General features: G+C 40.9%; 3 protein-coding genes across 6 annotated transcripts; 1 reads left to right on the plus strand and 2 right to left on the minus strand.

Moving 5' to 3' along the window:
• Positions 1-7040: 7040 nt before the first annotated feature.
• Positions 7041-25803, plus strand: RTRAF (RNA transcription, translation and transport factor). Of its 2 annotated transcripts, none has more exons than XM_025442350.3 (8): positions 7041-7219; positions 8799-8923; positions 10953-11052; positions 15773-15859; positions 16726-16814; positions 19271-19339; positions 21550-21598; positions 21717-22049. In XM_025442350.3, exons 1-8 carry the CDS (start codon positions 7159-7161, stop codon positions 21869-21871), a joined length of 735 nt encoding a protein of 244 aa, XP_025298135.1. In that variant the 5' UTR covers positions 7041-7158; the 3' UTR covers positions 21872-22049. The 2 variants fall into 2 exon arrangements, with proteins under 2 accessions (XP_025298135.1, XP_048969122.1); XM_049113165.1 differs by lacking the exon at positions 21717-22049 and adding an exon at positions 25508-25803 and having other exon boundaries at positions 7042-7219.
• Positions 22154-83324, minus strand: NID2 (nidogen 2). Of its 2 annotated transcripts, XM_025442346.1 has the most exons (21): positions 82866-83324; positions 81910-82218; positions 72427-72659; positions 68166-68887; positions 57762-57911; positions 57086-57331; positions 55671-55871; positions 54086-54316; positions 45803-45946; positions 44994-45122; positions 43997-44140; positions 37521-37640; positions 36498-36728; positions 30050-30271; positions 29278-29447; positions 26657-26786; positions 26018-26189; positions 25385-25542; positions 24038-24161; positions 23114-23226; positions 22154-22820 (listed from the first exon to the last, which is right to left on the minus strand). In XM_025442346.1, the coding sequence occupies exons 1-21, from the start codon at positions 83307-83309 to the stop codon at positions 22810-22812; spliced, it is 4404 nt and encodes a 1467-aa protein (XP_025298131.1). In that variant the 5' UTR covers positions 83310-83324; the 3' UTR covers positions 22154-22809. The 2 variants fall into 2 exon arrangements, with proteins under 2 accessions (XP_025298131.1, XP_025298132.1); XM_025442347.1 differs by lacking the exon at positions 22154-22820 and having other exon boundaries at positions 23106-23226.
• A 48537-nt stretch (positions 83325-131861) lies between these two features.
• LOC112657190 (L-lactate dehydrogenase A chain-like) lies at positions 131862-133012 on the minus strand. Of its 2 annotated transcripts, XM_049113005.1 has the most exons (2): positions 132277-133012; positions 131862-132037 (listed from the first exon to the last, which is right to left on the minus strand). In XM_049113005.1, exons 1-2 carry the CDS (start codon positions 132983-132985, stop codon positions 131877-131879), a joined length of 870 nt encoding a protein of 289 aa, XP_048968962.1. In that variant the 5' UTR covers positions 132986-133012; the 3' UTR covers positions 131862-131876. The 2 variants fall into 2 exon arrangements, with proteins under 2 accessions (XP_048968962.1, XP_025298881.1); XM_025443096.3 differs by having other exon boundaries at positions 131973-133012.
• Positions 133013-144179: the final 11167 nt, after the last annotated feature.

Genomic DNA, 144179 nt, shown 5'->3' on the forward strand with positions numbered 1-144179 from the left:
GCAGCAAAAACCTAAACCAAAAGTAACTCAAAATGGAGGCTTAGATTCCAGCTGATGTCACATCTTCAACAAGGAGCAGTATGTTTGTAAAGAAATGACAGAAAACGGCAGTTTTAGTCTCTAAGGGCAGCAAACCATGGGAAGGTAAATATATGAGAGGAAACAAATGGAGTAAGGTTTGTTTGCAGTTTCCTCTGTTGCATCATTGAGCTGGTAAGAGTTTTTCTCTAGGAAAAGGAGAATTTATGCCCTGTCTTTAGGCACAAAAGGGAGCCCGATGCCGGACTTGATCCCGGGACTCCAGGATCATGCTCTGGGCCAAAGGCAGGCGCTAAACCACTGAGCCGCCCAGGGATCCCCAGCTCAAAGTAATTTTTATGTTAGAGCAGCATATTTAGAGGTTTCCTACGTAGGCGACACCTAGCATCACTTCAAACTCAACTTGAACTTGATTCCTGAGCCTCCCCAGCTGGTTCACTTCTATCTGGTGCTCCTGTTTCTCTCTCTCTTTCTTTTTCTTTCTTTCTCTTTCTTTCTTTCTTTCTTTCTTTCTTTCTTTCTTTCTTTCTTTCTTTCTTTCTTCTTTCTTTCATTTTCTTTCTTTCTTATTTTCTTTCTTTCTTTCATTCTTTTCTCTTTCTCTTTCTTTCTTCTTTCTTTCTTTCTTTCTTTCTTTCCTTCTTTCTTTCTTTCTTTTTTTAAAGATTTTATTTATTTATTCATGAGAGGCACATAGAGAGAGAGAGGCAGAGACATAGGAGAGGGAGAAGCAGGCTCCATGCAGGAAGCCTGATGTGGAACTCGATCCCCAGACCCCGGATCACAGCCAAAAGGCAGATGCTCAACTGCTGAGCCACCCAGGCGTCCCCAGTGCTCCTATTTCTATGCCTGCATCCACTGTTCTCCAACCCTCTGATGTAAGACATTTCCAAGGTCACCTTTAAGGCATCCTTCTCCTTCTCATCTTCATTGAGTCCCATCAACTCTGTGGATCACCCCCTTTTTTAAAAGATTATATTTATTTATTCATGAGAGACACAGAGAGGGGCAGAGACAGAGGCAGAGGGAGAAACAGGGTCCCTGCAGGGAACCCAATGCAGGACTCGATCCTGGAACCCTGGGATCACAAACTGAGCCAAAGGCAGATGCTCAACTGTTGAGCCACCCAGGAGTCATTGTGGATCATCTCTTTTAACTCTTTCTGGAATCTGTCCTCATGTTAGGACTATTTCAGTTTTAAGATTTTATTTTTAAGTAATCTCTATACTTAACATGGGGATCAAACTCACAACCCTGAGATCAAGAGTTGCATGCTCCACAGACTGAGCCAGTCATGTGCCCCAGGACTGTCTCAATTGTAAGTGACAAAATCCAACCCAACCTGGATCAAGCACCAAAAGGAATTTATTGACTCACATATATGAAAAGCTATGTCTAGGCCCTCATAAGACATTTCCAGAAATTGTCTTTCTCTACCTCTCATGTCTGTTTTCTCTATGTTGTTTTCTTTATCAAGGCAAGCTTTCCCCTTGCTGTGTCAAATAGGGAAGGTGAATACTTCATGGTCCTTGTATGACTAAGGAAATTCCAATTCACTCCTATTCTGTTTCTACTATTAAAATTGAGCTCTATTTGCTTGCTCTTTGCTTTTCATGCTAAATCATGAAATTTCAGTGCCTGATCTAAATTAAAAAAAAAAATGAAGTCTTCATAATTAACAAAAAGAATCTCAGAAAAAGATGAAGGAGATGTTTGCTCTTCAGTAGGCTCCGAGGAAGAAAGACTTCTTTACATTTACAACTTGTTTAAAAGATCTGATTTAAATTGATAACATTCATTAAAACATCAGACTTGGGGATCCCTGGGTGGCGCAGCGGTTTAGCGCCTGCCTTTGGCCCAGGGCGTGATCCTGGAGACCCGGGATCGAATCCCACATCGGGCTCCTGGTGCATGGAGCCTGCTTCTCCCTCTGCCTATGTCTCTGCCTCTCTCTCTCTCTCTCTCTGTGACTATCATAAATAAATAAAAATTTAAAAAAAAAAAAACATCAGACTTGTTTTTCTGTGCAAGATAGAGACTTCTGTGGTTATTTTTAAGTGTTGCCAATTTGTTCTGTTCACTATCTTTGGAAGAGTAATTCGAACAAAGGGGTCTAGTAAAACAGCTAAGACTCTAAGAAATGTTGCGAAAATAACCTTCAAAGAACAGCCTGTATCTCTGATTTGTTGTCTTACTTGATGTGTTGGCCTGATAATATTGACAAAATTGCCACCCTTGCATTTATGAGTCCATATAAACTCTTGCAAATATTTTAGGATTCATGCACCATATGGTTTCTGTTACTCAGCCCTTGTAGCACCAAAGCAGCCAATAAGCAAATGGGTGTGCTGTGGTCCATTACTTTATGGACACTGAAGTTTCAATTTCATGTAACTTCCCTGTGTCATGAACCAACTATTCTTCTTTTGATTTTTCAACTATTAAAAAATCTATAAGCCCTTCTTCTGTCTCATTTGTACCAAGTGCTTGATCTCAAATGATCTTCTTCCATTTATTCATGTAGCTAACTCCCTTACCTCCTTCAAGTCTCTGCATTTTCCTTTCTCAGTGAGGCCTAACTTGACCATCCTTGTTTAAAACTGCCGACTGTATCATTTTTTACTGCCCCCATGGTCCCAACCTCTACCCCATACCCCTCTTATTTCATTATGATTAACGTAGGACTTATACATTTTAATACACTCATTAATGTACTTATTTATTTTTTATTGGAGTTCAATTTGCCAACAGATAGCATAACACCCATATTCATCCCATCAAGTGCCCCCTCAGTGCCCATCACCCAGTCACCCCCACCCCCCGTACCCCTCACCTTCCACCACTCCTTGTTCATTTCCCAGAGTTAGGAGTCTCTCATGTTCTGTCTCCCTCTCTGATATTTCCCCCTCATCTTCTCTCCTTTCCCCTTTATTCCCTTTCACTATTTTTATATTCCCCAAATGAATGAGACCATATAATGTTTGTCCTCCTCCAACTGACTTACTCCACTCAGCATAATACCCTCCAGTTCCATCCACGCCGAAGCAAATGGTGGGTATTTGTCGTTTCTAATGGCTGAGTAATATTCCATTGTATACATAGACCACAGCTTCTTTATCCATTCATCTTTCAATGGACACCAAGGCTCCTTCCACAGTTTGGCTATTGTGGCCATTGCTGCTAGAAACATCGGGGTGCAGGTGTCCCAGCATTTCACTGCATCTATATTTTTGGGGTAAATCCCCAGCAGTGCAATTGCTGGGTCGTAGGGCAGATCTATTTTTAACTCTTTGAGGAACTTCTACACAGTTTTCCAGAGTGGCTGCACCAGTTCACATTCCCACCAACAGTGCAAGAGGGTTCCCCTTGCTCCACATCCTCTCCAACATTTGTTGTTTCCTGTCTTGTTAATTTTCCCCATTCTCACTGGTGTGAGGTGGTATCTCATTGTGGTTTTGATTTGTATTTCCCTGATGGCCAGTGATGCGGAGCATTTTCTCATGTGCTTGTTGGCAATATTGTTTGTCTTTCCTTGACAGATGGCAAGCTGTCTGGGGGCAGAGGTTTCCATGTATAGGTGCATCCAAAGTGCCTGGAAGACTGCCCAGCACACAGATGATACTTAACAGCTTCGTTGGATAATTAAACAGCTAGATTCATGACCTATCAAACCCCAGATCAACCACTAGGTTGGAGTTCAGCTTATTTAATGGTAAAAGCTGGTTTCTCCTTCTTGAAGCACAGAGGACTTTGAGATGAAATTGTCTATGTGCACTTTCCCTTGGATTTTCATTTGAGATAAGCCCAAGGACTCCTTCCAATGCAGGAAAAAAAGAGAAAGACCTTGGTGTCCATTGAAAGATGAATGGATAACGAAGATGTGGTCTATGTATACAATGGAATATTACTCAGCCATTAGAAATGATGAATACCCACCATTTGCCTCGACGTGGATGGAACTGGAGGGTATTATGCTCAGTGAAGTAAGTCAATCGGAGAAGGACAAACATTATATGGTCTCATTCATTTGGGGAATATAAAAAATAGTGAAAGGAATAAAGGGGAAAGGAGAGAAAATGAGTGGGAAATATCAGAGAAGGAGACAGAACATGAGAGACTCCTAACTCTGGGAAATGAACAAGGGGTAGTGGAAGGGGAGGTGGGCGGGGAGATGGGGGTGACTGGGTGACAGGCATTGAGGGGGGTACTTGATGGGAGGAGCACTGGGTGTTATTCTATATGATGGCAAATTGAACACCAATAAAAAATAAATTTACAAAAAAAGATTGAATGCTTATAACCTATTTTAATTCTTTTCCAAAATTAGTTTTATGATCTACTCAAGTCTAGTGGGTCCCTTTCAGCATTCCAACTGTGCCGCACATGGGAATGGCTGGGGCTGATAACCAGAGACAGTTCTAAATGGCTGGAAACTTTGGGCCTTCAAGTAGACAAAGTCAGATGCTAACAATATAGGTTTTTGTTGTTGCTATTGTTTGTTGTTGCTGTTGATTTGCATTAAAAGGTCAATTCCAGAAGACAAATTTAAGAGCTGCTTTCTCCCATTTGTTAAAGAAATGCATTATCTGCAACTGCAGGTAAACATTCATTTATTATTTTCCCTCCTTGTCTGGCTCATTGTTTTCTTCTTTTTTTTCACCAGTATTTCATTAATTATACAACTAGCATGCATCACAGTGTATGCTTATAGCTTCAGCTTTGATCAAATTTTATTTGAGACAAGACACTCTTTAAACTGGTTTTCTTGATTTACTCTTTGAGCAGCTTAATTGGAATATATAGATTGTCTCACAGTCCCTCCTTAAAGCTGTACAGGTATCCCCTGTTTTTTAAAAGTTCACATTATGCTACCTCACTTTTATGAAAGACCTTTCTCAGTACCTCTTTTTGCTAACTGAAAGAAATTTGAATTTTTGCTTTTACAATAAGAGGCAAAAAGCAAAAAGAGTTTGCAACATTTGTTTGCAGTAAGCCATCCTAGAGGCAGCAGCACCCGAAGCAGCAACAGTGGCACAGACAGGTCCCTTTCCCCAGGACATACACTCAGCATCTCTGCATTAAGCCTCAGAACTTTGAACTCTATCTGTGGTATTTTGATTTATTTTGTGCTTTCATTAGCGAGGTGTGTTTTAAGGTATCAGAAAAGCCTAAGAAAAGGTAGTTTTGGGGGTCTAGAAACACTTAATTTTTTTTCCACATAAATTAATGGTAATTGCTTCTTCACTTACACCATTTATAACTTATGAAAATTTTCATAGGAACGCTCTCCTTTTGGATAGCAGGGGAAACCTGTATTTGGATCTAACAGCACTCTTTGTATTTCCCATAAATTATTACTTTCTAACTCTAGATTATAAGTATTTATTTAACTTCCTGAAATAGCTTATTTGTAAGCCCCACAAGTGCTAATACAGTGTTTAATAATAATCCGTTGAAATGAAATGAAGCATATAGAGTTGCCTTATCTCAAAGAACTTCAATAGCTCCTCTTTGCATGGCATGAAACGCCTTTCTTGATCAGGCCCCCATCTCTGTCCACTGTCATAACAGCTGTCATTCTCTCCTACTTTCCAGATCCCATAAACTCTAGCCTCTCTGGGCCACATTGCTGCTTACTCCTTGCTTTTCCAGTTGCTTCCCTTAAAAATACATTGCCAGTGGGTAGAGAATCCTGAAGTGCTTGTGCCAGGCTGGTGGGGGTGGGCTGGGAGGAAAGATGGGGATTCTAAGTAAGATTTTTTATTGAGGGGTGGTGCGGGTAGGACAATATATTCAGTAATAAAATAAAGATTGCAAATTAAAAAAAAAAAATAGGGCACCTGAGTGGCTCAGTGGTTGAGAATCTGCCTTCGGCTCAGGGCCTGATCTCAGGATCAAGTCCCTTATCAAGCTCCTGCAGGGAGCTTGCTTCTCCCTCTGCCTATGTCTCTGCCTCTCTCTGTGGGTCTCTCATGAATAAATAAACAAAATCTTAAAAAGTTTTGACTGCCTTGTGAGCTCCTAGCCATCTTCAAGCCATAGTTCATACTTGTTTATCTGTTTATTGTTTGTCTTCCCTCATTAGCCCTTTAAACTTTATGAAAGTGGGGGCCTGGTCTGTCCCGCTCACTGTGATCTCTGCAGGGTCTGAAAACCGACAGGGACTCAATCAGTCTTCGATACAGTTAAATTTTGACCATTTCCAAAAGGCAACAGGGAACCATCAAAAGATACTAACCATTGAAAAAATTACAAACAGGTTTTGCTTTAGAAAATCACTCTAGTTGCTGTAGGTGGAGAGGGAGGGGAATGGATTGGAGAAGGCAAGACTGACTCTAAGAAATCTGATCATCAGAATAAGCAAAAAATAAGGCCTGATTTGAGGTAGCATCGGTGGAGTTGGAAGGAGGTGAGGCACCTGAGACTTGAGAACAGTAGGGATGGATGATCTACTGGGTGCTAGGACTTGAGTGAGAGCAAGTAAAGGATGGCTCCCAGTTTCTGGCTTCAGACTCGGCAGCTGGTGGTGATGTCTGGATCGATCACGCAGTGTCACAGTTATACGTCTACTCGTGGGTCTCTCCCAACTCGTCTGAAAGGGACGTTGCGAAAACTCTTTGAATTGGCAGTGTAAGAAGAGCACCTATTATGCGGGAGGCACACCATACATCAATGAACGAATGAACGTAACTGAAAATACTAAACAGTAATTCTACGGCCCAATGAGAGGAATGGCCAACAGTAGAAATTACATATTTACTATTCGCTGCCTGCTGTATCAAAAAGGCGAGGAACACAAGGCGGAACGGCCTTGGAAAACGAGACAACTGGCTCCTCAGCCGCTTTCTGCCTATTGTACAACCAGGAAGCTGACAATAAAGTTTATTTGAGCGTCGACGTGCCTCGACGTGGCCCCGCCTCCCCAACCGGAGCCGCGATTGGTGGGCATTGGCAGGCCCCGCCCTTCCTAAGCCCCGATTGGCGAGGGCCGCCGTCATTTCGGAGCGTCCCGGCGTCTGCCCGCCCTTTCGCCGCGTCGCCGGTGCCTGCGCCGCCCGCACCTCCTCGCCTCTCCTCTCCCGGCCGAGGCCCGGGGGACCGGAGCGAGACGCGGGGACCATGTTCCGACGCAAGCTGACGGCCCTCGACTACCACAACCCGGCTGGCTTCAACTGCAAAGGTGAGGCGGCGGCCCCAGGCCGGCCGCACGTCTGTGACCCCGCCGGCGGCCGCTCCCTCAGCGCCCCCACCCGGGCTCCCCACCGGGACCCTCTGCGGCCTGGTTTCGCGCGGGGGTCCCCTGGCCCCTCCCCTCCGGGCCGCCAAGCACCTGTTTTCCGCCGCCCGTGCTGGGCTTCGGAGCCCCCCGCCCCCCCCCCCACACACACACCGGTTCCTGCCTGGGCATTGCCACTTTGGGCACTTGGTAAAACTCCAGCCCCCACCCCCCACCCACACTCTGAGACACACTAAGAGTATTCGCTTTCTAACGTAGCTCTTCAGCTACTTGGTTCCCCCGGGTAAGAGGGCGATACCTGAAGCACGGTGCTGAAATCTGAGGAAGGTGCTGAGTAACTTGAAGACTAGTTCGCTGCTCGCCAGGAACTAAGGGGTGGGTGGAAGGGGGTGCAGGCGGAGCCCACCCTGCAGTTTGAGATCAAGAGAGTGCACAGTGAGGTCCAGGACTGACCGTGTTGGGGTAAGTACGCACCGCAACAGGCTTATGGAGTCGTGCAGAAAAAGTTAATAGCAGGCGATCAGGGCGATTGATTTGTGGATGGAAAGGTGTTTCCGATTTCCCAGCGTTAAAATTCTAAAAAGCATTAGCATTGCTCCCCATTGTTGCTTAACTGCTCCCCACCACTGCCCATTTCTTCCAGAGTTTTTGGCCCGGGGTTAGACTTACAACTTTGAAAGTGATCTCGTACAACCCAGGGTCCTTAGATCGTTGTATGGTTCTCAAGACTTCATAAGGGAAGCCCGAGTTTGAAATCGGAAATGATTTCTGAGCAGTTAAGGGTGTTTTGTTGATCTCCTGTAGAAGCATATCAATGTATAGGATTTTGTCTTTCTACTTTGCCTTTATTTAATAAAAAAAAAAAAAAAAAAAAAGGTCAGTGGCAACAGAGCTTAGATCTAGATTTGAATCTTTGGACTTCAGTTTTCTCTTGTATAAATTGGGGATATTACCTTCCTCAGAAAGATTTCAGAGGACTAAGTGAAATGTATCAACTTTTCTCAGGTGTACACTTAGGACAGGAAATGACAATGGTATCTTCTGTTCCTGTTTTGTCATTTGATTTCTTGTACTTTACTCTTACTTTGCTGTACATTTAACTTTGCCCAGTCCTCCCTCACTCTCCCCACCCCCCCAAAGGAACTGGAATAATAACCAACACTTACATAGCAAAACTATGTGCCAGCCACTGTTTTTATCTTTATTTTATCTTCGTAACAACCGCAAGAGGTAAGTCGTATTATTATGCTCATTTTGTAAATCAGACTAAGGCACAAGAAGTTTAAGCCCAAGTTCACACAACCACTAGGTGTCTGTAGCCAGAATATGAATGCAGGCCAGAATTTGAACAGAATATTTGCTAATCTGTTCATCTAAAACTTGCACTTTCAACTTCTACTTCAAGCAGCTCAGTTAACTTACTGTTTAGGAGTAATAAAAAAGTCCACAAGACCATTTATTTGTAGAGAAGGAAGTGTTTTATCTAGTGCTTCTAGTGATTTATGAGATATTTTCGTTGCAGATGAAACAGAATTTAGAAACTTTATTGTTTGGCTTGAAGACCAGAAAATCAGACACTACAAGATTGAAGACAGAGGTAATTTAAGAAACATCCACAGCAGTGACTGGCCCAAGTTCTTTGAAAAGGTAATGAATTAGAAGGTTAAATAAAAGTACACTGTACAGAGAGCTGAGCTTTTCTAAAAATTATATGAAGACAGTCAAGCTTAAAATTATTTTGTTCTTTTAAGATAGTAAAAGTAATGATCAGTGTTAGAAAAACTGGATATGAGAGATACAACTTTTTATTATGTCTTTAAAGCAAATTATATTGTCTCTTCCTACAAGCTTTCAGTGTTAGAAATAGTTTTGTCTGGAAACGCTATGAGGTTTCTATTCTATAAATGGTAAAAGTGGCCAAAATCAGATTTTTTACTTAGACCCAAAAGGTACCAATAACACACTTACTTTGTTAAAGACACTGACGTGCTTAAAAACTAAGATTATTTGTTTGTGGTTCTGTTTAACATATACGGATGTCCATTGTTGTGTATGCTATAACTAATCCTGAAAAAGTCTGTGTATATATCTTATTTTTGTGGCTAGAGTAATTTTCCCGTTGACTTAGTTTAATTGTAGTAACATTTTTGCAGAAAAGAGAATTGTTTCCAAATTAGAATAAAAATCACATTTCCCGGTATCAATATTTACATTAAACATTTTAATCAGCTATATTACTTTGAAGAGTAATATATTTTCCTTATAAAAATACAAAAAGTGACTAAATTTTTTATTTGCTTCTGCAAAGTGATCAGATACTTTCTCGTTAGAATCAGAGAGTTTATGAATTAGGGAACTGTGTAAGTTACACACTAGTTCTGTGACTACAGGCAAGTTTTATTAAACTTCCTTGTCTCATAATCAATAAATGAGATAACAGTGGTTCCTATGTGATAGTGATGGAGTGTATTGTTAATGAGTGATAATATAGCCAGGCCTGGCCCATAGCAACTGCTATATGCTTTATTTCTTACCCTGCCTGTACTACCATTATTGCTACTACTGGATTATTTTCTTTTGCTCTTAAAAAGTTCTTTGTGTTTGTTTTTTTAATATGTTTGAGACTTGGAAACATGTTTATGTCACACCTCATGACCCATTTGTGTGTGCAGGACAACACATAGTATCATATAAGACTATTTGAAGAATATAAAAAATCTTCTAATGAAAAACACTTAGAAGTGACGGTAAAATAGGATAACTTAAATATATTGGAATTTACAGTCCAAACAGACATTTATCTTTCAAGTTGGTCTCTTTGGAATGATGAGGTCATTGTTTAAAGCATATGCATAACTTTTGTAATTACTTTTAGATCATGAAACATATTTTAAATATCTTTCATATTGATAATTTTTTATACTTTGAAGGTAGATTTGTTTTTTTTGTATCATGACCAAATCATGTGAATGAGATGTTTTCTTTAAAGCAAGGGTATAAAATTTTTGGTTAGAAAAGGAGTTATAGCTTAAAAGTACTGATTTATTAATTAGGCCCAAAAGGGAGTGCAGAAGTTTTTACTTCTCCTGGAATTGCTCCTGGAATGAGATTTTAAGCTCCTGAGAGACGCATTTGAAGGATAGTGGCCACTTTATATAGTTTCTGGCATTCATCTAAAATGCTTGGTTTCATTCTATATCTGTGTCACATGGCTGTGGCATTTCCATAATATGAAAGCTAAGATTTAGATAATAATTGGTTTATTTGTATATTCTTTTTAAAGGTTTGTTTGTTTTAAATTCCATGTGTTTTCAGACCTAGAATCAGAAAGTTTAGGTTCAAGTCGTAGATCCAAGTTGTGTAGCTATTCACAAGTGTTAATATTGAGGCCTTATTTCCTCATCTATAAAATAACGAAGTTGTTCTAGATCAGTGGTGCCCTTCCAGGAATCTGCAAAAGTCAAAAATTTTAAAAAGCATGATGGAAACAATTTTTTTCTTTAAGTGGTACACTTAAATGTTTCCTTTGTTTGGGTTATATAATTGCATCAACAGTTTAGTAATGTAAATGTTGTTTGCATTCATAGAGATCCAAACTAAGATCTCTTTCAATTCTACCATTTTTTCTTTCTGTGACATTATAGTAATAATGAAACTAGATATTTTTCCTTCACAGTATCTCAGAGATGTTAACTGTCCTTTCAAGATTCAAGATCGACAGGAAGCAATTGACTGGCTTCTTGGTTTAGCTGTTAGACTTGAATATGGAGATAATGGTATGTTTTGTGGGGAATGTGTGTTTTAAAGAGAGGGAGAAGAAAGGTGGGGGCAAAAGGAATGTTAAAATGTAGGGAACTTAACAGTTTATTTTTTGTAACCATCCTTTTATGTCTAGCTCTCATTCTACCCCCAACTCCCAAATTGTCTAGGAAAGAGTTTTCTTTTCAAAAATTACAGTCTTTTCGTTTATTAGAAAACATGAAAAGCAGCCCTCTCATTGGTACTTAGATTTTTTCTTTTAGAATTTGGGAATGGTGTCTCCTGGTAATTATCTTCTCACAAAGTTACATTACTTTGGTAAATTTGCTGTCTTTTACAGTCTGCACCTTAGCATTCTGAGTTAAATTATTAAGAGTATCAGAATGGATAGTATTTCAGAGTGTTATTTGCAGCAGGTAATTTCACAAGAAATGGAAACGTACATCTAATGCCAATAGGTACTATAGGCCAAAATATGTTTACTGCTTATATTTCGTGTTGTTTTATTATAGATACTTATTTGGAAACTTTTGAATACTAGTACCTGCAGTTAAAAAAGAAAGAAAGAAAAGAAATTCCAGTAAACTCTTGTTTCTTCTCATTAGACCATTTCATTTTGAAAGGCCTGCCAGGATCTAAAGGAAAGGTCCAGTTATCTTACCTCCATTCTCTGAGTTTTATGTTGTTGTCTTTTATGGGGCTGTCATTCCCAGTCCTTGTCATCTTCTGCTTTTGAAGACTTTTTTTTTTTTTTTTTTAAGATTTATTTACTTTAGACAGAACATGCATGAATGCCCATGAAGTGGGAGGTGGGGACAGAGGGAAAGAATCTCAAGCAGACTCCCTGCTGAGTGAGGAGTACACGGCAGGACTTGATTCAAGACCCCTGAGATCATGACCTGAGCTGAAACCAAGAGTTGGACGCTTAGCCGAACCAGCCACTAAGCACCCCATTTGAAGCCTTTTGGACCTTTGTCTTCTTTTTCCTCCCATTCTGTTACCATCCATCTTTTCTGATGTCCATTGTATCTTCATTCCCACTCCTTTCACCCTGGTTCAGGCTCTTGTCATTTTCTGCTGAGATTATTACAGTATGTTTCAAACTCCTTTTCCATTAGCATAAACCTCTATTTTCATCCTCAGGCCCTCTGGGCTTATTTTTTGAAACATAAATGTTTTAGAATTCTCTGCTTTGTTTTCAAAGAACAGCTCTTACATATTCAGAAACACCATGGCTTTCCCCTTGTCTACAAAAGGAACTCCAGGTCTTTTGGCCTGATTCAAGACCTGTGATAACTGGTGTCTAACTAGTATTCACATACTTGACATCCCAGCCAAACTTTAAGAGTGCTGTTTCCTGTTTCTATCTCTTTTTCTCCCCTAGATTTTTTTTTGCGTACACTTTTCCTTGGCCATTATGTCATGTCAGTCTAGCTCTACACATCCAAATGCAACTCATCTTGCAAGATCCAGCTCAAATGCCACCTCGCAACAATATTTCCTTCTCAACTTTCATAGCTTTTAACTCTACCTTGTCTACTCTTTAGGTCATTTGTCACTTTCCACTTTGCTTATATTATATGTCTTGTTTGCCCCACTAAATTGTAAGCTGATACTCAGCTTTGTTTCCTATGTAGTACCTCTATTAGTTTCTTGTTACCACAAATTCAATGACTTAAGACACAATTTATTATCTTACGGTTTTGGAGGTCAGAAGTCCAACTTCTGTTTTACTGGATTAAAGTCAGTTTGTCTACACAGCCCTGTTCCTTTTGGAGGCCTTCTGGGAAGATCTCTTCTTTGTCTTTTTCACCTTCTAGAGGCTGCTTGCATTCCTTGACTGGCTTCTTTATCTTCAGATTTACAGCATAGCATCTTCATATCTCTCTTGTGGCTCCATTGTCCCGTCTTTTCTGACTCTGATTTTCATGCCTCCCTTTTATAAGGATACTATGATTATATTGAGCCCACATCGATAATCCAGTATAATCCACCTATTTCAAGGTCCTTATTTTAATCACATCTGCAGAGTCCCTTTTGCGATGTAATGTAACATAATCGTAAGTTCCAGGAATTGGGATAATAGATATCTTGGGGTTAGGGGCTGGGGAGGCAGGGGAGCAGTCATGATTTTATTGCTACAGTAATCTGACATAGTTTGTCAGATACAATAGATGTGCTTATCAACTTTAATAAATGATGAATATGGTTTATGAATGTTTAGGTATACTGATACAGAGCATCCAACCAGCTGTGTTTTGCTAGTTTAAATTTCAGAAGCCTTATGGCAGAAATCTTAAGGAAAGCTCTAAGACTTTCTTTACTTTCAGTTTTAGTTTAGAAAAAAAAATAGTTAAGTCTCTTCCTTTAGTAAGTATGTAATCTCAAGTCTTGGTAGCATTGGTTGATTTTTAGGGTCTTTAGCAAAGTCTTTATGTGTTGTGGTTTGAGTTGGCAGAAACTGTTAATTTGCAACAAAATTTTCCCCAGCTTTTCCAAAGTGTTTTCCAACTATTCCCAAATACAGTTGTCACATTTCAGTTCATTCATGTTTTACCCTTTTATTTCTCTTGTCCTGTTTTATAATACTGCATGTTTAGGTTACCTGGGTACCAAGAACAGTAGATGCCATATGAGTGTGTGTCCCTACAGTTGACTGTAGCTCTTAAGTACAAATACCTATTAGTAATAGCAGGGTCTTTTTTTAGTATGTTAAAAAAAAAACAAAAAACTAAGAGTTTATGTCTGAAATATAAATTTTTTTATATTGAAAAATTATAGTTGAATTTTATTTGAAACGTTAGTTGAATTATAGTTGAAAAGTAAGTAGTATCAAAGTATATTAAAAGTCTAAACTTGAAAACAAGTTTCTGTTTAATTTTAAAATTGAGAATTGCAAACCCTTTTTTGGAAAAGGGTTAAAGTAGTAAAACTATCCCTTAGCAATAGGAGGTGCTGTTGTTCTTTTGCTTTACTTTAATATGTTTCTTTTTTCCAGACTTGTAAGGTATTTAAATTTTTTATTCTCATTTGATGAAACCATTGTGAATTTCTATTATTTGTGCCTTAACATTTTTTAAATCCTTTCATTAGCTTGTCAATTAAGGTGATTTACAGAAGTTGCAAAATATTACAAAGAATTTTCACATTTCTGTATTTTATAGATGTTAACATTTTACTTAATTTGCATTATTCTCTATATATACATAGACATATATGTACCTTTTTTCTCAACCATTTTAAAGTTATAAATGATTCTTTCCCCTTATGTACTTTGATGCACATTTCAAAAAAAAAAAAAAACACTATCTTACATAATTACAGTACAGAAATTAACTTTGATTCAGTACTGTTATATATAGCTATTACTCAACATTTCACCAGTTGTCTCAGTAATGTTCTTTATAGCAAAAAACAACCAATCCTGGACCATGTGTTGCATTCAGTTGTTCTGTCTCTTTGGTGTCCTGTCATCTGGGACATTTACTCAGTCATTATTTGTGCCTCATGATGCTGACATTTATTTTGTAGAGTGTCCCTCAGTTTGGGTTTGTTTGATGTTTCTTCATAAGTAGATTCAAGGTTTGTACTTTTGTTAAGAATAGCACAGAAATAATGTGTTCTTCTAAAGTTAGTGATATGCCCTCTTACTGGTTATGTTCTAATCACTTTGATAAGGTTTCTCCACTGTAAAATTAATATTTTCCCCTCTGTAATAAATTTGTATCTTGTGGGGAGATACTTTGAGATGATGTTAGTATGCTTTTGCTCCTCAGACTTTACCTCTACCTTTAGCTTCCATTTGATTATTCTTGCCTGAGTCCATTATTATGTTGATGATTGCCAGTGGTGTTTTTCTAATTTCATCATTTGTTCTACATTTATGTGTTGGCTTTTTACTGTAAAGAGCAGCTTTCCTTTCTCTTCAATTTATCTTTGTCTATTTAAATCATTATAGAAATGTGGATTCTTATTTTACTCAATGGGCCATAATCTTTTTTTGGTCGTTGTATATTTTGATGTTTACACTGTTCCAGGTTTGGCCAGTGGGAGCTCCTTTAAGGTAACCCCTGACTGACTGAAATTTTAATGTTTTTATTTTCCCTCTTTCATTTATAAATCATAGAAACACTATGGCATTTGGGGCATTAAGTTTAGTGAATTTTTATTAAATACTTAAGAGTTGTAAAGTCTTTTTAAGTGTTTTCTCAAGTAAAAGTAAGTAAAACTTGCCTTTGGAATTGTGAGTTTCAGGTCTCCATAAAATTAGATTTTTGTATGATGGTGTCTTTGAAGCGCTGATTTTTTTTAGAAAGCACAGTTTTTGGATTCCATATATGGCATTCAAAAGATTTAGGAAGAAACTTTTTAGCAAGTTTGTATTTAATCTTGTGTAACCTATACTTAACCTTCCTCTGATTCTTCCCCTGCTAAGTTTCTCAGCAAGCTGTAAATGCATACCTTCTGTCCTCAAATTTAGATGGTATTTAAAAAGTCTTACTTGCAGAAATGTTAATGAAGAGATATTTGTATAGATATGTCAGTAATCATTTTAGCTTAATCAGGAAGCTACAATCGCATTGTCTTCTGATGGATTTTTTTATAGCAAAAAATAATTTTGTTTGGATGAGTTATCTTATGCTTATCAGCTTGGCTCAGTTAAATTCAATAAATAAGCAATGTTTGTTTTACTTTAAGGTGCAGTTCTACAAATTGTATTTTTGCTTATGTTTACAGCTGAAAAATACAAGGACTTGGTACCCGATAATACAAAGAATGCTGACAACGCAGCTAAAAATGCCGAGCCGTTGATCAATTTGGATGGTAAGTATGTAAGTGCATAAAAATGATCATCAACATTTTTGGTCCCTTAAATGTTTATTTCCTAGAATGAGGAAGTCTTGGGTTCCTTGGTTTTAGTAAATTAAGAATGCTTTATTTTGATGCTTTATTCTCTGTTTTTATTGTCATTTACAGTGTGTTTTCTCCCTCCTCTTAGAGCTGAATATTTGAATGTTAGAATGCTATTCTTCGATCTCTTCATATTAACTTGGGGGTTTTGATTTGTATATAATCATGGTGGTGATTGTTTGCCTTTCTGGATCCATAAAATATTTTTTCTAATCTAATAACATTAGACAAGTGGTAAAAATGTTTCATTATTTTCACTTCTAGATGCCTTTAAGTATTCTCTTTTTAAAAGTATAAAGATTCTATTATAATAATTTAAGTATTCTTTCATGATAGATTCATTGTGACCTATAATTTACAAGTTACTCTTAAGAATAAATAAGCTGCTTAGAAAGACTAGAGCTACTGCTTAGAGAAAAGGTTTGGGGAAAATTGTCCATTGAAGGGGTCTGGTTTAAATTTAATAGCTTTGGAAAGAAATGTTACTTAAGTGTTACATAAATGTGCCCTGCCGGAAAAGTGACAGCACAGTCCGAATGTGAGTTAACTTAGTCATTTATTGGATTGTTCAGTGTAGCTGATTAATACAGACCCCATTGATCTCATCAGTTTACCTAATCGTCAGTGCCCCAACAATTCTCTTAGCAGCAGCAGTTTTAAAAACTAAGACTTTTTTTTGTTATTGGAAAATTAAAAATGTATTTTGTAAGTTTATATGCTTACATATATGTAACTACATGTTTGCAGAGCCATAAGTTTCCATTTTTAATCTTTTATAGTAAATAATCCTGATTTTAAGGCTGGTGTAATGGCTTTGGCTAACCTTCTTCAGATTCAGCGTCATGATGATTACCTGGTAATGCTTAAGGTCAGTTGCATATTCTTGATTCTTGACAGAAACTCTTTATGTAGAAGAAAAACTTCAGTTTCTAAAAATTACCTATATGTAGATATATGGCTAATGACTGAAATATTGAGGAATGTGAGACTTAAAGCAGATTTCATGACTTCATCTGTTTTAGATTATCTGGTAACAACTAACATGAAAGTGTTTACTTTGTGCCTGCCACTGTCCTCAATCCTTGGCAAAGATGATCTCATTCAGTCCTAGCAATCCTGGAGGTAGATGCTGATATCCTTTCATTTTAATATGAAAAAATTGAGACTTAAAGAGAATAGATAAATGATGTCTAAGATGAGAGAGGCAGGATTTTAATCTAGGCACTCTAACCTTGTGGTTTATTCTTTTTCTTGTATCTGCCCTTCTATTTAATAAGTCCTTTTAAAGATGTGTGATCTGTATTCACTAATAGAAAATGCCAAATTAGTCCTGGTGGATGTGGTCAAAAATATGAACTCCAAAATCTTTTTTTTTTTTTTAAGATTTTATTTACTTATTAACAAGAGACAGAGACACAGGCAGAGGGAGAAGCAGGCTCCATGCAGGGAGCCTGACATGGGACTTGATCCTGGGACTCCAGGAACATGCCCTGAGCTGAAGGTGGCGCTAAACTGCTGAGCCACCTGGGCTACCCTATACCCCAAAATCTTTTTGAGGACTGAATGTTTTTATTTTCCTAGTGCTCCATCCTACATAGGCCACTCAATTCATGCCTGCAGTTCAGGGAACCTAATGATTTGAAACAGGTCTCTTCTAAGAGGAAAAACATACTCCTACTTCAGAAGATTTATGTCATGCAATTGTGATAGTACAGTAGGCCAGGATAGGGAGAAGGGAGCAGTATATTTAAGGTACTTAAGATTCCAGACTTAGAAATTATTATAGAAATTAGTACTGATTTTATGAGAAATTGAGTGCTTTGGACTATATACAGGTAAATTACCTTAATCTACTTTGCAGTTAAATTCAGTAATTAAATTCCATTCTACCCACAAAAGATTAGCCAAAACTAATTCTACTTTTTAGAATTGTGTGTATTAAATGACAGTTGTAATAAGAGAAAAACTGTTTCTAGATTATTAAAATTCTCTATACTGGATCTGCATGTTAACTCACATTGGATGCTAAGAGACAAAAAGTTGGGTCAGCTGGCTGGCTCAGTCAGTAGAGCAGGTGACTCTTGATCCTCAGGGTCATAAGTTCGAGCTCCATGTTGGATGTATAGATTACTTAAGTGAATAAATAAAAACTTTTAAAAATAGATAAGTTGTTTTTATTGAAATTTAGCCCTTTCAAAGGCTTGTTCCTTACTCAGGCCATTATGTAAATTGCTTTGGAACAGTAGTTCTGCAGTGGCCATGTCACCTCTATTCATCAACTGAGTGAGAGGACAAATAGACTAGCATATTTGGGGTGCTTTTGTTAGACTTTAAAAACCCAAAGGGAAAAAGTATAAATCAGCCATAATAAAAAGCATTATGTGACACCTGGGTGGCTCATTGGTTGAGCATCTACCTTCGGCTCAGGACATGATCCTGGGATTCTGGGATCGAGTCCTGTGTTGGGCTCCCCACAGGGAGCCTGCTTCTCCTGCGGGGTCTCTGCCTCTCTCTCTGTGTCTCATGAATAAATAAAAATCTTTTAAAACTTTGTAAAATTCTAAGCTGCATGTTTGGAGTTATTTTAAGAAGCATTCAAACAGCCCATGACAACATGGAAAACATTTTGATAGGTTTGCCAACTGAGAATTGATATACTATTTGGCAACTAGACTGATGAATAAATTCGTGATCCCTATTAAAGACTGGTTTAATGATTCTTTTTTTTCTTTTAATGATTCTTTTTAAATGTAGCATTTGGCTTGCATTAATGATATTTTTAAGTTTTTGCACTTGAGTTAAAATTGTTATCCACTAATTAAAATTCCATTTAAAAAATCTTATTTTTTAGAGTATCTGCTTAGGTACATGCATGCATGTATGTTCTCAATTGTAGCTGCCATAATAAAATGCTTTGGTGATGAAGAAAAACAATGTCGTATGAGAGATCTGAAAACATTTTACCATAATTAAGTGAAAAAAATCAAGGACAGTGCGTATTATATGCTAACCCACTGTGTCAAGAGTTTGTGTGTGCATTTATGCTGGAGCATGCTTATAATAGAGTCCTTGTAATGATCCACAATAGTCTGATTCCATTGACTGTAGAGGGATGATTTTGTTTTGTTTATGAACATCTTTCCACATTATAAAATATTAAGAGTGAAAGCTTTCTGTCAGCAGTTTTGTTTTTAATTTATTGGTGAATTTGTTAATGAGGTATAGGTAATTCTAACTTCTTCAAACTGGGTATCATTATTCTCTAGAACTCAGCAAAAAGGCGAACAGCCAGTAAAAAGTAAAAACTATTTTTGTGTTTCTTAGGCAATTCGCATTTTGGTACAGGAGCGCCTGACACAAGATGCAGTTGCCAAAGCAAACCAAACAAAAGAGGTATGCGTTATTTTTTTAATAAATTTTAAAATAATTATTAATGAAAGTTCCTTCTGGTATTCTTATGATTTAATATTTTTATGTATTTGCTTAAGGTAACCATTCTAGTTAGAACTGCCCAGAAAAAGGATAGCTTATTTCAGTGGGATTGAATTTGGTTTTAAGCAATTTATAGCGATTTTTGAGTGAAAAACTTATCTCACTTGATACCTTAAAGCAGCTACTGATAGCACATCCACAGTCTACCAGCACAACCACTGCACGAGCCCAGTTAAATGTTTAAGAGAATTTACCTTGTAAAATAGTATTATTGGGTTATTTTGACTAATTGCTCAAAAACAGGATACAACTTGTCTTACTAATTTTTTTCTTTTTTGACCTAAATCTTGTCCTGTCTCTTTTGTTCAGAGAAATCTCTCCTCATTTTATTCATATTTCCTAGCATCACTTAGGAGAAAGTAATTTATCCCTAAGGTAGTAAGTGTTTGAGCTCAGGCAGTCTGATCAAAGAACCAGTGCTCTTAATGGTAGTTGAGGACAAAGGTCTATGTATGAAGGCCCGTATGAGCTAGTTGGTCAGCCCAATTGAAGGGAGTAAGGGGGCACAGAGGCTATATTAGAGTAATAAGTTTCTGGGTACAGGTGACTGCAGCTGTCACCTTTCTGTCCTGATTTGTAGGCTGAGGAATAGTCTTAACACTATGTTTCCCTTAATTCTGAGGTGTTAGAGATGAAGCATACTAGAAATCCAAATACTCTCAAAGTCTCATTGACTAAAGATAGTGCAGAGAATGTCCTCAGGGGTTAGCAGCAGCTGTTGGAGGTGTCTGATCATGCTGCTTGCTATGCATAGATAACTGCAATGAATGCCTTGGATATAACGGACATTCTAGATTCTGGTCCTTTTTTGTCTCCCCTAATTCCCCAATGTCTTTTGTCCTCTGATCCCATCTTTAGCAAGGCCCAGCAGTGTTAAAAAGTTACTAATGGCAGGGCAGTGTAGTCCCCCCTGAAAGACACTGTTTGTTTTAAAGGCTCTTATTGCTTATTAATTATGTATGAATCAGACCACTGGAAATTGGATTAAAGATCAGCTTCTTTCACCCACACTGTAGAACAGGCAGTAAATTGTTTGGGCATAATAAAATCATTCATTCATTCATTCAGCGAAACTATGCCCTCAGTTTGAAGGCAGTGCAAATAAGGGCATAGCCAGATCTTTTTGCTCTTGTTTGCAAAGTAAAATTTTATTTTATGTGCTCTAAGTCCTAAGTTTAGTACCATGCTATGGTAATACAGTGCAGAAATTCTTACAATAAGTATTCTTGTTTATAATCATAACTAGCATTTGGGTCATGTGGTCACCTTAGGGATAGCTTGGTGGTCTGTTGACAGACAAAGCAAAAACAGGACTGACATAGAAAGCCACTCAGTGCAATTCTAGTTTTTAGTTTTGTTTGAATTTACATACCCATTTATTTCTTCACTTAGATAATATTAGTTATTTTAAGGCAGTTGGAGCCTAAGTAGATTTACATTAATGGATAAGGCAAGAATCAAGTAGTGACAGCTTAGTATTTATAACATTGAAAGTATAGATTTTATACAGTATGATCAGAGTTCCTGTTACTGTGAACTCCATATGTTTGGCATCATGGTTACCATCTTTGGCATATCTCTGTGTAGGTACTGACCAGTTAACTAAATGGTTTAGAGTCTGTTCATTTTCGTAGATTTCAGAAAAATTTCCAAATGAGCTATTACTGAAAGTTTAAATTATATATAGGTAATCTGGTAATCATCATGCTAGCTGAAGAAAAGGTTGTATTTTAGATTTCGTATAAAGATAATGTGCACAGAAATATTAAAAATAATCCTGTTCCATTTGCCCTGTACTCTGCTGCCAACTATAGCTAAAGTAGGGCAGCAGCAGCCCTGCTCAGCTGCCCTTCCCTAGCAGCAGTGATAGAGCATAGCTGTAAAAGGAGCTACTGTTTTGTATGCCTTGTCTTAAAAGAGGGAATGGGTGATACAGAACTAGCTTCCACTACATGTAGAGGCCATTCTTTCATCAAAAGGCAAATCTAGAGAGAAAATTCTCTGCCCCCTTGCCACTGCAGCTAAAAGGGTTAACAGAATGGCTAGTTGATTTTCAGTTATAGGTGAGAAAACATGATTCTTAACTATTTTGACCTTTTTATTTTTTAAAGGGCTTGCCTGTTGCATTAGATAAACACATTCTTGGTTTTGACACAGGAGGTAAGTGATTTTGTTTGAATTCAAACTATTTTTAGACATTTGGGGGATGAATATTTGGGGGAGAAATGGGCAATAAATGGTCTTGAATACTGATTAATGCAGTTTTCTTATAAAATAGATGCAGTTCTTAATGAAGCTGCTCAAATTCTGCGATTGCTGCATATAGAAGAGCTCAGAGAGCTACAGACAAAAATTAATGAAGCCATAGTAGCTGTTCAGGCAATTATTGCTGATCCAAAGACAGACCACAGACTGGGTAAAGTTGGAAGATGAACATTTTAGGATTTCAGCTTCTCACCTGATTAGTACAATTGGGAACCATGTACGCTCTGGCATGTGTTTGGAAATCAAATGTCACATTTTCAAGGGAAGAATCCTAGAAAATTGACTATGTTCTCAAGATTTACTATCATTGTTTTTTTTTTTCTTTAATAAAGTTCAGGAAAGTGGATTTTTTCTGACTATTGTGTTTGTGTATATAACTAATCATCTTCTTTGTGGTTGAGATACATGCCAACCCCCAGCTTTGTTATAGAGACAATACAGATCCTCAAATCATAGGAAAACTTAAAATATTTTATTGGAGTAATCTAGAAAATTTGAGAATTGTTACATCTTTGGTATTTATAAATGTAGTAACTTCTGTGGGTAAGTATACAGGGACTTACAGGATCAGAAGATACAAATTGAAACATTCTAGCACCTTTTAATATAAATAGAAATGCAGTGATGTAGAGGTAAAAAAAAAAAAAAAAGATCTTTAAATAAGTTGGTTTTTTCCCCACCAGTTCTGCATAGCCTTCTCTAGGTCAAGGCTTAGTATCTTCAGGATTGTCTTTATACTGATAACCTATGCTTTAATTTCTTGGCCAGAAAGAATCCTTAGCAAAAATTAGACTTAGGGTCTTAACATATTCTAATTGGTTCTTAGTTGATTGAATTTGACCTTTTAAATATGATAGAAAGGTGTACAAAAAATTGCTTTAATAAGTAACAATTAAAATGGTTACTTTTTAAAGCTTGTAGTAACTGTTTTTCAAAATACAGTAGTAAAGATTGAGGTATTAACTTTCCACAAGATAGTCTTTTTGTACTGAAAGTGTTCATCTTGTAAGTCCAATTCCTTTTCACTTTCTTCACCTTTGTTTGTAGTAAATGTTCTTTAGGGTCCGATTCTGATTGTAAACTCCAAGTCCTTTATGATGCTGTATTTACTTTCTTCCTGTGAGGGGAGGTGGAAGGGACAGTGAGTGAATATAACCCAGTTGCAACAGCAAGTATTTTAAGGAGGATATGTCCGCATAGACTGACCTTTCTGTGTATAGTTAAGCTAGGTAGACTTAGGGTAGTAAAGACAGTTTACCCCTATGTATCAGCCATTAACTTTCCTAATTCAAAGTGTCTCTCACTGGTCGCTGTGGCAGCAGCTGGTACCTGGGCCAAGTGTAATCTGTTACCAGGTATATCCTTCTCTACCCTGCTGGTCCAAAGGAGCAGCCTGAGCATTTTATTTACCTGCTGGGCAGTAGGGGTAGACTGCAGTTATCCCGTAGAGATGAGATCGCTGCTCTGGGAGATACTCATCAGTAAACTGGCCGCTGTCTCTATTTACTGATATGACACCATCCCTGGTAACAGAAAGGAAGAGTAAATTTGTGGGATTGAAGGTGGGATAGAAAGTCCATTCCAATAGAGAATGTCTGCTAGCTAGTCTTCTAGAATGTATTTTTTAAAATTTTGCCAAATGTGTTTTGACTCCTTTAGATTCGAAGATTTTCTATATCAGTGGTTCTCAAAGTGGTCGTCCCCAGACCAGCATCCTCTGGGAGCTTAATAGAAATGCAAATTTTGGGGCCCCAACTCCCAACTACTGAATCGGTAATTATGGGATGGGACCTGGCAATATGTTTTAACAATCCCTTAGCTAGATTCAGATGCCACACTAAAATTTTGAGAACCACTAGTGTAAATCAACCTTTGCTGAACAATTTACTTGAGGATCTATTACAACAGTAGGCCAATGAAATCAAGACTGCAAGGCTAAGGGAAATTAGCCTAAATTATTGTATTTCTCCTCCTGCTAGGTGGACAATATATCCATAATGTCATTTAAAAAAAATCAATTTAAATCATACAGCTAATATACCTCATGTTACCACTTATGTGTAGTCTTTTATTCTCTGAAAATCAGATTTAGATTAATGCACTTCATTTTTGGATTGTTTAGTATCTGCTCTGCCACTTTTCAGCAACATGTGAGCAATACCATTATGATTTTAAAAGCAGCAACACTTGAATGATATCTGCTAATTAAGAAATAATGAAAACTTACGCTCTCCACTGAATTACTAAAGTCATTAGTGACATTAGGGAAGACAGGTGGTGTGTCTTCCAGAACAGTTTGCTTTTTCAGGCTTGGCTAGTGTGAGTCAGGCTTACCTCCTCCAGTCTGTGTGGTAGAAGTGATCTGCATAGCTAACAATACTGAAGGGGTAGTTGAGGTTGTTCTGAATCACACGCCGTCCAGTCCCATCAGGTAGTGTACACTCCAGTTTTTTGGTTCCTTTTAAAACATCAGAAAGGGAAAATGAGATCCTTTCATACCATGAGGAAAGAAAACTCCTTTGCCAAAAATACTTGTGGCAGGTAGGGGCCTTCTGAAAGGAAACAGGTAGAATAGGGAATAAGATATTTTATTCCCAATGCAGTGTTAAAATTTAAAAATTAAAATTTTCCTATTCTATTTTCAGTCTTCAGTTTGTTTAATAGCCTTCTAGTTTTTAGAATTTGGACTCCTGTGAAGAGAGGATTGCATTTTTTTCCCAAAGTAGGACATTAGACATAAACTTTACCCTAATTAATTTCAAGTATCACCTCATAAGTTGTAAACATAACATCTAGATAAATACTTGCCTTTTGTAAGGAGTGTATAATGCCTTTTAACAAAATTCTTAAAGACTTGTTTTTTTTTTTTTAGATACAAATTGAAAGTCAAATGGTAACATGGTTAAAATGGTAACGTGGTTTGTATTTTTCAGTGTAAAGGAAGCAGTCTTCAAAATTTTGCAATACCTAATCAGTTTCTTACTGAACCTGGATTTAAATTTCAAATAGTTTTTTACAATGTAACATTAGAAAAAATAACTTGATTTGGACCAACTGGCTTAGATTATAAATTCTTTAAGAATGGATATTTTCATATTCCTTAGTATGTAAGTAGACATACAGCATCTGGTCAGTTGTTCCAGTGAGGAAATCACACTACAGAAAGCGAGACCTTGAGTTTCGGCAACCCCAGCTTATTCCTGAAGGCCATCCTGACATGTCACTTTCCAAAGAGTTTCCTCAGCATTAATAACCTACTGACTGGTAAAGCAACAGATACTTAAAATGTTCTTACTGGTAAAAAAAAGAAAACCTCTTGTTCACTTACCTAGGTTTGTCAATTTCAACAGCAGGTAAAGTTTTTTACTTTAAACAATATACGAAGTGCTTGTGTGGGGAAGGGCAAGTGGTACAAAAATGAGTTGGACATAGAACTAGCCCTCAAATAGCACCTAATTCACAGACACTGCCCCCCCGCCCCCGCCCAAAACCCCAGGAAGGATTATAAGTATCAATACAAAGTGTTAACAAGTTTATACACCAACTAAATGAGTAGTTCTGGACTATACTGTTAAAAATTTAAAAGTTCTACATGATGAGATTTGGTTTTGTAAAATCTGTGGTAGAGTGCTGGCACCCATGGTAATGAAGAGCTCTGTGTTTGCCTGCCACCAGTAATACCTGCATCTGCCCAGCAGAGCAGTTTGGAGAAAGGGTCAAAGGTTAAACCATTAGGTAGTCCAATGTCTTTATTCACCAGAATTCTTCTGTTTTCTCCTTCTAAAGAAGACGTTTCAATTTTAGGAGCTTCTCGATTCCAGTCTGTCCAGTACAAGTTGCTGTGGGATAAATTAAATATAGTGAAAATGAGGCCAGAAGTAAGTGTCAGAGTCTGAGTTTGGTTACTTTCACCATTTAATGAAGATAAACCTGTGGCTTCAACATGAAGATTTCCTAATGCATTACTGAAGGAGACCCGCCTCATTCAAGGTTAAATGTTAGCCTGGCCTGGTCACCTGATCCGTATCAGCCCCCAGTCCCTCTCACATAGTCTCTGAATTCTCTATGTATCATACCACAAATAAATAATTTTTATTTTATTCATTAGTTTACTGTCTTCCTTCTAGAATGTGAGCTCCATGAAAGAACAGACTCTGTCTTAGCCTAGAACAGTGTTTACACCTAGTAGATCTTGTTATATTCATGCATTGGAGCTTTACACTCTTGTTCTGATCCTCCTCACACGGCGTTTAAAATCCAAGGGCTTCAAATTAGGATCTACAGGTAGCAGGAGAATCAGGAAGCCCAGCTGACCCTCGGATTGGATCCACAGCAATGGCTCGAGGATTCACCAGTTCCGTGTGGAAGAGAGCTTTGCGCTCAGAGCCATCCAGCCTGGCCCTCTCTATCTTATCCAGGCCACTGTCCGTCCAGTACATTGTTCTACGGAAGTGGTCGATGGCAAGTCCTTCGGGGCTTATCAGACCTGAAAATAGAACAACAAGACTGGAGTATTTGCAGGTATGAAAAGGGAACAACCTGAAGCAGAGCGCTCTACTATGTTTGAAAAGTCCAAGTTCTGAGAGGATCTCAGTTATAAGAACCAGGTTAATAGAGAAACAGACCTTTGTTACTTGTTCTTCCACCTGTAGTTCTCTAGGCCAACACAGCCACCAGCCGGACCGCAGCAGGCACAACTCCGGGCTGGGGCCAGGCAGCAGCAGCTGGGGCCAGGCTCCGAGTGCTCAGCGCTAGCCCTTTCTGCGGAGAGCCCTATTCCTCAGTAGGCTCACAGTAAGATCCCTTTATCATTTCTTACATTATGAATGCGTGTTTACAGAGGGACTGGTATTGCACCACTCAGTGAAGTGACTCCTGGGGCACTTAACCTCTCCTGTTCAACTTAGTAGAACCAAATGAAGAACAAAGTGTCTTCTGGATGAAGTTGCTGACCTGAATTGATGATCGTCTCAGGCTCTGCTCCTGGTTGCAGACTGGCACGGCTGATTGTCCGCCCAGCAACATCTGTCCAGTACACCATCCTCTCGTGGCAGTCATAGTCAATTCCCACAACTATGGAGCCCTTCATGGACCAAAACATGAAATTGGAAGAATTAGGACTCCTTGCATGTCCCTGGGGCTCTCGCTCAGCTGTCTCACACATGGCTGTAGTGAGCAACCTGTAATACAGTCATACGGGCAGCCAAGTGGCATGGTGACACAAGTGGGCTTGGAGGCGACTTCTGGGGTCCCAGCCAGGCTTGGCCACTGACCAGCTGTATAACTTAACCTCTCTGTCCTTGAGTTTCTTCATTTGTAAAATGAAGATAAGAATACCTACTTGATGGTGCTGCTCTAAAACTTAGTACCATAAATTCTTGTATAGTGTCCTAATCACTCATTTGTCTGGACCAAGTGCTCAATAAGCACTATTACTGCCAGCAGTAATAAAATGATTTTATCAGCCCCTTTAGTGATTAAAGGACAAACATTAGTCTCAGCAAAGTAAGTTCTTAATATTTTACCTGGGGGTGGGGGAAACACGGACAAAACTGTTACTCCTTCCAAATGAGATCAGCATCAGCACTTTTGAAACAGCTTTTCTAAAATTCCCCAGTATATAATGACAAAATCTACTCCCCCTTCCCCTGTGAATATAATCTTTCCCTTGAGGTGTAATCGCTTACCCCTATATTTCTGCTTTTAACTATGAAGCAAACTTTTTGGATGTACTCTTATGTAAGTCTCCAGTTAGGATGAGTTAAGGAACTGGAGAGTGGGTGGCCAACAAACCTCTGGCTAGGGAGGTCCTCCCTTTGTTATTGCTAAATAAATCTTCTTCTTCTTTTTAATGCTGAGTCTGTGATACTTTTTTGCAAAACTCCACAGTACTTGCTTCATTCAATTTCCAACTCAGACTCCTGGTCTGAGAAACCCAACAGATGTGCAAAGCAAACATCTAGGGGCCATCTGGCTGTCCCTGAGGTCACACCAGGTCCTGACTTGCCTAACACAGCCTCCTGGGGCTGGCTTGACATGCCTCTGGGAGAGGAGTCAATATAAAAAATACTGAACAAAACAGAATTTGGCTCCTGTGAAAAAAAATGGGCAGTGTATATGGAAGGATCTGAAGGTCAAAGTACAGTTTTACTTGAAAAGTAAAAGTCCTCTGTCTCAGGCAGGAGTGTACATCCATGTGGGTTTCCATTGACTGAGGGAGTCATGGGATCCGTTAACCCCTGTACTGACTTCAAAGTTTCTTGGAAGAATAAATCATATTAAGTAAATTTCTCCAAGATGTGCTTATAACTCATGTTCCATTCTCTTTCAATTCCACCCCTACCACTACCACCACCACGATGACCTTGCCCTGGGAGAGGCAAATTCAGAAATGCAGTGCAGCCATCAGACTTGGCTGGAATAGTTGGATTTGAGGTGTTGACAATTTCTGAGTTTCTACATCTTTTAGGGAAACTTACAAAACAGCATGCTAGTGTTTGCTGACTACAACAAAACCTAAATCATGACTACAAAACCTAAACCTTAAACACATCTTCCTCTGAATACTGGCTGCTTCTAAATTTTTGGAATCAGATAAGGGGTTAGTTTGTTTTTTTTTTTGTTTTTTGTTTTTTGTTTAATTTTTTTTTTATTTATTTATGATAGGCACACAGTGAGAGAGAGAGAGGCAGAGACACAGGCAGAGGGAGAAGCAGGCTCCATGCACCGGGAGCCCGATGTGGGATTCGATCCCGGGTCTCCAGGATCGCGCCCTGGGCCAAAGGCAGGCGCCAAACCGCTGCGCCACCCAGGGATCCCAGGGGTTAGTTTGTTAAGTAAAGGCAGACATGGGTTATACTATTCTTTATTCTAGGTAAGCGAGTACCTGCTGCATGAGGTTTAGAAATGGAATCACACAGCTTTCCTTTATAAATGTCTGTGCCTTTCTGGTGAACTCCCTTCTCTTTTCTCCTTTAAAGAAATCCCTCCTCCAAAATGGAGTGCCTTGGCAGAAGGGATCCTGCAGGCTCAGGAAGCAACAAGCATCTAGGAAAGCTTGTCTGCTCCTTTCTCAGCATTCCCCTTCACCCAGATTTTCTGTGAAGGAGTTGAAGAGACTGATCCACAGAGCCAAACGGGGGGAGGGATGGGAAAGGAGGGGGCTGCAACAATGAGGTATTGGTGAATTTGTTTCCACTTGGGATTCTCAACTGACCACAGAAACCACACCCTTGAGCTGGACCTGTTGGACCCTCTGGAAAGGTCTAGCATGGAGAGAACCCTGGGGCTTGGGTTCTGTTAATTTCATCTTGGATCATCATATGGCCTCAGTATCCTGACAACTCTGAAATTCCCTTTCCACATATCTGAAACCCCATGAACCACGGGAGAAAGCGTTGGTTGGTAAAGTGTGACTCCCGGCAACACTGCCCCCATTTGCTGTGGTAGCAGAGTCAGACTCCTGAAGTCGGACTACAGCCCAGAAATCCTCTAGGACCTCCCTCTACCCCAGGCCCTTGCCCGGATCTGAAAGCCTTGTGCGGTCCCACCCCCACGGGAGAAGTCCACTTTACATGCAGTGACAGCAGGGTCTTGGCCAGATCCTTCTGAAGCTTGGTACCATTGAGGGGCAAGTGACCGATCTGCTGGCCCTGGGCATAGAGCAGGAAGGTGCCCACAGACGGAGGGGTCACATCAGGCCGTGGCACGGGCCGGACCGTGGGCGGAGCCACGGTGGGTATACCTGCCGTGGAAGAGGAAAGGAATCAAGGGTAAGTGGGGAGAAGGGAAGTTACTTTCCACATAGCAGAACCTCCACAAACATCAAAAGGTTTTTACCCTAGACAGATGTGTTCCAGATGTTCCTTAAAAGAAATTCTAATTTCTAAGGGTTTTTTCCCCCCAAGGATTATGTAAAACACTGCCAATTACTAGGGAGGAAGACGAAACATTTCCCTCAGAACAAAGCAAAAGGTTTTTTTTCTTCTTGAGGGGAAAAAAAAAAAAAAAACCGCCAGTATTGTGTCCGCTTTTCTTTGGGCCCTCGGGGCGACACGTGTCTTCTTTCACCCTGGGCTAGGGAGGAGGAGTAACTGCATGTTAAACTGACTTCCAGATGTTCTAATTACAGAAACTGCTAATGACAAAACCAAACACTAAATCCAAATTGGGTTCTCGGGTAGACTAGATTATAAATCAACAGTGTAGGAGTGACTTCTCTCACGGACTCTACCCTTCATTTCCCTCCCCACTGTCACCCACAGCTGGCAGCTTCCCTACCGAAACCCTGCAGAGCCGATGAGGTGACTGGGGCGGAGGGGGCGGCTGTCCCTGGGGGCTGCTTACATGCAGGGGTGATGCCTGGCTGGGAGCGGGTGCCCTGCACTTCTCTGCCGTCTTGGTCCACACACCAGCAGAAGTCACTCTTGCCATGGCATTGCAGGGGGATGAAGTGGCCCAGGTCATCGCACTGGGGCACATATTGGTCGTCCCGGGGCGTGCCACCATAGTGCTCCAGCAGGTTTTCCCTCCAGCGCTCACAGACGGTCTGGGGCCTCTGGGTGGGCTCTGAGCAGATGGGGACAAAAAGCCTTTGATGGTGAGTCAAGGACAGAATGCAGCATGTAGCTGAGGATCCCTGCACCTGGCCTCCCGCCCTCCTAGTGTCTGCTCAGAAGGCTTCAGCCAGGCCCCTGGACACTGGGCCGCTGCAGTAAAGTGCTCTAAGTAGCTCCCGGCAGGAATCTAGAGAAAGAAAATATCCAGGGCCGGGAGGATTAGTCATCAGGGCCGAGCCGAATCAGTAGAGAGCAAGAGGAGGTAAGATCAGGGGTGCAAGACACACTCAGGCCAGGAGAGACCCATGGAGACCACTCTGCCAGGGCCCAGAGCCTCTGCTTAAAGAGCACTCAGCAGGGACCCTCCTTGGGAACTCAGTGGCCTGCATGATGCTTAAAGACAATATTTATTCTTTCCCACTTGGTTCCAGCTCCAGGACCTACCACCTGAGAGGGCTATTTTGAGACCAACCATGTGTCTTAGAAACGGTTCCTGATCGAATAGCCAGGGGAATATTTTATTTTTTATTGGTGTTCAATTTGCCAACATATAGAATAACACCCAGTGCTCATCCCGTCAAGTGCCCCCCTCAGTGCCCGTCACCCAGTCACCCCACTCCCCGCCCACCTCCCTTTCCACCACCTCTAGTTTTTCCCAGAGTTAGGAGTCTCTCATGTTCTGTCTCCCTTTCTGATATTTCCCTCTCATTTTTTCTCCTTTCCCCTTTATTCCCTTTCACTATTTTTTATATTCCCCAAATGAATGAGACCATATAATGTTTGTCCTTCTCTGATTGACTTACTTCACTCAGCATAATACCCTCCAGGTCCATCCACATTGAAGCAAATGGTGGGTATTTGTCGTTTCTAATAGCTGAGTAATATTCCATTGTAAACATAGACCACAGCTTCTTTATCCATTCATCTTTCGATGGACACTGAGGCTCCTTCCACAGTTTGGCTATTGTGGCCATTGCTGCTAGAAACATCGGGGTGCAGGTGTCCCGGCGTTTCATTGCATCTGTATCTTTGGGGTAAATCCCCAACAGTGCAATTGCTGGGTCGTAGGGCAGGTCTATTTTTAACTCTTTGAGGAACCTCCACACAGTTTTCCAGAGTGGCTGCACCAGTTCACATTCCCACCAACAGTGCAAGAGGGTTCCCCTTGCTCCACATCCTCTCCAACATTTGTTGTTTCCGGTCTTGTTAATTTTCCCCATTCTTACTGGTGTGAGGTGGGATCTCATTGTGGTTTTGATTTGTCTTTCCCTTATGGCAAGTGATGCGGAGCATTTTCTCATGTGCTTGTTGGCCATGTCTATGTCTTCCTCTGTGAGATTTTTGTTCATGTCTTTTCCCCATTTCATGATTGGATTGTTTGTTTCTTTGCTGTTGAGTTTAACAAGTTCTTTATAGATCTTGGAAACTAGCCCTTTATCTGATACGTCATTTGCAAATATCTTCTCCCCGTTCTGTAGGTCTCTTTTCTCTTCTGTGCTTTTGTTTCTCTTGCCTTCATTGATGTATCTTGCAAGAAGTTACTGTTAGCCAGGGGAATGTTAAAAAAGAAAACCATAGCTGGGGCATCACAATGCCAGAATTCAGGTTGTACTACAAAGCTGTGGTCATCAAGACAGTGTGGTACTGGCACAAAAACAGACACATAGATCAATGGAACAGAATAGAGAATCCAGACGTGGACCCTCAACTTTATGGTCAACTAATATTTGACAAAGGAGGAAAGACTATCTACTGGGAAAGAGTCTCTTCAATAAATGGTGCTGGGAAAATTGGACATCCACATGCAGAAGAATGAAACTGGACCATTCTCTTGCACCATACACAAATATAAACTCAAAATGGATGAAAGATCTAAGTGTGAGAGAATATTCCATCAAAATCCTAAAGGAGAACACAGGCAACACCCTTCTTTTTTTTGTTTTTTTTGGCAACACCCTTTTTGAACTTGGCCACAGTAACTTCTTGCAAGATACATCCATGAAGGCAAGGGAAACAAAAGCAAAAATGAACTATTGGGACTTCATCAAGATAAGAAGCTTTTGCACAGCAAAGGATACAGTCAACAAACCTAAAAGACAACCTACAGAATGGGAGAAGATATTTGCAAATGATGTATCAGATAAAGGGCTAGTATCCAAGATCTATAAAGAACTTGTTAAACTCAACAGCAAAGAAACAAACAATCCAATCATGAAATGGGCAAAAGACCTGAACAGAAATCTCACAGAGGAAGACCGACATGGCCAACACGCACATGAGGAAATGCTCCGCATCCCTTGCCATCAGGAAAATACAAATCAAAACCACAATGAGATACCACCTCACACCAGTGAGAATGGGGGAAATTAACAAGGCAGGAAACCACAAATGTTGGAGAGGATGTGGAGCAAGGGGAACCCTCTTGCACTGTTGGTGGGAATGTGAACTGGTGCAGCCACTCTGGAAAACTGTGTGGAGGTTCCTCAAAGAGTTAAAAATAGACCTGCCCTAGGACCCAGCAATTGCACTGTTGGGGATTTACCCCAAAGATACAGATGCAATGAAACGCCGGGACACCTGCACCCCAATGTTTATAGCAGCAATGGCCACAATAGCCAAACTGTGGAAGGAGCCTCGGTGTCCATCGAAAGATGAATGGATAAAGAAGCTGTGGTTTATGTATACAATGGAATATTACTCAGCTATTAGAAATGACAAATACAAAAAAGAAAAAAGAAAGAAACGACAAATACCCACCATTTGCTTCTATGTGGATGGACCTGGAGGGTATTATGCTGACTGAAGTAAGTCAATCAGAGAAGGACAAACATTATATGGTCTCATTCATTTGGGGAATATAAAAAATAATGAAAGGGAATAAAGGGGAAAGGAGAAAAAATGAGAGGGAAATATCAGAAAGGGAGACAGGACATGAGAGACTCCTAACTCTGGGAAACGAACTAGGGGTGGTGGAAGGGGAGGTGGGCGGGGGAGGGGGGGTGTGACTGGATGACGGGCACTGAGGGGGCACTTATAAAAAAAAAAGAAAAAAGAAAAAAGAAACGGTCCCTGAGTGCCCTACTTATGTGGTCCTCAATGTCTGCTCACTGGAAAACCATATGGAGTGAGACTTGCTGGGATGAGCATGTGTGAGCACAGCAGAGGTGGTGGCCAACAACTCCAAACTGACTGTTAAACACTCCAGTTCCCAGAAGCCCTTGGCTCAGAGCTGAACCTTTTTTCAGTAGGATCCAGCTTGCCGCCTTGTAGCTCTACCGCCTCCCTTCAGCACCATCCCCTCCCTGCTCCCCCTACCAGCTCCTGCAGAACCCTGTCTCTAGCTGTTTCCTCCCAGCCTGTTTCCACAGGGCTGTCACTCTGTCCCAAATGTGGTGGGTCTCGGTTCTTGGTCTGCTGGGACTCTGCTGTAAGATGCTGAAATAACTTGTACACCCATCTAGGATACGCTTATCTAAAGGAACTCAAGGCCTGTGGTCTGTAGAATCATACAGCCAAGTACCTCCTTGATACCATCAACTGGGTGTAGAACATCATCTCAGAACAAGAACAGGGGTGGGAAGGGGGACCTGCTTTCTACCCTCATCGCTGCTCTCCCCTAGACTTTTCTGTATCAGTAAATAGCACCTCCATTTTTAGCCCAAACGTCCTTGACTCCTTTCTCTCTCTCACCACATCTGATAGGTCAGAAAATGGCAGCTGTCCCTTCAAAATACATTCAGAAAATCTTCACTTTTCAACACATACACTCCTGTCACCCTGGTCCAAGCCCCATGGTCTCCTGCTAGGATTATTACCAAACTTTCTTACTAGTTCTGTGGCTTCCACCCTCTCTCCTGTCCCCCAGTGTAAATGACCAGCAGCCAGGAAGAGTCCCTTTAAAACAGTCATTTCAGGATCCCTGGGTGGTGCAGAGGTTTAGCGCCTGCCTTTGGCCCAGGGCACGATCCTGGGGACCCAGGATCGAGTCCCACATCGGGCTCCTGGTGCATGGAGCCTGCTTCTCCCTCTGCCTGTGTCTCTGCCTCTCTCTCTCTCACTGTCTGCCTATCATAAATAAATAATTAAGAAAAAAATTTTAAAACAGTCATTTCATGTCACTCCTTTGGTCAAAACCCCCAATGGCTTCAAAGAACAAAGTTGGAAACATTACAATTTAGTTCTAGTACCTACAATTCCTCCAGGAAGATGGGAGGGTGGTAAATAAAATCATCAGAGCTCAAACCCAACTAGCTCAACTACAAAACTCATTGGGTTTGGGGGAAGTGGGTGCTTTTCAGGTCACCTCCATAGCTCATGACCCTTGGGGAGCCAAGCTCTTCTTAAGACCTCATGGAGAAGGAGAGTCTCTGACTTCCTCACCCAGATGTGTTTCAAAGACCCCGACAGGGTAATGGCCCTTCCTCAAACACTAGCCATCTACATCAAGATGGGATTCCTGGGAGAAGTTCCCAACACTGCCCCAAGCTCCCAGTGCAAACTCAGAGGGTACAGTCTTGGTTCAGGGGACCACCCAGTGAGGCAAAGCTCTGTCTGGAATGCAGACAGACACACAGCACACCCAGCTTCTGGGAAACAGGCACCTCACATCTGATATGTATGCCTCCCTCTCGTTCCTTACTATTTGAAGCTCCTTAATTCAACCACAGATTTCTTTCTTTTCTATTTTTGGTTGGCAGGGTTTTAAATATTTTGAAATTTTGGACACAGAGTGTTTTCCTCCCTTCAAGCCAACCCCATAAATGCAGAGGAGACTAGTCAGAAATGACAGCCAAGGCCGAACCAGCACCAAAAGAAAAGTCTGGGCCATGGGGAAAGAGTCTGCCCAAGAGAACATGTCCCTCCTTCAGTCATTAGCTTCTCAATCTCTTGGCTCTCTTCTGACTCCCTGTCGTTCACACATACTTGTCTTAGTAAGTGTAACAGAACTCAGAACCATTCCCCAAGGCGTGTTTCAACCATCTGATTTCTTTAAATCCCAGATGGAGTTAGAACCAAGACTTTTTCAAAAGTAGACAGGAGTGAAACAATTTTTCTGGGTGGGGTTTCCTTTTTTTTTGGGGGGGGGGGGAACCTGCAAAATCTTTTCCTAAAAATAGGGACAGAGAGAAACTGGGAGTTTCATGGCAATAAGGACATACACCTATGTCCAGCATTAACCAATTTTTACCTCTGTGAATCTTAGAAGGACTAATGTCCTGGCCATGATGCTAAACTGGTGGTAATTCTCCAGCTCTTCTTATTCTCATATGTTAAAAGCCAAGCTTAGTATTTCTCTTTTTTGGTAGTAAAAATGGACCTTTGAATAGCAAGCTCATGGCTATAGGAATTATTTGGGCTAAAATGGTATCATATCAATGCTATGTTCTTCATAATAAAGTCCTTCTATATTAAAAATAAAAAAAGTTCTTCCCACTTTGAACAGTTCAGCAGGGAGCATAAACCTGCCCTGGCAATCTGCAGCTGGCATGAAATGTGAGCACTTGAGAACCAGGCCCCACCCAGACGGGGAGTGCTCAGATGACACAGACAGGTTCACCATCAGCATCTCAGACCGCATCGGTGACCATGACGGGTTCCCGCACCTCTTCTGATGGTGGCTGGGGCAAGTGGGACTCTCCCCATTGACATGCCAGGCCTGGCTAGAGACAGCCGGGATGATTAGCTGACAGCAAACTAGCTGTGAACCTGTGGATCCACCCATAGGTTCATACTTATTTTTCCTATCAATGCTGAAATGACTTTCATACTGTTTGCTGCAATTCAGAAGGCAGAGTGAAGTGATACAAAGGAAGATGGGACAGCAGTTTTCCTTGTGGACAAAAGGCGGGTCTGTCTAGCTCTGTCTGTCTAGATCTGTCTAGCTCTCAGATCTCCCTAAGCTGACGTAACTGATGTAGGGCAGTGGCCTCAGCCTGACCTACACGCTCCATCTCAGGTTCCAGTCTTATACTGGACAAGTCTAAGGTGGCAGTGCAGTGTGCCACAGTGATCACGTATGTATGTCTGTCCATCCCCATCACGTGAGTGAGCACACAGGTGTACACAGATCATTCACACGTCCCTAGGAGGAAGGAGGCTGTGACAGGGTGGAGATCAGCCCTGGGTCTGCATGGTCTGGGCAAGGAGGGTAATCTGCCCCCTCCCTAGTCGGCACTGTCCCACTTCTCAGGCCCCAGGCCAGGGCTAGAACAAGTTCTCTTCCCTGACCGGCTCACCTGGTGGTCTGCAGTGAGGTGGCGTGGAGCCGGGTGGAGTCCGGGTGCCGGGGACTTCGTGACCATCAGGGTCCACACACCAGCAGAAGCCTGTGCTACTGTGACACTGCAGGGGCAGGAAGTGGCCCTGATCGTCGCACTGGGGAATGTGCAGCTGGCTGCCAGGATAGGCCTGCTGAGCGTGGGCGTGGTGCTGCTGCTGCTCACAGGGTTTCAGTCCTGAGGCGGGGTCTTGCAAAGAGGCCGTGGTAAAGGAGATGTACACAGGAGGAATAAAACACATTGCATCCCGCCCACTTCTACAGCTAACTTCAAAGTCCTTGGTCTGAGGTGTTTTGTGTTTCCCTCCATATACTTGGGAGATAGTATCACATGGGAAAAAGAGCAAGGCACTGAGTTTGAACTCCTGGATACTTTTAGTTCTGCCACAACCTACCTAACTTCTCCCTAATTCTCACACTTCCCCCGTCCTGAGCTGACTGCACTATAAAACAGCCCCTCCCCCTCAACCCTCAGTGTCCCCCCGGCTGTCTGCGTAAAATGAAGAAACATGAATGGCTTCTGTCCAAACATCCCAAGAGACTTGGGAGAAAATAAGTAAAACTTTGTTCATCCCCTGAAGTCTAGAATTTAAGTCTGAGAAGCTCTAGTCAATGGCAATCATGAAAATTGCACCATGCTGGCCAAGACCTCCTAGAATAGTCATGGGGCTTACTAGCAGCTCACTAGTGCAGATGGCTCCTGTTTAGTAAGCGTGATGTAAGTTCTTCATCTAAATCACATGTACCAAGGCAGAGCAGATCACTAAGGCAGTTGCCACAACTGGTAGGACACTCGGCAGGATAATGGATGTGTCATACTCCTGGCCTCCCAGAATGCTAATAGCCAGTGAGCTTCAGTAAAATAGGCAGCTAGAGGGAACAGGAAAAGCCTTGGTCTCCAGTAAGAGTGGGCTGAAGGCTGTAGAAAAATAGCACCAAAGGAGCCAGTTTTCTGGGCCTACTCTGGCTCTCCAAACCTTACCAGGTGTGCACTGAAATCCATCCCCGTGATATCCAGGGTGGCATTGGCAGGAGAAGGAGCCAGGGGTATTGTAGCAGGTAGCCGAGGGGTGACATCTGTTTTCCGAGCATTCATCAACATCTGCAGAGGCAGGAACAGGGATGAGGGGGTGGGGGAGGGAGGAAGGAACAGCATGACTTCACTGCACCCAACTGGGGCTACCACATGGCCTTAATACACATGGGTCACTGACAAGGGGTCAACCTTAGAAGACCTTTGCACATGAGCAGAAATATAATGACAGCTAAAGGCAAGCTTAATGCACAAAGTTGAGGGACAGAAGAGTCAACCCATTAGACTAAGAATGTCTAATTAGAAATCAAGCATGTGTGGTCACTTCCAGTAAAAAAATATCCTGCTGTATATTTCTAGAGCATCTTTCATCCACAGTGAATTCCAGGAAGTTATCACCTTTGAACTAGTCTTTAGACTGTAAATCATTCACTTCCTTTCAGTACCAGAGCAGTAAATATGTGTAACAATGGTTTTGTTCTTGCATTGTTGGCACCATGTCCCTATAGCACCAATATGCAGATGCACAGCAGCCTGTGAGGCTCTGCGTGCTTTTTCAACTAAGTTAGAAGCACATTCGGGCTCATGTAATCAGAGTCCTACTATCTACAAATGCCCAATTAATCAGATATTTTCTCTACTTTCTATCTTTAGAAGAGATAGAAAAGTGCAAGAAAAATACTATCAGAAGTTTTGAAACAACACATAAAATCTAAATTTGTCAGGTTTATCAGTATAAACAATTCAGCACCACTTCCACATGATACCAGAAGATTTTCGTATTTCTGAAAATTGCAACATCCTGCAAATTCAAACAAATGCCAATTTATAGTCCTTTTATTTACTGTAATCAGCATATGCCGACAATGGCAAGGCATACTGTCTTTATCCCCAGAAAACCTCTGAGAGTCAAACTATTAAGACCAATGGCCAGGGGCTTCTTCCTGGTGGAGCATACGACTCTTGATCTCAGAGTTGAGAGTTCAAGCCCCACGCTGGGTGTAGAGATTAGTTAAAAAGAAAAATTAAAAATCTTAAAAAAATACATAAAATAAAACCAATGGTAGGTGATTGAGATAAGCTACCTGTAAAGACTTCCTAGTCTTCCAGAGTTAGAGAAGGATCAGGGTATAGGCCTGAACAAGGCTCTACTGAAAATAAAAGAAAGCAGTTGCTTCCACAAAAACACCCCAAAAATGATTTTTAAATGTGTGAATAGGAAAAAAAAAAATGTGAGTTGAGATGATCAGTGTGAAACCTAGAAGAGTGTGGGGCCCAGGAGTGAATTGCATCAATTTGCTACAGCCAGTGGCAAAAACACAGAGAACCCAGGAATCTGGAGAGTTACAGCCTGAATTTGACATGAATCAGCTGGGGACAGAGGTGGCTCCTCGGCCCACCTTCAGTGCAGCAGATGAAATCTCTTCTAGGGTTGTCAGTACCAGCCTGGCTATGACCTGGCTCTCATTGAGACACCTTCCCATGGCTAAGGGGCTTTCCTGGGTACCACTGAGTGGACATGCTGGACGTGAAACCCAAATGCTCTGTTCACAGGAGAGGAATCCCTTACACTGTTATTAGCAAATTCACATTCTGTTTATCCTCGGTCTTGGGGAAGGTAGTCAAAATAAATTAGCTCCCCTAAGTCCAAAAGAATCCTGAATGCTTGATACAACCAAGTTTAATGCCACCCAAAGAGGCTCTGCCCAGATGAGCAGCTGGGCTCTTTGGTTACCTTCCTTTCTACCTACAAAGGCAGAACAGTACTTATAAATTCATCTGCAAAGTTGGAAACAAAGAAGGTTTTCTGGTTTAGTTCCTCCGCTTTTTTTTTTTCCCTTAGGAACCAAACAAAACCAATGACAACAAAAACCCTATCTTCAATCTAATCGATATGGGTTCTCTATTGTCACATTTAATTACCCCTGAGTTTGGCTCTGTCTCTTCAAAAGGACAACTCAAATCCTTAGCTGAGTGAAGCTGTGGCCATTCAATTCCCTGGGCCTGCAAAAGGCTGTAAAACTGGCTGTAAAACCAAAGCTGTAAAAATGAACATCCAGCAGGAAAGTAAATGCAGGAAGTTAAAGCTATTCATAATACATATGCTAAAAGTACTTCTCATGCTAACAGGAACCCCAGGCAATGACAGGAAGCAGGAATTCCTGAGACACAGGGCCTATTTCTAGAACCCAGGGATCAGTTTCTTGAAATTATTTTTGAACTAAGAGAGAGGGGACTCCCCAGAGCTACCAAGTTAACTTATGTTCTTAAAGCCTATGGCCTAGGAATTCTGATCAGAGTCAGTGTCAGGACAGAAAACATGAAAAGACGTTCAGCCCCTTGGCAAAGGAGAAACTCCTTGTTGTACCACTGGGGGAGGGGGCTGCCATTTATGCTTAACAACCAATGTCTGGGGTCTTTAGGGGTTGCTAGGACACTGAGGCCAAGACAACAAGGTTCAAGAGCTCCTTTGCTATTCAGATAATGACATATGGCTCAATCTCAGCATAATTCTCCATTCTATTACCTATTAAGCTGGTGAAAAACCTGTATGGAAAATCTGTTAAAATCCTCCATCTTGAATTCATACTTTGGTGTTTCAACACTCTTCTCACTGGCCTTATTCTGCTCACACCCAAAACTAGGTGAAGTCCCTTCAAAATAAATCCAACTACTAGATTAACACCTCCTAGCTTCCCGCCAACCCATCCCACCCTACCCCATCCCCTTTGCTTCTAAACCATTCAGTGAAAGTTCCAAAAAAGGATTTGGCCCACAAGTTCTCACTCCTCACCTATTCAGTCAAGCACCCCACCGGTTGTGCCCCACGTGGTATGTGGTGACCCTCTCTCTGGGACCCTCTCTAATAAACTCCTTCCTTTCAAGCCTTGCTCTCTTCTCCTGTGGCTGCAGCGACTTGACCATACCTTTCCTAACCTCTCCATTCTTAGGACAGGAGATCTAAGAGAAAATAATTTAAGTACGTCTTCTCATGTCCCTCCTGAGTGGTAAGGACACTGAGCAACATCCCACCTATTCAACTCACACTTGCTCCTCCCTGGAAAGATCCTGACTCAAGAGAATCTGCTTTTGCACTTAGCAAAGTCACCAAGATCTAGGAGGACAAACAGGCCTGAGCATTATAAACTCGTATCAATACATGGTTGAAATCAACCCTGAAACCACTGAAATTAGGGTTGATTGAGGGAAGCTGGAAAAGATTTACTTATACTTGGATAAAAGTAATTCCTGCTAGTGACTCAGACTAGATAGACTGAGAACCCAAAGCCAAGTCCAGCCTCTCCAGGGAACTCAGTTTTTGACAAACTGGCTAAAGAAAAACTCACACACCCTTTTATTGCTACTTTAATGGAGTAAAGAAAAATATGTGTGCTTCAAGAATGCACACTTTCCACAAAATAGAACCTTTTCTCTATTTTGCTGTTTTCTCTCTGTGGTCACAGGGACACATGCACACTGTGGCATGCCTTTAAATATATGCATGCATGCACGCACACGTGTGCACGTGCACACACACACACTCCTACTCTTACATATTTATCCTGTAAGTCACCTTCATGATTAGCCCAGCTTGATTTAGGCATGGCATAGGTCTTTAGGAAAATTACTATTCATTTTCTACTGCTCTACAATCTGAAAAGCTTGGAAGGCAACCACATGGCAACTGCTTCTGGGAGGCAGCCTCTAAGGAATCCCAAAGATCCCTACCTCCTAGTGTTTGCAATCTTGTGTAATCTTCTTCCCTTGAGTCATTTGCATCTTGCCAACACACCAAAGCAATATTGAGGGGATGTTATTCTTGTGATTATAACTTCCATTCTGCTAGCAGACTTGCTGTCACTGGCTTTGAGGAAGTAAGCTACCTTGCTCATGGTCTGTGTGTCAAGAAGCTGAAGGTTATCTCCAGGCAACAGCTAGTGGGGACCTGAGGCTCTCAGTCCTCAAGGAACTGAACCCTGCTGGTAACCATGGGAGGATCTTTCTTCAGTTAGATCCTTAGATGAGACCCCAGGCCTACCCTTTGCAGTCTTGCAAGGATCCTTTAAAGCAAAGGACCAAGCTAAGCCCTTTCCATGTCCTTGACCTACATATCATAAATGTGTATTGTTTTAAGCTGCTCTGTTTTGGAGTAATTTGTTATGTTGCAATAGATAACTAACACACTAGGGAAGTAACTGATGGGTTTGGCATGTTTTAAGGTTTGCAGGTTCCAGAGAAAATCTAAAAAGTAGAGAAGCAGAGATTCAATGAGGACAATTAAAAATGGCAGAAATCTAGGGCAACTGAGGGCTCAGCAGTTGAGCATCCACCTTTGGTTCAGGTCGTGATCCCTGGGGTCCTGGGATCAAGTCTGGCATTGGACTCCCCACAGGGAGCCTGCTTCTCCCTCTGCCTATGTCTCTGTCTCTCTCTTATGAATAAATAAATGAAATCTTCAAAAGAATTAAGTTAAAATGGCAGAAATCAGCAAGATGGAAGTAATAGCAATGAATGGCATCAGTCGAAAGTTCTCAATGTGTAAAAGTGGCCAAATTCCGAGTTCTAATCTGACCCCAAAGATAATCAAAGTCTTACAGGACAAGTAGAAGTTAAAAGAAGGATAAGAGAATAATTCTAGAAGGAATTAGGCCAATAAGCATCTAACTCAAATAGTATTCTGATTATTAACATGCATCACATCTAGGCTGCAATTAATTTCAACTTATTGGCTTTAAACCAAAGACCTAAAGAGTTAAATACCTTAAAATCACTACCTCTGTTGTCCTGAGCAGTCCAATGTTTAAATATGAAATTCTGACAAGATTTTGATTCTCCAAGCAGTCTCATCTCTTAAAGCCAGAAATGTGTTAAATGAAACTGAATGACAAGGTTCCACGAGGGTGGAAAAGATATTATTCCCACTGTGAGAAATAACAGAACCACACCAGTAGGAGTTAGTGCACCTCACACCATGACCCCCATACCTGTGGAGGCTACCTCTGTCTGTGAAGAGTCCTATGACAGATGGAGCTCTTTGGCTGGTCAAATGAGAGAAGCATCTGTGAATTCCAAATCTATCTCATTCTAACTGGAGAAACACTTGAGCTCTAAAGATGGGGGTGTTTTTAGGAGGGGAGGAAAAAAAACAGGGCTGAACTGAGCCATAGCTTTGGGTCATTTCAGTATAAACTGTATTTTCAAGAAAACCATACAGCAGAGCTTCTGTACAACAGAAGTGGAAACATTAAAGAGCCAGTGCAGACAATGCCCAGTGACCCGCCACATCTGGGAAGGAGAGGACAGCTGTGCTGCCCTGACACGTTTGTTCTGTCCATAACATATGGCTTCCGTCTGCAGGTCCAGCCAGCCCCTCCACTGAAACTGAGGGGAAGAGGAGTGGGAGGAGGATGAGAAGCAAACATTTGGTAAGGAGTGGGGTGGGCTCTATGCTATTTAAGCTGCTGTAAAGCTCCCAGGAGTTACACGGCTGTTCTAGCACATCAGCTCGGGGTGCTCAGGGGCACAGTGGCCGGACCAATGCAGGCAGCGATTTGAAGAGAGGGAGAAAGCCTGTGTTTCAGGTTTATAATCCCCAAACAGACCCTTTCCCCACTATTCTCTCATTCCCAGGGTCTCATTTTACCATAATTCTGGGATATTACTGACAGCATGAAATTGGGTTTCAATTCCATCATGTCACTGGATACATTTTGAAAACCTTTGGTGGATTATGCAGATTGCTAAATAATCACTATATTAAAGTACTACTCATTGTGGTTTCATGAACATTTATATCCAGAGAATTATACCTCGCTCAGTAACAACCTCAAATGTCATTAGTATTATTTAGCCAAGTTAAATGTTAATAGTTAGTCCTGTGTTCCAGTCTCATGGTAATACTGTATCAAGCCTCAACCACCTTAAATGTCTTCGGATTTCCAGGAGAAAAGGAGAGAGAGGGGAGGGGGAAAAATTAGAGAAAAAGCATTGCATGTAAGTGTAGAGATTATTTAAAATACCACTTCAGCCAGTTAGGCATGACTAAAAGCGTTAGATGAAGCCATTAACCAAAGAGATTGAAGGATAGAGACTTCCCAACAGGTGAGTGGGCTTTCCCAAAGATCCTCCAGCCCACACCAGCTCCAAGGAACAGAAAGTTACAATCTGAGAGTGGCTTCCTAGTGCTCCAAGAATGTCTCCACCAAGGATAACTGTATATGCTCAAAAATCTAGTCCAAGGGAAACCACCCCTCGCTCTGCTTTTTGACTCAAAATACAGCTTTTCTCTTGCTCTTTAGATAATTCCAAGGCTGCATGAGTGAAGGAAGGGAGAGGTCCTTTTGAGAAAGGTTCTGGCTATGTGGAGACATTGCATCCAAGCGACCTTCCAGAATCGCTGAGGTCGACAGTCCACAGGTACTCACCGGTACACTGGTGCCCGCTGCCAGTATAACCAGGCAGGCAGGCACAGCTGAATGTGCTGCCTCCGTGGTAAATGCACCGGGCCTGGCCAGCAGGAGCACAGGTATGACTGCCATCCTCACAGGGGTTGGAAGGTGGGGCGATCACTGAAAAGAGAAGGCGGCAAGGACATCTAAGAGTGCAGGCTGCGAATGGGTGAGGCTTACTCCTCCCAGTGTGATCCACACACCAACAGCATCAGGACATCTGAGGGCTCAGAAGATTCTCAGGCCATATCCCAGAGCCAGAAAATCAGAATCTGACTTTCAAAAAGATCCCTAGATGGCATGGATACATATTAAAGTTTGGGGAGTACTGGTCTGAGTTTGCAATCAAAAACACTAAACATGAAGGTCAGTCATTGAGATGGTCCTTGATTAAAGTTTATAAATCACCAGAACTAGACACAAGCACACAGAGTTTCTGTGATCACTGCTACTTTTTCATCCCACTGGGTTAAAAAGTGTATTTTCTCTATCATCATCTGGCTCTACCAGTGGGATGAATTTGGAATCCAAGTTCTCTCAGATCCACTTCTTTAGATCCAAAGGTTTTTTTGTTTTGTTTTGTTTTTAACCCTACAAGAGTAGATTTATTACAGATGGAGGTCTATAGTCGGTCACGTGGAATGAGCATCTTTGAATTATAATCCATTTCATTTAAATTTGATAAATACCTTACTTCTATCTAGAACTGGTGGTATTAGAGGTTCATAGTCTTGTTACACAATTGGGCCAAATACCAAGACATAGGAATCCCAACTGGGAGAACACCTTTTAATAACTCAACACCAGAAGTATCCATTTAGAGGAAAACAACAACACAGGACTGAACTGATCCATACCTTTGGGTAATTTCAACATAAAGTTTTTCTAAAACCATACGGCAGAATGTCTGTATGTCAGAGTGGAAACATTAATGAATCAGCACCATTTTGGCCAAAAAGAGAAATGCACTCACAGACGCAAGTGTGCCGGTCATCTGCAAGCTCATAACCACTCCGGCACTCACACCTGTAGCTTCCCGGCAAGTTGACACACATGGAGTTGGGGCCACAGTGATGGGAGCCAGTTGCACATTCATTTACATCTAAGAAGAAATAAAGACAGAAAAGCACTCCTTAAATCAAGAGTTCTCCAAGTGGAAGCTCTGAAAGCCCAATGTTGTCTCACTACCATGAAGCTTCAATGAACAAATAAATTGGGGGGTGGGAGTCAAAATGTCATATTTCTAAGCATCAGATGTGAATGCATGTTGCAGGTTGTAATATTTATCTCAAATCATTCAAGTATAAGTCACAGGGAGAAATATTGAATATTCTGAAAAATCTTTAAACAGTAAAAACAAAAACAACCACTCAACACTTACAAGAAAAACAAACAATTTTTCCTTTAGAAATATAAAGAAATTTCTGGGACTTGTGGGGATGTAATGGATGAAAGGAACACAATGTCTGAAACCTAAAGATAACCGGAAAACATATGTTTTAGTAAATATAAGAAATAATACAGGGTTAAAATGACAAAACTTGAGAAATCAAAATATGCAGGAATTGTAACATGTCTTCTTTTCCCAGTCCTAGCCCCTCCAAACTATCCTCTAGATCTCAAACCTAACCAGAACGTGCTTTAGTTTTGAAATGAGAGCATTTAGGTGAACAGCTGCTAAACGCGCCTCTCAATCAGTGGAGAACCTAAAGCAGACATGCTTATCTTCTATTAACACCGAGTTGGGGGATCCCATGGAAGAACAGAGTGCACACAACTTACCCACACAACTCCGTCCGTCTCCCTGGTACCCAGAGGCACACTCACAAGTGTAGTCTACATCTGTCCCTGGATGGCACCGAGCTGTAATGTCACATGTGTGGCTCCCATCATAGCAAGGATTCACTGGGGTGGGTTCCGAGTTCTCTGCAGGAGAGGAAGTAAAACACACAAGCACAATCTGGTTGTTGTAAAGAGAATGGCACAGACAAAAGATAAAAGACTCCTTGGGACAGACTGTATACTCATTTTTGGGGGGGCCCACCTGGCTACCTTACTAAATTATTAATACCCAAAGCTGGACTAGATTATTTAAATTGCAGTTTTAAATTCCAGAATGGCTTCCTCTTGCCTACTCTGCAGACAGCTAACTTTTTCTTGCTTATAGTAGGCCTGTGTCCAGGGAATAAAAGCATCCAACCCATGTCATAATTTTATTTAAAAGTGGCTTTCACTCTATCACCTTGTGTGAGTCTCGGGATAACTTTGTGAGGTGGGCTGTCAGCCCTGTGACTGGTAATTATGGATATTGGTAATTATGTCTCTCAGATAAGTGAGAGACATTGAAAAAAATGCCCCGTTTCACAAAGCCAGGAAATGGTACAGCAAGAACTCACATCCAAAATTTCTGCCTCTAAACTGGGCAATCTCTCACTAAAATTAACTATTTGGTAAGTCAATTTGATTACTGGGAACATCTTCCTTTGTTAAGATCTGGAAGACTAAAGAGGAATGATTTTTGCAGTATTTACTTTTTAGGAATAACCTTGCCACAGATCCACCCATTCCTAGGTAGTGATAACTCTTAATATCTCAAATCTTCCCTAAAAAGTTTTATTTCTAAATAGAGCACAGTAGTAACACGTATTTGCCAGGCACTGTTCTAAACCTCTTACGAATACTATCTTTTTAAATCCTCACCACCGCACTGTGAGGAAGGTATTACTATCTTTACTTTCAGTACAGCACAGAGAGGCCAAGTAACCTGCCAAAGCTCACACAGTCCGAAGAGGTGGTTGGAGCAGGCAGTCTGCTTTCCACCATTTTGCTACAGCCACCACCAAAGGACCTTCAGAGAGGTATCTAAGCCAAGGGCACAGAGATGGTATTAGAAAGAGCCCCAGACACAATGAATCCATTAACTCTGGGCACTTCCATTCATTCCTTAGATTCCTTGTGTAAAATAGGAATAAAGATAATACTGATACCTACAAAAACTGAAGAGAATAAAGAAAAACTGACATGATATATGTGAAAGGCATCCCCCCTTCCCCCATGGAAAGGCCTACCCAGTTCCTAGTGACTCCATTCCTTCTCCCTCCTCAGTGGGGGCCACTGCTCATCTTCATGTGATTTCAGCTTTGTCTCGGTCCCTAGAATTAATTCTGATCTGAGACTTAAAAGATTTTAGGAACTTCACCCAAACCTGCCTTGCTCTCAACAGCTCTAGGGACTAACCTCTCAGTATCAGTAGACATGTTGGCAGTACCACCTACTTTAACTTCCTAGACCCACTTCCTTCCAGATTCCCTCTCATTTCTCTCTAGCTCACCCATATCTTCTCACGCCCCCTTATCTCAAGTGGGTGGGCTTTGCCCAAAGTAACTCTTGGTCTACACCCAAGTGCTTGCTGCTGCCACCTGCCTCAGACTAGACTCCCTACCAGTCCTGCAGGAGGTCCATCCACCTATCCAGAGCTTGTCCCATTGCCCACGTGGACTCTTCCAATATTCTGTGTTAATCTGCTGTGAACTGGGATGCCTTGGCTGAGTCTTTGAAGGGACCCCCTGCTTTCTGGAAAATTCCTCCCATTGCCTTAAAAGAAACACCACCATGTGTTCCCATAATGGACTATTCTTATTACCACATTATGGTCCAAAAAGGGGGGAAAAAAGAGGGCCATATGTTTATCTTCAGTTTGCCTCAATGATGTTAGCTGGATTATGTCACAGAATCTTTGCCAAGAAAAAAGGACCAACAAATGGCTCTGGCCCTTTTTAAACTTGATGAACTTAAGTATGTCCACATGAGCCTGACTTCTGCAAATCAAGCAGATACCCTTGCATATCCTTCATTCTTACCTCTGGATCTCTTGGTGGACAGGATGGAAGCACAACTCTGGGGTTATAGGGTAGGACAGACCAACTTCCTGAGACAGTCCCTGGCATGGTTATAATTAAGAACAGGGTCATGTCCTCACTAAAGACCCAATGCAAGACAATTCTTTCTTATTTCTCCATTTTAGAAGAAGATTCTGTATAAAATGCCTGGCCTACCCAGGGAGAAGTGAGCTCTGAAATGTTTTAATTTGTAAATACTAACGCTTAACCTTTTTGCTCAGTACTTTCCAACATCATATTTGTACTGTGGCACATTCTGGCACAGATCAGTAAGTATGCATAGATGTCAAGAGCTTATGTCTGCTAGCTTATGCCTGCTAGGCATGCAAAACATGCAGTGCAAAAGTTGACTTTCAAACTTGAACAGAATACCCCGCCCTCCCTAAAAATCGAGGGGAAAAATTGTCCATAATTATCTGACACTGATTTAAAATATACTTCACTGACAGGTTGGGCCACATAATACACAGAGCTTAGTGCAAAATGAAAATGTGGAACCCCTTGCTCAAAAATTAAGAGTTTCACAAGAACAGCAGCAGAGCATTAAATCAAGTATAAAAGCCCTTCTGAGCATAGGCCCTGTTTGCTGAATTTGGTTTCCAAAAATATAGTTTTAAAAATACATTTCTAAAGCCATGTGGCTATTCATTCTCCATGGCTTGTTAGCTTTCTCCTATTATAGTAAGAACAGCAGTATCCTCCTCACGACCAGTTCTGTTTCGCCCTCACCCTCTCCAACAGCTTGACTCTCTGACAGGAGATCTGGAACTAATTTACTCATTTAATCAAGAGAAGAACGGTTTTCCTTCAAGGAACAGTCCGTTCCGCTTCACTGAGTGGCCCTCTGCCCAGTCTCCCCAAGTAGCCAGAAGGAGCCCCACGGTGGGTGCAAGAGGGTCCCATTCCAGGAGCCCAGGAGAGACCGCCCACGCACACCTGAAGTGCAAACACTTGGCGAGGTGTAGGAGCTGCAGCTGGGAAGCGGGCCGGGCCCCAGGCTCTGACTGTCACTGGGCAGACCCCACAGCACTGCCTCCCAAGCACAGGGAAGCCACGGGCGCCCACATCAGCCGGTGTGGCCGTGCTGGGTCCCACACATTCCCTTCCTCCAGAGGGAATGACGGTCTGGCTGGAAACACTCACTCAAGATACTGTGATGCACCAAGGGCAGGGAGGTGGGGGCCAGGGGTGGGGTGGGGTGGGGTGCAAGAATGGGAGAGGAGGTTTTAGTTTGTCATTTGTTTTCTTTCCCCCCCGTCTCTCCTATTCAGGTTGCATAAACCGCATTGCAGTTTTCCATATGGGTGGCTGAAACAGGGGACAAACACACAGGGTTAAAACACACATTCCCTCTTGAAATTTGGCCCAATTTTTAAGGCCATCCTGAGGCCAGTGGAGTTCATGTGGGAAAGCAGTGCCAGGTGAGGTTATGAGATGGGCTCTGGGGCTGGTGCCCAGGCCTGGGTCCCAGCTGACCACTTTGTAGCTGTGACTGGACAAGTTACTTCATGTCTATACCTCAGTCTCTGTAAAATGGGGGATGGTGATCCCCTTTTGGGGCAGGGGGTTGTGTGGGACCTAAAAATGTTAATTTGTGAAAGTTCTCTGAACAGTGCTTGGCACCCAGTAAACCATCCTTTGCTACTGTTATCGTTTGACTTGCATGGAAGGGAAAAATCACATAAAATTCTAAAAGACGAGCAGCTTGGTACCTGCCAGTTTGCTGGCATTCTTTTTGTTACTCCCATCTTGGTAGGTCTCCAGGAAAAATACAACCAGAGATTTATCTTCTCCCTCCATAATTCTAGAATCTGAGCAGGATTCTGGGCCTGGAAGGCTCCTCCACTAATCATTGTTTTTATACAGACATCTATGCTTAGCAAAGTGTAGAAGGACAGTTTGCTCAGTTGTTTTTGTTCAAATCTTTTCTTGAGAAATAGGCAATAATCTTTTTCCCCTCTTCCGATGTACATTTCTCTAAAATCAACAGACATTTTCATGCTATTAATTCAATACCTTATCATCTTTGGGCTCCCGATGCCTGCACCCTGCAAGCAAGTTTCCTAAAACCAAACTGCCCGTCCACCCCGCACCAGCAAACTCAGAATTCTCATTTCAAGTCACCTCTGCATTCTTTAAGAGTCCAGCCTTCAGGCCTCAATCTCAGTATCATAATTTGGAAGTGGCAGCCCCACCTGGAGCCTGAGGAGGCTTGCAGAGCCCTCCTCTCCAATGCTGAGTCATAGAATCACCTCGCAGAGGTACCAATTCTGGCCTCCAAAGTATCAGTGTGTAGCCAAGGGAAGGAGACCTTCTCTTTTCCCCTCATTGCCCCTTCTAGGGGAAAGCGCTAGCTATTGGCTTTCAGAACTAAAATGTCCCTTTCATCTGACAATTTCCTACCTATTAGGGTTTCCAGACTTCGCAGGTTCATCTTCTGGCTCACCTAAAATTTCTTTTTTATAAAGAACAGTTTAAGTTTTGTAGAAAAACTGAGCAGAAAGTAAGCTTCCATAGCCCTCCACTTTCTCCAATTTGCAATTCATTGGCTTCTCGTATCAGTGTGGTACATTTACAACTGATAAACCAATACTGATATATCACCTAAAATCTATGATCTACATTAGGGTTCACTCTTTGTGTTATGTAGTTCTATAGGTCTGGGCAGATGTATAATGACATGTGTTCATCATTACAGTAGCATACAGAATAGCTTCTCTGTCCTAAAAATCCCGTGCTCTCCCTATTCACCCCGCCTCCCTCCCCCAAACCCACAGATCCTTTTATGCTCCGTAGTTTCACTTTTCCTAGAATGTATATACAGTTGACCCTTGAACAACATGTGGGTTAGGGGTGCTGCCCCCTGCATAATTGAATATCTGCATAACTTTGGCACCCCAAAAACTAATAGCCTACCGTTGATCAAAAACCTTACTCATAACGCATATTTTGTATATTATATACGGCATTCTTATAATAAACTGAAGAAAATGTTAAGAAAATCATAAGACTACAGTACTGTATTGAAAAAAAAATCCACAGATAAGTAACCCTACACAGTTCAAACCCATGTTGTTCAGGGTCAACTGTAGTTGGAATCACACAGCTGAAGCCTTTTCAGACCAGCTTTTCTCACTTAGCAATATTTACTTAAGATTCCTCACACCCTTAATGCCTTAACAAGGCATGATGGTGCCTTAAAAAGCCTAGAACTTTTTAAATCATGTTTATCAAGCTTCACGGTATGGTTAATTCTAACAAAATTGAGAAACACTGCTTTAGTATTTTTCGCCCCCCCCAACTTTTTTTTCAGTTAAGATATAATTCACACACCATATAATTCACGCATCTAAAGTACACAATTAGACGTTTTTTAGTATATTTACAGTTACTCAACCATCACTGCAATCAATTTTAAAACATCTGAACCTCCCTCTCCCAAAAAAAGAAACTAGTACCCTTTGGCTATCCACTCCCGATCCTCCTATTATGGCCCAGCCCCAGGCAACCACTAATCTACGGTCTTTGTGGATTTGCCTCTTTTGAATATTTCATTAGATAGAATCAAGCAATAGGTTGTCCTTTGTGACTAGCTACCTCCACTCAGCATGTTTTCAAAATTCATTCATATCAGTACCTCATCTTTTCAGGTCTTGGCAATATTCCATGGCATGGATATAGAACATTTAAAAAATGCACTTGTCAATTGATGGACATTTGGGTTGTTTCTACCTTTTGGCTATTCTGAATAATACTGCTATGAACATTCATGTGTAAATTTTTGTGGGGACATAAATTTTCATTTCTCTTAGCTCTGTAAGTAGGAGTAGAATTGTGCAAGTGGTAACCTTGTATTTAATTTTGAGAAACTGTTTTCCATAGTAGGCATACTATTTTATAGTCCTGCCAGCAGTGTAGGAGGGTTTCAGTTTCTCCACATCTTCACCAATACTTGTTATTACCTACTTTTTTTATTATAGCTGTCCATATGCATGTAAAGTTGCATCATTATGGTTTTGACTGTTTGCATTTTTCTGAGGAGTAATGATATTGAGCATCTTCTCCTGTGCTTGAGTATTTGTATATATTCTGAAAAATATTCTAAATTTCTTTTAGATTACTTTTTATTGTAAGAGTTCTTCATATATTCTAGATACAAGTCTATTATTAAAATATAGGATTTTCGGAGGCACCTGGGTGGCTCAGTCAGTTAAGCATCTGCTTTTGGCTCAGGGCCCTGGGATCCAGCCACAATGGACTCTCTGCTCAACAAGGAGCCTGCTTCTCCCTTTCCCTCTGCTCCTCCCCCTTCTTATGCTTTTTCTCTCTCAAATAAATAAAATCTTTAAAAAAATATATAGGATTTTCAAATATTTTATCCCATTCTGTGGATTGTATGTTCACTTTGTTGATACTATCCTCTAAAGCACAGGCTATTAATCTTGATGACACCCAATTTTTTTCTTTCTTGCTTATGCTTTTAGTATCCTATCTAAAGAAGCCATTGCCAAATTCAGTCATAAAAATTCACCCCTATTTTTTTCTAAAATCTTAGCTAAATTAATGTCTTTGACCCATTTTTGGTTAATTTTTATATATGGTGTAAGATAGGGGTCCATCATCATTCTTTAGTACGTGGATATCCAGCTGTTCCTGAACCATTTGTTAAAAAAAACTCTCTCCTCACTGAATTGTTTTGGCAACCTTGGGAAAAACCAATTGGCTATAAATGTGTTTATTTCTGGATTCTCACGTCTATTCCATTGATCTGTATATCCATTCTTATGCTAGGACCACATGGTCTTCATTACTCTTAAGTTTTGAAATCAGGAAGTGGAATTCCTCCAACTTTGTTCTTTTTCACTATTGTTTTGGCTCTTCTGGGTTTCTTAAATGTCCATGAATTTTAGGATCCATTTCTCAGTCTTTGCAAAAAGGTCAGTGAATCGGATTGTATTGAATCTTGAAGTCAATTTAGGAAGAATTGCCATGTTAATACTATGTCATCTGACTCATAACCATCAAAGAAGGTCTTCTGATTTTCTTATATTTAGGTCTTATTTATTTTTATTTTTTTTTTAAGATTTTATTTATTTATTTATTCATGAGAGACACACAGAGAGAGAGAGAGGCAGAGAGAGAAGCAGGCTCCATGCAGGGAGCCCGATGTGGAACTTGATCCCGGGACTCCAGGATCACATCCTGGGCCAAAGGCAGACGCTCAACCGCTGAGCCACCCAGGTGTCCCAGGTCTTATTTTTTTTAAATGCTTTATAGGTTTTTTTTTTTTTTTTTTTTTTTGCTTTATAGGTTTTAATGTAAAAGTGAAAAGTATTACACTTAAAATTTTTTTATTTCTAAACATTTTTGCCACAAAATTGTTTAAAATTTCCCTTTCAGTTTGCTCATTATATAGAAATAAAGATCAATACACAAAAATTATATCCTGCAACCTTGCCAAACTTAGTTCTAATAGTTTAATGAATTAGATTTTCTACATATAAGATTATATCACAGGAGAACAAAGATAATTTTACTTCTTCCTTTCCAGTCTGGATGCCTTTTATCTTCTTACCTAATTGTCTGGTCTAAAACTTCCAATACAGTGCTAAATAGAAGTGGCAACAGCACACATCCTTGTCTTATTTCTGATCTGAGAGTGAAAGCATCCAGTCTCTCCTGAGAATGATGTTAACTTGGGTTTTTCTTAAATGTGGTTCTTTTTGTTTTTCTAGGCACTGGCTCTTTGTCTTATCCTGATTTGGTGAAATCCTTCTCATCCTTTAAGCTCTAGCTAAACTGTCACTTTCCAGGGACCCCTTCCCTCAACTTCCAGAGGAGGCTCACAGCACCCTGTTCTTATTATAATACTTCATCTTCCCTCTTGACTGGTCTCACCTTGTTCACATGTGTCTCTCCAACACAGACTGGCACACACCAGCTTCACTCTATTCCCTAGTTTGGCAGGAACACTGTTCTAAAAGTTCCATTCCTACCTGTCTCCACCTCAAAGACAGACCCTGCTTTATTCATCCTTACTCTCAGCACCTAACACAGAGTCTGGCAGTCAGTAACCCTTAGTAAACTCTGAGTCATTCTAAGGCTACTCACAAAGGAAGGAAGAAATAGATTCCACTTTCGCCCAAAACAACAGAAGGAAACATACCTTCAACTGGGCCAATCTGATTGGTCACAGCAAATCTAAGCAAGCTTTCTTCTTCCGTGTACAAGGCAAAGACTCGGTCTACATTCAGCTGCCGGGTGGTGGGGATGGCCCAGTGTCTGGGGGCATGCCTGCATGCCTGGTAAGTGATGTTCTGGTAGATGCGGTAGGATCGTGTTTGGTTGATAGCACCGAAGATGAGGGAGTAGTCTCTGGAACTTGTGGAGGTCACAGCTGCAATAGACATTAGTTAGCCTAATTGGTAAATTTTTAAGATGTTAGAGATTTTCATGTGGGAGATTTTCATAGATTTTTTTTTTTTCTGTACAGCTTTTCATATGATGCCTGGAGCACGTTCCTTTGGGAGTTCCTGAGTTTATATGGAAAACCTGCAAGGCAATTCCAGGAATCTGAGAAGACACAAAGCCAAAGTGCTAAGCGGCAGGAGATAGAATCACTGCTGTCATTATTAGCAAAGGATAAATTCTGCTTCTCTGTGCCAGCCATGCCAAGTGCTATAGAAGCACTGCCTTATATATACCTCATACCAGCAACGTGAGCCTGTGATCCTGTACAGGGAGCCTTACAGAGGTTGAGAAGCAGCCTAAGACACAAGGCCAGTGTGGGATAGAGCTGAAACTGGAACACAAGGCAGCCTGACTCTATACCCCAAGTTTTCAACCAGTCCATTTTCTAGATTACACGATGTGACAGCTCCCAACACCCTGCACATAAGTCTGAAGAGTTCTGGGCCAAGGAAGGGGCCGTTTGTCTCAGTTTGAGTGTGGAATTGGAAGCCTGGGCTAGTTTTCTGGCCATCAGCTGTTCTGTTTACCACCTGGGTCTCCACTACCCATCTTCCTCTCTTTATCTCCTGCCTGGCTTCTACCTCTCACCCCACAGAAGGAGGAAGGGCAAAGCCCAAAGCAAACTGCAGTGCTGCAGGCCAGCAACTGCTAAGCCAGCGTCTTGCATTCAGGTGGTTTTCCAAAACTCATCACAATTCACATGTAACAACTATGGAAGGCAGAGAGAAAAGGTGTTCTTAATGCTCATTCTAAAGAGGAGAAAATAGGCCCTCCGATGGTAAGTGACCTTATTCCCATATATTTTAAACTACACATCCATGATCTGAATTCTGATCTTCTGACTCCAAATCTAGCATTAGTTTTACAACACTGGGCAGCATCTCATTTTAAAACAGGCTGAAACAAGGGTATAGGACAAGTAAAAATTCCAACAGTCCATAATTTCCTGTGTCCCAAAGAGCACAGATGGTTAAAAACTGTATGTAATTATACAACCCCTTCCCACACCCCACCCCCCACACCCCGAGACAAGGTTGCTCTTGATTAATTACTGGCATTACATTAGTACTGGGAGAGGGATCTTGATATTCATTTGTGTAGCAGCCAACACTTCTCTCCCTTATACTATATACCTGGTAAGAGTAATAAAAAGGACATTGAGCTCCTTTTATGTGCCACACACTGTTCTAAGGATGTTCCATGTAATAACTCGTCATCCTCACAAATATCTCGTAAGGTATGTACTGTCCCCATTTTATAGATGTCAAAACTACACATACCTGAATCCAAGTAGTGGTAAACCTCCTTGTAGGGAGCTATGTGGGCTGTGAAATTCGCTGGGATGTAAGGCACCTGGCCTTGAATATTGGTCTTAATGCTCAGATAGTTCTCTGGGTCAAGTCCCTCAGCAGTTTGAGTGATTTGAACCCTCTCTTCTCCTGGGTAGAAAGTGATTTCCATATCATGGGTAAAGGTTGCACCTGGAGAGGAAGAGAGACTTCAGCACACAGCTAGGATGAGATGTAGTACCCTCCAATAATAATTACCACGTCATACATCTTAATTTCTACCACTGTTGGAAACAGTGCCTCAGAAGATCATTGGATATCCAGAACTAAGTACTACCAGCTGCTGATTTCATTGGTTCCCCAAATCTTCTATTAAACAGTGTGATTTTATCCTGCCTCATTTCAAACTGCTTCTCTTTGTAACAGCTTGTTTTCTGTGAGAAGCTACTAGGAACACCTTGTGCTTTCTCTTTGTAAGGTGCCAGATTTAACAACAACAACAACAAAAAAAAAACTAGCACAAAAACTTAGGATACCCAGTTAAGTTTGAATTTCAGAAACAATGAGTGTATTTTTAGTATGATACATCTCATACAATATTTGGTACTTTTACTAGGTTATTCAAATGATGACTGTTTACCTGAAATTCAAATGTGACTGGATATACTCTACCTACTTCTAACTCAAAGTTTCATTCAAAATTTGCTGAAAAACAAGTTCTTACAAATAGCTCTTGAGTCTATAGCTAGAGGTGGGGGAAGAACTTTTCTCTCAGTACCTATGATAAGGATAAATCCAATAGGAAACAAGCCTTTTCAGGTAGGGAGGAAAGAGGCAAAAAGTATCCTCAAAACACTTGCTATCAACATGTGGTCCTTAGACCAGCATTAGCATCTCCTGGGAGCTTGCTAGGAAAACAGAATCACAGCCCCCGCCCTCCCAACCACCACTCAGGCTCACAGAGCCAGAATCTGCCCTTTCACAAGGGCTGCACATTGAGTCTGAGAAGCACTGGTCTGTACCATTATAGGTCAGGGTCGTAGGGGTGAGAGGAGGAAGGAAGTCTGCTCATGAAGTAAACTCCTCTCCAGATACCCTGGAATCACCATTCATGCATCCCTATTTGACAGATCTGCATCTAACAACTCAAGTAAACACAACCTGACAAGCTTCAACTGATTTAAGTGAGAGGACATAAATGCTCCAGATGGCATCATCCTATTTCTCAGGACAACTTGGAGAACGTGTGGAAGAAATCAGTCTTTCAAAAGCAGTCCTGTAAGACCAAACCATTCCCAACTACCTCCACACAGAAAACTATACACCTGTGGCTCTGCAACACTGAACAAACAAATCCTCTTTCACGGAATAATCCTCTTTCCTCTTCAAAGGCCCCTCCTACTCACCTGTGAAGCTAAAGCCATTCTCCCAGCCTGGTTTCTCTAAAGCAAAGAGCCAGCCAAATAGGCCTCCAATTGGTGTGAGTGGGAGAAGGGCTTGGGCCGCAGGCTGAGGGATGTGGCTGATGGCCGTGTAGGCTCTGCCATCATTGCTCACAATGTAAGCATGCAGGTCCACGTCACTGAAGTGCACGGGCAAGTGGCCCACGCGGAGGTGGCCACTCACTTTCCCGTTGACTCGATGAGGCGCTCCTAAAAGACAGCAAATCCAATCAATTTTGACCATCATCCAGGTTGGGGATGGGTGCACAGAAAACAATTCCACTCACAATTCCCAAAACTCGGTCTTTAGCCATCTTCGTGATGCTGTCACCAACCAAGTAACCATCTACATACAAAACAGACCTGTCTTCGATTTCTCTTCTCCCATCCTCCCACTCTCCCATCCACTTTGACTCTAATGAGAGCTGGCAAAGAGGAGAAAAGATTTCTGGCTAATCCTCAAATTGGGAAATCAGCCCAAATGTGTTCATTTCTCAAACATTTATTAAGCACCTGCAAGTTGGCAGTGCTTTGATTCAAGCAGGGGAGATGCAAGGTCCATAAGCTCACAGCAGCAGTTGGAAATGAGTGAAAATACCCACGGAGCAGCCCCCAGTCCAGTCAAGCCTGTATCCCTTACCTGCTGGTAGACAGTGCTTCCCGTTTCCATAAAACCTGGACTGGCAGTGGCAGCAGAAGCCAGTGGTGTAGTCCGTGCAGAAGGCATGCCGGGAGCACTGTCTGTGGTTGTGTTCACAGGTTTCCTTGTTGGCAGCATTATACGTGAAGACTGGAAAGTAAAAACAAACTTGCGTTAAAAGGACTAAGTGATTCCAGCATCGTTGCTGTCAAATTTCATTAGGGACACCACATCTACTCCATAAAATCAGTTCAGATTGTAATAAACAAGTAGGTTGATGTGTAGGAGACAGGAACAACATTCAACCCAGGGGAACTCACTTACTTGGTCTTCTGACAAGAAGTACTGCTGACTGCTCCCATCTGGTCTCACCATAGAGCTGGTGAAGTCAGAGGAGGCTGCACCACTCACCACTCGGGTGGGGGTGGTGCAGGAACATAAAAGCCAACCAGTAAGCACAGGTTAGGCCAACCTGCACAAAGCTGCCATCTTATGAACCTACAATGGTCACATAGTAGCAGTTCTATGTGGCTCAACCTGAGAGCAACGACCCCGAGAGGAAGACCGAAGAGAGAAATAACAAATGTGGTCTCAGGTCCAAGAATGCTTTTCTTCTAGGGGACACTGACCCTAGAGAGAATAACTTGTAGCTTCTCACTGCCCAGGGAAGTAGATTCTCTTCTGAATAGGGCCTTCAAGGGCACACCCCCTAAGGAAAGTGTATGGAGAGGAGGGAGGAGGGGGAGGGAGAGGGGAATGCAGCTGTTAGATGTCCTATGCCTTTGCAGGGTTTCTGGTGGCAAGTATGGCACAAGCAAGATTGCTGTGCAGTATAAGACAGTGGGTCACAATCACAGCTCTTCTGGGAGACCCCAGTGGACCAGTAGTATTCCTTCCATCTTCCACTTATTCTGCCCATTAATAAAAAGGCAACCATCTGTACTCCCAAGAAACAAAGGAACTGGGGCAGAGGCCATTGTCCATAAAGGAAATGACCAAGGGAGTGGAGTGTGACTAGAGGACGTTAAGGGAAAAGAGAAGGCTCTCTCTGGACACCAGGGATGATGTTAATCCGAGTGTGGCCACCAGGAGGCAAAGTGGCCATGCACACCTGGCCTCCACCTTCCCCGGGGGCAAGAGGGAGTTGGGAGACTCCGGGAGCCCAGGGACAGCACAGAACCCCAGTGCTGGACTCTGTTGCTGCTGCTGCGAAGTGCCAGCTCCCAAGGAAGACAGGTACCCTACTCCTAGACAAACCTAGGTGGCAGCTGTGCTTCAGATGTAGGTCTGAGAAAGAGGAAACAAGAGGGTAAGGAAGAAATGGAAAGATCAACAGGCAGGCACACAGGATTCCGGGGAAGAACAGAAAACAAACCAACAGAGGGAAGATGTAGCACCATGGTAAGTCACAACACAGCCAGAAAGGGACTTATTAGCAAGTAAAAATCGAACAAAGTGAACATTTAAATAGTGTTTCCTCTATGCCAGAGACTACTGTGAAGTTTATTAAGGCTTTCAATTTGCATGTGAGCAGGGGCTCTTTTTATTCCTGTTCTGCAGATAAAAGATACTACTCAGCTATTAGAAATGACAAATACCCACCATTTGCTTCGACGTGGATGGAACTGGAGGGTATTATGCTGAGTGAAGTAAGTCAATCGGAGAAGGACAAACATTATATGGTCTCATTCATTTGGGGAATATAAAAAATAGTGAAAGGGAATAAAGGGGAAAGGAGAAAAAATGAGTGGGAAATATCAGAAAGGGAGACAGAACGTGAAAGACTCCTAACTCTGGGAAACGAACTAGGGGTGGTGGAAGGGGAGGTGGGCGGGGGGTGGGGGTGACTGGGTGATGGGCACTGAGGTGGGCACTTGACGGAATGAGCATTGGGTGTTATTCTATGTGTTGGCAAATTGAACACCAATAAAAAATAAATTTATAAAAAAAATAGTAATCACTGAACAACAACAAAAAAATATTAAAGGGACCTTCCTGAAGTCACACAGGTGGTAGGTAGCAGAGTTGGAATTTGAACCCAGGAGGTCTGGCTCCAGATTCCTAATAGCTGTGCTCCAATGGAACCCAGGTACCTAGACCATGAGAGGTAGGTTAAGGATCTGATCAGGTGCTTGAGGTTGATCAGCATAGGCTTCAGCAAGTAACATGTGAGGCATACTTTAGAAATCAAGCCTAATGGTAGGAGATAGCAGAGATGTTCCAGATGGGGATTACAGCAAGCAGAGAAAAAAAGCATAGGAGGAGTATTAACTTTCAGGCAGTACTTGACTGCTGCTTATAGATTGAGAAAGCAGCAGGCTGAGGGGCTGGCAGGACGGTAATACAGTTTAAGTGGAATATCTGTGAACATCATGAGAATAAAGTCAATGACTCAAGACTTGCTATATGGCCTTGATGATACAGCTGACAAATTTCAGTTTGATAAAAATAAAAATTTAGCCATAACCCTGAACATTTTTTTATATTTTTAAAAGATTTTATTCATGAGAGACACATAGAGAGCGAGGCAGGGACACAGGCAGAAGAAGCAGGCTCCATGTAGGGAGCCCGACGTGGGACTCGATCCCGGGTCTCCAGGATCACGCCCTAGGCTGAAGGCGGCACTAAACCGCTGTGCCACCCAGGCTGCCCTGAACATTTTTTTTTGAAATAGGAAAGTGATATAGAACTCGCATCCTTCCCCCACCACCATCACCACAAAAACCAGAACGGATATTATAGATGCTGTTGTGAAGAAAACTACGTATCATTGTCTATCATTGGTTTAAGAAGTCTGTGGGGACCTAGTTTGAGTAAAATAAACTAATGTAACTGGTCAGTCTTGGGTTTCTCCAGCTCCAAAGGTAAGCGCTTAGTGAAAGCAGCACACTGGTAAGTGCTCAGGGCACTGCCTCAGGCAGGACTCTCCTCTAGAACCAGGTGGGGAGGGACATGGCATAGGGGATTACAGTGGGGGGGCACCCCCACCTCTAGAACTCAACCTTGGCCACAGCTCAGGTGGCTCTGTGCAATCCGCAGAAATGCACTATTCCTTCCTCTCTAAAATCAGGGTGACAGACTTCTCATACCTTCATCGCCAGAAGCCACACTTTTTCTGAACATATTTCTGAGTACCAAGGTAAAAAAGCAATCTGATACAGATCTAAAGGGTAGTCATTTTCAGGTTGAGGAAAAATAAAACCAAGCTCTAAACACAGTTCTTCTGAATTAAATTGTGAGTTTATATTATATTCCCTCTATTATTTGGTGAAGACGTGTCCTTGCACTCAGTCCCCTTTGCAAGAGTGAGTCATCAAACAGGGAGACCTGGGACACGGGAAGACAATAAATAGGGAGAGTGGGTTAATTAAAAAGGCGCAGGCATGGCTTTCATATGGGCAACAGGAGAGGAGCTTGGTAGTGCAGCCAGCAGCTTACAAAGGCAACTGTGCAAAAGTTTGAGCTGCCTGCCATCCAGACTGCACTTTTCCTCACAACAAAAAACACTGGTTAGGCTTCCATGAAAGGCCATAAGGAGGCTTAAACTATTATTATGACAGGTTAGTGGTTATTGGGAAGCTGGCTTGGGGATATTCATAAGCAGTTTTTTCGGGGGGAACATTGCATTCGCAGGATGGAGCTTGTTGCATCACAGATAGAAGCTCAGCCTTCCAGCCCCAGGACAGCTACACAGGGAAAAGATGGGTTCACTCCTAATGGGGAACACATGTTTCCCTTAGGATGGCTTTTCTGTGCCTGCCTTCACATAGATGTGCACACAGATGCACACCTTACAACAGCTCATTAGGGGAAAGGTAAATGCCCGTTGCACTTTTCTTTCATTTATTAATTCAGCAAATAATGTGAGCTCTCTGGGCACCTGGGTGGCTCAGCGGTTGAGCATCTGCCTTTGGTTCAGGTTGTGATCCTGGGGTCCTGGGATGAGTCCCACATCGGGTTCCCTGCAGGGAGCCTGCTTCTCCCTCTGCTTTTGTCTCTGCCTCTCTCTCTGGGTCTCTCATGAATAAATAAAATCTTAAAAAAATAATGTGAGCACTCACTAAGGGCCTGGCTCTGTTCTAGGAATTAGAGACACAGCAGACAAACATTTGTACTGAAGCTTACATTCTCCTAGGCAGCAGTGAACAGACAGGTAAATTATTTAGCACAGATGTTGATTAAGAGTTGTGCAGAATCTTAGGGAAGGTCAAGAGGGCTGATGGGGAGGGGACTTTGTTCTTTAGAACAGCAGGATCAGAGAAGACCATGGGAGAAGAGGGGGTACCTCCGGGCAGAGGCTGGAGGCAGGGACACTATCAGCAGGACACGGGGGTGCTGGGAGAGGAGCAGGGGCAGTGAGAGAAGGCTGGGGATGTATGGGCCAGTTGATGGAGGGCCCCCGCAGGTCATAGGTTGGAGCTGGGCCTCAGTCCAAGTGAGAAGGGGAGCCACTGAGCTGTCCAGAGCAGAGGAGTGACGACATCAGACTTAAGGATACCTCAGAGAACGAGCCAGTAAGTGGGTGCCAGCAGTTGGAAGTGCTGTTGGAGAGGAGAGGGCCCAGATATGGAATATTTTGAAGATGGAGCTGACAGGGTTTGCTGATGGGTTGGATGGAGCAGAGAACAAGGGCAGAAAGGGAGAGAAGGCAAGAGCGAGGGAGAAAGAGAAGACAGAGAGATGTCTATGGTGACCTTCACATCTCGGTGTGGTGGGGCAGGCTTGTGAGGGATCCATTCAAGCAACAGCTTGGAGGCATCAGGGAAGCTCTGCTCCCTCCCACAGGACTTAGAGCCTCAGCAGGGCACCATTCAACCAGGCAGAAGGAGAGCTGGCATTTCACTGTGGGTTGGGGAAGGGGGATCACTGCATCACAATCACCTGGAGGGCTTGTTAAAAATGCCAATTCCCAGGGCACATCTTAGCCCTACCAATTCAGGCTCTAGGGGTGGAGCCCAGGTATCTGCACCTGCACCACTCCCCAGGTGGTTCTTATGCCCATAGGTAATGACCTTCGGGACATCTGTAAATTTTCCATTTCAGAGCTAGAGAATGCTCATTAACATGCGTGGTAAATGAATTTCATCTGACAGCAGCTCCTGGGGTGGTGGGATTTCAGGGAATGCTCTCACGTTCATTCCTGGCCAGCTGAGCAGGAGGACTCGGTGCTTATTGCCCACTCAGGCCCAGATCCACAAGCATGCAAAGTGAAGATCCTTTAGTGGAGGGAATCCAGAAGCCTCGAAGCCAAATCCCCTCCCTGAAGAAAAGGCAGAAATGGACCTAGAAACAGGATCCCACATGCAGCTATCAACCTCAAGCCAAATTTCTATGGGAAATGCAGAGAGATCCAAAGATGCTGAACTACTTGAAGGTATAGAGTCAATGTCTGAATCTCAACTGGATGAGATGTGTGATGAGCATGTCCCAAAACAAAGTGGCAGTTTTCTCTTTCAGTCATCATTTATATGCTTCTCCACATCAATTTTGGATATATTTTCACACTTCTTTCTATTCTGGTAAATAGATATCATCTCCATTTTACAGATGAGAAAATTAAGGCCCATGGAAATATGGTCTTCTGGCTCTAAGTCCCATGCTCTATTACACCGGGCAGTACTCAAGTGTGGCCTTTGGAATCATCCAGGGACCCTGGTTTAAAAATGCAGATTCTGGTTCAGGAGGTGGAGAAGGGGTGTGGAAAGTGGCATCTTAAAGAAAGACCCAGGTGAATCAGAGGCAAGTGGACTAGAGTCCATATATTAATAAATCATTTTTCTTCCATGGCCTCCTGTCTCCTGAATTTACCCACAGGCTGTCTTCCAGACCCTCCTGGGACCCACTCTCTGCCTGGAAGCACCTGTCCCAAAGAGTCAGAACAGTAGAGTCAAGTCTGCTGGTGACTCAGGGTACAGCAGGAGGATGGAGGCCAGCCAGTTTTGATGTGATCAGTTTGCAAAGGCTTTGTTAATTGGTTAGACAGTAGCTGAAGCAATCGTCACATGAGGACTTTTACATCATTTCTTTTTCCCATTTAATGCTTCTTTTTTTTTTTTATGATAGTCACAGAGAGAGAGAGAGTGAGAGAGAGGCAGAGGGAGAAGCAGAGGGAGAAGCAGAGGGAGAAGCAGGCTCCATGCACCGGGAGCCCGATGTGGGATTCGATCCCGGGTCTCCAGGATCACGCCCTGTGCCAAAGGCAGGCGCCAAACCGCTGCGCCACCCAGGGATCCCCATTTAATGCTTCTTTACTCATATCCTTAATAGAAAGAAAAATGGGGCGGGGATACATAAGAGAAAAGAAGCAAAGGCATTACCAAAGTACTTGAGATGTGTCCTAATTGGAAGTTACTCACGCATATGGAAACTTCTCTGCACTGCTTTGGATCTGTCCTTCACTTTTCCTTTTGCCAGCAACATTTAAGCACCTGTTTTCAGCCTTGGGCCTGGCCTGCCCCCTTCTCTAAGAGCTCTGACGGAGCCACGTGGAAGGGGACAGTGGGCAGGCTCCAGGCACAGTGTGCGAGAAGAGAGGGGACAGAGGGCTCCCGGCATGGGGCTGCCCCTGGCAGCTGGCATGACTTTTACTTTTGACAGCTTTCACTGCTCAAAAAAGGACCCACATTTTCACTAAAGGAAAGATCTTCCTGTTTCCCTGCCTTGAAGAATGATTAGTAAGAAAAACCACATCCAACTTTGTAAATGAAAAACAGTGGCATGCTTTTTCCTCCAGTTTTCATGTGTGTTTATTTTGTGTGTGTGTGTGTGTGTGTGTGTGTGTGTGTGTGTGTGTGTGTGGTGTAGCGATGCTGCTTGGACAAACAGTTATTAGGATCACCAGCAGGCTCTCCCTTGCAGGTGTCTTCACCGGTATGGGAGGCCTTGGTGTTCACAGACCCTGAGCACCCTGGAGGTGTACCCAGGAGAGACGCTTTCTCCTCTGGAAGGTCGGATGGGGAGGCAGAGCCTGTTCTAATTCATCCTGAGGTGGAAGCTGCATGAGTAACACATTCTTGCAGCCTTTCCCAAAGCCAAAAGTCGGGTTGGACTAAAAGCCACAGGGAAATCCCTGTGACAGCCTGGGCTTTCCCAGCTCGACTGCCATCTAAGTAGGAACACGAGGATCCCACAATGGAGTCTGTATGAGTAGGTTTTGAAAGCCGGGTGTCCCTCCCCTTTCTAATTCACCATGCAGACTGAGGCTAGATGAAGCTCCTGGTAGCACCACCTCAGCAGGTGTAAGAATATCTAAGAGCTCTGGAAGTCATGACCCCTGCTCCCCACCACACAGGCAGACCCGGTCAGCTGTAATTCTGACCTCTCTCACCCACCCCCTCATCATCTCTCTCTCCATCTCCATACTTGTCAGTCCTCTGTGCAGACTGTTTCCCCAGTTTCCTTCTCAGACCCTGAGCCCATGGTCCAGCTCAAGGCCCTCCTCCGTCACAAAGACTTCCCAGACCGCAGGGACACGTAGGGCTACCTTCTGCTCTGTTACCTTACCACCTGTGCCAATCCTTCCATGGCTTCCTTGCCTCTTACTCAGACAAATCGCTCAGTATTTCCAGGCTTCAGTTTCTCTGTAACATGGGAACAATAAGAGTATCTACCTCACAGGGAAGCTCAGAAGAGTGACCCTGGCAGCACAAACTAAAGCAAGTTCCACTTAGCAACCCACTGGGTATGTGGTAAATGCCAGGCAAAACTTCTACTAGTGTTTCAGTCAGAGAAGGACATGCAGTAGGTGCTCATGTAACTTTCTGGGTTGTCGACAAGCTACTGGAGCTCCCTGGAGTCACAAGGCACCTCAGACAGGATGCTTGCATTTCCACTTTATTGCTGGCTCTGTGGTCTATGAGAACAGAACAAAGTGAGTAATACACTTGAGGACAGAACTAGAATGTGGTTGGGACATTCTTGCGTGGTGTACACATGTTCTGAAAAGAATCTAGATTTCTCAATAACAAGAAGAGCCTCTAAAAAGAGTCCCTAAGGGGAAAAAATTGAAAGGGAGAGAGATTTGGGGGTTCTTTAAATCTTAATATCTTAATTTGGCAAGATGACTTCTAAGTTTAAAGGGGAAATTAAAATGCAATGGGCTTGGTGCCTTCCATATTCAACTTTAATACTCACAGCTACGTCATGAGGTCTACATTTCCTCCATTTTATAGCCGAAGAACATGAGGCTCAAACAGAGTATACATCTTACCAAAAACCACACAGCAGAGCTGGGAATCAAGCTCAAGTCCACCTAACACCTAAAGCCATGCTTCTCTACTCCATCAGTAGAAACAGCCAGGCAGGATGGCTCACAGCTGGGCACTTGTAGGCAATGTTCTGTGTGAGTCTCCACCATCCCCACCCACCAGCTGTCCCAGAGGAAGTCCACACAGACCTCTGGGGTGCCAATGTTTCATCTGAAAAAAGAAAATGTCATAACTGCATAGTCCCATAAGCCACACAGTCTTCCTAAAACCTGAGGGGAAAGCAGAAGCTTGCCCATTTTCCCTCTGTGCTTTCAAGTTTCCAAGTCTTTCTCTGTGCTTTCTAACATGCTGTTGCTGATTTTTTTGTTGTTGTTCAAATGTTTCTGGTTGGATTTTTCCCCCCTAAATGTCGTAGTGTATTAACCGGCTTTTTCATATGCATTCTGCCATTTTTAAGACGTCAGGAGTAAACGCCCTCCAGCAGCTGCTAAATATCAGAGTTCATGCCCCAGAAGGGTTATGGCTGCTGCCTCTGTTCTTGACTCTCCTTAAGCCTCCTCCCCTATTACTGCAGCGAGCTTAACCTCTCACAGCTCAAAGCAGGCTGTGCAGCCCCTTCTTCTTAACTCCTTAATAAATCACTCCACAGATCTGCTTAATATTCCAACCTCTTCCCAGGCCAGGAAGTCACAAGGGAAGAGACCATTTTAGGATTCCATCTTTACCTCAAAATCCCTTTACTATGAATCTTTGATACTTGGCTTTACATTTTCTTTAGATATACAGAGTTTTCACTGAAAAGTCAGGAGGTTGTCATAAGGAAGTGAAGGTTCTGAAGCCTTCCGATAAAATTCACATCTTGGATTTAACTGAAATGTGGCCCTTCAGCACAAAATAAAGCACGGTGATTCAACAAGCCTATTGGCTAGTCTCTTGCCATCCCTTCACCCCATTCCTCCTGTTTTAAATCTCCTATAGAAACAACAGCCACAATTTATTAAGGATCAGTTAGTGCAGACACTGAGAACTTTGTTATCTCATTTAGTCCCCTCAGCAAATTTAAGAAAAATCAGGGACTTGGGGGTTCCATGAGTGCCTCAAGCAAACGCACAAGCAAGCAAAGCATCTAGGATTCAAATCTAACTCTGACACCAATAGCTCTCCCTCTAATCATTACACGAGGCCACTTTCATCACAAAATCGTTTCTTTCCTCCTAGAATAGGCACATCTTCAAACATATTCTTGCTTGATCCCTACCACGGCAGAAGAACCCAGAAGGCCCTCTTTGCTAGGTTGACTTGTTTTTACTACAAAAGAATGGGAAACAGAAAAGGTGGGGTGGGGGGGGAGGGGGAAAGAGGTCCTGAAGAATGCTTTCACCTCTGGCCCCTTTCCTCCTCTTAGAGGTCAGAAGAGCAATCCCTGGAACAAATGGGCTCAGTTGCCCACTCACATGTTTACATCCCTGATTGGAAAGAAAGAACCAATGTGACAAGTCTTAACAAGGAAAGGAAGGCGACATGACTTCGTGTCTGTATTAATTAACCACTGCCTCCTCTCAGCATTTCTTTTCTGGCCCCTCACTCTGGTCAGTGAGTCATGAAATGAGGACAAGACTCCAGGGAGGTGAATACCACAGCTGCACAGCCATGAACCAAAAATGACAAGACACAGGTGGTTAGCAATTTTCTTTCCCCATGGGTCTCTCTCCCACACGCCACCGAGGCATCTCTCACCAAGAAGAGCACACGCGTTGTCCCATAGTGGAGTACGAATCTGGAATGATCCTCTGAGCCAGCATAACCAGTCACTTAAAACAACTGCCTTAACCCTTTCATCCCTGTAATGTCTATGAAACCCCAGAACGTTTCACCTTTGCTGAACTTTCAAATTGAAATACTTCATTACACTTGAGAGCATAGCTGGCCCGAGCAACCTAGTTCTTCCCCACTTGCTTCATGAGGCCCATTTGTAGAAAACATTATTAATGGTCAAGAAATTCCAACAGAATCTGCCTGCCAAGATTTATTTGGCAAAGGAAAGCTACTCCATCTCCTGAAACATAGGTTTAAAAGTCCATTCCAATCTTCATTTTGCTAAACATCACACCAACTCACTTGAGAGAAAAATCGCAACTCTGTGCAAACCAGCATCTTAAAAATGAAATCCCAGCACCCAGTCTTCTCAGGCACTTACCCTCCGTGCTGGAACCAATGACATCTTCCACACCTAGCACTTGCCTCCCCTGACCCAGTGGAGTATGAGCTGGCACGGAGTAATTCAGAAGAACTTCCTTTCCTCCAGGATGGGCTGGAGGAACATCCTCTTCTGAAAGCGGTGCCCCTCTACCTGGATGGGGAGGTGGGGTTCCCCGGGTAGGATCCAGTGAATCGCTTTCTATCTCTGATGGGGCTGGGCCTCTGGTCCCTGGCTGTTCAGAAGACTCCACTCGGCCATTTAAATCTGGAACATCTCTCCCCTCTAGGACTCTCCCCTCTTTGGTTTGAGGGTCCAAGGTGGCAGACTCTGTTTCAGGGTAGGATTGCCCATCACTAGCTGTCAGATGCGGCGGCAAAGGGGAGGCTGGAACAGAATCCGGTGGAGATATCCCACCTCCTCCAGGTCCCAGCTCAGCCTTCGCCTGGAAGGAAACGTCAATACTGCTGTGGCCATTCCATGCTTCCTCAGGTTCACTCGGGGGGTATTCCACTTCTCCCTCATTCTCATCATAATAATCCAAATTGTCCTCAGTGTAGTCACTTTCCAGGGCTGCCTCAGGCCTGAAGGACTGCTCTGGGGGAGGTGAAGGGTGGGCTTTGGTAAGGTCTCCTCCAATGGTGGCTGGCCTGATATTGTCCAGTGGGGAGGTGCTGCCGATATGAAAAGCCCACACTCCAGGAATCCCCAGGTTGCTCTGTCTAAATAAAAAGGAAACGGTACATAACAAAAGTGTCCACTTACCCACCATCCTACAATGGTGAGCAATTTATTTCAAAACTGAAAGCTATTAAGATCAGATTTAAAGTTTTCCCTAGTATAAAACCAAATAGAACCAGGCCTACATGCTAACTAAAAGGACCATACTGAAATTTTGACATTAGGTTTCAGAACGCTAGACCATCAAATTAGAAATCTCTAAAATTCACATATTTTGTCTAAAATCTGGCTATTTGAAAACGAATAGGGAATGATGGGGTATTTTATGCCTTCTCTACTTTTAACACGCTTGGGAAAATGTATGCTTAAAAATCTTTGCCAAACAAACAATAATGATACATTATTGTACATAATTTTGAGACTTAGTGATGTCCTGGATCCTTAATGTTGGGATTGACTTTAAAATACTTAAAAAAAGATGAATATGGTGAAATATCAACAACTCTAAATCCAGGGGATGAGATTTTGGGTGTTCATTTACGTATTCCCTCAATTCTTCTGTGTATTTTTGAAAATTTAAATGAAAAGTAAAATAGAATATTAAATTGAGGAACATTCCTACAATTGAAGGTATAGAAGGACTTTCTAAGAGTAACAAAGACCTAAAATCATAAAGGAAGAGAACAATAACTTTGCCAACCCTGAACTTACAGCTTCTAGATGGTAAATAGCTTTAAAGATGAACAACTGGACAAATATATTCACATCATATAAAAGGATTAATATACTCACTATATTTTTTCTTATTTACGAGCTCTCTTTGCAAACACTCCAACAGAAAATAGCAAAGGACAGGGGCAGAGAAGTCACAAAGATAGATAAATAGCTATTATACTCCTAATCAAAGAAATCAGAGTGAGAATATAAACGTTTACACTGATCAGATTCACAAATATTGAAAAGAGGGCTTCTGGGTGGCTTAGTCAGTTAAGCATCTACCTTGGGCTCAAGTCATGATCCTGGAGTCCTGGGATGGAGGCCTCTGTTGGGTTCCCTGCTCAGTGGGGAGTCTGCTTCTCCCTCTATCATTGCCCCTCCCCCTGCTTGTGCGCGCTCTCTCTCTCTCAAATAAAATAAATAAAAACCTTTATAAATATATAAATAAATAAAATAAAATATTGACAAGCTGCTGATCACAGCTTTATCTTGTGAGGACATACACTGGACATTTTGGAAGGGCAGTATGTTCCTGTTCATCAGAATGTTTAACTGTGTATAGCTTTTCTCAGCAATTCTACTCTTAAGAAGTTATCGTTAGTGGAAATGAGAATCTGAGCAACTTGTGTTCTGCTGTTTCTGCAATGATATTTATAATGAGAAAAATTAAAAAAAACATGTTAAGTGTTCATCAATAAGTTATTATCTTAATGGCATAGTATAACTATGATGCAGTGTTTTGTAGTCTTAAAATGATTAAAAGAAAAAACACACGTATCTTCCTGAATGATACCTATAAAATAGTGATAAATGGGAAAATGTCGCATGGATAGCAAAAGAACCATATTGGTTTTTAAAAGTTTCTGCATGGTCCTATAGTCCTCAAATAACTAACACTGGTTATCACGTGAAATGGGTAGTGATACTGGGTAATTTGTGCTTAAAGTCTGTGCTTTCTTTTTTATGTTAATCATGGATTATACTAAAGAAAAGTCCCTCCCTCTGTACCACATCTTTCTCTGTTCTCATCAAGCAAGTTGGAGATCTCTAGGAAGCATCAAAAATACAAACTGAGGGCAGGCACTGACAGAGGTAAATGCGAGCGCTGCGTGTGTGTGTGTGTGTGTGTGTGTGTGTGTGTGTGTGTGTGTGAGTGCATGTGCATGTGTCTCCTAGTTCCAAAGGGTCTTTATCACCGCAGTGGGGAAGCACAACTGCTTTTTCCTGCAGGTTGTTTGGCCCCCATTGCCTCCTGTACCCTGAGTACTGCTGGCACTCTTTCCAATGCTCTGGAATTGTTGATCTGTTTGTGTGTCGCCCCTACCAGAGTGCAGGTTGTTAGTGTGTGCGGGGCCTATGTTTCAGACATCTTTGTATTTCAAGTGTTTGGCCCATTGTGATCTCTCAATAATGTGTGAGGAGAAGAGAATCTGTAGAAAAGTGGAAGAGGAAGGTGCAACCAACCATAGAAGAGAAAGCAAAGAGCTAAGTTTTCTCACAACTGGATTTCTAAAGGCAGTCTGGGTGGAGACCTAAAGATGCCCAAGGTGGGTCATAAGACTGGGAAAGGAGACGAGGATTCAGCACAAAAGAAGTAGTTCAGAACTCCAGGCTCGTGCTTGAATTTTGAACTTGCCCCTGAATAACTCTGAGGTCACAGGCAATCTAACTTCCCTATGCACATTTGTCAAATTGAGAAAAATAGTAGAACTTACCTCCTAGGATTCTTGTGAGTTTTAATTAAGATAACTTGTGGAAAGTGTTTTACATGGTGTTTGGCAAATAACAAGCTCTCAATAAATGCCAGCTCTAAGTAACCATATTTGGTTGTAGGGCCTGCTTGCTGGCAGCCGAGCAAAGCAGATGGCATGCAAAAGTGTAAGGTGTTCCAGGGCTCAGGAATAATGTAATGGAAGGGAAAAGCAGTTAGGCGAGGCTAAGTAACCAGTGTATTCTGCCTGGCTTCTAGACCCGGACTTGGGAAAGAAATAAAAGCAAAGATTTTTTTTTCACAAGCCCTAAAATTAACAAATACCAACTGGTGCTAACCCAGATATGGTACTATGTGGACCGACAAAGAGCAAAGGGGCTTATTACTGCACTAGTAGAGTAAACCTCTGATGGGTCTCAGGAATGTGCCAGCTACCTCATGGAAAACCGACCAGTGTGGTTTCAGTTGATGAAGCTGTACGGAAACCCTGAGACCTCTGAATGCTACCAATGTGTTTGGTTTTCCCTTTGCCCCAAATTACACTATTCTTGACTTAACTTTTAACATGTATCTGTCTAAATGACTAAATCACAACATCTCCTCCTGTGAAATGATTAACCTGGAAAAATCTGTTATATTACTGGATATTTTTATGTGGCTCCAAGAGCAATGTTTTCCATAGCAAGCCTCAGTGGCTGTGCAAACACATACACACTGTTCTGTTTCTGATGTCTGTACCAAATAGGGCAGAAAGGATAGGGAGCCTTTTATATTTTGGTGAATTTGCTCCTCCCAGGGTCTAATCTAGTTCCTGGTTTTGACCTGAAGCCTCCCTTAGCAGCCACCAAGAGGGGCACCTGGGTGGCTCAGTGGTTGAGCATCTGCCTTTGGCTCAGGTTGTGATCCCGGGGTCCTGGGATCAAGTCTCACATTGGGCTTTCAATGGGGAGCCTGCTTCTCCCTCTGCCTGTGTCTCTGCCTCTCTCTCTCTCTCTGTGTGTCTCACATGAATAAATAAATAGAATCTTTAAATAGAGAGAAAAAAAGAAGTCATCAAGATATTATTTAATGGTGTTATGGCCACTCAAGTTTGGGTAGCTGCAAAGGGTCCTTACATCTGACAGGGAAGGGCTTATGCCCTATGTTACTTACTGGTAGAGATTTTTCACAGACTGCTCAGTGCTAGTCAAGCTGAAATAGGGTCCTTCTCTCTTCAGGTCATCGGTCTCCCCTCGGCAGAAGCCCACCCGAGCAGGAAGCTCGAGCTGGACATTGTAAGACTCTTTGGGGCGGGTTCCAAAGAACTGAAGGCCATTGGCAGGGTAAAGAAAGAGGGCGTAGGTATCAGATTCATCAGATGCCAGAACTGCCTGGAAAGTGTTCAGCTATGAAAAACAAACAAACAAACAAAAAAAAATAGGTAAGATTCTTAATTAAATAAGAATAGAAAAAACAATGCAAGCAAAGCATCATTAAAGTATAAAGGGTCTCCTACCTTCTCGGGATTCCTCCAAATTGCTTTTATATATTATTTTCCATTCAAATTCCTCTTCAAGTTATAATTTTATAAGCTATATCATTACCATAATCCTCTTTTATCATTTAGGTCAATACTTGAAATATGCATAGGTAAGAACCATAGGTTCCAAAAATAATGTTTTTAAGGTTTCAAACTTCTCTCATCCAACCGTCTTTAAGAGCAAGTATCAGGCACCTGGGTGGCTCAGCAGTTGAGCATCTGCCTTTGGCTCACGTTGTGATCCTGGGGGTCCTGGGATGGAGTCCTGCCTCAGGCTCCCTCTGCCTATGTCTCTGCCTCTCTGTGTCTCTCATGAATAAATAAATAAAATCTTAAAAAAAAAAAAAAAAGCAAGTACCAAAATTCACCTGTGTATTCCCACAATTGCTGTCTTAGTTTACTGCCTTGGGCACTCATGTGGAGCATTCATTCATTCATTCATTTGTGCGTTTACTGAATGCCTATTATGGGCAGGCATGGTGTTAGCCATTGGCCGGCTGACCAAAAGCCTCCATACTATTCTCACAGCCTCTCTCTTTTCTCTTTCATCTGCCTTTTCACACCAGCACCTGAGTTATCTGACTCTCATTTCACAGACCAGGAAATAAGACATGTGGGCTAACAGATCTGCCTAAGGTCAGCCGGCTCTAGAGTCCATACCCTGCACCACTAGGCATCCTAACTCCTTAGCATCCCATTCAAGGTGGTTTCTAACTGCCCCAAACTCTTTCCCCAGGTTTAGATCCGCTGGGTCTTCATCACACTGAGTAATATTCCCCTTTGTGCTTTAACATACTTTAATGCTTCTGTATTTTTGCTCATGTTTCTCTGTGTCTGGAAACCCCCTTAACCTTCTAATGCTGCCCTTCTGAGGTATTCTATGATTCTCTGTAGATTTATTTCTGTTCTCTGACCACCCATAACACCTTTGTGGGTGTTTCTGGTTAGTATTTACCTCCATCTTGCCTGGTTAGCTGTTTCTGTGTTTGTAAACTCCACTTATTAATTCACTTGCACATTAATTCAGCCAAGTACCTACTAAACATGAGGCATTACACTTGGTGCTGAAGAAAATGGAGCAAAGAAGGGAGTCTCTGCCCAGGACAGTCTTATACTTAGAAGGGAACGGCCATGGCTGGAATTCAGGACAGTTACTGTTGAAGATAGTACAGGCCAGATGAGGGTGTGTGAGGTGTCAGGCTTAGGCTGGGAGGCATCACAGAGGCAGCCTGTGAACATTAATAAACACAGGAGGAGCCAAAGCAGACCAGAGTGAGAGGCCAGGAGTCTGAATTAGCCACAAACTCCACACCTAGGCCCTCATAAAATCACTCCTTAAAGTTCAATTTATTCTTGTATTTTCAGCCAGACGCTTTTTGCCTTTACCTATATAATGCTATCTCCATCCATACCCCCAAGTAATCTGTTAGTGGTATTTCCTTATCTTAAACTGGTATTATATTTAGGACTCCTTTCTCTCACTAAATCCCTCTCCTTTTACAATTTGGTAGGGAACTGGGAGCTATTTATAAATACCACTACTTCCTAAATAATGTGACTCTTAGAAATGTTATTTGAAACAATGTTTTAAATAACATTTTAAATAAATGGAGTATTATTTCTCCATTTTGCTAGACAGACAAAAGTAGGCCCCAGAAAAGAACATCATATCTTACTAAATAAAATAGCAAACAATAGGAAAGTGCCTTGCATTTCATTCTGTCCTGGGCCCTTCCCCATATGGTGTTCAGACTCTTCCAATGTTTATTCTTCCTTTCTCCAATGCTTAATTTCAAAGTATAGTTCTGACATTTTGCTTATAGGACACAGCAATTCAGGTGTTAAATGCTTTTCAAGAAAAAAAAGCACACAATCTTTCTTTTTGTTCTCTAACATAGACACACTTAACTTATTTTGCTTTCTTTTAAAGATTTTATTTTTAAGTAATCTCTGCATCCAACATGGGACTCAAACTTACAACCCCAAGATCAAGAATCGCATGCTTGGGATGGCTGGGTGGCTCAGTGGTTAAGTATCTGCCTTCAGCTCAGGGCGTGATCCTGGAGTCCCAGGATCGTGTGCCACACTGGGCTCCCTGCATGGAGTCTGCTTCTCCTTCTGCCTGTGTCTCTGCCTGCCTCTCTCTCTCTCTTTCTGTCTCTCATGAATAAATAAATAAAATCTTAAAAAGAATCGCATGCTTTACTGACTAAGCCAGCCAGGCACCCCTGCTTTCTCTCTTTAAGCTCACACACTTAAAGATGGTGGAGGTAGAGGGCTTTATATTTGTTATCTTTACAGTTGTTGATAGTTTCATCAGCAAAGTTTGACGGTTCCAGAAACAAAAGGCAAAAGATGCTTTCTAGAATTTCTCAAAGCTAGGAAACCATAACTTCTGCCAAATGTAAACAAAGCCTATTCTGCAGTATGTCTATACATAATACATACTATGTCATTGATTAGCGTTGATTCCATAACTTCAGAGTACTCCTTTGGTCAGAATCAACAAACTTCAGCTAGGGAAATCAAAGTACTTGAGGAGAGAGAAAGGACTTGTAACAAGCTAAGCTTTCCAAGCTCCTGGCATTGATTACCTATAACAAATGTAAGATATGAAGAACCCTGGTTCTAAGTTTAGAGAAATTCTGTAAGATAAGGGCGGGGGGGGGGGGGGTCCTATGGATTGTGAGGAACTGAAGGGGATGGGGGAGGAGAGGAGGGAGAAAATAAACAGAGCTGTGAAGGGGAGTGTCTGGCTTTTACTGTGGAGCCTGGGAATTTAGCACTTTATTTTATTCATTCTGTCAGTCAAAAAATCCAGTTTGATGAAAATTTATTCAATGCCTTTTATACGCCATCCCTAAGGCAAGCACTTATTATATAGGTGGCAAGGCTGTATTTAATCTACTTGTCTCCACTGAAAAAGGCTAATAGGAGGATTTTAGATAGAATTTATGATACTAAAGTACAGGCCAAAAGAGTTTGGCTGTTTAAAAACCACCCACACACCAAATGATCACTTTTAGAGTTCTCTCTCTTGGCTCTACAAAATTCTACATCTAATTGCTACAGAGCATACTTCTTAAAGTCCTGAAGGACTCCTCCTCCCAAAACACTCCTCGACTGGCTTCCAGACCGGAAAGGTCTTCACATTCCTGGAGACCAGTGCCTTTGCAAGAACCACACATGCTCTGTCTCTGAAGATAAACCCTCAGATGGGCTGCCAAACCCTACAAAAGGGTCACCGGTTCCCAACTTCCTCAGGATCCCAGGGAGGAGAGAGGGGCCTTCATGGGAAGAGAAGTAGCACAGAAAGGATCAGGGCCAGTGGCTGCCTTGCTTCAAAGTTTCTGCCATCCTGTTATCAGAGAGAAAAGCCAGAGTTGTCAGCAGGAACCAGGCAGGGTCTGACTCTCTCTTTCAGGTATGGGACATCACCAATCAATGTTGACTTGACACTCGGCAGAACCAGGCTGAGGGATACAAAACATGCTACTTTATAGGCTTCTAAATTTACAATTCATTTAATTAATTTCCAGCCATTTGGCAAAGAAACAGAATGGTGCCAGCCTTGTCTCAAACAGGTTTGCCTATAGTGGCTTATAAAGATTACGATAAAAATTCAGAAGTAGGGTAAATCCTACAGGGGTCACAAAGTTCTCTTTCCAGTCTTCCTTAGGGTCACATGTTCTCTACAGTGGTAGCATCACTGACTTCTGGCCTCCAGTGTTTGGTGTGAGCACTAACCTCCATCCCTTACTTTAATTCTCCACCTCCCAGTACCTGTATGTTGCTGTCACATGCATGATTTCCCCTCATTCATTTTTTTATGCCCTAAATCCTACAGATCCTGCCCAAAATTCAAAGATATATGTTCTTGTCTCTAACGTGACATCCTTCCTGACTCTTAGTCCTTAGGAAAGCTTAAACATTTCATGAACCAATTTCCATATATGTCTCTATTCAGCACATCTTCACAGCTATGTCTTAGCCTCAGGTTAAATGTTTTCGGATAGACCCAGACCTCCCATCTTCTGGACTTCAGCTCCAAAAGTCAAAAAGCTACAATGAAGTCCTTCTACCTCTCATTCTCTCTGTGGATTCACCACCCTCCATCAACGACAATCATCCCTTGAAACAAGTCAACACCCTCTAGTCCCGATGGACTTCCGTTCATGTGTGACGGCTCCATGACTCCATCCATGTCTCCCACCTCAGCTCTCTCAGCCTGCTCCCAGAACAAGGCCTTGCTTAGAACATTTTCTCCTGCTGCTTCATTCTTGAGATCCATTCTTTCAGCCCTTTCAGCTCAACTGACATTCAAGGTCAACAAAACAATCCGCATATCACAAAGATCTGTGTGACCAGTTCTCCATAACTCCCATCCATCCAACAACAACAAAACAATTCTCTCCCTCCCTGCAAACCACAGCTGAAGTAAACAGCAGTCCTCTTTATGTCTCTGTCAACAAGTTCTTTGAAGGTCAATACTGTGACTTCTTTGCCCTGTGAGGTACCTATGACAGTTGAGGAGTCTCAGATCAACTGAACTGATAAACACTATTTGTTCCTTTTTTTTTTTTTTTTTTTAAAGAGAGCCAGAGGGAAGGAGAGAATCTTAAGCACGCTACACATCCAAAGCACCCAACGAGGTAGATCTCACGACCCTGAGATCAGGACCTGAGCTGAAATCAAGAGTTGGATGCTTAACCAACGGAGCCACTGAGGCACCCCATATTTATCCATTTTGTTTTTAGTTGCAGTTACACTTTGCCATTCCTGCAACATCAGGTACAACATCTTGTCATACCCCCCGTGAATATCCATGGAGAGGAAGGGCAACAACTGAAATAGTTTTAAATGGTAAAGATGCCTGTTCCTCTGGTATCTTCAAGTTTCCCAGATAAACAGGGGTTAGTGTGTCAAGGTTTAAGAAAGCCACGTAGAACTCACACAGCCCTTCAGGCAAGGCAGATGAATGCTTGCCAAAATCTATCTCCAAAGAACTATTAAAATAAGAACTCAAATCACAGAGCTCTTTAAAGTATTCTGAAGAACCTTCAATATGGGTAATTGAAAAAACATCCTCTCTCCAAACAGAACCCTTATCTTCTTTTGAAATGAAACAAATTCTGAAGCCAACTCAGCATATGGCAATATCTGAAGAATGATTTTAACTAGAAAAGAGAGCTGGAATCTACAAATCTTCCCGTAGTTGCCACCCAAAAGAGATCAAACAGAAGTTGTAGTTCAGAAAACCTAATATTTAAAGAGTTCTAATGTAAAGGCCTTACATCACTGAGTCCTTACAAGATAGAGAAATTTAAAAACCAGAATCTGCCCCTTTCATGCCAACATATAGGAACACAGATTGGCTGAGCAGCCACATCCACTAGGTCTAAAAGAATACAATGACTACTTAAAAACGTCACTTTAGTTAATTCTGACTACAGTCCTGTAAGGTAGGCATTTGTCCCCCATTTTACAGCTTCGGAATCTAAGAATGAAGCTAAGTCATTGCTTCCAAAGCCACTGCTAACCTTTCACAACCCACATCTTCTTTCAAACTGTTTTTGTATTGTCATTGTCTTCACAACCACCCTGAAAGGTGGGTGAAAGAGCAGTATTCCCAGGCTACAGGCGAAATTGAAACAATAAGTAACGAAGTCACCTTTTCTGTATTGTAATTTTTGGTTTCAAATAAGCTGTGAAAAAATGAAATCTTAAAGCTCTAGTGTGATTTCACCATCCCAGCACTTCTGTACAACTGTTCATCTCTCTGACTCCTCTCACTCAACTCAACTTCATCTTTATATTGTTGAAAAAGTAAGACAGGTGCAGCTGAATTCAGAGCACTGGAATGCTAATTTGGAAGTATTAAGGTATCAACAGCATCCTTGCCAGCCAATTTCATTGCAAGTCCATTTTTCCTTTGAATGAAATATGATGCCAAGTACTCTTCTGATACTAAGATCACATCAAGCCTTATTTATTGGAAGTCTTTGGGAAAAGCACAATTATCATTGTGTCCACCTACATTACTTGAGCCAAGAAAATGGGTCTTGCATGAAAAAATCTGGGCTAAAAGCAATAAGAAAACAAACAAACAAAAAACAAACAAAACAGGCACCTGGCTGGCTCAGTTGGTAGAGCATACAATTCTTGATCTTGGGGTCATGAGTTTAAGCTCCACACTGGGTGTAGAGATTACTTAAAAATAAAGGCAATAAAAAAACTAGGAATCAAATGTGTATTCTAAACTGACCTTTGCCTCATTAAAAGCAGAATTCTGGACAATTGCATTATCTTCTATTTGCCATTATCTGTGAAATGCAAACAGTAATTCTTGTACTTATCTTGTAGGATTGTTGTGGGAAGACAATATGATAAAATAATGGTTTTAAGAATTAACTAGGTAGCTTGAATATACAACATATATAATAATTGTCTTAGTAGTCTTTCCTGTGAGCCCTTACCTTTTCAATATAGACAAAAAAGAACTCTGGGGAAAAAGAAATTCAATCCCTTGCTTAAAATTCTTCAAAACCTGTCCACTGCCAAAGAAAAAAGTCCAAACTCCCAGAAGAGCATGATCTGCCCCCACCCCATGGCCTTTTCATCCTCATGCCTAAACACCCTTCCTATTCAGTAATAATGTACCACATGCAATGCCCAAAACACATTATACTTTACAGAACATGGGTAATATGTCACATGCTATTTCTTTGGAGACTGTTCCACTATGCTCAACTCAGATTCAAAACTGCTTCTTCATTAAAACCTTCCCAGATTGAGTTCCCTAACCAGGAAGTAGCAGAGTTAGTCTCCAAGTGAAGATGCTACTGCACTTACCATTTGAACATAATCAATGTCTCCACTAAACTATGAGATCCTTTCACTGTATCTGTACCAGTTCTGAACTATAGTAAGTGTACAATTTGCTGGATGAATAAATCTTAACTATATTTAAATATAAATGACTTATACACACATTTATATGAATATACCACATATAAGATATATGTCTACAAAAAAAGATTGACAGAAAACAATAAGCTATTAGGAGTGGTAACCTCTGCTAATTATAATTATAAATAATGCTTATTTTTTAAGTTTTTACTATAAGTATGTTATATTTAATTTAATTTTTTAGTATTTATTTATTTATTTATTTATTTGAGAGAGAGAGAGAGAATACAAGCACACACACAAGCTGGGGGAGGGGCAGAGGAAGGGAGGAAGGGAGGGGAAACATTCCCTGCTGAGCCAGGAACCTGACACCAGGCTTGATCTCAGGACCCTGAGATCATGACCTGAGCCCAAATCAAGAGTCCATAGCTCAACTGACTGAGCCAAGCAGGCACCACTAATTTTAAGTATGTTTTTAAAACTTATATACAAAAATGAATGAATGAATGCAACATAATAATGGAGAGCCCTTTCTCATTCATCTTTCTCCAGCCCTCCACCTAGCCCAATGCACTGCAAAAGGGAAGTGCCCAATATATTTGTTCAAATTGAGTGTATTCTGTTGCCCTGAATAACTGAAATGTCAAACCCACAACTGTAAAAAAAAAGTTACTCAAAAAACAAAACTAAATGCTGCCTGACAAAAAAAAATGAATGTCAAAAAAATCACAAATTCAAATATCTTTTATTTCTAGGTCTTCTTAGATATCTTTTGGGAATATTTTTCTTATTTTTCTTTTCTTTTTTGAACACAAAACAAGAATGGCCATCTTCTTGAACGATTCAGTGAGAGTGAGCAAGCTACTTAATCTTCTAGGGAGGATATATGCCATCTTTCTATAACTTAGAAGCACTCTGATGAGTTAAAATAGAGATAAATTATAAGAGTTTCAGCCCTTCGAGTATGACATTTTAGATTCCGCCTAATTTCACGGGAGGAAAACCTTAACTATTCCAGGAATGAGGCAGTTCCCCATTTGCCAAGCTACCCTGGTTCCACCCGATGTCCATTTAGAGTACTTTATTTTTTTTTTTAAAGATTTTATTTATTTATTCATGAGAGACGCAGAGAGAGAGAGGCAGAGACACAGGTGGAGGGAGAAGCAGACTCCATGCAGGGAGCCCGATGTGGGACTTGATCCCGGGACTCCAGGACCATGCCCTGGACTGAAGGCAGGCACTAAACCACTGAGCCACCCGGGCTCCCCCATTTAGAGTACCTTAAATGTTGCTGCCAAATCTAAAGACTGGGAGCTTGGGTTGTTTTACCTTCTCAGGTAGAGACTATAAAACAAATGGAGGACAGTCTCTTACAAACTAGGGAGCATGTAAACTGATGTATGCAGGGCATTTGGCAAAAGCTATCAAGAACCTTTATAAAAAGTATATCCTCTGTGGCCCACCAATTCCACTTCCTGGAATATCAAGTAAGGACATGTGGAAATGTTTAGTTTAAAAAAAAAAAAGTGCTTCATAAAATTATTTATAATGATGAAAAATTGGAAATAACCTTAATGACCCCTGGACTCAGTGGCAAATTCACTGGGTGCAATATTATGCAAATAGTATAGATGATTCTATTGAAACATACTCACAATATACTATTTAGTGGGAAAAAAATCGTTTATAAAACAGTACGTGCTGTGTGAACCCGTTAGTGTTAACAGACAGCGACAGATAAATACAGATATCAATAGGAAAAAAAGAACTCTGGAATATAGAAATGAAAATGTTTAACAGTGATTATCTTTGAGTGGTGGGAAAATGGATGGTTGTTCTTTTTTAAATTGCCTGTATTTGCTGATGTTTTCCTTCAATGAACATATAATTAGAAATAATTCTTAGATACTTAGAGGTGACTCTAAAAATATAAACAACCTAACAGTGAACCTCCTTGTGTTCGGAGGGCCTTCCGCATCTGGGCTGGGCCCTCATACTGCCTTGCTTGAAGCAGTCACCCTCAGGTCCACCTTAGAGGACCCTGGAGAAAACAGCCTTCTTCGCTTCCAAGCCACGTCAGCCCTGGGCCACCCGCCCATCCCTCAGGCTCAGCACGGGAGCAGCTCCAAACCCGGGCCGGGGGTCCAGCCCAGAATTCAAGCCCACCCCTCCGCTGGCCCAGCGGCCAAGCACCCCGGGTCGCTCACCTCTCCTGAGGGCGGCGCCCGGCTGGTGGCCTCCTCGTAGGCGCCCACCTGCTCCCAGGTGGCCAGGAAGGCGTGAGTGGGGGTGAAGCGCGCCGCGGTGCGCGGGAAGCCTGCGCGCACGTAGCGGGCGGCCTGGCCCAGCACGGCCAGGGACGTGTCCTCACGGTACAGGACCCGGCCCCTGCCCTGGCTCGTGTCGATGTCCGCCAAGAAGGGGGCGATGGCCGGAAAGTCTGTGGGGAAGTCATCGTCCACGTACTGGGTCTCCCTAGGGAAGTCCTGAGTGGAGATGATGCCGTTGGTGCCCACCTGTGGGAGGAGGGGGACAGAAGGTGACGCTCGCGTTCGCGGCAGGAGGCCCACGGGCGGCCACCCTGCTGCGCACGGAGGGAAGGCAACGGCCCGGGGGCCTGACGCTCCCCCCTCTCCACCCTCTGGGAACCGGCCTCCGGATTCAGGGCGACCAGCGCCACTGCAGCCGACGTCCCACCCGCCACCCCAACCCACAGCGCGGTGCGATGGGTCCAGGAATCCCCCAAAACTTCTGGTCCACGTGTCTTCCCACTTCCCGCACAGCGCGGGAGAAAACCCCCGGGTCCGAGGGGGCACCGGCCGGCTCTGCAGAAGCGCGCAGCCTGCTCGCGGTCCTTCCTGGAAATCCCACTGGCCGCCCCAGCATCCCCACCTCCTTTCCTGCCTGGGACGCTTGTGTGGCTGCGAATCTGTGGGTCTGAATTAATGCCCTTCCTCTCGAGGTAAAGCAAAGCAAGCAGGTCAGCAGCATCGCTGCAAAGCCAGGTCCCACCCCGGGGGCGCTCGGGGACAGCCCGGCGTGCGTTCTATTTATTTCCTCCCCTTGGAAAACAGGGGTTCGGGGAGATCCACACTACATCGACCCGTGGGAAGAAGCTGCGAGAAATCTGCCGGTTTCCACACCAAGCGGGGGATGGACTTACGTAGAGGTAGCTGAACTGGGCTTCGTAGAAGTGCAGGGGACTCGCCAGCTTCACCGCGGCTGAGCTTTCGTCGTCGCCTTCCTGCAGGAGCTGGTCCCCCCGCGACTGCCCGTAGGGGAAGAGCTCGCCTGGGTGCAGCGCCGCAGCCCGGGCCAGCAGCAGCAGCAGCAGCAGTGGCGGCGGCGGCAGCGGCAGCGGCGGCAGCGCCAGTCGCCGGGCTGCCCGGTCCCCCCGCATGCTGGCTCGGCTCCTGGGCTGCCCCGCTGCAGAGCGCGTCCCCGCCCGGCCCGCCAGGCCCGCCGGTCCGCTAGCTGCGCCGCGCCAGCCTGCAACCTGGATCCCCGCGGGCGCCCGGGCGGGCCGGGACTCCGGGCCCTCCCAGCGCGCTGATTGGCTGCGGCCCCCGGCAGGGGCCCAATCACCGGCTCGGGGAAAGTTCGACATCTGGTTCTTATTAAAAGTTTTCCGCGGCAGCGGTCGCCGGAGCGGCGGGGCTGGCGAGGTAGAAGCCTCGGGCCGGGGCTGCCCGGAGTGCTGCTCCGCCTCTTGCCTCCGCAACCCGAGAGCTGCCGGGCTCGCTCCCGCCCTCCTGCGGGGACTGCTCCGCTAGGGTCGGCGAGCCCCTCCCCCGAGACCAAATGGCCCGCGAAGTCCGAGGCCAGCGGCGCTGCAGGAGCGGGGAGCTCCGCGCCAAGGGGGAACCCCGCAGCGGCGTGTGCAGCCCCGCCAGGCTGGCAGGACCTGGGTGTGGGGGTGGAGTCCCGGGTGCCCCTGCTCTCGAGGCACTGTCGCGGCCGCAACTCCCTTGCTCCACCCAGAGACGCCCTGCCGAGAAGCGCGCCTTTGTGTGAAGCCGGAATGAAGGCTGGGGGCGGGGGTGGAGTGCAGGGGTGGGGGTTCTAATTCCTAAGTTCCGACCCCCATCCAGAGGCTACCACCTGGGAAGACTGGGCTACCCAGCCGAAATGCCCACCGGCCTGGGTCTGCGTCTGCGTCTGCGTCTGCGTCTGGGTCAAGAGAGCGCTGTGTACCTTTCCCAGGGAAAACAGCACTTGGGAAAACCGTGAAACACGACTGTGTGTGATCCGCTCCACGTGGGGCATGGAATGAAGCATCCCATTTGGGCACCAAGCGGAAATGGGCGTGGCGCTAGGGAGCCGGGGGGGGGGGGGGGGGGGGTACCTTCCGTCTCTCACCCGCTGCCTTGTGGGCACAGGGGTTGGCCTTGGGGTGGGCAAGAGGGTAGTAACCTGAGTCGCTCCCTGGGACTGGAAACCAGCTGCTAGATGTGGGGGAACCCCATAAACCACAAACAAACCCTATGTGAAGCATCAGGAGCCAGATGAGATTTTATTACCACTTTTATTATCAAGAGCTTGAAATTTCCCAGATAGTCTGTTTTCTCTCTCTAGCCCCCATGGGGTCCTTGGAAGCAAAGGTATTTAAAAAGAAGGGGGAAAAAAGCAAACCCTTAGAAATGCCTTAAGGGATGTTCAAAAGACAAATTTCTTTTTGTGGGTGTTTATTCCAGTTATACAAATCCTTCTGGGCCCAGAGGGCCAAGCCCTGAAAACTTTGAAGATATCAGACGGTGAGTCTCACAGTATCAACACAAAATGGAAAACTGGCCCAAAGCAGTTAGCTTCCTCTGACTGTGATGAGTTGTATGCTTGTTGTTACAAAAATGTATTTATACTTGCACATGTATGTTCTCATTTCTATGGGAAGTAGGTATTTTCACTGTACTGAGGAGAAAATGAAGGCTCAAAGACATGACATGATTTGACCTAGCCAAAATCAGCTAAAGTTACTCTTTGATATAAAATCCTTCACCAGCTTTCTCTAGGTTTTCCAAATCTCTCAATTGAGCATAATAAAAATCGCTAACATTTATTTGGTGGTAATATAAGCTACCATCTATAGGCTAGTGGCCTAAAATGACTCCCAAAGATCCCCGTTTCATGGTGCTCATTTCCTTTTAAAATCCTCTCCCCTGGAGTGTAGTCTGGCCTGATGACTTTTAACCTATAAAATGTGGCAATAGTGTTGAGAAGTCACTTTAGTGTTTAGGCTACATCTGTCTTGGCCACAGATTCTCTCTTACTGACTCTGATGAAGCAAGCTGTTATCTTGGGGAGGCCCACATGGCAAGGAACTGAGAGCAGCCTCTGGCCAATGGCCAGGAAGACACTGAATTCTGCCCACAACCATGTAAGGGAGCTTGGAAATGGATCCTTCTCCAGTCATGTTCTGAGATGACACCTCATCTCTGGCTGACACTTAGACTGCAGCCTTGTGGAGATCCTGAAGCAGAGGACCAGATTCTGGACCCACTGTGGGTCTCAGAAACTGAGAATTTAATAAATGTGTGATGGTTTGGGATAATTTCTTAGGCAGCAATAGATAAATGATAGAGCTAGACACTATGCTAAGGAAACCAAGACTTAGAGTTTAAAAAAAAAAAAAATCAGTTAGCTATGTGGCTGCTAACTACCAGAGCTGGGATTCGAACTCAGTTCTGTCTGATTTCTAAACGTCTGCTCTGAAGCACTAAATCATATTTCCATAAGGCCCTTTGCAAGGTAGTTCTAGCCTACTTCTCTAACTTCAGTTCTGGCCACAGCTACCATTACAGCTGAGCCTTTAGTTCTCAAATGCAATCTTCCATTTTATGGTACGTAACGCCTTCACATGATAGTCCCTCTACCTATCATGCTTTTCTCAATCAATCTCCTCTACCCATCACTCATTCATCCTTCAACACTTGAAAAAATCTTTCTCTTTCCGGAAACTTTCCCAAAATCCATAGTCTGATTTAGAATCTCCATGTGCCCTGTGTGTGCCATTATCATATTGCCAATCACATTGTATCTCCCATATTCCCTGACTGTCACATGTCTTCCTCACCCTCACCACCACACTGTGAGGGCAGGGACTTGGTCTTATTTAGGGCCTGCCGCAAGGATTACACCGCTCATCGCTCATCTGGAGAAATTTAAGAAATGTTTGTTGAATAAGTGAAAACCAGCAAGGCAGCCTGGGGCTAAAATCCATGTCTGCTGACACAAATGAAACATTCTTTCCCCCATACCACCTTTCCTGTTAATCTGACCTGAGTTTCGTAATCCTCTTTACCGGGCTGTAAAGCAACTCATCTTCCACTGTTTTTCAGTTTTTGTTATTTTTTCATTCATCCATCCAACAATTATTTTCTGCAAGTTTACCATGACAAACACAACTCTGCAAGATGTATTGGATTATAAAGTATGACCCCTGACGTCAAGAAACTCTTAATCTGGTCAGGAAAATGAAGTATAAATATGAAAAAAGCAACACCACCATGTAGCATAGATTCGGCAGCAAAACAGGCAAAAGGAGGGGCACTTGGGTGGCTCAGTAGGTTAAACTTCTGTCTTTGGCTCAGGGCATGATCCCAGGGTCCTGGATGAGGCCACATCAGCTTCCTGCTCCATGAGGAGTCGGCTTCTCCCTCTTCCTCTGCCTCCCCCTCTGCTGTGCTCTCGCTCTCTCACTCTCTCTCAAATAGTTTTTTTAAAAAACAGGCCAAAAGAGCTGTTGCACTGAGAGGATGTCACTAGTTTTTAATCTGATGCCGAGTACAGCGAAGGGGCAGGGGCTGAAATAAGCAAGCAGTTCTGGCTCCTTGTCTGCTTAGAGTGGCCGAATTCTTCTTGAAATACGAGGCTATAGACAGTTGTGCCTGAGCAGACATTCCTTTGAGCCCTTATTCTAATATTATTTTTAAAAGACTATGGCACCAAGTGGTTTCTCCTTTAAAATGTCACTCTGTGTCTTGAGGAAAAGAAAAAAATCTGTCATAGTAATTTCACTGGTCAAAGTAAATACTGAAGAAATACCTCTCTTGTATCCAGTTCCAGAGTAGAATTTCCATGACTTGCCAGACTGGCTGAAAAGGCAGAGGCCCCTTTTGGGTTGGCGGTCAAAGAGGACCTCTATAGATGTTGAAGTCTTCTTGGATTGCATCTTCACGGTAGCTCTGAGCACTATTACTTGAGAGGTAAGATGATTCAGGTGCAGGACTTTTTATCCCAAGCCAGGAATCATACCAGACACCTTGCCAACAGACCTCATCAAGAGTCTCCATAGTTATATTTTTTTGTGTGTGGTTATATGTCTGTTATAAATACCAAGACTTCAAGAATGATGATACTTCCTGTTATTTTAATCAAGAGAATGAAAACACATTTGCTCCACAGTGTGGCAAATAGATGTTGGGTTTCAAGAGCAAGTTCTATGTATAGCCCTGACTGGTATGTGTATGTGTTTGTATTGGAGGTGGGCTTGGCAGAAAATGTTCTGGTTCTTGTTGCACACAGTGATTCTTTGCATAACTTTACTATCCATTAAATTCCAGGGTGGGTTTATTAACATGTAGTAAAAACAGGGCTGTGCAAATTAGCAGGTCTCCACAGACTTAGGCTTAATTGAAGTTGTTAGGCCTAAGAAAAACCATGCACTGCTTAGAAATTCCCAGTAGTGCTTGGGATATATTTGATGGGATCCCTACATTCTAATGACCTCCAAATATATCCCAAACCCTAGGCTTTCACTTGAGTTTTTCATTTATATCCATCCCCAGGTGGGATGACACATCAAACCCACTCCTAGAATCAGATCCACTACTCAGAATTTCTGAGTGTTCAGTTTTTGTTAGTGGCAGCAATGACCACTCTTTCTTTCTTACCATTGCCCTGTTTCCAGTCCTTGTCTCCTCTTACTGGCTAGCTTTTGTGGCAGAAATGACAGGTTATCTACCCAACCTGTATACCCAATCTCCTCCCTTGCAAGAATCCACCATAGATGGAAGGAGATGAGTGCTCTCTCGGGTTCTCTTGTGGCTGGAGTCACCATTAGTTACCAAACTGTTAGGCTGAACTGCTAACAGTTTGCTGGAAGGCAAGTGATTTCCAGGCATAGTTGTGTCTTTCTCCATTTGCTGCCTTACATATCAATGTGTTGGTTTGAGCCTGGACAACCCTCTCCTGACTATAAAGTGACAATTATGAGGACAAAAGTATGGCAAAGTATAAAGATAGGAGATGAGTAACTTGGTCGTAACTGCCTACCTCCAGAAAGTCAGTTATGTGAGAAAACAAACCTGCACTGGTGTTAATCCAACATTAGGTGCAACAGTACCTAATCCTGATACTTGGCTAACTCCTTTCTCTACATCTTTCTAATGCACAAATCTCACCACCACACATTCCTGTCTAGGACCCTTTGCTGGATCTTCCCTCACCTGCAGGCTAAATCTTTAGCTGGAAAGGCCCTGTGGCTTGCCCTCAGTCTGTCAATTCCTGCCCTTTCCTACCTATACCGTCAGGGATAATAAACTATTGGTAGCTCTCCATCCCCACAGATAGCTTGACTCCAGTGTGCCCTATTTATGCTGTTCCTTGCCTAAAATACTCTTCTTATCACCTGATGATCCCTCATTCCCTCTGGGACTTCAGTTCAGACATCACTACACATCTGCAGCCTCTCAGAGTTCTGGCGGAGAACTACCCCACAAGTGGTTGTAACACCTGGGCACACTCCCGTCTCAGGTCCTCACCAAAAATACTAAAGTGCTCTGTTTATATTTGTCCCTTCAACTGGTTAAAAGGGCCTCAAGGGGTAGTTTTCATATAATGGCACACCTTTGTCTTCTTTATTTTCTTATATAGTCATATGGATTCAGTATATCTATTTCAGATCATTTGACCACAATCCTGAGCACAGAGAAAGAAACAGACCTTGATAGGCCATTAGAATGTGAACCAACCCTGAAGGCAGGACTGTATCTTTCTCATCCTAAACATCACAGGTCTAGCACAGTACCTGGTACAACCTTCTGGGCTATTTCTGGGGAAAAGTGTTGTAAATAAATCTTCCAAATAAATAAATAAAAAGAAATCTTCCATAACTCCCACACCTTTTCCTGAATAATCTACTCCCTGATTCCTCACAGATTAGTTATATCCTGGATTGTTGTGGAATAAAAGGAATTAAAAGGTGTGGCTTTTATGTTGGTAGCCAGGATACCTTCACTACTAATTATATTTTAAGGTATTATGAGTAACAGCATTATTTTCCTCTAGAAAGAATGGTGGCAGAAGGGCCAAAATTGTTCTCTCTCTTCTTGTAACTCCACTGCAAGCACAGGCTGAACCTCACAAGTTAGCACTTAACATCAGCAACCACCTTCTTCACAAAGACTTCTTTCCCCACCCAGACTAGAAGTTCCTCTAAGGGTCTACTTTTCACTTCCTTTAAATATTTCCACCACTATCGGACACAATGTTGAATAAATAGGGCTGGTCAAATTCTAATGAGTTGAGCGACTGCCCAAGAGTGACCTCAGTGTGTGCTGTCTCCATCGGGTAGTGGCTGTGGTTGTGTTTCCAAAGGCTGTTGTCCTTGGCTTCATCTGTGCTTCTTTCCTAGACATCCTGTGCTTCTTACCAAATTGAGTCACCTCATTTCTGTTTGCATGTGACCTGCTGGCCATTGTCCCTTCCTCTAGAAGTTAGTACATGAGTCAGAACAATGCTAATAAAGCCAAAGATAATAATAGCAAGCCTTAGCTGAACCTTTATATTGTACCAGATTCTAGGTAAGGACTGTATATACATTATTTAATTCATCCATTCAACATATCCAGTTTTCAGATGAAGAAACAAGTGAAGAGGGATTAAGCAACTTGAGCAAAAAATCAGCCAGCAAGAATTGAAACCAGAATTCAAACTCAGGTGGTCTGACTCTAGGACCCAAGCTTTTACCCTCTTAAGACTGTGGACCTGATGGTCACTTTTTTCTGTAACATGGTCGTAGACAGTATATCTTCAATTCTGTATGCCTGATAAAGGCAATTCGTTCTAATATTCCCCATCATTTATAAAGCTGGAATTGTATTACCTTTATTGGAAACCATCTCGTGCATGTTTAGGGAACTATAAATACCTAAACTTCATAGAGAAAATATGACCCAATACCCTTAAGGAGTCCGTAATCTAGATTTGGAGATAACAGCTATAATTTATTGAGCATTTATTATGCAATAGACACTGTAATATATTATTTGCAATCCTTACAACAACCCTACAAGACAAGGACAATGAGATCCAGACCTACACTGACTTGCTCAGGCTATAACAACAAGCAGTAGCTGAACTATGATCTGATGGCCCCAACAGTCACATCAGATGTAAATATGATTGTGTTTCATGCATCCAGTGACAGGAATCTGGTACATAAGTCATCCAGAATGAGCGTGAGCACCAAAATGAGCTAGCAATCTTCCAAGCATAAGTAGCAGAAATAACAAAACCGATAAATAAATGAAGAAAAGACAAAAATGTGAAGGCTACAAAACCTTCTCAGGGCTTGATTCCATTAATATATTGATAGATTCCCCCAAGCAGTAGAGCGGCCATATCAGATGCTACTTCTTTTTCTTTATAATGTAATACTACTACCAAGGTTAACATGAGTAAGAACAAGGTCTCAAGTTCTAAATGATGTAAAGGGGCTATATCCCATGGCTGCCCTCTCTTTTGTTTTTTTGTTTCTACCGTGCACATGTAACCTGATAAAGATACTCCTTGAATTGGCTAGGGTGCATTTCTACCACCAAAGTAAAGTACATCAAAGTGAAAAGGGCTAAGTAAGCACTGAGTCATAGTAAATAAGGATTTCTCTTTGGACCTTGTTTTTTGGCCAGCTTGTGTCCCTGGGATATGGTCTTACTCCCAAATCCAGTGTTTTACAATTATGATTCTCAACAGTAGCTGCACATGAGAATTACCTAGGAAATTTTTTATCTCTCAAAGACCAATTAAAACAGAGCCCCTGGGGTCAGACTCGGGTATCAATATGTTTTAAGGTTCCCAGGGTGATTCAAAATATAGCCAAGGTTGAAAACCACTGTTCTACAGACACCTTATAAATAATAGCTGGCTGGCTACCTTGACCTAAGGAAAACCTATTTATATATAAGTCACTGATTGTGTGAACCTACTCTTAATATTTTTTCAAGATAAAATGATCTCTTCTGTAGTTATGATTCAAAGCAGTAAGGTTTAAACAAATCCGTTAAAAGTATGAGCAGATTCACTATACTTTTTTTTTTTTAATTATTTTTGAGGAAACTATGATCTTACCATCTCAGTGGCACACCTCCATGAGGAAGTGGAATGATCTCTGGCCTGAGAAGGAATAAAAGAGGAAGGCTTCTAAATTTTTCCAGCAGCATGTCAACTCTGTTGGCACGTATCAGTGGCCTACAGAGCTTTCTTTGATGAGCACATTGAATATTGCTGTGTTAGGTAGCAGGCAGGGAATCTCTCTGGCCAAGAATTAACCAAAATCCAGCCCTTGGCAGTAGTTTCCTAGACTCATCTGATGTTTGAAACATGGCCTATGGGACATAAGTTCTATATTCCATCCCTATATTAACTTATATCATTATAAATAAATGTGTTTGGATTATTTTGTCTTGCTGCCTCCAAAAAATACCTTGACTGGGTTAAGACTTATTTTTATGCTTTCAACTTTATAGAAGGTCTTTATGGGAAAAGTCAACTTGACATATATTTTAGTATCTTTTTCTAAAACTGTACTTACAGATATTGTCTATGTTAATGAATTTTCTCATTTTAGGTTTAAAAAAAAAGTCTCCCCAAATCCGAGACCAGGAATGAGCATCTCTAGTCTAATCTGGATGTCTCTCTAATTAGACACTGAGAAACTACCACTCCACACAGATCACCTGGTTCCAGCCATAGAACTCAAGCTTATTTCATTTTAGGAAAGCATTTTAATTAGATATCAATTCTTCAAGTCCACTATGCTGAACGCTGAATGTGTCACCTTTCATACTGACCCAGTCCTCCCACCTTTCCTTGTTGTCAGTTGCACCAGCATTTCCTCAGACACTCAAGCTAGAAACATTGGCACCCTCTGTTTGACTTTCCCCTTTCCCTTCTCACTGACCTCCAGTTAATGGAACAGACCATAATTTCACAGACATCAAGATTCTGCCTATTTCACCCACCAATGTATTCCCTGGTACAATCTCTGACACAGGGTAAATGTTTGATAAATATTTATCGAATGAATAAAGACTGCTAACTCTGGGAAACGAACTAGGGGTGGTAGAAGGGGAGGAGGGCAGGGGGTGGGAGTGAATGGGTGACGGGCACTGGGGGTTATTCTGTATGTTAGTAAATTGAACACCAATAAAAAATAAATTAAAAAAAATAAAAAATAAATAAAACCATAAAACTACAAAAAAAAAAAAAAGGTCTAGAGGATCCCTGGGTGGCTCAGTGGTTTAGCTCCGCCTTCGGCCCAGGGTGTGATCCTGGAGACTCGGGATCAAGTCCCACATCTGGCTCCCTGCATGGAGCCTGCTCTCCCTCTGCCTGTGTCTCTGCCTCTCTCTGTGTCTCTCATGAATAAATAAATAAAATCTTAAAAAAAAAAAAAAAAGGTCTAGAGACTTGCTGGCTTGCCTGGTACTCTGTTTAGGCTTTACCCCCTCCTGCTCCTGCCTGCCATCATTCAAATACAGGCTCTTCTCATCTTTCCTTGTCACTAAATAACACTACTCTGTTCTGACCCCAGTCCCCATCTTCATCCCGTCATATCAACGGTTGCTAGGTAAGCTTTCTAAAACACCTGAATGTGCCTCTTCCTTACTCAAAGGCTCCCCTTGCCCTAGCATTCAAGATGAATGTTTGATAGGATTCTTTTTTTTTTAAAGATTTTATTTATTTATTCATGAGAGACCAGAGAGAGAGAGAGAGAGAGAGTCAGAGACAGAGGCAGAGGCAGAGGGAGAAGCAGGCTCCACACAGGAAGCCTGATGTGGGACCTGATCCCAGGACTCCAGGATCACGCCCTGGGCAGAAGGGTTTGATAGGATTCTTACATCTGCTTCCAATAAAAGCTATGTGGTATGAGAGAAAAGAAGTGGGAGCAGCAGCCAGACCATGGCAGCTGTGAAGGAAGATGCTGATGGGAACGAAGCACAGGGTCAGGATGAGAACAAACAGCTTCTGCACCTCTCAGATGGAACAGAAGGAAGTTGGGTCTGTGAACAGGGTAAAATTGTGAAGCACCACAGACAGGTATGTTTTGTTTGTAATAGATGTTCACAAAGGTAACCCTGAGTCATTAAAAAAAAATTGCAAATTATTTCAGTATGTCGGAGAAACAGAGTATCATTTCAGAAAGATTTCTGTCCTAAGTTTTCATTCATACTCTGACTGGCACATAGCAATCCTTGCGTTTGTGGAGGAGTTTGTGGTTTACAATGCATGATTTCATGTGCATTATCTCACGTAGCTCATTCCGATATCCTTAAGAGATAAGCATTAGTGCCGTCATGGGGACACTGAGGCTCAGAGAGGTTGGCTACATGGTCAAAGTCACCCGGCTAGGAAGTGGCGGTACATGCCTAGCGTAAATTAAACTGTGGAATTTGTTTGCAGGCACATTCTTGATCTCTGTGTTATCTTGAAGTAAAATCCAACTTTGGAGGCCAAGTCTGGTGCCTTAGTCACTTCACCACTGCTATTCCTTTCCCCACCACTGCCTGCTGCTCAGTGTGGTTCTGGAGCATATCATTCACTACAAACTGTAGGTGGAAGAAGCAGCAGAAGTGGTGTTGGTAATTGACTTCAAATGTTTCATGATCCAGGCAAGCATGCATTATTTTATTTAATCCTCAGAGCAACTCTCTGAGGAGAATAATGTTGTTATCATTTTTCACATCTGATGGGCAAAGGCCCCAAAGCAAGGAATTTGGCTAAGGATACACAGCTACCTGATAAGACTAACATTTGAACCAGGGCAGGCTGACTCAAAAACTTGAGTATCTAATGTCACTATGCCATGTGCCCTAGGACTTTAGAAACATCTCAATCTTGCCCAATTGTCATCTTTTAATAGTGTCACTTGCCTGTACCCACCACTTCTTCACTCTGTAGTCTGTGTATTGAATGAGTAGTATACTGATATGCAGGTGAGTTAATGATTCAGGAAGAATCCTAGGCCTTGTGTATCCTTGAACTCCACTACTGATTGGACCCCATCTTTTCCCCTTTTTGCATAGACTCATAGCCCAACGTGGATGGAACTGGAGGGTATTATGCTGAGTGAAGTAAGTCAATCGGAGAAGGACAAACATTATATGGTTTCACTTATTTGGGGAATATAAAAAATAGTGAAAGGGATTAAAGGGGAAAGGAGAGAAAAATGAGTGGGAAATATCAGTGAGGGTGAAGGAACGTGAGAGACTCCTAAGTCTGGGAAACGAACAAGGGGTAGTGGAAAGGGAGGTGGGTGGGGGGAGGGGGTGAGTGGGTGACAGGCACTGAGGGGGCACTTGACGGGATGAGCACTGGGTGTTATGCTATATGTTGGCAAATTGAACTCCAGTAAAAAAAATAAAAAAGGAACTGGAAGGGGCTCAGGAAATCCCGTCATCTAATCTCCTTGTTTTAGTGTGACAAAATTCTGACTCAGAAAGTTACAGTCACTTGTTCACAGGTCATAGCACCAGGAGGAACACATCAAGCCTAGTTCCCAGGCTAGCAATCCCAAAGCCAGAGCGCCAGCCCTTGCTGCACTAGCGCAGGCATGCCAGAGATACACAGTGATGGTGAGAAAAAGCACCCTCTCTCAGATCGGTGCCGAGCAGTGGTGGTACCCTCTTTCCTGAGCTTTCTGGCTGTTACCCTGTCAAAGACAAAGTATATAGGAAGGACTTAATAGACTCTGTTCGCTTGACTGAGATATGGAAACATTAGCTTGATGCTCTGGGTTGAAAAGACCTACTATTAGCATTGACTTGAAGCAGCTGGCAGCCACAGTAAACAGAATGACAGAAGCAAAGAGGCAGCAAGCTAGTGTCCCACTGTTATTTTCTGATGCGGACAGGAGGAGATGTTCTATTAGAAGAAGGGAAATAAAATGATAGACAGGCATTTGGTGGGGAGGGGGGACTTCCTTCAGTTTAGACTCTAGCGTACGCTGTTATGTGAAGTGGTCACTTCATTAAGAACATCTGGTGCATCATAACCATTACTTAGGGTGCTACTTTGAGAACTTATTTATATGGAACAATCTGTTTCAGCCTCTTCTATTAACAAACCAAAATTTATCAAGCCTGACTCATTAATAAGCCATGTGAAATGAGTAGACTTCATTTCTAAGCTGAGCTGTAAAATGGATGTGGCCAAGAAAAGCTCAGGCTTTCAGCCTTAGGCAGCAGATTTTGTTGTGTTGTCTTCTCCATTTTCTTCTTTTTCCTCTCTTAAAAATTTATTCATTTATTTACTCCTCCATAAGACACACAAACATAAAGGGAAATATAATTGGAAAAGTGTTTTTATTTTGCGGAGTACCATGCTAACTGCTAAAGATTATTCCTTTTTTAAAAAAGATTTTATTTATTTATTCATAGAGACACAGAGAGAGAGAGAGGGAGAGAGAGAGAGAGAGAGAGAGAGGCAGAGACACAGGCAGAGGGAGAAGCAGGCTCCACGCAGTGAGCCCGATGCGGGGCTCGATCCCAGGTCTCCAGGATCATGCCCTGGACTGAAGGTGGTGCTAAACCAACCGCTGAGCCACCCAGGCTGCCCTAAAGATTATTCTAATGCTGCCCACTAAGCATTTCATTTTAGGTTTTGGAGCCCTCTAGGGCCTTCTTTACTATGGTTTGAATCAAGGAAGAAGCAGCATAGATATTTGAGACAAAGGTGATCAAACAATTTTTTGCATCTAAGTGACGGGTGGGTAATGCCACCCTCTGGTGCAAAGGGGGTTAAAGCCTTAAAAGAAGGCACCTACAATCTGCAGTCTACTCCTGAATAACGAGTATTGACCTGCACGTCATACAGTCCTCATTTATGCAGAGACTTTGCAAGATATGGCTCTGAACTCCCAATCTCTCCTTAAGTAGCAAGAATCTCACAGTTAATTTACAATTGGCAACGGCCTTGGTCAATTTAAAAGCAGTTTCTCTTAATACGACCCAGAAAATTCAAGGGATGAATCAAAACTTGTGGATTTATAAAAATATTAATTAGAGCTTTTTAATAGCATTTAAAAAGTATTTTTTAAATTCACATACGATAAAATTCACCTTTTTGGCGTATAGTTATAGGAATTTTGAAAATGTTTAGAGTTGTATAACCACAACTGCACTCAAAATCAAAAACAGTTCCATCACCCTAAAACACTGCCCAGTGCTTCCACTTTTCTCACCCCACCCCTAATCCCTGGATACCAACTTGCAGTTGTGCCTTTTCCAGAATGTCATATAAATGGAAACATACAGCTCTTTGGGTGGACTTCTTCCACTCAGCATAATGCATTTGAGATTCATCTATGTCGTTGCATATGTATTAATAACCTGTTTCTTTTTACTGCTGAATAGTAGTTCATTTCATTGGAATACCAATTTATCCATTCACCAGTTGAAAGACACTTAGCTGTTTTCAGATGGTAACTATGACTAAGACAGCTAGAAATATATTCATGTACAGGTGTTTGTGTGGAAATTAAATTTTTCTTTCTCTTGTCCTAGAAGTGGAACTACGGAGTCATATGCTGAGTGTATGTTTAACTTTATAAGAAATTGCCAAACTGTTTTCCAGAATGGTTGTACCATTTTACATTCCCACCAGCAATGCATCAATGATCTGTTTTCTTCTGTGTGCTCTCCAGCATTTGATTTTGCCATTATTTCTCATTTTGGCCATTATGATAAATATGTAGTGGTAGCTCATTGTGGTTTTATTTTTTTTAAAGATTTTATTTATTTATTCAGGAAAGACACAGAGGAGAGAGAGAGGCAGAGACACAGGCAGTGGGAGACGCAGGCTCCATGCAGGGAGCCCAATGTGGGATTCGATCCTGGGACTCCAGGATCACACCCTGGGCCAAAGGCAGGCACTAAACCGCTGAGCCACCCAAGGATTCCCTCACTGTGGTTTTAATTTGTATTTCTTTAATTATGAGTGATGTTGAACAACTTTTCATATGCTTATTTGCCATCTGTATATACAGATTTTAAAAAATGCCTTTATCTGATTTCAAACACAATATACACCTTGTTATTAAAAAATTAAAATGTTTCAGAAATATAATAGATTGAATACCAAAGTTTCCTTTAATAATTTTACTTTCTAGTTATAGCTGCTATCAACAGCTTAGCTGTATATTCCTCCGTATAGTGTCTATGGATGTGCTCTAGTATGTATATAGTATAGTTTTATACAAGTGCAAAAACAGTGGCATTTTATATATACAGTTTGAAAACTTGTTTTTATCACCCAACAATAATCTTGGCTAGCCTTCTACATCATGCTATTCGATTGTATGCTTTATTCAATCATCTAATGTGTTATATTTTCCAATTAAAAAATTTTCTGTGTTTTTTATGTTAAAGAAATCACATTTCCACAATTCCATATGCTTCAATGTAATAGCAATTGTATTTCTAGTATACCTGAGTAAAATTTAAAGTTGTATAAACTTCCTGATGAAATTATGCACTGCACATTTCCCAGCTTTGAACTGAGAATTATGTTGCAGCAATAAGGACTGTTTTAGAAAGATGTGACCAGTTGAATTATGTGGAAATATAAAACAAAGTCTAATCAATTTCATGTTTATGTCTTAAGAAACTTGGCATGTGAGTAGCTGCTGTATCATAAGGAATAGCAAGACTACAAAGAAATTTATTACACTATATTATTCCTCACCAGGATTTTCCATAATAAACAAACTGGTTCTGGCATGTACTTTTAATTATTTCATTTCAAGGCAATTACTTTCTGCATCAATCACTCCCACTAACTCATAATATTCTCATGGGGGTCAAATTACTATCACTATCCTTTCATTGATGATCTCATAGAGAACAGATATGGTGGCAAGGGAATGAAAATGATTTATTTCTTGTGACTTAACCTTAGACTCCTATGCTTGCTTAAACTGAGAGAGATAAAGGGAAAAATGCTGACAATATGGTCATTCTTAAGCAGAAGATTCTTTTGGTCTTTTTAACCACAGACAGGCATTATTTAAATCTAGAAGACTACACAGAAGTAAGAAAGAAAAAGGAAATATCAGAGACCTTAGTGAGTTTCTCTCTCTCTCTCCTAAGAGTATTTAATCTTTTGGTTTTTAAAGCAAATCTCTTGCAGCTGCTTAGTTCTCTGTTCGTGCCAAGGACCCTTTGTTTATACTAACTGCACCCAAAGAATTCTTCTTACACAAGTTGTACTACTTAAGCTCTTTTGCAAGGCTCAGACTTTATCACATCTATGGGGGAACAGAGCTATACTTTTCTTTCTCAACATTCCTTCTGGTCAAAAGAGAATGTAGAGGATTTAATTCCTTAAGCATCAAGTCTTAATACTGCCTGTGATTTGCATGTATCGATGTATGAGAAAACTTTCATAAGCCTGTGGCTAGATAAACCTACCATTTCCGTGCCAACTGAACTTAGAGAGACAGCCCTAAGAAGGGACCTGGAACAACAGGTTTAGTCCATCTAGATTCAGGTGGCTTTCTATCCTAACCTTAAAATCAGCAAGAACCAAAAGGTCTAAGAAACAGAATAAAGCAACTGGACTATGTTCTCCTGGAGAAGACTGATTCCAGATATTCATCCAATAAATTCATGACTTTTTAGTTCCATGAAAAAATAGCTTTTTTGGACACATTCTTTAAAACTCTTGAAGATTAAAAAATAATGTATCATTTTTCATCATCAAAACCCAAATTACGCAATTATTAATCTAATTCTCAATTTGTTTTTTTTTTATTTTAAATAGACTCCATGCCCCATGTGGGGCTCTAACTCATGACCCTGGGATCAAGAGTTGCATGCTCTACCAACTGAGCCAGCCAGGTGCCCCTCATTCTCAATGTTTAACATTTTCCCTGAAATCTCAAAAGTTGTAAACAAAAGGAAGTTCCTTTTGTTCAGCCATGTCTGTTCAACACCAAAACTTAATATTATATAAACATTTGGATGGTTAACTCCATTCACTTAAATTGTCTCAGTTGATGTCTAGTCAACCGTTTTAGAGATGAGATCATCAAAGCTAGGAAACGTCAAGGGACACATTGGAGATCATGTATCTATCCATTGGATGAAGTGAACTCAATCCAGACTCTTTGATTTCTTCACATTCTCTTCACTGTACCATAACTGCTTTTCCCAAATTATCCAGATTTTTAAAATTAAAAACACAGCTAATCATTTTGATATTTATTATCAGACTCATAGCTTTTTTTTTTTTTGGCATGATATAGATAAACTTCATCTATGTAAAATCTTACTTGGCTAATATTACCTCTCTTCCGCCTTTATTTTCCAGTTCTTCCTGAAAAGTTCATCATCTACGGAATTGACAGACTCAAGGCTAGCCTTAGTCTAACAATACTTCACTCACTTGTGAGCTGTGTGTTTCACCAAAGTACTTAAACTCTTGCCTCTGTTTCCTCATTTTGTGAAAGAAGGAAAACAACAGTAGTCTCCCACTATAGAGAAAATCAGATGAGAAAATTGTGTGGGAAGTCTTTATGACTTGGCCAGGTGAAGTACCTGGGAGCAGTGCTCCAAGAGAACAACATACAAGAGGAAATGTGTGGGAATATGAGGAGTAATAAGACTTCACTCCTTGCCACTCAATGGTGAGTGACACAGGTTTCCTCCAGGCGCCAACATGTATTTGATGACAACATAATCTGCAGGGTAAACTGTGGTGTACTGGAGGCAGTGGATAGCAGCAAGAGTTGGTTTTGTGTATTTCTTCCTCACTCTGTGTTCAATGAGGTCAAGTTGGTGGCTTGAACATTTGGTGGTTTATTGTTTGGTAGTTGAATATTTATACTACTGGAAACTGGCAAGCTCTTTAAAGCAGACCTCCACTCCTGTACCAGAGAGCTGGATGTTGAACACTACTGGCAGAGACCAGGCTTTGAGGTCCAATCAATCCAGGTTTGCAACCAAACCTAAACTTTGCACTCACTAATGTTCCCTGGGCAAGTTCCTGGAGCCACAAGTCTCTGATTCCTGACCCTTAAAGTGGAGATAATAATACTACTGAGTTTAAAAACTATTGAGAAGATTAAGTGAAAGAAGGTATGTGAAATATTTAGGATTGGACCTAGGACCTAACATCAAATAGTGGTTGTTATTATTGTGTGGAAAGTCAGGAGTAGTTTAAAACTTAACCAAATCCTATATATATTTCACTTCTGCACAATATTTAACAAAGACATGAATGTGATTTTAGAGTGAACTTGTCAGTCTAAGTCAGGAAAGAATTTGTTTCATGGAAAAAAATTCTATTCAAGTTCTTTTATTGTTTCTGTTTCAGAAAATATTTAAACAAATTTGAACATCTAAACAAAGAAAGTTTTAAAGCCAAACATCTAAGTGCTCTGAGTCTCCTCTGAGCATTTTTCAACAATGTTGGGCCCAAAGCCAGAATATGTTACAACCCTTTTGAACCCACCCCACCCTGCCCCAACAGCAGACCTCCCCCAGAGAAAAGAATTTGATATAATGCCAACAAGAGAATCTTCCTCCTTAGAATATCTTAAAGCTTTCATCCTTTTTGTTTTTCTTTAAAAAAAAAAGTAGCTAAAAATTTGGGTGTAACAAGCTTCAAAATATCCAAATTCATTGAGCCCAGAGGAATAAATTTTTGAAATAAAATCTTTGGTTCAGAGGCATATACATGAAGGGCCTGGGCCTGAGGTTCCACTTGCCATAGTGTAGAATAATCCAGACAACCACAGGGCTGGATTCCTGTCTACACTCAAGCCTTCCTCTTAGTTCCCACATCATTAAAGGAGTAGCTGGTCACCCTCCTGTTGATGTCCTTTGGTGGAGGCACAATGGCTCAAGGCAGTCCAATTGGGCAGTTGGGTAAAGGGTCATCCATTCATTTTTCACTCTGTTGCCAGGGTGTGCCAGGGTGGAGCAGAAAAAGGAGAAAGCAGACATGACTTAAGAGCACTGGTGGAGTTCCGGAAGCTACACCCTATAAGCTGGTGAAGGAAGGATGTGGAAAGGATGGTCCCTTGCAGGTCCTTCAGTGTTCTGGGGAAGTTCTATCACTTCCTCTTTATCTCTACCATCCACCTCCTCCTTTTGCTGGAGGGACTTCTGGGAATATGTAATATATTTGATATACTCTATAGCAGGGTAAAATCAAGATTATCTATGGACAGCTGCTCCTTCATTCTGAACCATGAGCTATATCACCATTGCTGCATTACTATGGAAGCCAGAAAGACAAATAGGACTTTAGAATTGCACTTTGTTCTGATAACAGGACTCCAAGAGGTGAAATCCTGTTTCTGAGGTTGCACAGCTTGTTCATTGTGTACCTAGAGCACATTTTTTTTAACTTTCCTCCAAGTTTAATTTTCCCAGGATACACAGTGATAGCAACTTCTCACCACCAAGACCTTAAACTTTAAGTCTCTTTCTCTGAATTAAGAAATTCAGAATTCTTTCAGAATTCAGCTTCTTCAGGCTAACTTTGAACCAAAGTCCCACAGAACAATACCCTTCTGGTCCATTTGCTTTGAACACCAACCTCCTTCTGGATTTACTTCTCCCCATGCAGAGGCTGGACCCCAGAGCCTGGTTCATAGCTTTCCCTGGGTAATTGGCCTCACCCAGTCTCTTTAGCCCTTTGCTTTTCCCACTGTGATCTCAGGCTGCTAGGCCTGGCTGGGCTCACACAACCTTAGCTAGGTCCTAAGTGCTACTCAGCACCCTCTTGCTCAGGATACTTGAGTGGTTCAGTGGTTGAGTGTCTTCCTTCAGCTCAGGTCATGATCCCGGGGTCTCGGGATCAAGTCCTGCATCTGGCTCCCTGTGGGGAGCTTGCTTCTCCCTCTGCCTATGTCTCTGCCTCTCTGTGTCTCTCATGAATAAATAAAATCTTAAAAAAAAACAAAAAAGAACATTCTTGCTCATCATGCAGCAATTTCTCATTGGCTGAGCTGTTGCTGGACAAGGAGAAGTTCTCCCCTCCCTCTGCTGGAGTATGAAAATAGTAGTGTGTGAGAACTTCCCTTCTGGGCTTCCTGACTCCATTTTTAATAATTATGGTTTTCTTTATTTTCACAAGTTCATTATCTTGATTGTAATGATAATTTCTTATTTTTTTAAGATTTTATTTATTTGATAGAGCATGGAAGAGAAAGCAAGAGAATACAAGGAGGGAAGAGTGAGGGAAGAGAAGCAGAGGCAGAGAGAGAAGTGACCCCCTCCCGAACAAGGGGCCTGATACAGGGTTTAATCCCAGGATGCTGAGATCACCACCTGAGCCAAAGGCAGATACTCAACCAGCTGAGCCACCCAGGCTCGCCTGTAATGATAATTTCATGACTATACATATAGCAAAACTCATCAAATGGTATATTTTAAATATGTACAGTTTATTGTATGTCAGTTATACCTCAATGAGGTTGTAAAAACTAATAAAGCTACTGGAAAAAAAATGCCACCTGGGATCAACCATCTTATCTTATAGTTCCCACTGATTCTCACTCCTAAATCTCTAGGAAAAATCCAGAGACATTGTTCTACTAAGGGCAGGACACTGCCTAGTAGGAGAGGAGGAAGAAAGCTCATTAGATAAAGCCAGAATCTTCTCTGGGGAGCAATAGAGGCACAAAGGAGAGGCTAGGAACACTCATTTTTTTGCAGCTTTCACAAAGAAATGTCCTATAATTAAATGTGCTACTGGAACAATCACAATCATGCAAAACATGAATCTGGCCTTTACCTCTTCTTGGAGCTCTTTTAAAAAGGAGGCATTCATATATATTGACATACAAAACAACTTCAAGTTGGTCATTTCTTGAGATTCCTGTCTTGTTTTTGTTTTATTTCTTTTTTAAAAAGATTTATGTATTTGTTTGAGAGAAAGAGTGCATGCAAGAGTGGGGGAGGGGCAGAGGGAGAAAATCTCAAGCAGACTCCCCATTGAGCAAGGACCTCCATGCCCCCAGGGCTCCATCTCATGACCCATGAGATCATCACCTGAGCCAGAATCATGAGTTGGATCATGAGTTGGATATTTATCCAATTGAGCTATCCAGGCACCCCTCATTTTATTTCTAATGAAACATCAATTAAGTGAACATACTTACATGCATTATCCCTTATTTGGCAACTCGTAGTAGAGCAAGTCTTGTTTGGATCCTGTTCCAGTGCTCTTGGTCTAACCATCAGAGGGAAACTGTTTCTTGGCTCTTATCTGTGTTGGTGATTTCTGTCCAGCACCCGAGTCTGCTATCACACCTGAAAGCCCCTTGTAGGTCCATAATGGCACCATGACCCACATCCATCAGTCTCAGAATGGTGCCAACATCCACAGAAAAAGTTGCAGCACCAACTAAGATTTCTAAGTGAAGCAATCTTTGACTAATATTTCTCAAACACTATGAGGGAGATACATAATCAACAGCAATGGTTTTTTTTTTAAGATTTTATTTATTTATTCATGAGAGAGAGAGAGAGAGAGAGGCAGAGACACAGGCAGAGGGAGAAGCAGGCTCCATGCAGGGAGCCCGACGTGGGACTCGATCCTGGGTCTGGATCCTCGGTCTCCAGGATCAGGCCCTGGGCTGAAGGTGGCGCTAAACCACTGAGCCACCCTGGCTGCCCAACAGCAATGTTTCTTAAAAGCATTTTGTTCTTGGAATACCTGGCTGGCTCAGTCAGCTAAGTGTCCAACTCTTGATTTCTGCTCAGGTCATATCTCAAGGTCATGAAATTGAGCTCCTCAGTGGACTCTGCACTCAGTGGGGAGTCTGCTTGAGATTCTCTCTTTCCCTCTCCTTCTGCCCCTCCCCTCATGTTCTTACTCTCTCTCCCTCTCTGAAATGAATAAATAAATCTTTAAACAAAAGGGGGGGGGGCATTTTGTTCTTCTGTGTTTCTTTCATGCCTCATAGCTTCTTTAAGCCAAAACTCCTCCCAAAGTCCTTGGAGGGTTTCTCTCCCAATCTTAGTTCACACATATCTTGGCTCCCATCCTTCTCCCTTTTCTCTCAATTAGTCATCAACAAAATCCAGGGGGAAAGAGTCTGCAAAGGCAGAGTTGTCTTCAAATCGTGCAGGGGGAGAAGCAGCTTAGTAAGCAAAAACCTAGTCTTATCAGGTTTATAGTGGAAATGTGGCTATAGACCTAGTAAGATCCAGTGTAATGTCTTTAAGCATGCAAACCTATGTGCTGATATCACATCTGATTGATACTTCCTATTTCTCTTACCACCTGATTCTCTTGTCTATTTATACTTTGTAATTTTATAAGTGGCTTCAGGTCCATTGTGGAATGAGGTAATGTGATGAATGAATGAATGAATGAATGAATGAATATACACATAACTTTCCTTCTATCTCCTCCTTTACAAGATTACACATACCTTTTCCCCTGCCTTTTAAATTTCAGCTCCCCTGTACTCTAAACCCATTTCTGTCCTAGGTTCCCTTCTTTCTCCCAGTGACCTGGGATCAAAGTTAGACTTTATCTTTGGCTTCCCCTGTCCCTTCTCTCTCAGGCACTCACTAAGACCTGCCAGTTCTCCCTTCATTCCCTACTGTACACCATTCCCTTCCTTTCCATTCTCAAGAACAGATTCTTGTTCAGGTCCTCACTACCTCATACCTAGATTATTGCAATATTTTCCTAACTAATCTCCTTGGCTACCAGCCTTCTCCATTCCAAGTCATCCTACAGATGCTGCATCATTATTCCTAAATGCATAGAGACTCTTTTGTCTTTTAAAAATTTAAACCCCCAATTCAAATTTTATTTAAAAAATCTGTGAAGAGTCTTTTACATCTAAATATCTTTGAGGTTTTCCAGATGGTCCTTAGGTAACTAAAAAGAATTATCCCCTCACCTTATAAAAGGAATGATATTAAAATAATAAGGTATGTTTCATGCTCTTTATAGTTTAATTAGCTCCATCAGCTATACGAGTGACTGAAATAATTGTATCAATGCTCACTTTCTGGATCCAGTTACAAAATGAGCCTTTCTTTTCTTCAAAAACTAGACTAACTCTCTACTTTTGACATTTTGACTTATACCAACCCTTTATCATAATACGTGCATCATGGACAAGGTTATATTTTAAGGGTACTTATTCCAAAGTAGGAGCTCATCATAAGTCCATTGCTTATGTTTCTCTTGACCCCTCATCTAAGGCTTATATACTTTGTTTATCTGCTGGAGGCAACCCAACAATAACCAGCATTTTAGGCTGGTTGATTTTCACCTATTAAATTCTTGTGCTGTCTATTTCCAATACATGATTAAATGCCGCTTTGATCCAAACCTAATAACTCTCCCTAACCTTCCCTTTTAAAAAATTTTTTTTAAAAACCTTTTAAAGTAATCTCTACACCCAACAGGGGACTCAAACTCACAACCTCAAGATCAAGAGTCCCATGCTTTACCGACTGAGGCAGCCAGACATTCTATTCTCTTCCTAATATAAGAGAATCTCATGACATGAAAGAGCTATTCAAAGCCTGTTCTGTTCTGATTGGACTGTTCAACCCTCATGACAATGATATATTTGGTGATTGTCCCATTTTAAGAATAATCAATACATAGTTTGTACTGCATGAGTAATAGATTCTAGATATTCTTTTATCAATAGCTTATTCTCCTCAGATAGCTCTGACATGAGTATGCCACAATTAAAACATGTCTAAGCTGATATTTTTCATGATTTTGACGTTATTCCAGAAAAGGGGATTTTCTAACCTCCTTGGAAACTCCAATTACAAATTTAAAAAATTAATGTCTACTTATTGGAACAGTCTAATATCCAAAGGGAAGTCTCATTAATTCAGACTGGCACCATTCTAAAAGAAAATAGACTAACCTACTATTATACAAAACAAATACCCCTTGCGGGTGTTACTACCATTAAAATACAGTGGTTCTATAGGATTTCTGAATAAAATAGAGTTCCTCACATATAACAATCTTCTCCACTGAAAAAGAAAAGATACTATTTCAAAATTTTCTCCCATCCCTTGATGTCTTTCCAAACCACATCTCTAAGTTTTTATACTTACAAATCAACACACACACACACACACACACATACTCGCAAAAACCCAAGCGACAGTGGTAGGGCTAAATCGGTTCAGACTTTACAAAACTGAATGGGAAAAAATTTACCTGAGAGACTCAACAGATGATCAAATCCTGCTATATTTAGCTATCATAATTCAGGAAAACTGGATGATTTTTTTAAAAATCTCATTTTACAGTTAAAATATATGCAGAAATATTTAAAGAAATATATCATTGAAATATCCTTCCTGAAACTCTATGAAAATAAAATGAGCTAATGGTACTTGAAAATAAAAAATGTCCCAGTTTTCCATTTTAATGGAATCTGTCAAAACCTCCATAAATATGCACTGTGAAAAAATTGTAAAATTGTTGCATAAAGCACTGTGAGACTAAGCTTGACTCTTTCCCTGGCAGATTCTATTTGGTCTTGTCAGATATGATCAGGTAGGTATGTGGTCACAGGTGCAAAAGATGTGAGCTGCCATTATAAAAGGTACATAGTTGAATTTATCACTACAGGATATAGATTTAGGAGACCAAATATATTTAAACAGACCCCAGTGAAAGTCAGCCTTAAAACTGCACTGAATCTAAGCCCCATGTTGGGTATAGAGTTTTCTTAAGAAAAGAAAAAAAAATGCAGGGCTCCTGGGTGGCTCAGTCAGTTAAACATCCAGCTCATGATCTCAGCTCAGGGCTGGATCTCAGGTTCATGAGTCCAAGCTCCACATTGGCCTCCATGCTGGGCATGGAGCCTACTTAAAAAAAATGCAATGCAATACATGTTGGGACGTCTAGCTGGCTCTGTTAGTAGAACATGCAACTCTTGATCTTAGAGTGCTAAGTTCAAGGCTCACATTGGGCATGGAGCCTCCTTAAAAAAAAAACAAAACAAACACTACACCAAAAAGGACTATTTCAGGTACTCTTAGTCACACATATTGTTCTTAAATTCCAAGACATATATTGTAGACACATGTGTGCCTGTAAACATACTTAGTATCCTCCATTTGTATCCTAAAGTCTAGACCACTATATATCTGACTCAAGGTTCACTAAAAGTCCTCCAAAAGCAAGACAACTTCTGGAAGTCATCAGCTTACTTCCCAACCCTCTATGAATGAAAAAAGGTGTCATTAAGTATAGATAGTTTTTTTTCAACACCTTTGGATGAACATCTATGATTGGGTCAAAGGACCTATCATTAAACTTAAGATTTATTGTCTCTTCTTTATTTATTTTTGTGTTAATTTCTTTCAATCTCTTCTCAACTACTTCCTTTCCTATAGAATTCTCTGAACTAAATTTGCCTTTCTCTAAGAATTGCAGTGACCACTAAACTTTCTGCATAATAAATTTAATCTATAGCCCCCAAATTCACTAAAATATACATATTTTAACTTTGACACATCTCTATACTTCAGTGGGATTTTAGATCCCCACCAATTAGCTCCTGTTACTGATATTTTTCCGAGCTTCAAAGAAATGCAAGGACATCAGAAAATAAGGAGACATGTGATTAATCGTGCAAACTGGTCCAAACTATTTTTCCATAAAACTGCAGGAATCACTGCATTTTCTCTTAACACTCCTGGGATTTTGTCCTCTACAATTAGACCAATTAAAGTCAGATTGTTAAAATAAATACATACATACATAAAAAAGTTAAAAATAAAATAAAATCAGATTGTTATTAGTCCCTATTCTCATGTAACAGTACCTCAATACTCTTGAGTCTATTCTTATTGAATAATGAAATAGTCCTCTTGTCCTTACCATACTAAAATATTTTTTGGACATGGTAATGTGTTCTTTCCAAGCGTTTAAAACCATTCTATCATTTACTTACATTTGAGAGCTTTACAAAACTTACCAAGAGCTGTCCAATATAGATTTTGTTGGTTTACACAAGGATTCCTGAACTATAATGTAAGATTCATAATTTATGTCTGACGATGGTCCCCCACAGAAAATAAGAAAACTCAATCTTGAGTTGCTCAAGAGGCTAGAATACATTTATTGGCTAAAATAGTCCTAAGTAATAAAATTGCCCTGGCCCATTTCCTGGTCAGCCAAGTTGCTGTCTGATAATATTTAATGTATTTTTCTGGAACTGGGTAAATACGTCAAAAAAGACAAAACAATTAATTAATAAAAGGGATAACAGTCACTTGTTTAATTAAAATCGATCAAACCAATCCTTTGAGACTTACTCTCCTGATTAGGCCTAGACTGACTAAAAATTGAATGCAAAACAATTTCCATTTTTTTTTATATTTGTAATTATCCTCATACATGTTTGCCTTGTTCTGCCTTTTACTGATGATACAACACCAAAAAGAGACTGAAGCCCTTGGAAAAACTGATTCTTCAGGAGTTTGCTTTAACAAGATTGTGTCCTTATTTGTTTATTGTCTTTCTCTTCCATTGAAAACATAGGTTCCATGAGGGACTACCTCTTTTTCACCACTGTACCATCAGTGCCTAGATGTCATAGTGTCTGGCATGTAACAGATGGTCAATAAGAATTTGCTGAATAAATAGGTTTCCCTCTCCTGCACTGATGGAGGACAATATAGAAGTATTCTCAACACTTGGAAGACAGCCCAGGTGCATCTTGGTGGGAACCACATGTATACGCTTGTCAGTGGCCATGCAGAGCAAGCAGTGTTCACCATCATCAGAGACACCTCTGGGGGCTGTCAGAACAAGGAGATCAGGACCTTGGCTTTCTCATACCTGTTGCTTCAATAATCAAGACAGGGTGTTGGACACAAGTGTGCATTCTGGAAATGCCAAGATTTATTTGGGGATAAAGACACTGGAAGACATTGTACCTCTGGTAATCAATGCCATCAAGATGTAGATATGTATGTCAATGGGACCACAGTGTGTTTACCAGCTTTAGACACTAGGATTGCACAGATATTTTCCATTTTGAATATGTATAGTCAGCCCGCCTTGACTTCATTGTAAATTTCTCAAGGGCGGGCATTTAACGTGAATGAGGAGTTTTATTGATTGATGATGGAATGAAAATAACTCCTACAGGTTTAAACCTAGAGAAATGAAGAACAATGAAAAGCAGGTCAAAATCTTCCTTTCTTATCCCATACTCTACTCATGAGGCCTCTGAAAATAATTTTTACCATGTGATATGGGAAAATGCAGTGGCAAGGAGGTTGACTAGATTAATATAATTTAACATCCAATGTGATCTGGTGGTGGTATCTGCTTATTATCTTTCAGAATAGCCAAAAAGAAGCTTCTTTTTTTCTGCTTGTTATTCAAAGACAGTGGCCCAAAAAGAATCTGGCAAGAGTAATGGGTCAAACTTGATTTAGCTAATGATTTCTTGTGTGATCCTGATTCCAACATTTGACTCTTTCCAAATGTATTTCCTCCTCTGCTAAACAAGGACCATATTTGTCTGTGTCACACAGAGTTATAAAAGTTTATATAATTATAGAAAGGCATTTAGAATGTAAACGATTCTATATTAAAAGTGTTTTAGCACCTCTTCATTCCCTAAAAGCATTTTAAGCAGTATTATGTTGTGGGCCATTTGCTATCACTGAAATAAACAGATGGTCCCCTATAGTACAAATTTATACAGGTGACAAGGTTATTGTTTTACAAAAATGTGTTGAAAGCAAAGAGTCCTCGCATAAAGATTCAGAAAGTTTCAGCTACAATTTTCTCAGGATTTCCAAAAGTGGAAGAGAAATCATCATGCTGGGATCACTGAAAGCTACATCTGGCTCAGGCAAACAGGTAACCTAGAAAGACATGCTCAGAGAAGACAGTATTATTGCTGCTAATGCCTGCAGATGATATTGCTCAGTGTTACCCTCAGTTTCTTGCTAATGGAGAAGCATTATAAAGAAAGCATTTCTGCAGCATAGGTTAAGCATTGAGTGGATTAATCAATAAATGTCAGAAAAAAATCATAAATAAGATATATGCACAGGAAATAAGATATAAAGTTCCAAAAAGTTTCAAGTATTTCCTGTTTTTCTTGTTATCATCATGCAGTACAGTTTGATGTTTGATAAATGTAAATCTCATTAAGAAAATGACAAAATCATTTTCTGGCAAGTAAATGTGAAGCACAGGGTAATGCACAAGGCAGGCCCCACATCTTTTAATCTGAGGATAATGTGAGAATCAGAGAACCAGGAGCGTCAGGCAGATGTTAAATGGCAAGCATTTGGAAGGTTTTCTATTTTGTCTTAAAAGGTCTTGCAAAGATGAGTATTCTGTTCTCACCTTGCATGGTCTAATGCTTGAGCTCTTTTAGATCAACAGACAGCTTCTCTGCCTGGCTGAGATCCTTGTTATTACAAGTTGAGCCGATGTCCCATCTTCTCTCAAGGAGATGAAAAACAACTACCTAGCATTATCCCCTTGACTACTGTCAGAATATATAATGCTACTGTATATCTATATATCAACATGTAAAAATTACACCTTCATAAGAATGAATGAGGAAAGATAAATCTTCTTTATGGGTGCATATATTCTGGTGAGCAGAAGATGCCATGGTATGAAAAAAATGTGCTCCTCTTACTGACAAATTCTGCCTAAGCCAGAGCAGTTTGGCAAGCCCCCATTTGCTTCCTTGTCTGCAACCCTTTGTGCAGCAAACAAACCTTACAACTGTATAAAGTAATTCATCAGTACTGCAGGATAAGTCATTCTCACAGCCTGGCTTCCTAGCAAGAACATTTTCCCAAATCTGTCTGTGTTTTAGAATTTACAAAGCCCTTTTAATATTATCTTACTTAATTCCTTCAAAAATCATGTAAGTAGGTATTGCTTCTATTATTTAGATAAAGAAGCTTAGATAGTACATAACTAGAAGTAGTAAGACTGGGCGTTAGAAACTAACCTTATCTTTCACAATATCCTTGCTCTACAGCATTAAACTGCTCCTTACCCCATTTAAATATACCAGATTATTTGACCATTTTTCATACATCTGTTTCTCTCCATTTAAGATCATCTTTGTTAGAAACCTAAGTCCCATGTCTTACTAGCACTCAGAGATCCAAAATGCAGACACCCTAATATATATAGAGTCATGTGTCAATAGCCTTTATTGGCTGAATGTGTTGTGAAGGGATCCAAAGCACTAAGTACAGCCCCAAGGCTTGAGTATTGATCTCAAACTGATAAGCATGTCATTGTTATTAAACCTTACCTGTGTTTGGTTCTCTTGAGAATATGGCATTACTATTTAACACTATAATTTGACAACTTTCATCAGATTGTTAATGCCATACCCTCAGGTTTTCCTTATTTTGCACCTGTAGCATTTCATATTAGATCCTAAACACCCACTTCAACTTAATCATTTATCATATTTATTTTTAATACTTTTTCTGATATGTGGTTAACAACTCTTTTCTCCTCCTGCCTGATTTAGCAGCACTACAAATTTAGCAAACATAAGTTCAATACTTGATTTTAAGTCACATGGGACATCTCTCTTACATCTCTACCTCTGTAAGGGTGTTCAGTTGTGTAAGGCTATGTCTTTAAATGCGTTAGAGCAGTAGTCCACACACTTTTTCTGCAAAGGACCTGAGAATGAATATTTTAAGTTTTGTAGACCATACAGTCTCTGTTGCAATGATTCCACTCTTTCATTATAGCACAAAAGCAGACAATACATAACCAAACAAGCATGACTGTGTTCTAATATAGCTTGTTTTATGGACACTAAACTTTGAATTTCATACGTTTTCACATGTTAAAAAATATTATTTTCCTTTCAATTTTTTTCTGACCATTTATACATCTAAAAGCCATCCTTAGCTGGACAAGGTTTAGTAGCCTTGACATAGAGATCAATACTTAAATATTAACATATTTCCAGCTAGTTATATATCTGATAGGGGGTTATATATCTGATAGGGACAATGCAATAGCAAAAAAAAAAAAAAAAAAAAAAAAACCCAAACAATCCAATTAAAAAATGGGCAGAGGAATTGAATAGATATTTCTCTTAAAAAAAATTTATGTATTTATTTTACAGAGAGAGAGAGAGAGAGTACGCACGCTCATGAGTGGGGGATGAGCAGAGGAAGAAGGAGAGAGAAACTGTAGCAGACTCTGTGCTGAGTACAGAGCCCAATGCAGGGCTCAATCCCAGGTTTTGACCTGAGCCAAAACCAAGAGTCAGCCACTTTACTGACTGAGCCACTCAGGCACCCTTGAATTGATACTTTTCTAAAGAAGACATACAAATAGCCAACAGATACATGAAAAGGTACTCAACATCACTAATAATCAGGGAAATACAAATCAAAACCACAATGAGTTATCACCTCACACCTACCAGAATGGCCATCAGCAAAGATAAGAGATAACAAGTATTACCAAGAATGTAGAGAAAAGGGAACCTTTGTGCACTTTTATGTGAATGTAAATCAGTACAGCCACTATGGAAAACAAGATGAGGTATCTTCAGAAAAATTGAAAATAGAACTCTCCCATGATCCACCAATTCCACTTCTGGGTATTTATCCAAAGGAAATGAAATCACTATGTTGAAGAGATATCTGCATTCCCCCTGTTCCTTGCAGCATTATTTATATTAGTCAAGTCAGAAACAACCTAAGTGCCCATTGACAAATGAATAGATAACGAAAATGAGGTGTATACACACACACTGGAATATTAGTCAGCTATAAGAAAAAAACAAGCAAGTTCTGCCATTTGCTACAACATGGATAGACCTTGGGGGCATTATGCTAAGTGAAATAACTTGGACAAAGATGAGTACTATATGATCTCACTTATATCTAAAATCTAAAAGAACCAAACTCCTAGAAATAGAAAATAGACCAGTGGCTGCCAGAGGTGGGGGTTGGTGGGGTGGATGAAAGTGGTCAAAAGATGCAAGCTTCTAAATATATAAGATGTATAAGTTCTAGGGATGTAAAGTACAGAGAGCATGATGACTAAAGTTAATGATGCTGTATCATATATTGGGAAGTGGCTAGTAGAGTATATCTTAAAAGTTCTTATCAGGGATCCCTGGGTGGCACAGTGGTTTAGCGCCTGCCTTTGGCCCAGGGCGCGATTCTGGAGACTCGGGATCAAATCCCACGTCGGGCTCCCGGTGCATGGAGCCTGCTTCTCCCTCTGCCTATGTCTCTGCCTCTCTCTCTCTCTGTGTGACTATCATAAATAAATAAAAATTTTAAAAAGTTCTTATCACACACACAAAATTTAACTATGTGCGGTGATAGGTATCAACTAAGCTGATTGTGGTGATCATTTCAGAATATATACACATATCAAATCATATTGTAGTCCTAAAACTAACACAGTGTTACATGTCAATTACATTTCAATAAAACCACAAAAAGAATAAGTCTACCATCTTCCCTAAATATTCTATTAATTTTATACACAGGTATATAGAGGAACATTATAGAGGATATATTCTTATGAAACACCATTGAAATATAAATAAATTAAAATATTCTATAAATGTTAGATGCTCAAAGTAATTTAGTTACTCTAAACAGTATTATTTACATATTGATAAATATTATATATATAAATAGTCATCATTTATCGAAGAAGCATTTGTTAACTCTAACTACGAACTTAAATAAAGGACACATGAAAAAGGAAGATGCAACTTGGCCACAACAACTTCTTGCAAGATACATCTAGAAGGCAAGGGAAGCAAAAGCAAAAATGAGTTATTGGGACTTCATCAAGATAAAAAGCTTCTGCACAGCACAAGAAACAGTCAACAAAACTAAAAGACAACCTACAGAATGGGAGAAGATATTTGCAAATGATGTATCAGATAAAGGACTAGTATCCAAGATCTATAAAGAACTTATTAAACTCAACAGCAAAGAAACAAACAATCCAATCATGAAATGGGCAAAAGACATGAACAGAAATCTCACAGAGGAAGACATACACATGGCCAACAAGCACATGAGAAAATGCTCCGCATCAATTCCCATCAGGAAAATACAAATCAAAACCACAATGAGATACCACCTCACACCAGTGAGAACGGGGAAAATTAACAAGGCAGGAAACCACAAATGTTGGAGAGGATGTGGAGAAAGGGGAACCCTCTTGCACTGTTGGTGGGAATGTGAACTGGTACAGCCACTCTGGAAAACTGTGTGGAGGTTCCTTAAAGAGTTAAAAATAGAGCTACCCTATGACCCAGCAATTGCACTGCTAGGGATTTACTCCAAAGATACAGATGCAGTGAAACGCCGGGACACCTGTACCCCGATGTTTCTAGCAGCAATGTCCACAATAGCCAAACTGTGGAAGGAGCCTCGGTGTCCATCGACAGATGAATGGATAAAGATGTGGTCTGTGTATACAATGGAATATTACTCAGCCATTAGAAACGATTCATACCCACCATTTGCTTCGACGTGGATGGAACTGGAGGGTATTATGCTGAGTGAAGTAAGTCAATCAGAGAAGGACAAACATTATATGGTCTCATTCATTTGGGGAATGTAAAAAATAGTGAAAGGGAATAAAGGGGAAAGGAGAGAAAATGAGTGGGAAATATCAGAGAGGGAGACAGAACATGAGAGACTCCTAACTCTGGGAAATGAACAAGGGGTAGTGGAAGGGGAGGTGGGCAGGGAGATGGAGGTGACTGGATGATGGGCACTGAGGGGGGCACTTGGCGTGATGAGCAATGGGTGTTATACTATATGTCAGCAAATCGAATAAATAAAAAAATACACAAAAAATTTTAAAAAAAGAAAAAGGAAGATGCACTCTTCTTAGGGAATTAACACTTTGGGGGAAGAAAGTTATATTAAAAATAAATGTAATCAAAATTATATATAAATCTATATATTAAAATGTATATATATATTTATATACACACACACACACACATATATCAGTCTTTTGGTCTGCCAGCTGACACTATCCAACTACAAACCTGCAGTAGACTGGCCCCCTAACAACACAGCAACCAAACCGTTCCCGTTGTACCCATAACAGGTAAAGTGAACCACTGCAGCCAATGGGACTGAAGGTAAATGCAAGTCAGACACAACAGTAAGGCACATGTAGCCTACACAGAAAACACCCCTGAAGTGCTGGTCCTGGTGAAAAGGGTCATTGTGCTACAGAGCTTTCTTCATAAGACCATGTCTTTCAAGAGCAGGCGATACAGCTGGCTTTCCTAATACACAGAAACACAGATTTAGACAAAATGAGGAGACAGAGGAATACATCCCAGTTGAAAGAACAGGACAAAATCACAGCAAAAGAGCTAAATGAAATGGAGATAGACAATATGCCTGAGATAGAATTCAAAGTCATGATCATACAGATAATCACTGGACTTGAGACAAAAGGAGTGAAGGACCTCAGTGAGATCTTCAACAAACAGATAGAAAAAATAAAAAAGGACCAATCAGAGATGAAGAATTCAATAACTGAAATAAAAAATACACAATAGGGAATCAATAGCAGATTAGAGGAGGCAAAAGAATGGATCAGCAACTTGGAAGACAGGGTAATGAAAGGAAGCTCAGATAAACAGAGAAAGAAAAAAGAAAGAAAGAAAAAGAAAGAAAGAAAGAAAGAAAGAAAGAAAGAAAGAAAGAAAGAAAGAAACTCAATAGCATAATCAAGCATAATAATATTCACATTACATGGATCTCAGAAGGAGAAAAGAGAGAGAAGGAGGCAGAAAATTTATTTGAGGAAATAATAGCTGAAATTTTCCCAAATCTAGGGAAGGAAAAGAGACATCCAGATCTAGCAGGCACAGAGAACTCCCAACAAAATCAACCCAACGAGGTTCACACCAATACACATAGCAATTAAAATGGCAAATGCAAATGGTACTGAAAAGAGAGAATTTTAAAAACAGCAAGAGAGAAGAAAACACATACTAAGTAAACACCATAAGGCTGTCAGCTAATTTTTAGCAGAAATTTTGTAGGTCAGAAGAGAGTGGCATGATATATTCAAAGCTGAAAGAAAAAAACTGGCACCTACAAATACTCTATCCAGTAAGGCTGACAAATACTCTACCCAGCATTCAGGATAGAAGGAGAGACGAACAGTTTCCCAGACAAACAAACTTAAAGGAATTCATGAGCACTAAACCAGCTTTACAAGAAATGTTAAAGGAAATTGTTTGAATGGAGAAAAAAAGGCCATAATCAGGAGCATGAAAATTAGGAAATGGATAAAATTTCACAGCAAGCATAAATAAAAGTAGTAGATTAATCACGTGTAAAACTAGTATGGGAGTGAAAACACAAAACTAGTAAATCAATTTTATGTACAAAATTCAGTCAAGGGATTCACAAAATAAGATGATGTAGAGTATGAAATCCCAATACATAAAACATGGAGGGTGGAATAAAAATTTAGTGCTTTTCAGAATGGGTTCAAACTTAAGCAACCATCAACTTAATATAGACTGCTATATGCATAAGATGTTATATATGAATGTAATGATAACCACAAATAAAAAACCTGTAATAAATATACAAAAAATTAAAAAGAATCCAAGCATAACACTAAAGGAAGCCATCAAAAAGCAAGGGAAGAAGAGAACAAGAGAAGAAGAAAGGAACAGAGAACTACAAAAACAACTTTAAAACAAGTAATAAATGGCAGTAAGTACATACATATCAATAATTACTTTTTTAAAAAAGATTTTTATTTATTTATTCATAGAGACAGAGAGAGAGAGAGGCAGAGACACAAGCAGAGGGAGAAGCAGGCCCCATGCAGAGAGCCTGAAATGGGACTCTATCCAGGGTCTCCAGGATTGCTAAACCACTGAGCCACTGGGGCTGCCCAATAATTACTTTTGATGTAAATGGACTAAATGCTCCAATCAAAAGACATAGGGTGACTGAATGAATAAAAAAGCTAAGACCCATCTATACACTGCCTACAGGAGACTCAATTCAGACCCAAAGACACATGTAGATTAAAGGTGAAGGGGTTAGAAAAACATTTACCATGCAAATGAATATGAAAAGAAAGCCAGCGTAGCAATACTTAGGTCAGACAAAATAGATTTTAAAACAAAGACTTTAATAAGAGACAAAGAAGGACACTACGTAATGATAAAGGGAACAATCCAACAAAAGGATATAACAATTATAAACATCTATGCACCCAACACGGGAGGACCTAAATATATAAAAACACTATTAATAGGTATATGGATGAAACTGAAAGTAACACAATACTAGTAGGGGAATCTAACACCCCACTTAGACCAATGGATACATCATCCAGACAGAAAATCAACATGGAAATAGTGGCTTTGAATGACACCTTAAATCAGATGGACCTAACAGATATGTTCAGAACATTCCATCCAAAAAGAATGGAATACACATTCTTTTCAAGTGAATGTGGAACATTCTCCAGAATAAATCACATGTTAGGCCATAAAACAAGTCTTAATAAGTTCAAAAATATTGAAATCATATATGCATCTTTTCTAACTACAACAGTATGAAACTAGAAATCAATCACAAGAAAAATCTGGAAAAAATACAAATACACAGAGGTTAAATAACATGCTACTAAACAATGAATGGGGAAACCAATAAATCAAAGGAGAAATAAAAAATACATGGAGACAAATGAAAGTGAAAACATAACAGTCTAAAATCTTTTGGATGCAACAAAGCTGTTCTAAGAGGGAAGTTTATAGCAATACAGGCCTACCTCAAGAAACAAGAAAAATCAAATAAACAATCTTACACCTACAAAAGCTAAAAAAAAGAACAAAGCCCAAAGCCAGTGGAAGGAAGGAAATAATAAAGATTAGAGGAGATATAAATTAAATAGAGACTAAAATAACAGTAGAATAAATTAGTAAAACTAGGAACTGGTTCTTTGAAAAGATTAGCAAGATTGATAAAACTTTAGCCAGATTCATCAAGAAAAAGAGACAACTCAAATAAATAAAATCAGAAATAAGGGAGAGGGATCCCTGGGTGGCGCAGAGGTTTAGCGCCTGCCTTTGGCCCAGGGCGCGATCCTGGAGACCCCGGATTGAATCCCACGTTGGGCTCCCAGTGCCGGAGCCTGCGTCTCCCTCTGCCTATGTCTCTGCCTCTCTCTCTCTCTCTCTCTCTCTCTCTGTGTGTGTGTGACTATCATAAATAAATAAAAAATTTTAAAAAAAACAACATATGGATCACATTAAAAAAAAAGAAAAGAAATAAGGGAGAAATAATTGACATCACAGAAATACAAAGGATTATAAAGAATATTATGAAAAATTATATGGCGATAAATTAGAAGGCAACAAACCTAGAAAAAATAGATAACTTCCTAGCAACATAAAACCTTTCAAAACTGAATCAAGGAGAAATAGAAAATTTGAACAGACTACTAGTACTGAAATTGAATCAGTAATCAAAAAACTCAAACAAACAATTCAGGACCAAATGGTTTCACAGGTGAATTCTCCCAAACATTTATAGAAGACTTAATACCTATTTTTCTCCAACAATTTCAAAAAATAGAAAAGGAGGGAAAGCTTCCAAATTCATTATGAGGCCAGCATCACCCTAATATGAAAATCAGATAAAGACACTGCAAAAAAAGGAAACTGCCAACATCTCTGATGAACATCAATGTAAAAATTCTCAACAAAATAATAGCAAACTGAACATTACAAAAACATTACATTTAAAAAATCATCCATCATGATCAAGTGGGATTTGTTCCAGGGATGCAAGAGTGGTTCAATATTGTAAACCAACTAATATGATACATCATATTAACAAGAAAAAGTTAAAAAAAAATATATGATTATCTCAATAGATGCAGAAAAAGCATTTCACAAGGTGCAGTATCTATGCAGGATGAAAACTCTCAACAAAGTAGGTTTAGAAGAAATATACCTCAACATAATAAAAGCCATTTGTGAAAAACTCACAGCTAACATCATATTCAATGGTGAAAAACTGAGAGCTTTTCCTCTAAGATTAGGAAGAAGATAAGAATGTCCACTTTCACCACTTTCACTCACCATGGTATTGGAAGTCCTAGCCACAGCAATTAGACAACCAAAAGAGATAAAAGGCATCCAACTTGATAAGGAAGAAATAAAACTTTCACTCCTTCACATGACATGATACCATATTTAGAAAATCTTAAAGAATCCACCAAAAAAATTGCTAGAACTGGTAAATTCAGTAAGTTGCAAGATACAAAATTAGTATATAGAAATATGTTGCATTTCTTTAACCTAAATATTAAGTAGCTGAAAGAGAAATTAAGGAAACAATCTCACTTACAATTGCACTAAAATAATAAAATACCTAGGAATAAACTTAACCAAGGAGGAAAAGACCTATGCTTTAAAAACTATAAAACATTGATGAAAGAAATTGCAGATGACACAAACAAATGGGAAGATATTCCATGTTCATGGATTGTAAGAATTAATATTGTTTAATGACCATACTACTGAAAGTAATCTACGGATTCAATGCAATCTCTATCAAAATACCAACAGAATTTTTCATAGAACTAGAACAATTAATACTAAAATTTGTATGGCCCTGAATAGCCAAAGCAATCTCTTTTTTTAAAGATTTTATTTATTTATTCATGAGAGAGACAGAGAGAGAGGTAGAGATATAGGCAGAGGGAGAAGCAGGCTCCCTGTGGGGAGCCCAATGTGGAACTCCACCCCAGGACCCTGGTAACATGACTGAGCCAAAGTCAGATGCTCAACCACTGAGCCAACCAGATGCCCTAGCCAAAGCAATCTTGAGAAAGAAGAAAAAAACTGCAGGTATCACAATACCAGATTTTACAATATACTACAAAGCTAAAGAAATCAAATCAGTATGGTACTGGCACAAAAATAGACTCATAGATCAATAGAACAGAAGAAAGCCCAGAAATAAAACTAAACATATATGGTCAATTAATCTATGCCCAAGGAGGCAAGAATATATAATGGGAAAAACACAATGTCTTCAACAAAAGGCCTTGAGAAAAGTGGATAGCAACATGCAAAAGAATGAAACTAAACCACTTTTTTTTTTTTTTTACTAAACCACTTTCTTACACCATACATAAAAATAAACACAAGAAGGATTAAAGACCTACATGTGAGATCTGAAACCATAAAACTCCTAGAAAAAAAAAAAACATAGTCAGTAATTTCTTTGATATCAACTATAGAAACATTTTTCTAGGTATGTCTCCATACCTAGAAAGGGAATCAAAAACAAAATTAAACTATTGTAAATACACCAAAATAACATTTGTACAGGAAAGGAAACAATCAATGAAACAATGAGGCAACCTACTGAATGGGAGAAGATATCTGCAAATGGTATATATGACGAGGGGTTAGTATCCAAAATACATAAAGAACTTATACAGCTCCACACTAAAGAGAACCAAATATTCTGATTTTAAAATGTGCAAAGGGAAAAAATAAATAAAATTAATTAGTTAATTAATTTAAAATGCTCAAAGGACCTTAATAGATATTTTTTTCAAAGACATATAAATGGCCAACATAAAAAGATAGCCAATAACACTAATTGTCAGGGAAATGCAAATCGAACCACAATAAGATATCACCTCATACCTGTCAGAATGGCTAAAATCAGAAGCACAAGAAATAGAAAGTGTTGACATTATTTGAAGTAAAAGGAATCCTCATGCACTATTGGGAATGCAAATTGGTGCAGCCACTATGAAAACACTATGGAGTTTCCTCAAAAAATTAAAAAAAGAATTATCATATGATCTGGTAATTTTCCTACTGAATATTTACCCAAAGAGAATGAAAGTACTACTTTGAAAAGATATATATATACCCCTATGCTTACCGTGGCATTATTTATAATAGTTAAGATATGAAAGCGACCCAAAGTATGTATCCACAGATGAATGGATAAAGATGTACTGTGTATATAGAGAGGTTTATAGATAGTAAAATATTACACAGCCATAAAAAAGAATGAGATCTTGCCATTTGCAACAACATGAACGGATATAGAGGCTATAATCCTATATGAAATAAGTTACACTGAGAAAGACAAATACCATATGATTTCACTCATGTGTGGAATTTAAGAAACAAAACAAATGAGCAAACAAAGAAAAAAAAGAGAGAGAGACCAAAAAACCCAGATGTTAAATATAGAGAACAAAAGGTTGCCAGAGGAAAGGTAGGTAGGGGGTGAGTGAAACAGATAAAGTGGATTAAGAGTGTACTTATTGTGATGAGCACTGAGAAATGAAGAGTTGTTGAGTCACTATATTGTACAGCTAAAACTAATATAACATTACATGTTAATTAAATATTTAAAAATAAAAAGTATTCTTAGCTCACAAGTTGTACTAAAGCAGGCCAGAGTTTGGCAAGGTTTCTTGGTCCTGATGTGGAGATCAATGCTTATATTAACATTTTGTGAGCTAGGGACAACTATAACTTTCATGCTCCCTACTCTCAGTTTCCCAGGCAGTAAAATCACTGGAAACAAATCCTAAAGACTAGAGATAAAAACTGATAAAAATGCCTTCGATGAAATAAATTTGAAATTAAAATCTAGAAACAACTGTTCCCTTCAGGTTTAGTTACATATTACTGTAGCTAAGAATATTCATTATTCCCATGAGGTTTTAGATGTTCATATTTCCCTTTTCTCTTCAAACTTCAGCTTTAAGAAGTGTTTATAGAAAAAAATATATATGAAAAGACTTTTGACTCCACATTAATAATAAATAGCTCTAGGCAGTGAACGCTGGCTACTCCTGATGTTACCCTTGGCTCCCAAGTCTGATTGGCCGTGTTGACTTCTCCTTCCTGCCTTGAGTGATTTTAATCCAGGTCCAGGGTACTTGATTTTCAGTTTAGTTACATAAATGTAACTAAGTTAAATAAATGATTTGGATCTGGGACAGTAGGTTCCTTTCCTTCTTGAAAATCCTTTCTCATGGGGAATTTCAAGCTGGCAGGATGAACTAGAAAGAATGATAAAGAAATGGAGACATTATCTATGGTGAAAAATATCAAGTGGCTTCCCAGACTTCTGGACTCATTAGGACTTTGGACCTAAAAACACTATACACTAGAAGACCCCCCACCCCCAAAATCTGTGTTCTGTGGATTTAACGATTTTGGGCTTTAGCTACGACATCTGGCTCATAGACTGCTGTCTAAACCTTCCTGGTTTTCACAGGGCCGAGTTTTGTGGTCTCCACTCCTTTGCCTCATTCTGTTCGCAAGTGTCTCTGTTCCTGACTTTCTCTACCTTGGCTGGAGATTTCTGGGTCTCTGCCTCTGACACTTCCACCTCCATTAGCATGGCTGCCCCATGGCGGTCCCTTGAATTAGGGAGACCCTTTCCTTGGTGTTCTGCTCTGTTCAAAGGGCAAAGTTGGGTTCTTGGGGACTAGAAGAATGCAAATTAAAAACAAAAAGTGCTATGTTTCTGTATCAAATCAGTAGTGAATATATAAGCATAAATAAATATATATAATATATTAAAATAATATATAAACAGATATGTTTAATATAAATATAATAGGTAATATATGTTATTAATTATATAATATTACATAATATATTAATTTATAATATAAGTATACAAAATAATATATAAACATAAAAATATTTATATATATACATTTGGTGCTGTTAAAGGTGTCAGGAAGCATCTTCTCACATAATGTAGGAACATGTGTAAATCAGAACAGTGGAGAGCCCTGCTGGAATACCATTTGACAACATACATCAAGAGCCTTAAAACTGTTTCTATCCTTTAATTGCAGAGCCCATTTCTAGGAATATATTTCAGCAGAAGAATCCCAATATAGAAAAAAGCTTTCAGCAGAGAGATATTCATTATAACATAATTACGACCTAAAAAGGAAAACCTAAACATCCAATTATGAGGGAAGATGATTGTCAACTAAGCCACATATAGTTGATGAGGAGTGTTCGTGTTTATAATACAAGAAAAGGTGAAAAAGCTGGATACAAATTCGTATGTACAATATGACTCCTACTATTTAAAAAGACATGTGCATAGGGAAAAAATAAAAATTCCAAATACCAGTCCATTTCCTCCTCATACTTTCATGTACTTGATATTTCCTACTGTAGATATATGAGTATAATCAGGGAGAAAACATGTACAGGATCACATGGCATGTAACACTGTATGTACACTGGAATAATCAGGGACAAAGGTCCATGATCTATTGCCTAGGGAAAAGAGCTGAACATAAAGATGCATATGCAAAATGAATGTGATGATTTAAAAACCCTCTACATTATGGGCATCGAACTGAAATACCTATAGGAGCCAGATATGCAGCATAAACAAAAGAAAAGAAAAAAAAGAAAGAAACAAACAAACACAGGCCAGCACTGGGACAATGGCACATTGGCAAACATGCCTTCCTTTTGAAGGTGACTCCTCAGCTCCTGTCATTTGAAAATACAGGTTTGATTTTTTTAAAAAGATTTATTATTGATTGATTGATTGATTGATTGATTGATTTGAGGGGAGGAGGGGGAGAGGGAGAAGGAAAGAAGCAGACTCCCTGCTGAGTGCAGAGCCCAGCCCAGCTTGATCCCACAACCCTGATCATGACTTGAGCCAAAATCAAGAGTCACATGCTTAATTGAAGGAGTCACCCAGGTGCCCCCAGTTTCAATTTTTCAAGAAAAATATGAAATCTGGATTTAATGTAAAAATCTCTTCGTTTTTGCATGTTAAAATCTAACTTTAAATTATAAATATATTGCATGAACCAAATAAAACGTACTGGATTTTTTTTTAGCCAAAAAGCTACCCATTTACATCTTCTCTATATTTGAATAAATACACACACACACACACACACACACACACACACACAGAAATAGAACTTAAGGAGAATCCAACCAAAATGGAAGCAGTCATCATGGCTGGTGATGGGACTTTGGTGATTCCCACTATTTTATATGCTTCCGTGTATTTACAATTTTCCTTAATATACATAGATGGTCTTACAATGGCAATTTCAAAGCATTATTTTTCACCATAGTACAGAGAGAGTTTATCTCTTGAAGATTGCTCAGGATCTGGAGCTTCTTTTTCTCATTCCTTTCTCCATATGAGAGCCATTAAATTAAGCGTTTAATTGTTCTTAAGGGATTTTTATAAAAAGCACCAACATCACACGTAGATAAAAGACCCAAATATGCCTGCATAAAAAATGACAACCCTGTCAAGTGGACAGTAAAACAGGATATCATTTTGATGGCACTGCCTGGTATCTCTCTCCCCACCCCCTTGCCTCTGTGCCACTGAAACCCAAAGGAATCACGTCCCTCCCACCTGCTTTACCACTACAGTGCAGCTGAGGAGGAGGCGAGAAGAGGCAGTAGCTAAGCTTAGAGAACCTAGGAGATGCAGGAAGAGCTGGTGGCTTGGAAAAAATGAAAGATGTTACATCTTACCCCAAATTATTTTAATAATTCTGGTTTGAAAGCTGAGCCATTTCTCTAGATATTAAAGGGGGGGGGGAGAAGTAACGAAAGACCATCTCTAATTCTCCACAAGACAGAGCCGCAGATGGAGAAAAAGTAGAAAAGAAGTTAGATTGCCCTTCTACAAGTCAAGTACCATTAAGGCTCTTTTAATTTCCTTTATATTTTCCCTGTAAGTTCAAAGGGATGGTTTAAAGTTTCACTGTGCGCTTAGGTGGCATGCCCTGTGCAAGGCAGGAGTCATATTTTCACTCATTCTTTTGCTTCTCCTTGAGCACATGCCCTGTTTTCTGTCCTGTTCTAAGAGCCTTGGGGGGCTTAGGCATAACAAGAAAGTGTCTGGGGAGGTGGATTTTGGTGGAGTCCCCGGGCACTGCTGTGGGCAGGGGTCGTGAGGTTAAGTGGTTGGGAGAAAGGTTTGCATACTTTTGAACTTCTGCCTGGATTGCTTGACTTTGCCTTGGCTTTTCCCTTGAATGGTTATATGCTCTGTGTCAGTGCTATGCTGGGCAGGGTTTAACAACCAGTTAAGGCAAGAGCCTTGATTTATAGCATTTTCTGATTTTTGTCATGTAAATACTCCTCCCATAGCTGACTTCGAGCCACCAACCTGATGTCATTGAATGCAGAGCTGGAGGAGATATATAGCCCACTCCTCCAGCACACTGCTAGGTTAGCTCTTCTGCCCAAAATGGTCAAGCCACTTAAGGGTCTGTTGCTTTCCAGCACCATTTCTCAGCTTGGAAGCTGTTCTTGCTCTGAAATCCCACTCTCTATTCTGCTGCCACTTTATCCTCCTCTGGCTGGACACAGTCTTAGTCTGGGATCTTTTTTAGCTAATCGGATTAACAATTTTATCTCAACAGATTTTATTATATCTCTCTTCTTACAATTTCTTTTTTTTTTTTCATTTTATTGACTTTATTTCTTTACCACTGTTCATTTCAGACGGAGAACATTGAATGTGGAATCAGTCTTTTCTTTAAAAAGGCAGATAGCTCATGCCATGAGAAGCAGTAAGAGCTCCTCTGTGCTCACTTCAGCAGCAGGTGTACTAAAATAGATACAACCAAGAGCAGATTGGTGCAGCTCCTGCCCAACGATGACATGCGAATGTGTGAAGCAGGCCATATTTTTTCCAGGGACCATCTATATCTATATGGTGGTGCCAGATGACTGAGACAGATGATTAGGAGGAAGATGGTTTCTCTCTAACTTTGGAGTTAACTTAGCCACTGCTGCCACCATTGTGAGTCTTCTCAGAAGCTCTTGAAATGGCATGGGAGGATATTCATTGGGCACAAAGTCAAAGTCTGACTTCACCACTAGCTTCCTGTGTGAGCTGCTGCATGTCATGTAAGCCTCTCAGGAACTTCAGTTTTCTGAAACTGATCCTCCAGCAACAAAAGGTTGCTCATTTCTGACTCACATGGGCAAAACAGAATCAAGTGAACATTTTCTCAGTTGGATTGCTGCTTCCTCTCCATCCAGGACTCTAAGCATCATTGTTTCCATTATGTGTTGATCTGTATTCCATCAAGAAATGTAAATCCCAAACTCATCTGCTTAACCTTTGTAGGTAAAGCACAGGAGGAAATCCATCTTTACCTGTACTGGATCATTATGATCGCCTTGCATTTGTGTTCCATTTTTCTCTGCACAAATGCCTAAAACTTTGCTGTCTTTGTGAACAGAACTGCCCTTCTCACCATCCTTGCCATCTTTCTTGTGCTGTACCTGAATATCTATGAAATGAAACAAAAGGTTAGGGAGAGGAAGAAAGTTCCTCTCAACTCATTTAAAACGGTTGTGAGGGTCAAAAGGACAATACATTTGCTTCATTTTTACTACAAAAGTAGAACATATTCTTTGCAGAATTAGGAAATACGGTTGGCAAAAGAAGAAAAAATAACAAAATGAAATAAACAAAAACCACCCATAATTCTAACAACCAGATATAGACACTGTAACTACTGGCATATAACTTTCTAGACATATACATGTGTTTTGAGTTCACAAAATGAGTTTCTATTGTATGTTTTGTTTGTAACCCTCTTTTTTCCATGTCCATAAGCATGTTGTTACTGTATCACTTTTAATGGTGGCAGTGTATCTCATTATGTTGATATACCTTATTTAACCTATCCCCTATACTTGGGCATTTAGGTTGTTTCTTATATTTTACATCCTTGTACATGCATTTTTATATATTTGTGTGATTATTCTGTTAGGCTAAATTTCTGAAAGTGCAATTGCTTGATCAAAAGTTCTCAGAGGTTTTTTCTACTTTTCATTGGGTTGTCAAACTGAACAGATTAGAGGGTGGGAGAAATGTGGTGGGCTGCTTTTGGAAGCTGTTTAATTGAAGTGACAAAAGTGTTATTATAAAGGGTAGAAACAATGAAATAAATTGTACTTAAAATTATAGCTAAAGGGAGGTGGGGAAGAGGAGGCATGTCCTCAAGGCAGAAATGGATATCCTTGAAAGATGGAAGCATGCAGAAAGGTGGTGTACTGGGATCTGCTGTCAAGGATCCTGCAAGTCGGAGTTTTGGAACGAAGCTCAGCTGCCTCCTGAGAGAGAAATGATATTGGCTCTGCTGTTTAGATTGGGAATGTGCTTCTGTATTAGTCAGCTTCTGCTGCAGCTCCAGTGTGTTTCAGACAACCCCCAACTCAGTGGCTCAGAACAGTAAATGTTTATTTCTCACTCACGGTCTGCAGGTCAGTGGCAGCAGCTCCTCCTGAAGGCTGAATATCAGATTCAGGATATACGTCTCTGTGTGTATCTTCTTGCAGGACCCATGCTGAAGGACCACTGCCTCCCAGAATGTGATCTAATGGGGCTTCTGGTTCTCAGAACTGTCATATGGACTTCTTCTGTCTATATCCCATTGGCCAAAGTAGTCACAGGGCCAAGCCCATGGAGGGAAGCCAGGGGAAGTAGACTCTGCCCCAGAGGAAGGGAGCATAGAGGAAAATACCTGCTAAACAATATTCAATCAATCACAGCAACTCTTCTAGGCACTGCATATTTAATTAGGTAATAAGGTATTGCCTGAGCTAGTTTTTCTTCAAAGTGTTGCTGCGCTGAAAAAGATGGACAAGAAAGTGGAAAGCAACAAAATGAGCAACTTGCTGTATCATCCCCTAATTGGAAATCTCTCACACAAGCTCCTGGCCGCTCTGATTGTTTAGCCAAAGCAGAGACTTCCATTTTAAGTAGTACTACAAAAAGAAAGAAAGAAAGAAGAAAGAAAGAAAGAAAGAAAGAAAGAAAGAAAGAAAGAAAAAGAAAAAGTAAAAAAGAAAAAAGAAAAAGTGACGGAGTTGAAAGTATTGCTTAACAGCAGGTGGATCCTGATTTTAAGGGGTTTGCAGTTTATGATCTACAGGATTTAAGAAATATAAAATTATAAATATAAACTTAAATTTAAAAGTGCTTATTTCAAATGAGAGAAAGCCACAAAGCACATGTTTTAAAATAATTAATAAAATATTAACAAAATAGTTAACAAAAATATCCCCAAATTAAAAAAATATATATTTTAATTGGCTAGCCACCTGACACACCTCTATATGTCTTTCCACATTTTGTGGGCTCAAAAATTTTGATAACTTTTTTACTTGACAATAATTTTGTAATATCACTTCTATATGGATAAGAGAGATTTAATCATTCCACTAACATGATAGCTTCTGACTGTATATTTCAAAGTGTTCTCTTCCACAACCAGTGTCTGGCACATTGGCCATCCCCATAGTGTGATACCACCACTGGCCCTGGAGCTTCATGTTAGCTAACTTCACACATTGTCAGGAAGAACATAACTAGAAATAACTGAAATGTCTATCAACTGATGCATTTATTTGATGAACAAAATGGAGTATTATTTAGCCATAAAAAGAATAAAGTACTGATTCATACTATAATGTGAATGAATCTTGAAAACGTTGCTCTAAGTTTAAAAAGCCAGATGCAAAAGGCAACATATTGTATGATTTCATGGACATGAAATGTACAGAACAAGCAGATTTATAGAGACAGAAAGTAGATTAGGGGGCATTAAGAGATTAGGAGCTGGCTGGCAGTGGGGGAAGGAAAGAATAGAGTGACTCATGGGGTTTCTTTGGGGGGAGAGGGGTGTGAAAATGTTCTAGAATCAAATAGTTGTGACAGTTGCACAGCATTGTGAATATACTAAAGTAACTGAATTATAGCTTTAAAGGATTCAATTTGAGGATATAGGAGTCATATCTCAATTAAATTAAAAAATTCCCGAAAGCCATTCCTACATTCAAACAAGTGGAAATAACTGAACCCAAAGTGCCTGCAAACTGTGTAAATACATCACACTGAACCAAACTCACTCTATTTTCACTTGGACGTCCCTTTAGTCAGACCCTGAAATACCCTTAGCTGCCACATGATATGAAAAGATGGTGATGGAGGGAAGTCAAGGTAGAAGGAAACAATGGTTTTACTTTTGCAAACTTTACAAAAGCATATGACCAAGTGAACACTTGTCAGGCCCTGAAAGGGGTGATCCCTGTGAGTGAGAGCCCTGAAGTTCAAGCACCACACTTAATACTTTCATGGCCAGTACCCTCTCTCCCCACCACACCCTGTTCTCATCCTGTGCAGACACTCATTTAAATTTTAGAAAATGGTCAAGGGGTCTTTTTATCCAGTTTCTTGAAAGGAAACAAAGCAAAGATTTCTTAACTAACTTACTAAATCCTGTTTCTATTTTCATTGTACCTAAATAGACTAAAAGACTTCTACACAAATAAGCAAATGAAAACCTTTGTTGTTGTTGTTGTTTAGAGCTTTGCAACTTTTTTTGCCTTTTCCATGAAATAGGGAGTAGCCTCTAACTGGAATCTCTCTCAACAGGGTCTGCCCCTTCCCAGAGGATCAAAGCCGAAACTTCATTTCACCACCAGGGCCTAACTAGAATTCCAGAGCCCTCAGAATCCTCTCTGTACTGATGACTCAGCCCCTCAGGCTGACCCTCCCGCTCATGGAATCCCCTCTCTCCAGCTGTAGCTCTAATTTTGTCATGCACCTGGCTGGCTCTTTCCCAAGCTTCTCTCCTATTCAGTTGGATAGAATTCAGAAGTCCATAAATTCTCCAGCTCCCTGGAACCAAATTATTTCTGAGCCCAGAGAAGGCAGCTCTGCCAGGTCCAGGGACTTGAAATTCACTCATTTGGAAAGTACATAAATCCAAACTCTAAAAGGCAATAGAGGTATTTTTCTGACATTGAGTATGCTTCTGACTTTGAGTGACCCATTTCCCAATAACCAAAAAATACTCTTTTGGATACAAACTTCTAACTCCCCATTCAGGTATTAAAAAGAAATCAGCTTTTTTTTTTTTTTTTTTTTAAGATTTTATTTATTTATTCATGAGAGACACAGAGACAAAGAGAGGCAGAGACACAGGCAGAGGGGGAAGCAGACTCCATGCAGGAAGCCTGACGTGGGACTCGATCCTGCTCAGCACTAAACCGCTGAGCCACCCAGGCTGCCCTAAAAAGAAATCAGCTTTAAGAAAATAAATTGTTCCTGTTTTCCAACAAATCTTTCCTGTCCTCTTCTCATTTCAGCAAAGATGAGCAAATAAGACAGATCCCAGTGACCTTGGGACGCCTGGGTGGCTCAGCAGTTGAGTGTCTGCCTTTGGCTCAAGTCGTGATCCCAAGGTCCTGGGATTGAATCTCCCTCTGCCTATGTCTCTACTTCTCTCTGTGTGTCTATCATGAATAAATAAATAAAATCTTAAAAAAAAAGTCCCAGGGACTGTCAAAGATTAGCTTCTGAAATACTTGAGTTGTTAGCCAGAGCAGAGACTTCCATTTCAAAATGGTGGACCAAGTACAAGTTGCAGTTTTTCCAAATTCCTAGAGATAATTGTGCTTTAAAAAAGTAAGACTTTGGTCACAAATAACTTAGAGAATAAAAATTGAGGGGCACCTGCGTGGCTAGGTGGTAGAGCATGTGACTCTTGATCTCAGGGTTGTAAGATGGAGGCCCACATTGAGTGTAGAGATTACTTGAAAATAAAACCTTAAAAAAAAGGAATAAAAATTGAGAAGATTGGATTGACAGGGAAATCTGTAGTCCAGATGCATCTGAGACCTCCGAGAAAAGTTGAAGCATGCTAAGGAGGTATATACTTGGAGCTGTATAAACCTGCAGCAGAAGGGAGTCCAGGGCAACAGACAGGGAATAGATGTCATAGCAATAGCAGCCAAGCAGCAGTGATGGAGTGTCTGCCTCCAGGCTCCATCAGATCAGAGACAGGGCAGCAGGTGGCTGTTGACCTTAGTGGGGAGCGCCGAGTACTAACATCTAACAAACCAGTACAGTGCCCTGCCAGGTGACATAGCCCATCCTTCCTCTTCCTGAAAGCAGACCAGAATACAAGCAGGACACCAGGGCAACTCTTGTCCCCTTTCCAGGCAGACCATACAAACAGATGTGACACAGACTCTAACTGGGAATCTCAACCACACAGATAAGCCCACAACCAAGATATAGAAAGTATTCAAGAAAATCAACCCTCGTGAAGAAGACAATGAACTAAAGAAGTGGAAGTATGATGAAACAAAGCTAGTGGAACAATGAAAATGGCACTTATGGACTAGAACCCGGTTTCCTTATTCTCAGGCCACCAACCGATCTTTTCCCTTCTTCACACTGCCATCCATTCCTAAGCTGGCACTCCCTATACAGTAGGAACATTTTTGAGACATTTCTTTATTTTCTCAAATAAAAGCAATTTTGAGAAAAAACTTGCATTCGAGTGGAGAACAGCCACACAGATAGGAAACTACTTCATTTCCTCATTTCCTTTTTTTTTTCACTGTTCAAAATTTATTTGGTATTTTAGTTGGTAGGACAGATAGTTGGCTGCATTGTCTTTTTACATTTTATGGCAATGTACACTATATTCCGACATATATAGTACACAAAATAAGATCCTTTAGAAGAGTTATGCACTATACATGCAATATTGAATTTATACATTAGATCCCAGGATGTGACTGAAGAAAAAAGATCGACTAAGCATGTTGGGTGTTGGGGCAAAGGAATCAGAAGTTACGGAACACAGTAAATACACATCTGGTTTGAGGAGTAACTGCAGCATATGTGACATTGGCAGTGGTGTCTCCGAGATGGTGGAACTATATTACATTAACCAATTTAGGACTACACAAGACAGGTATCATCCAGCATCAGGATATAGCTGCAGGGTTTTGTGAACCATTCCCATTTGTAACTTTAGGAAACTGATGTTTTTCTTAGCCCATTTTAATATTACTACTTGAGTAACAGGTCAAATAATAAGGACAACATACACAACCTCCAACTAAAATCTTGTCGTAGTCTAGATAGTGACGTGGTACATTAGAAAATTTTAAAACTGCAGTTCCTTTTGGATCCCCCAAAGTGTATCTGCATTCTTCAAATGGGCCTCTTCCTCAGGAGTCAGAGTCACTCTCACATCGGAGATTCCATTCTGCCCCAAGATGCAAGGAACACTAAGGAAGACATCATCTTTTATTCCATAGAGACCCTTAATCATGGTGGAAATTGGATGCACCCACCTAAAATTCTTCGTTATACTTTCTGCCAAATCTGCCACAGACAGTCCAATGGCCCAGGAAGTGTAGCCTTTCAGTTTGATCACCTCATAGGCACTGTCAACCACCTGTTTGTAAACCTCTTTCCACTGTTCCTTATCTGCATCAGTGCCTAAGTCAGGGTGCAGATTCTTCAGAGAGACACCAGCAACATTTGCTCCACTCCATACAGGCACACTGGAGTCTCCATGCTCTCCAAGGACCCACCTATGACAGCTTAATGGGTGAACTCCCAACCTTTCCCCTATTAGGTAACGGAACCGGGCTGAATCCAGATTGCAATCACTTCCAATAATGCAGTTTTTGGGAAAGCCAGTTATCTTCCAAGCCACATAGGTAAAGATATTCACTGGATTGGAAACAACAAGCAACTTGCAGTTTGGGCTGTATTTGATAATATTAGGAATGATGAACTTAAAGATGTTCAGGTTACGCTGGATCAAATTAAGACGACTTTCTCCCTCTTGCTGACATGCCCCAGCCGTGATAATAGCCAGCTTGGAGTTTGCAGTCACATTATAGTCTTTGCCAGAGACAATTTTTGGTGTTCTAAAGAAAAGGCTGCTGTGCTGGAGATCCATCGTCTCTTCCTTCAATTTGTCTTCCATCACATCAACAAGAGCGAGTTCATCTGCCAAGTCCTTCATTAAGATACTGATGGCACAAGTCATGCCAATAGCACCAACCCCAATGACTGTAATCTTATTCTGGGAGATATTGTCTTCCTTAAGAAGATTCTGAATCAGCTGATCCTTGAGAGTTGCCATTTTGGACTTAGAACCAAAAGGAATCAGGAGTGCGTGGTAGGCAGCAGGTGGCCGTGTGCGGGGTCAGGTCGGGGTCGGGACTTGGCGGCTGTGGCTCCTCCTTATTTCCTATTTTGAAGAACGGCTTCCCTATCCTCCACCCTGAAATGTCTGTATTGCCCACCCCCATGCCCCACCCCATCCATCCATTAGCAAGGTCACCGTCACCTCTCTCTAGTGAAGCACCTGGGTGGCTGAGTCACTTAGTCAGCTAAGTGTTTGACTCTTGGTTTTTCAGCTCAGGTCATGATCTCAGGGTTGTGAGATCGAGTGCCACACCCCCATGCGTGCTGGGCATGGAGCCTACTTAAGATTTGATTCTCTCTCCCTCTCCCTCCATCCCTACCTCCCCAAACATCCCTGTCCCAGCTCACAGTCTCTCTCTCAAAAAAAAAAAAAAAAAAAAAAAAAGGATTGCACAGCTTTGTAGCTATCACCCTCCAATCCATTCTCTGCACTTTAGCCAGATGGGACTTCCAAAAATGCAAAATCTGAGTACTACGTCACTCTGGATGCTCGAGAACTTTTCAAGGTCTTCTCTTAGCTTTTTATATTGAGTTCACATTCTATAAATTACCCTACAGTACCTTGCAGGATCTGGCTCCTCTGTTCTTGTCCAATCTTATCTCTTGACTTGACCCTTGACAACCAGTCTGCCTGACCTGCTTTGTTCTAGGACCCACCCTCAGTAAACTTCTTTCATTTGTTCCTCTCTTCTCCAAGCTGCTTTCTCTGCTTGAAACAGTCTTTCCTTCTGTTTTCATAAGGCAAACACTTATTTATCCTTCAGCTTTCAGCTTTGGGGAACCTTCCTGGGCCTCCAGAGTTTGTGGTGCCTCTTCTGTTTTCCTGTGACACTATACACCTTATTCTGCATTGATCTCTCCAGACCATGTATTTTTTTGTCTGTACCTCCTCTACTATATAAGCCCCAGAAGGCAGAGACTTCTTTGTTCTCTATTTTATTCACACATGAAGCATGGTAAGCACACAATGACAACCTTTTGAATAAATGAGCTGTTTGGTGCTTTTATTTATGCTTTTGCAGTACACTGTGAACATATTTAGGTCCCAAGAGAAACATGGCCATTTTCTTCTTTGACAGAATGGATTTGCAGGCTGTTCTCAGACCTACCTTGACTTATAGATAATCTATTTAATCAATAAGTTAATTCCACAAATAATATGGAGGGCCAGGAACATTCTATTGGCTGGGTACAGCCAGTAACAGAGCAGACACAAATCTTGTAGAATCTAATTTTATAGGCTGGTTACATGATCACCATCCTCCTCTTCTCTACCAACCCTCCCTGAGACCAATTTGACATTCTGCTGGAATCCTCTCCAACTGTTGATGAGTCCTGCCTGTATAGGACACCATGTTTTGGGATGCCTAGGTGGCTCAGAGGTTGAGCATCTGCCTTGGCTCAGGGTGTGGTCCCAGAGTCCTGGGATTGAGTCCCATATCAGGCTTCCTGCATGGAGCCTGCTTCTCCCTCTGCCCCCCACCCCCGCCCTCTCTCTGTCTCTCATGAATAAATAAATAAAATCTTAAAAAAAAAAAAAAAGGATGCTATGTTTCATGGCCATACTCCTAGATTCTATTTTATTTTTAAACTTTCTGTAATGGAAGATTCAAACATATACAAAAGTTCAGAGAATAGGTTAATGAACCTCTGTATATCTAACATGGCAACCTCTGTCCAGGTCATTTCATTTATTACCCCTCCCCCCCACATACATACTTGTCCACTATCCACTAGATTATTTTAAAGCAAAACTGGGCATCTAGTTATTTCATCCATAAATCCCTTCTGAAGGAAGAGGGTTTTCACAGGGACTTGGAGGATGGAAAGCTCACAGATCAGTGGAGAAGAAGCAGCATGTCATCTGAAATGAGAATGAGAGTATAAGGAAAGATTTGGACAGGAAATGAAGAGTGTATACACAGTCAGGAGGAAGCTGTGCTGGAGAGAGAGAAGGTTGGGAACGTCAGGTAGAAATAATTACAAAAAGTTTCAAATGCCAGCCTGAGGATGTTGGGTTCCTACAGAGAAGGGTAGATATTCACATAATATTTTAGATTTGGAATGAACCAAGCAGTGTTTGAGTGAATGATCATCTAGGGTGAGAGTGGGCCCAGGGAACCCAAGGGGCAAAACAAATAGAGGGGAAATGGGTTTAGAGGAGTCATTATTATCATTCAGCACAACCAATGGGCCCAGATCACCATGATATTGGTAGAAACGGTGAGGAGGGATGGGTGAGGATGTGTTTCAAAGACTGAGATAATAAAATGTGCTCCTTGTCCCAATGGACTGGTGAAGGAAAGAATAAGAGATGAGTCTGAGGCTCAAGTCTGGGTGGCTAGGAGCCTGGAAATGTCACAAAGTCAAAGAAAATGTGAGGGAGAATCTCTTAGGGAGATGATAAGTTTTATTTTGGAATTAATAACAAGGATATCCAAATATAAATATCAATTAGTCTGTTGGAGATGCAGGATTGGAATGTGGGTGGAAGTGATAAAGAAGGTTTCAGTTGACCCACATAAAACTGACAGTCGAGGTCAGGTGTTTCTAATAGTTTTACACATGAAGAATGAAAAGAGAAACCAGGAGAAGAAGGAAAAAGCAGGAAGCAGATAGCAAGGAATATGGGAGGAGGAAAGAAATAAAAGAAAAGGACAGAAAAAGGAGAACAGAATTGAGGAGAGGGTAGGGAAAAAAGAGCAAGTCAGAAGAAAGAAGAATCATGGCCATGACAGGAAAAAAAAAAAAAAAAAAAGATAAAAGCACCAGGAGAGTAAAATAACCTCCAAAGTCAGAGGAGAGCCTTTGTAAAAAAAGAATTTTGGTCATGAGTGGGACTCTGTCGGTTGGAAAAGCCCACTGAATATGCATGATGTCATGTACTGTACATTCACGACACACACAAGGCCACATTCAATCCATTGACCTTAAGGGCAGAGCACAAGGCTCATTTGTTCCCCCCCCCCATGAGCACTTGCCTCTGAAAAGAAGGAGAAGTCTGTCCTGGGAGAGTTCTTACTCTTCCGTCAGGCTAGTTCGCTGGGTTGTGAAAAACCAGAAATTGAAAAATTCATTTCTGCTTCGAGTCACTCTAGTAAGTAAGTGGCAGGTAATAGGTTTGGGAGACACATGGGCACCAAATTTAGTGTCAGGGAAGAAAGAAGTGACAAAGTCAAGACTCAACACTGGAGAAGAACTAATATAGCTTAGAAGGAATGAGCTGTGCCTCAGTCTCTACTATGATCCAAACAGGATTTACTTTTGCAATTGGGTGGCCTCCTTTGGTGACTACAGGAAAAATAAATCTAACACAGAACCATGGAAGACAAATAAAGTCCTATAAATTGCATTAATCATGGGAAAATTGCATCATGGCACAGATTAGGTGGCATGACAAATACAGACAGAAGGGAGATAGTTCTCGGAAAAAAGAGCCAGAAAAAATAGAATTTGTGCATTACCAGAATCACATGGAAGAGAGGTGATTGATATCTAGAACATTGGTAGTGACGACATAGAAATCAAGTAAGGTAGACGTAGAGGAGATGGTTAGTTTATCATCGTGTTTTGTTCATTTAGATATTCTTTTGGAAATACCTATTTTCTTTTTTTGTCCACGTTCTATGTTAACCAAGATTGTTTTTTCTATTGTTTTTTAAGACTATGTTTATTTAGAGATAACTTTGATTCAATATTCGCCAAGAGTTTTTTCCTTTATTTTTTAAAAACCTAATTGATAGAAAATTTTGAACTTAGAAGTAGAAAGAACAGTATAATGAACTCACATGTATCTATTACCCAGTTTTTAAACCCATCTAGAAATGCTTCAATATACATCTATCTTTTGCTGAACAAAACTTTTAAAAATAGCACTTATGCCATTATGATAGTACAACTTAAAATAATTCCTTTATATAATTGAATACTAAGCCTATATTCACATTTCCCCAATTATCTCAAAGATGTATTTTATAGTGAGTTTGTTCAAAGTAGGATCCAAACAATGTCCATACATTGGCTTTGGTTGTTATATCTCACAAGTATCTTGTATTCTCTAACAATGCATGCCTCTATTTTTTTATGCCATTATTTTGTGGAGAAAGTAGCTCATCTGACTTATAGGATATCTCATTCAGGATTTCATTTATTACATATTAATGATCTTGTTTAAATGTTCTTCCTCTTGTTTTCTGTAAACTGACCACTAAACCTACTGAGTTGATAAGATTCAGGTTTGATTTTTTTTTTTTTTAAGCAAGAATATACTCCATAAGTGGTGGTGTGTTTTTCCAACCATAGGACATCATTATACAGACCAGTTGTTTTAATGATACCAAGATGGATCAATGGGTTAAGGAAAACATTTCCATTATGGAGGTCTTCATTGACTTTTAACCTAATTGTTTTAGCAAACACTAATTGTTGCCTAGATCATAAAGGGGTGCAAAACGATGCTTTTTGAATCCTATCATTTTTTCTTCATTCACTGGTCAGAATTATAGGTCTACGAAGATCTTTACCACATCAACAATTTGGTTACCCTGAAATACAGTACATACAGGAAAGGAAGGATATTTCATACTTTCCTTTTCAATGTTACTGTGCCTTAGCAACCTTCAAAGATGACCAATGAAATATTTTTGAAAACCATCATAAACTCAGGAATTTTTATATATCTGATTCTTTGTCTTGCTCAAATGGTCCCATCTTTGGCAAATGGGAGCCTCAAAGGTGGCTTTTGTGTCCTTTTGATATGATTCCATTTGTTTTGAAAGGCTTCTTTATTTCTTCCTTGACATAAAATGATGTCCCAGACTTACTTGTTAATTTTCTGCCCTAGTCTTGAAATCAGGCACTTTTCCAAAAGAGTTCTGGTTTCTCATAGTGGGGAATGGTTTCTGATTTCTCTTACTGGGAAGTTCTGATTTCTCTTAGTGGGGAATGGTATTTAGAGACCAGAATCTGAATGCTGGTCATGCATATTATTACTGAATTAGCATTGCTTCTCAGACTTTTCAGGGACAGAGCAATGAAGTGTGCATTTTTTATTTATTTTAAGAAAAAAGATAAGTTCATATTGATTTCCTATTCAAATGGAAGATTATGGGATTTTTACTTAATTTCTTTGTTTTATACTCTTTAGTAATCTTACTGTTATTAGTAATACTGATGTTTTACTATCTCTCATTTTTTAGTCAATAGCCAATAGTTCATCAAATACTTATGAAAATCTAGGTAGTAAAAACAAAACAATAAGGGGAATACAAGAAAACATTATTGTAAAAAGGAACTACAATTGCTATCTTCAGAAACATAAGAGACAATACTGCTTCCACAGAATTACTGCAAGAAAATTTTAACCTATGTTAAATGTGTTGTGAATTACAACTAATTAGTAATTATGTTAATATTATAAAAATCAAGTTTTTCAGGAAAGGAGAAATAAGATACAAATACAAAATCAAGTAAATTAAGGGGTCCCTTGTGGCTCAGTTGGTTAAGCATCTGCCTTCAGTTCAGGTCATAATCCCATCCCTCACATTGGGCTATCTGCTCTGTGGGGAGCCTGCTTCTCTCTCTCTCTCTCTGCCTGCTGCTTCTCCTGCTCATGCTCTCTCTGTCAAAGAAATAAATAAAATCTTTTATTTTTTTAAATCAAGTAAGCAAAAACCCTGCAACCATGAACTTAAATTGAAAATATTAATAGGAACTCAGTTTTTCTTATTTTCAAAAATAAATATTTTCTCACTATTTGCCCTTAAAAATTCATAAAACAATGACAATGCAGTGGCAAAGACTATCCTTCAAGCCCAGATGGTAGTCTCTAAATAACATTTCCTAATGAAAAGGAAGTAGGAATCATGGGAAAAATATCACAAGGATGCAATGAGCCAAATCTAGGATGTGGGAAATTCTATAGAAACTTAAGACCCAGGCAGCCTGGGTGGTTCAGCAGTTTAGCGCCACCTTCGGCCCAGGGCCTGATCCTGGAGACTCGGGATCCAGTCCCATGTTGGGCGGGCTTCCTGCATGGAGCCTGCTTCTCCCTCTGCCTGTGTCTCTGCCCCTCTCTCTCTCTCTGTCTCTCATGAATAAATAAATAAAATCTTAAAAAAAAAAAAAAAAAGAAACTTATGACCCAATTTCTCCCACAAATAAATGGCAATTTAAAAAGAGAGGAACCAATATGTATTATGTGTGGATCTTTTTTGGGTTCTGTGGTATAATAAGACATATATTTGTATGATATTTTAAAATCACTAATTTTTTTACATATGATATATGATAGTATTATTATGTTACAAAAAAAGAGTCCTTATCTGGGGTGCCTGGCTGGCTCAGTTGGTAGAGCATGTAACTCTTGATCTCAGGTCATGAGTTCAAGGCCCACTTTGGGTCTAGGCCTTACTTAATGAAAGTCCTTATCTGCTAGCATTCTGAAATTTTTATAATTGAAATGATATGAGATTTGGTATTTGCTTTAATACCATATACTCTAGATTTAAAAAGTGGAGGAGATATAAGTAAAACAAATTTGGCACAATATTGATAAATATTGAAGCCAGGTGGTACAGTTTCAATATATACTATTCTTTTTCTTGTATGTTTGAAAATGACATTAACAAAAGTTTAAAAAAAGACATTATTTAGAAACACTAAAGAAAACTGAAATTAATGGAGAAATATAAGGATGCTTAAAAAGTGATTAAGTCATTAATTAATTAAACACAAGAATCATGAACAAATCCAGCCCAAATCCCATGCCTCAGGGTCCAGTAAGGAGCAGGATGTGCCTGAAATTCTTCCAAAGTCCCAGTTCAGGGCCTGGACTCAGCTCCAGATGTCCCTTGACCCTTGGGCCTCCTTTGCCTAGGGCAGCAATTTGTGTTCCCAGCCTGCTGGTTGGAGACCCTTTGTATAGCAGGCCACACGTGCAGCCTCATAATTCACAGAGCCCTTCCCGACATGCGTGAATAGTTGGTCACATTCTCCACATTTTTATGCAGATGACATTGCATAGGGTGGAGGTTGGGGACTGGGGCAGCTGATTAGGAAATCACCAAAGGCAGTCAAAAAAAAAACAAAAAAACAAAAAAACCCCAAGGAACCTCCCTAAGGAACACCACAGGAAACCAGCATAAGCTCACAGCCTTTGGGTTTGTTCCTCTGTGGTGCTGGTTGGGAGTCACAGGCCTGCTGCAGTGTCCCTCTCTCCAGCTTCCGTCTCCCCCTCAGCTGTTGTTTCCCCTCAATCTCTTTCCTCCCACCCAAGGTACAGGAGGACTTCATTCCATTTAGAGAACTCCTAGTGTTTCCTGGCGGCCAGCGATGATTCATTTTTATTCCCTTGAATCTTCTCCATGGCCAGAGCATTGTTTTCCATATCCTTCCCATCCCCCAGGAGAGAACAAAAGGCCACACATTTGGTCTTCTGGCTGGAGTCTATGCTAGATAGACCATGACATCCCACACCTTGAGCTAGGGTTCCTCCAGCTCCCTTAGATTTCACAAAGCATTTTGAGATAAACTCTTAACAGTAGGATACATTCACTTTCCGGTTGAAGTGATGTATTATATGATTCATCTGTTCCCTAATATTTCCAGTCAGAGTCATGAAATCTGGCCTCTACCCCTGATGCAAACCCTTGTGTTTATAAGAAGTAACCTAAGTAACCTACCACATTTTCAGAGTTGAAATCATGCTTCCTGTCCCATGAATTTGTAAACTCAGCAAGACAACATTTTCTCTGTTGCAAATCAATCCTACTTGAAAAGTTGGTATTATTGAAATAAGTTCTAAATAAGGCAGGTTTGAATAAAATTTCATCTTCACACTTCTACCCCAAACTATGGCTAGATCAATGGGACCTTCAATTGTATTTTATTTCAACTTTGTGATCCCAAATGGAGGCACAATCATATTAGCAAAATTGAAGGATTAAAAAGTGACCAAGATCATCCAAAATTCTATTTGCAACAGAGGACAAGTAGGATTCCCAGAATCACAGAAAGTTTGCAGTACATAGACTTTAGCCAGCATCTACCCTCTCTTTTCAGAAATAGTAAAACTGAAGTCCAAAGAGAGTGGTATTTTGCCTAAGACAACAGAGGTAGTAAGTTGAAATCAGGTTCAAAACCAAGTTTACCACAAAAGACTCAAAATTCATTTTCTCACTCATGTCAACTGTGTCAACTTCTGAAGTATCCTCCTTACTGGTGTCCACCTCCTTGCCGGTCTCTTCTTGTCCCTTCCATCTGTCCTCCATACTGCTACCTGCCATGGCCACCTAGCCTCTGATCACATATCTCTCGGCCCAGAACTGTTCCATCATTCTGACTGTTCCCACTGACATTTCAGTGGTATCTCATAGTGCATGAGCGTGCTCTTCCCAGAGCACATGGAAAAGAAGCTACTCCTCAAGCAAGCTCTGGGTTTAGCTACATCTCTTTCCATGCAGTTTTCTCTGTCCAGAAGATTCTTCCTCTTTATCTTTACCAGACAAGATCCTCTTACCTTTTAGAGGCTCAGTTCAGATGACACATCCTCCACAAAACTTTCATTAATGCTGCTAAGTGAAACCTCTTCCCTCTATCTCCTGCTCTGTACAGTTCAAAGCTCCATTTTAGTAGATACCACATTCCATCTGGTGTAACACTGGAGTCAATTATGAACATTCTGCTTTTTCCCACTAAACTATACATTCCTTTAAGTTAAAGACTAGATCTTATTTACAGCCCCAGCAGAAATATTTCTCACAGTGAACATCAAAAATATTTTTTTATTAAACTGTGTTGAAATCCACTATCTTGGGGTGTCTGGGTAGCTCAGGGGTTCAGCATCTGCCTTTGGCTCAGGTTGTGATCCCAGGGTCCTGGGATGGAGTCCTGCATCAGGCTCCCCACAGGGAGTCTGCTTCTCCCTCTGCCTGTGTCTCTGCCTCTCTCTCATGAATAAATGAATAAAATATTTTAAAAAAATAAAAAAGAAATCCACTATCTTTGAGAACCCAACAGCATTTAGTATAGACATATCATTCTGAAGAGCTGAAATTAAGTATTTTATATGTTTCTATACTTGATGTTCTCAAGTATAATGAAGGATACTTCTATTTCCCACAATGTGTCAGGAATAAAAATAGGAAGGATTCTTTCTCTTTTCCTGTTTCCTTAGATCAAGCTCAGCTAAAAGTTCAACTAAACATATAATTATTGAATGCTCTATAACAATCGCCAACCATCGCTGTCTATTATTAAAGAAAGTTGCAAAAAACTGATGGCCTTAGAAACTACCCTTGACTAGAAATCAGAAGACCTTGCTACTTCAGACTATACCAAATCTCTATCAATGTGACCATTGACCAATCACTTAATCTCTACTCTCTGCCTCAGCTGTAAAAAGGGCCATTCATAAAAGGTGGCTTCCATCATGGGCATGGATGCCATACACCCTGCAACAAAGTTGTAGACAATTCTGCAAATGTATATGGTATGAGTTAAAGCAGAGATTCTCAAAGTGTAGTCCCCAGTCAGAAATATCTACTAGGAATTTTATTAAAATGCACATTCTCAAGTTGTGCCCTAAATTAACTGACTCAGAAACACTGGTTCCTTGGTGTGAGGCCAATTCCTTTGCTGTGATGATACTGGATCTGGAAGGGGGTGGGGCTGCACTGGGGTAGTTCTTCTCCATCCTACCAGCTCGAAGTGCAGGCAGTCTAGAGTACTCTTTTCTATCACCTTTAAACAATTCTGCTCACCAGAGGCCCCATAGCCTACTTTCCTCATAGAGGTAAGCCTGAGGCTCAATGGACAAATGCTACAAAAATACTTTGAAAACTCAGAGGAGCCATATAAATGTAAATATTGTTAAAGTTGCCAAGCCTTTAGGGAGAAAAAATGGAAGAGACACTGATGGCATGACAATATAACCTACTCTCAGCTTTTGAAGAAATCATCATACACATAGCTTCCCTCCCTTGATTTTACTCTGCTTTTCTGTTTAAGCTTGAAACAAAGCTATAACAAATGGATAGAGTGAAGATACAGTAATGTATCTGGCAGCCCAGGGACACCTGGCTGGCTTAGTTGGTAGAACATGAGGCTCTTGATCTCAAGGTTGTGAGTTTGAGCTCCATAGTGGATGTAGAGATTACTTAAGAATAAAATTCTTTAACAGATTTAAAAAAATAGAAATAAGAAATAAAAGGAATCCAAGTACCCCATGACCAGTATCAGGGTATTTCCCTTACTTGGCAGAGATTAAAAGCTCTAGTGCCCTCTGGAGGGTTGGACAAAGAAGAGCACTACCTTTGATTATGAAGCAAATAGGATTTTCTCCGTAGTCCCACAATTCCAAGTCACTTGAATAAAGAATCAGAATTGTTTGCATGTAGTTTGACTCTGACACCCACCTCACCCAAGAGTCCCACTCTCTTCAGTCCTGCCTGTCTGTGTTGAGCTTTCTCAAATGCAGAATTGACTGGCCTCTTTCTTTTCTCCCCACCCTCCTGTGACAAACTGCTGTGGAGAACTACTTTCCAAAGTAAGCAGTGTAATGAGGGAGGAAACAACCTTGAATCATAAAGCCAGGATTTTAGTTAGGCTTCTGCTAGTTACTAGATGACTAAAGGTAAATCCCATCTTGACCACACTTTCCTTAGGGTCTTTGAATAAACTGTATGGTATTTCTAAACTACAAAATATTTACAGTGTAAGGTGATATGATCATACTGTTGATAGTAAAGGCTAGATAGACAAGTAAAATTATCTTGACCAAGACCTTTGTTTTCTAAAGAAGAGAGTTTGTAAACAAAGAAGGAAGCCAAGTTTATCTGCTATAACTAAATGACAGGGAACAAATCAAGATATCCTATTCCTTGAATGTCTATTCAAAACATGAGTTAGTGGTTGTTGGTTATCAGAGTCTCATATATCTGCTTCTACATTCAGTCTGTTTGTGCTCTATTGTTCAAGTTGAAGCATGTGAAAAAAAAATCCAACCTCATCCAGATAAGTAGTTGGAAAAGGGAGAGGTATTTCAACAGCTTCTCAGATTTGCTTGTGGCTTTTTATTCCCTTTTTTTAAAGTTTATTTATTTATTTAGTAATCTCTACACCCAGCATTG

The sequence above is a fragment of the Canis lupus genome, chromosome 8, assembly GCF_003254725.2.
Source record: "Canis lupus dingo isolate Sandy chromosome 8, ASM325472v2, whole genome shotgun sequence".
NCBI lineage: Eukaryota > Metazoa > Chordata > Mammalia > Carnivora > Canidae > Canis > Canis lupus.

Excerpts from the sequence above, each read along its gene's own strand:
- RTRAF (XM_025442350.3), top strand. The coding sequence starts at position 7,159 with ATGTTCCGACGCAAGCTGACGGCCCTCGACTACCACAACCCGGCTGGC. Across the intron at positions 7,220-8,798 it reads GGCTGGCTTCAACTGCAAAG|ATGAAACAGAATTTAGAAAC; the intron begins GTGAGGCGGCGG and ends TTTTCGTTGCAG. Across the intron at positions 11,053-15,772 it reads ACTTGAATATGGAGATAATG|CTGAAAAATACAAGGACTTG; the intron begins GTATGTTTTGTG and ends TTATGTTTACAG.
- NID2 (XM_025442346.1), bottom strand. The coding sequence starts at position 83,309 with ATGTCGAACTTTCCCCGAGCCGGTGATTGGGCCCCTGCCGGGGGCCGC. Across the intron at positions 57,332-57,761 it reads GAAGCACTGTCTACCAGCAG|GAGCGCCTCATCGAGTCAAC; the intron begins GTAAGGGATACA and ends GCTGTCTTTTAG. Across the intron at positions 44,141-44,993 it reads TGACCGGCACACTTGCGTCT|TGATCGCCCCACCTTCCAAC; the intron begins GTGAGTGCATTT and ends TTCTCTTTTCAG.
- LOC112657190 (XM_025443096.3), bottom strand. The coding sequence starts at position 132,985 with ATGGCAACTCTCAAGGATCAGCTGATTCAGAATCTTCTTAAGGAAGAC.